At 49.6% G+C, this 140,336-nt stretch overlaps 6 protein-coding genes across 10 annotated transcripts in view; 3 read left to right on the top strand and 3 right to left on the bottom strand.

Annotated features, from left to right (window-relative positions):
• The first annotated feature begins 24,983 nt into the window (after positions 1–24,983).
• RAD54L (RAD54 like) lies at positions 24,984–56,702 on the top strand. Its single transcript, XM_045026018.1, has 18 exons — positions 24,984–25,149; positions 25,258–25,344; positions 26,750–26,869; positions 27,442–27,502; positions 29,360–29,495; positions 30,463–30,532; positions 39,898–40,186; positions 41,414–41,538; positions 43,172–43,322; positions 45,230–45,356; positions 47,360–47,434; positions 48,018–48,148; positions 50,260–50,370; positions 50,787–50,910; positions 51,317–51,395; positions 51,504–51,683; positions 52,799–52,962; positions 54,642–56,702. Exons 1-18 carry the CDS (start codon positions 25,147–25,149, stop codon positions 54,841–54,843), a joined length of 2,235 nt encoding a protein of 744 aa, XP_044881953.1. The 5' UTR covers positions 24,984–25,146; the 3' UTR covers positions 54,844–56,702.
• LRRC41 (leucine rich repeat containing 41) lies at positions 55,760–67,649 on the bottom strand. 4 transcript variants are annotated; one of them, XR_006581379.1, is made up of 11 exons: positions 67,422–67,649; positions 66,550–66,636; positions 65,518–65,588; positions 62,522–63,752; positions 61,095–61,337; positions 59,571–59,735; positions 58,698–58,796; positions 58,061–58,183; positions 57,209–57,284; positions 56,299–56,681; positions 55,760–56,129 (listed from the first exon to the last, which is right to left on the bottom strand). XR_006581379.1 is itself a non-coding variant. In XM_045026015.1 (10 exons), exons 1-10 carry the CDS (start codon positions 67,531–67,533, stop codon positions 56,447–56,449), a joined length of 2,442 nt encoding a protein of 813 aa, XP_044881950.1. In that variant the 5' UTR covers positions 67,534–67,649; the 3' UTR covers positions 55,760–56,446. The 4 variants fall into 4 exon arrangements, 3 of the variants coding, with proteins under 3 accessions (XP_044881950.1, XP_044881952.1, XP_044881951.1); XM_045026015.1 differs by having other exon boundaries at positions 55,760–56,681; XM_045026017.1 differs by having other exon boundaries at positions 55,760–56,681; positions 67,462–67,612.
• Positions 67,650–67,664: 15 nt separating this feature from the next.
• LOC123375283 (cytochrome b-c1 complex subunit 6, mitochondrial) lies at positions 67,665–70,839 on the top strand. Of its 2 annotated transcripts, none has more exons than XM_045026021.1 (4): positions 67,665–67,792; positions 68,730–68,762; positions 69,728–69,889; positions 70,561–70,839. In XM_045026021.1, the coding sequence occupies exons 1-4, from the start codon at positions 67,742–67,744 to the stop codon at positions 70,591–70,593; spliced, it is 279 nt and encodes a 92-aa protein (XP_044881956.1). In that variant the 5' UTR covers positions 67,665–67,741; the 3' UTR covers positions 70,594–70,839. The 2 variants fall into 2 exon arrangements, with proteins under 2 accessions (XP_044881956.1, XP_044881957.1); XM_045026022.1 differs by having other exon boundaries at positions 67,671–67,792; positions 68,736–68,762.
• A 4,611-nt stretch (positions 70,840–75,450) lies between these two features.
• NSUN4 (NOP2/Sun RNA methyltransferase 4) lies at positions 75,451–80,831 on the top strand. Its single transcript, XM_045026020.1, has 6 exons — positions 75,451–75,602; positions 77,089–77,501; positions 78,360–78,514; positions 78,853–79,007; positions 79,484–79,608; positions 80,320–80,831. Exons 1-6 carry the CDS (start codon positions 75,507–75,509, stop codon positions 80,594–80,596), a joined length of 1,221 nt encoding a protein of 406 aa, XP_044881955.1. The 5' UTR covers positions 75,451–75,506; the 3' UTR covers positions 80,597–80,831.
• A 6,639-nt stretch (positions 80,832–87,470) lies between these two features.
• Positions 87,471–117,194, bottom strand: LOC123375983 (vitamin D3 hydroxylase-associated protein-like). Its single transcript, XM_045027517.1, has 15 exons — positions 116,858–117,194; positions 114,846–114,959; positions 113,297–113,440; positions 111,188–111,321; positions 108,814–109,020; positions 106,884–106,924; positions 101,332–101,456; positions 98,521–98,646; positions 96,259–96,356; positions 94,945–95,044; positions 92,528–92,571; positions 90,331–90,370; positions 89,615–89,723; positions 88,260–88,405; positions 87,471–87,940 (listed from the first exon to the last, which is right to left on the bottom strand). Exons 1-15 carry the CDS (start codon positions 117,065–117,067, stop codon positions 87,809–87,811), a joined length of 1,770 nt encoding a protein of 589 aa, XP_044883452.1. The 5' UTR covers positions 117,068–117,194; the 3' UTR covers positions 87,471–87,808.
• Positions 117,195–129,492: 12,298 nt separating this feature from the next.
• Positions 129,493–140,336, bottom strand: part of LOC123376263 (vitamin D3 hydroxylase-associated protein-like) — a 20,909-nt gene continuing 10,065 nt past the window's right edge. Inside the window, exons 10-15 of the mRNA XM_045028146.1 lie at positions 139,455–139,554; positions 138,565–138,608; positions 135,353–135,392; positions 133,803–133,911; positions 130,913–131,058; positions 129,493–130,282 (exon numbers count right to left, since the gene is read on the bottom strand). Of these exons, the coding sequence (XP_044884081.1) occupies positions 130,112–130,282; positions 130,913–131,058; positions 133,803–133,911; positions 135,353–135,392; positions 138,565–138,608; positions 139,455–139,554 (610 nt within the window). The 3' untranslated portion in view covers positions 129,493–130,111. The remainder of the gene's footprint in view (positions 130,283–130,912; positions 131,059–133,802; positions 133,912–135,352; positions 135,393–138,564; positions 138,609–139,454; positions 139,555–140,336) is intronic.

Consider the following 140,336-nt stretch of genomic DNA (forward strand, 5'->3'; position numbering starts at 1 on the left):
ATAGGGAGCAGTTTGGAGAATCAGCAGGAAGGTGACACAGTGGTCCCAGACAAGCAAACACTGTGGGCGGTTACAAGACAATGCCATGCCTCCGGGCTCTAGGCCGAAGGGGCCCAGCTGTTCTGCTAGGCGGGGAGGTTGGAGATCAAAAGGACACTAAAGAGATAAAAAGCCTTCTGAGGAAAAGAAGGGGGGGAGGTGAGTTGCCAGGGGCTGTGTCAAGGGTGTTGTCAGTGAGCTCGGAGAGGGAGACAAGCAGACACTGAGGGAGGTTCTGCAGAAGAGTCTCTAAAGTCCCCACATGGAAGAAGACCAGATGCCTGGTAAGCAGACATGGATATAGGCTGGTTTAGTGTTTTTATGATAGTGTTGTGTGGGGAAAATGTCCTTGAAGCTGGGGGAGTGGGGACAGGACAGGTAACCATCACCTGTCATTGAAGCGAATTGAAAGAAACCATTGAGCTCCTTTGCAGAGCCAGCACTCTGATTCAATAGCAGCGTCCCCCCAAACACAGTTGCCCAAAACACAAGCACACATGGGCTGAGGGGTTCGGCTGGGTATTGTTTTAGTAACAGTCTGTGTGTGTGAGACAGAGAGAGCAGCAAGAGAAAAAACACACGGCAGAAACAGACAGAGAAGGAAGCACCAGACATGGCTTGAACAAGCACTGAGAGTGTGGCGGGCCTGAGAAAAGCCTGGAGGGAGAGCTTTTGGGCAGAGTGCTGGCTGAAAGAGGGCTGGAACGTTGAGCAAGGAAGCTATCTCCTGTGGTTTGATTCCTGCTGTTCAGGGAAACAGGACTATGCACAGCCATTGTAAATAAACAGGATTGCATCAAAAATACCCAAATCAATTTCTCCTCCTAAGGAAAACAACCCACAAGGCCTCGAACTTTGGCCAATTGCTCGGGCCAACAGGGGTAACAGCATATTTCCTCTGAAATGTTTTTGTTCTAAATAAATAATACTTTGCTGTCAGGAGGGAGTTTGGTGATTGTGTTAGTGCCAGTCTGAGAGTGGGAGAATCACGTGGTTCCACCTGGATCCAGGTGATGGCCTGGGCCTCAGAAGGGGTGCACCAGACAAGACCAGGAGGGATCAGAGGTGACAACCAAGGGTCAGAGGTGCAGGGGTGGCAACCAGCACTTCGCATGGCCCGTGGTAGCAGGGAGAATTGAGATGGATTCCTCTGTACCCTGCATGCTGATTAATCTTGGCTACCTTCCTCTACCTGCCTTGCTTTCCACTGTAGAAATGAAAGTTCTCCAAGACCTAATCTGAACTGAGGTTTTACCATGATACCGAATAAGCCGCAGTGTCTGCTTGCAGAGCATCCCAGAAAAGTCCTTTATATTGAAGTTGCAATTGTTTTAATACCAGCTTCATCTCCGAAGAATTCCCTGAGCCCAAACGGGCTTGTTCCTTTTGTTTGTTAAAATCATTCCTTAATTAAACTCAGCTGTACAAAAAAATGATACCACCCCGCAGCAATAAAGAGGGATTCGTTTGGATATCCCTGTGTGAGCCAGGGGGCTTAGGGTCTTCATTTTATGATAACAAATGAATGAGTTAAAATGCTAAATATGGAAATTAGAGGTGGAAAAAGCTATAATTAGAAGTTCATGGCTATTCTTCTATTAGATGCTCCAGTACCAGCAGGATGGATGCTGGAGAAAAGCGTCAGGAGCACAGAATTCTCCTGGCCAATGCAAGATGCATTTTGTCCAGTCTAGTTTCAAGCCAAGCACTGGTGTTTCTGTTCATAACCTAGGGAGACTTTTCTTTGCCCTACAGGGGGAATTCTCCCCAGTGCAGATAGCCAGCACACAGCCTATGCACCAATGAGGGAATGTCATGCAGAATCAGCAACTCCAAGCATTCAAAAATCACGACTCAGACCCCTTAAAATCATGAGATTTTAAAAAACACAATACAATTAGGAATTTTTCTTTTTGACTTCAGGTTCCTGAACCTTAGGGTGCACTGGGGTCACCTTTTCAAGCTTTTATCTGCAAACAAGGGAGCTAGAAACCATTTTTTAAATTAAAGCTGCAAATCTCACCTAATCACATGACTCCAGGAGCTAAGGTTTTTCACCAGCTATCGCAAGACTTGCGAGAAAATCATGAGAACTGATGACACTGACAACCCAGATCACAGTTGAGGTGGTACATGTTTCACACCCTGAGCTGTGCCCCCAGTAAATACAGGTGTTAGAGAGCTTATTCCTTCACTCTCCCACTTCCCTGGTCCTTCTCACATGAACAGAGAGCAACAATACCTGAAGTCCGAAGGTACAAACAACTCAATGTTTATTGGGGTGAACTTCCAGCGAGCTTAAATCTAAGTATTCTGTATTTTCAAATCCCAACTTACTTCCTGTTTGCCCCTAGTTTATATAGTAATATTCTTAGCTATACCTTAACCAGTCATTCTACTGAAATTTACCTAACCAATCCTAACATACTGTAACATGATTAGCTAACCAATTATATCCCACCTCCTTAATTAGTTTATGCCCAGCAAAATTAATTATACAACAGACAGAAACAATCACAGACCCAGACAGAGACCATGCAAATAAACATAGCAAAGTAGGAACTATAATGATAAAACAATACAGAAGTGAGGATTTCACAACTACATCTATACAGACATAAGGGTTTCCCAGCTGTGTCTATTGATAAGTGAGTTCTTACTAGACAGAAAACTATCAAACTAAATTTCCTTTTACATATTCTACCTTTCTCTGGAGGTGATAGATCAGATCACCTTCCTAACCGCCCCAGATTGCCTGATTTCAATGTGGCTAGTTTGGAATGTGAGGATGTTACCGCACGCTTACCAGTTTATGGCTGCCTCTTAGCCAAAGGCATTGGCCTAAGAACAGGGCCTCGGACTGTCACAGGGAGAGAAGGCCCTTACACAGATTCTTTCTTTTCTACCTCTAGAACTAGCTAAATGATAAACATCCACCTAAATTCTTAAAGTACAGGTCTGTCGCATCTTAGGTGCGTTTAACATGCGCGATTTCAGCTTTACGCAGTCGGCAAAAACAAGAAAAAAACAAAAAAAAGGGAAAATAACAATTTAAATACTGCTTCTGTAGTGCGGGCGATTACACTCAGTGCAATTTTGACTATACCTGATTTTCGCTTTACGCGCTGACTGCGGAACGTAACCCCAGCGTAAAATGAGACAGACCTGTATAGGCCTTTACAGATGGGCTTGAATATCTGTATCCTAACAACAGGTAAAAGCTTTCTATGCATTTTTAATTCCATCTTTGATGTTGCCATTCAGGGGCCGGAAAGAGTAAGGGATTTGGCTACTGCCAATGGCTGAGATCTCTTGGGACTCTGGGTGCAAAGGACCTGTGCTGGTCCTTCGCATCTATACACCCCTGTCCTATAAAGTGTTTCCTGATATTCAGCCAGGATTATCTTTGCTCATTACTCCAGTTCTACCCCAGGGATAGTCCTCCCTCCTGTGTATTTACACCCCTCAAATAGTGGTAGATCAGGGGCATGTGGAAATGGGGGTGGCATTTACTTGCCAGTAGAATGGACCTTTCGGTCCTGATGTTGCTTGTTACCTACCAAATGTTTCAGCCAGGAAACATCTGAGTAATTGTAATTGTAATGACTAATAGCCACGTGTGTAATAACAGAGCTGGGTGAAAGTTTTCTGCTGAAACTTTGTTTCAGTGAAAATTGCAAGTTTGGCGACACTGAATTCACATCAGTTTTGTCGAACTGTTTCAGTCTAAAAAGCAAACCAAAAAACTCCCCTGCAAAAATCAAACATTTACATTTTTTGCTCTGAAACAAATTTTTGTTTGGTTTCAAAATTTCTTTGGTTACCTTTAAAAAAAACAATCAAAGCCATGGCCAAAAATCAACATGAAACATCCTATTTTGTCAGAACAAACACTTGCTTTGACCCAAAAGAGGGTTGTTGGTTTTTTTACTTTTCCATTCGCCAACAATTTTGAAAAATGTCATTCCCCATTTGACCCAGAATGAAGGTTTTCCCCAATTTTTCAGCATTGCCAGTGACCTGAAAAGTCCATTAGTCACACGGCTCTGATGATAAGCCCCCAAGGCCAGATACAGCCATGGTGCATGCAGGAAGAGCTTGTGGAGCACAAAGAGCCGTAGGAGAGCATGCCAGCTCCCACCGCTCTTCTTTGGAGTTGTCGTGTTTGTTTCCTCCGTCCTTCCTTCAGTCCTGCAGCCTGCACTGGAGAGGGAGGAGCCATGACACCGCCCCGCCTCCTTTGAGGAGTCCAGCATGGCTGCTGCTGCTGCTGTTTCCTCAGTCTGTGAGAAGAGGCTGCCAATGAAAGCTGGTTGGTCTTGTTTGGAGGGGAAAGAGGCCGCAGCCTTCCTCTGAAAACTCACTCAATCCCGGCCGCAAGCTGTTACCCACTGCTTGCAAAAAGGGTGCACTTTTAATGAATTCTATGATTAAGGGAACACTTTTTTTTAGAAGAGCCCTGTGTAAAGAGGAAGGGTGGTCTCATGGTTAACACCCGGGCTGAGCCGCAACAGCTCTGGTTTCAATTCCCTGCCCCTGCCCCAAACTTCCTGGGTGAGCTCAGGCAAGTCTCTCTGTGCCTCGGTTCGCCATCTGTAAAGTGGGGATATGAATCCTTCCTTTGCCCTGACTGCAGTCTCCGGCCTCCAGCTGCTGCTGTAATACAAACTGCAATAATTCAAGATGACGATTTAGAAGGCGTTGCTCGGTCATTCGGTGGCACCCTCTACAAAGGCTTTTTATTATTAAACCGTAAAGACAACAGCCCCGGGTTCAGGGCCCCGCCATCAGAATGCAAAATCTCACCCCGCTCACAGGCATGCAAAAGGCATTTAATTAAACCCACATCAGAAACCTGTTAGCGAGACCTCTCCACTTAGGGCGAGTGTGGGCTTGGGAACTGAGGCAGACATTAAAGGAATTTGCCGCATGACCCTTCTTGAGTGTCAGAGTAATTGCTACTCTTCTTCCAATGTACAGGACAGCAGTGGGCACAGAGAGGGCTCTGTTTCACAGTGCGATTCCATCCCCTTACCTCTTCCCTCGTTTCTTCTTTTCTTAATGCAATATAAATTATCTAAGATACCTGAACCTTGATGGGCTCTTGCCCTTTAAGATCAGCAAAACCATAAACCTGTGACATCCTTTGAGTCTTTCCCAGCATCTTCCTCTCTCTTTGGTTTTTACAGAGCAGCAAACAATGCTGTGGCTGCAAAGTGACTTCAGCTGGAGTTGCAGCTCCTCAGCTGCTTTGTGGATCAGGCTAGGTTGCGGGCCAGATCTTTGGCTGGTGTAAATCAGTGCAACACCATTGATTTCACTGCAGCTAGGGCGCTTTATAACAGCTGAGGAGCTGCCAGTCTGGCCTTTAAGGATACCAGACGGATTGGAAATGAGCAGATGTGTCTCTCCAGAAGCCCTGGGGATTAGAGCATGACACATACTTTGAACCAACTTATTATTACCTATGTAGTGATGGCTAAAGGTGTAGAATTGACAGCCTCAGAGACTGGAGTCTTTTATTGATCCACCAACGGGCTGCAGCAAGGAAGATGTCGTTGAGGTGAAAATTTAGAACGGGGGCTTTGCAGAAGTGGGTTCAGTTACCTGTTCAACCACAGTCTCCCTGGGTAACCTTGGCCAAGCCACTAAGGACAGATACCTATATGGCGACACTCAGGAATGTAAAGGCAAATCAGCCTCAGGGGTGAAGCTAAAATGCATAAATCCCCTGTGTGGCTGCTTAAATTCAGGAGTAAAGAGGCCTGAGTTTGGCATAAGTGTCCTGCAAAAAAAAAAAAAGTGTTTTAAAACTTGGTTAAAGTAGCTGTGACGACCTGGTAAATCGAGTCAGCAACTTGAGTTTAAGCCTATAGGGGGACCTGGGCTTGAACTTGTACTGCTAAGCAGGGTGGTCGTGTCTTCACGGCTATTTTAATCTGAATTAAGAACACACTTTTTTTCTGCCTGGCACTTAGGCCTTCCACTGCAATAAAAATAGCAATAAAAGTGAATAATGGCTGGGAAGACGCATGGACCATTCCCAATTTGGCTTCTGCCTGCTGCCAAGATTGGAAGTTAGGGCTTGACCCAATGCCCACTACAGCTAATGGGAGTCTTTTCATTGATGTCAGCTGGGAGGTAGACGGGGCCTTTTGTGGTGCTACGTTTTGGGATGGAGGCGCGGATGTGTCTCAGATCGCTGGGGAGCTCCCTAACGGAAAGTGCTGTGGCTCACTGCGATGCATGACTATGAGCTTTATGGATCATAGATAGTATCCTCAGTGGGCGCATGCTGGTGGACCACGGACCTGGCTAGCCACATGGGTAGCCACACAGCACTGACAAAGGATCCGATCCTGCACTATTTAAATCAATGGGAGTTTTGACATTGACTGTGATGGGCACAGGAGCAAGCCCTAAAGTCCTGTCCCAAGATACACCAGGATCAGTGTAAAATCTGGGGTGAGCACCTGTCTTTGGCTGTTTCCAAATCTGTGTAGGGTGTCCTCAGGATTTGAAAGCCACCCATATTTTTAACTCCCTTTTAAACAGGAGTATATTGCTACTGGCACAGTGAATCCTTTGGGGGCGGGGCGATAAGGATTTGTTTATTTGGAAATTATAAGCAGGAAAGTAGAAAATAGCACCACTTATTTGTAAGAGCGAGGGACGGGGACAAGCTGCTATGACAACAAGGCAGGAATGAATCCCTTAGGCACACAAAGCACAATAGTGGTGCAATCACCTGTTCTGGTTTGTTCAAAGGAAAGTTTATTAGCACCGCTGGAAGTACGTTACAGAACAAAGCATACACCAGCCACGAGTTAATCAGAGCCCAACTGAGATGGCCTTGAATACCTAAATCCCATCATCAGACACAGCAAAGCAGTCTGGCTTCAAAGCAAGGATGGTTTTGTGATCAAGGCACTAGGCTAGAATTCAGAAGATCTCAGTTCCATTCCTGGTTCTACCACAAACTCCCTGAGTGAATCTAGGGTGATGAGACAGCAAATGTGAAAAATCGGGACGGGGGGGGGGGAGTAATAGGAGCCTATTTGAGAAAAAGACCCAAAAATCAGGACTGTCCCTATAAAATTGGGACATCTGGTCACCCTAAGTGAATCTGGACAAGAGGGTCATAACTGGCTAGTGATTTTTATAGCCCCTGGCTGGGAATCATGAACCCCAAGCATTAAATTTTGTCCAGCTGGCTCAGACAATGCCCAGCACCTGCCCACTGGGCTCCTCTCCAGAACAGGGCCGGCTGCTCCCCAGCCCCCACCTCACCCTTAAAGGGGCATTCCAACCTGTCACCGTCCTGCTGCAGTTCCAACTGGATACAGCATTTTCCAGTTCTAGTGGGCAATCCTGGCCATATGAAAGTCAACGGCAAAACTCCCATTGCCAGATTTAAAGGCCAGAAGGGATCACTGATCATCATCTAGTCTGATCTGCTTAACACTGGCTGTAGAGAGAAAGGTTGAACATGTGACCCCTAAAGGCTAAAGCACCCCAGTTGGTTTATTTTATATTTCATTATTTTTTTCAGCCACTCTCACATTTTTTTGAGGATGCCCAACTCATGATCTTTGAACAGCTGGGGTTGACAATTCGGGGCAGTATCTAATCCATTCTTCTTCGCTTACTAGCCAGTGGTCTCTGCGTTTTGATCCCCTGGGCAACGGGATATGAAAGGCAGCCAGTCTGGCATTCCATGGTGGGCCTGTAATGAAATGCTGCTGGTTAATTAGCTCTGTTTGTGTCTAACATTGTGCAATAATAATCTACCTTTGTGGGAAACCAGAAACCCAAAGGTTGCTCCCAAGCATAGATCTGCAGCGCCACAGCAGGGTTGGCAAGATGTAAAACCCCGGCTATGAAAGCACAGGGATCCTTACCAGCGATTTGCAGTCATGTTTCTTTTCATTGGGTTAAACTAACCAAGTCTCTCTTTTTCAAACTTTCAATAGCCCTGGAAAATTGTATCGAAGTCTTGTCTTTGCAGACAGGTCTCCTCAATAAGCAACTGTCAGGCCTCTGAGATGTGGCTCGGAGAATCTTTAATCTTTGCACAGAGCATTCTCCTCGTCTTTCATGCTATTCGAATCAATCTTCAGCGACATTACCAAATTAAGGGCGATTGCTTTATAATCTCCTTGCACTTCTGTCCTCGCTCTTGTCAGCCCTGGCTCAAACGCATTCAGCGTGGCCTACTTTGAAACAGCCTGAGTAACGCAATCACTTTAGGCTTAAAGAAGCACTGGTGCTCGCAGTGGGAAGTGGGCCCATTTCATGCCAGCAGCCCCGTCTCTAAAGAGGCCTGTGAAACCTTTGCAAAGGTGCCCTGTGATTGCATTCCCAGGCTGACGGAGCTTTATGCTGGAGGCAGGGGGAGCGAGGAGGGGTACCAGTGACCTACATCCCCACGACAGGCACCTCTGCTCTCCCGAACTCCAGACTGGTCCAGGATCAATGGGGTTGTACAGGGGACTGTGATTCTGAGGGGGGACTTGTGAAACACTGCCCCCTACTGGAGAGAATTAGAACTGCAATTTGTGCATCAGTGGCCAAGTAACACAAACCTACCCGTAGCTTGTTGCTTAAGGTGCCCTAGGCATGCTGGGGAGCTGCTCACCTTAGCGAGTGAATTTTGGGCGATTTGATGCCCTTTATTTTAAAGCTCTGGAACGCTATTGCTCTTAATTACTTTCCCCCACCCCTCCTGGAAAGCACGTGCTGCTTCGTGATTGGCTCCCTGCTGATCTCTTTGAACCTGTCTCTCTCTACTCACAGCATCACCACGCGTTTCATGAGATCAAACCAGTCGTGATTAAGGTAAAAGGCGAGCCAGATTTTTCTACGCAGAGAGTGTGGCTGCTTTGCTAATTAGCTTGCACGGCACACAGTCTCCACCGTTAGGGCCAATGCTCCTTGAAAACGTGATTGCCAAGACATGCAGAACAGAAGGTGCGTTTGGAGGCAGGGGAAGTGCTTTCTTCTAATGGGGTGGGCCCACCTTGCAAAGACTGGCACACAAGTTGCCCCTGTAGCATTTGCACGCTCACCCATCATGCATGCCGTTAGCCGGACTGCGCGCACGAATGGAGAGTTCTGCATGCACAACGGCGTCTGTTCAACCTCTGAGATCACAGCTCAGGAGCTGGGCTTTCACGTCGCGCTCTTTGGCCTTGATCCAACTATAGACACGTTTCCATTAACTTCAACGAGCATCGGCTCAAGCCCTCTGGTAATGCTTAGTTCATGCCTCAAAATTTGTATTTTTCTTCTTAATCCTGAATCCTCAAGTGGCAGGATCCCTTCCCAGTCTGCTTGAGGCCTGACAGAGTTTTAATGATTAGCGCTGCTCAGGTAGGGCTGTGCACTACCACTGATATGCACATGCCTGAATCTCATTCATGGATTTCAGGCTTGTGCTACAGCTCAGTTTGTGCCTTTTCTCTTATGTGATGACTGGTTTACAGGCCTTGACTGTAGACAAGCAAACGCTTAGTGCTCTCTATAAGAGCTGCCAGGTTTGGAGCTAGAGCCAAACTCCCCCCCCCCTCCAGAGCTGTGTTTTGGCTGTGACAAGATGGCCGATGTTAGTATGGTGGATCCTGCGCTTTTCTTGGCAGGGGGCTAAGATGCCACCCCTTGCCCCTGCTCTTGGGCCGCCGAGATCCCCGCTAGTGGCCCGGGAAGGTGGTAGAGGAGCGGGGGAGAGGTCTGGGTTTGCTCCTGTTATATCCTTGGGGCAGCCGGTGTAGGAAGCAATCACTTGAGGCCAGAGAGCAGACAGCTAACCAAAACCTCCATTTTATTTACAGAAACAGAGAGCTCACTCAGCCGGTTGAAACCGGCTGAGCTATCCCTTAATAGTCTAACTCAGTTGCCATAGTAACAAAACCCATGACAACCAAATACACAACAGCTCCTCACTCTGAGTCCCAGCCCCTCTCAATCCCTGCGGGTTCTTACCCTCGTCCCCCTTGGGTGGGGAACCTTCAGTCCTTAAACGCTGGAGGAGGAAGTCTCCCTCCCCTGCTGGGGCAGGGTCTCCCTTACTTCGGTTCTCTGGTCTTTCAAATCTTACGACACACCTCCAAGCTCCAGTTCTCTCGCCTTCCTGCTCCTCCCCTGACTGCCTGAAGCAGGGGGTTTATTAGGTTCCTGACAAGGCTTAATTGACAACAGGTGCTCCAATTAACCTGTAGCCAGCCTCCCTAGTCTACAGGGAACCACGCCTTAATTAGCCAAGGGCTCATATATTTCCCCTCTCCCACTGCTCCCTGGCCCTCCTCTATCACAGGCCACCATTGAATTAAGAGCAGCCACATAGTTCTGAATCTGGACTTCACAGTTTGGGGAGTATTCGGATCCAGGTTCTGGTTGAGGCCGGGAAGCTGGAACTCCCAGAATTCCTATTGCTTAAATCAGTTGTTACCAGATTACTTTGGGGTACGCGCATTTATTAGGGTTACTCCTCTCAGGGGGGGGAGGGGTGTCTGTACTTCTATCAATGTGCTGCTTGTGTCACTTGTGTTCCCACACGGAGCTCTGCTTCTCCCTGCTGCAGGTTCCCTCCCAATGGAGCTGTCCTGCAGGACCTGCGTCCCCCAGGGCTGGGTTCCTCCAGCCCCAGAATCAGACGCACACACATTAACAGAGCGCGTCTGAGCGGACCGGGTCAATCAGCACTCCCAAACTGACCCCTTATGTGTCCCTGGACTCAGCAGGCTGGGTCGAGCAGCACTTCCAAGCTGTCACCTTCATATGCCTTGGGCACCGCACCGGAACAGAGCACCCCTGAGCAGGCTGGGTCGAGCAGCACTTCCAAGCTGTCACCCTCCTATGCCCCAGGTTCAGCACGTCTCTATCCCCACTTCCACATGACAATTGTTCTGCTAGTAACCCACTTGATGAGCGAACCCCATAGGATTTTTGGGCGCTGCAGGGATCTTTAGCCTAGGTACGAGGAGAGTTGCTGCAGAGTGAATGAGGAAGCCAAAGACACAAAACAGAGAGCGAGATGGAGGGAAGCAACCAGCTTAACCATGAAGGTTATTTATTTTCTTTGAGGATCAGGGCTGGCTCCAGACCCCAGCGGGGCAAGCACGCGCATGGGGCGGCCCTTTCCCGGGGGGGCGGCAGGCTGGGCCGGCGGACCTGCCACAGTCATGCCTGCGGGAGGTCCACCGGAGCCCCGGGACGACTGGACCTGCCGCAGGCATGACTGTGGAGGGGGCGCTCGTCCCGCGGCTCGGCTGGACCTCCCGCAGGCATGCCTGCGGCAGCTCAAGCAGAGCCACCGGACCTGCGAACCGTCCGCAGCTGCGGGAGGTCCAGCCGAGCCGCGCGACCAGCGGACCCTCCGCAGTCATGCCCGCGGGAGGTCCGCTGCTCCCGCGGCTCCGGGGCGCCTCCCACGCATGACTGCTTGGGGCGGCCAAAAAGGTAGAGCCGCCCCTGTTGAGGATGCACTGAATCTTTTTTGAAGTGCAGAAACTGTACTGTTTGTTGTCTGCTTTCAGGCCCTTCCACGTCTCCTGGCCCTTCCACCTCTGCAGCCCTGCCACACTCCAGTAGGAGCCTGAGATTTTGAACTGTCACTGGCTGGTTAAAGAGGAATTGTTTCCAAGATGAATTATGGTGAACATCCTGGACAGGGACAACAGGTAGATGCAATACCAAAGGGGAAAGGGTTCATTGGCAAGTGGAAAGGCACAGACAGGCAGAACAAGGAGAGACTTGCAGCATTTTTTTTCCTACAGCTGGAACGTCACTTGAGGGAAGAAGATAGAGCACAGCAGAAAGACCTGTTTGCAAGGCTGCTGGCATTAATGGCTTCAGGAGCTCAAGCTCCAGCACTCCCTATATCACATCCTGAATCCCCTCCATGGCATGCACTGGACCAGGGGCGGCTCTACAAATTTAGCCGCCCCAAGCAGTCATGCCCGGGAGGCGCCCCCGAGCCGCGGGAGCAGCGGACCTCCCGCGGGCATGACTGCGGAGGGTCCGCTGGTCGCGCGGCTCGGCTGGACCTCCCGCAGCTGCGGACGGTTTGCAGGTCCGGCGGCTCTGCTTGAGCTGCCGCAGGCATGCCTGCGGGAGGTCCAGCCGAGCCGCAGGACCAGCGAACCGTCCGCAGTCATGCCTGCGGCAGCTCAAGCAGAGCCGCCGGACCTGCGAACCGTCCGCAGCTGCGGGAGGTCCAGCCGAGCCGCGCGACCAGCGGACCCTCCGCAGTCATGCCTGCGGGAGGTCCACTGGAGCCGCGGGACGAGCGCCCCCTCCGCAGTCATGCCTGCGGCAGGTCCGCCAGCCCAGCCTGCCGCCCCCCCGGGAAAGGGCTGCCCCAGGCGGGTGCTTGCCCCGCTGGGCTCTGGAGCCGGCCCTGCATTGGACCATACTATGGTTGGATGGCCCATGCAGTCAGGACTGGACTGGATGGCAAATATACCCCCAGCAATCCTTACCATCAAGAGGAGCCAAACAAACAGAACAGTGAGAATATTAAATCTAGCTTAAGTTTGATTACAAAAGTCAGGTTTAGAAAACTGTAACTGATCACACAAGTCAGGGTCAGAGGGCTGCACCTAGAGAGAACGAGAGAGAGACCTGGGTTCTCATCACTCTGTGAAGCTTGAATCGATCGGGGGGTCCCAAGTGGTGGTGGTAGCAGAGGTCTGGAGTGCTGGGAACAAGCAGAGCCCCCAGCACGATCAGTCAGGAGAAGATGAAGGCCCAGTGGAAATGAGGCAGGTTTTGGACCCAGGCATCAGAGCACTTACTTGAGCGTGGGTGGGGGGGTTTTGTAGGGAAACAACAATGGTTCAAGGGAGACACTAGATTTGTTTATGGGTAAACTGATGGCTCCAGGGAGGATACCACAATTGTTTTGTTCAGGCTAGACAATGGGAGCTGCTCATTCCTGGCTCTGAGCGGTGTCCCTTCCAGGGAGCTCACAGTGCAGTTAGGCAGCTTCAGTATTGTGGATCCCAATCAAGGATTTATTACTAGAATTGGTCTGACAACTGCTGAGCTGGGGGTGTGCAGGTGTGAGTTCATTAACAGCTGGAGCAGAGAATTCCCATCATGCACTGCTTCCCTGCTTTTCTGGTCCCAGAGTTCCCGGCGGTTCTTGCCTTGGAATCTCTGTTCTCCAGGCTGTTTGCTAATGGAGACGCCTCCCTGACCCATCCTTGATGGGAATGAGACCAGGGGAGTTTCCTTAATCCTGACCCCCTTGTCTGGAGGGGGTTGTGTGTGTCTCCCACGGCCTTTTCATTGCTCTTTGTAAGTCTTTCTTCTGATCGGCTTTGGGTCAAGCAGAGGCTGGGTGGGGGGAAGGTCTTTCAGGAGTCAGACAGGCTGGACACTGTGTCCTGGTTCCCCAAGAACACAGAGCTGACAGGTAACACAATAGGGCAGGAACTGCCTTCCTGCTTTGTACAACACCACACATGCCAGCAGGGTAAGGGACAAAGGAGCTTGCAAGTTGCCACTGTCCTCTGTAGACCTGAATAATCTGGGTCATTACAAATTTTCCCACCTCACTGTTTACCGCCCCCCTTCCGGAGCATACAGATGTATAAAAACCAGTGCCGGCCTCCTTGGGGCATCCTGCTCTGAGCTCCCTCCAGCCTGAAAATTGACTGTTTAGTCCGACTCTTACACGAGCAAAGTCGGGTATTGTTCAGTATAAGCCACAACACCCTGCCACGGCGGAGATGAAGACGTGTTTTCCTGGCTGCTCCCCTAGGCAGACGGACAGAGAGACTTTAAAAAGGGAATTCCAGCGACAGCACCCGGTTTGTCTACACCAGAACCCACTGTCGTCTCCTGCCCAGCGGTTTCATTCTTTATTGTGTTTAGAAGATGAAGGCTGAAAGCAGCAGTCCCCAAAATGTTGAGGGTCATGCCCCCCCCCTTACCCTTGTCTGCAACACACACACACACACACACACCCCGAGCTGGGAGTGGGGTGAGATGCAGACAGGGGTAAGGGGGCTCAGGCTGGAGCAGCAGCTGGGGTGGGTCTGGGGGCCAGGAACGGGGCCGTAGCCAGGCCTGAGGCTGGGCCGGGACCAGAACCATGCTGAGACTGGGATGGGGCCAGGCGTGGGGCCAGGGACATGGCTGGGGGCAGGACCAGAGCAGACTGGGGGCAGGGAGGGGCTGAGTGGCACTCCCTCCCTGCCCCTGTGGGGGCTGGCCTGGGCCTCGCTCCATCCTCCTCCCTTCAACGTTCCTCTACGTCTCCCTACGGGGTTGTGCCCCACATTTGGGGACCTCTGGCTTAAATGACAGCACACACTGTACTGGTTGCAATGCAGGTGCTTTGAAATCTAATGGCCATGCAAATGCTAGCAGAAACTGCACAGGAATTCTTGACTGGCAGGGCATACAGTGGCAAATGCAATTCCACCTTTAATTTATCTTTACAACTGCCTATAAAATCATTTCTCTGCCCCAGAAATTCAATTACTGGAGTACAGAAGAGAGACTTTTTTTGCTGCAGAGGGTGGAGCGGGGAGCATAGGGCTTCATGCAATGGTTACTGAAGTGAAGGGAAAACCTCCCATAGACTTCAGTGGCTTTTGGATCAGGCCCATATGGTACAAGCTTTCCAAACTGGCCTTAACCAATGCCTCTAAATGAAAACTAAGGCACTGACCCTGATCACGCTTGGACAGTTTTCCTCCATAGCAAGTCCCAGAGCAGTTGGGAGACTGACGATAATCTTGTAGTTAAGGCACTGGAATGAGATTCAGGAGATCTAGTTTTGATTCCTGCACGAAACAATCCTTCTTTTGTCTGGCGTGTCTATTTAGTAGAGCTGGTCATATTTTTCAAACAAAGAGAACTTTTTTTTTCAAAAAAGGCCTATTTTTAAAAAGGTTTGCAAAACATTGTTTAAATATCCCACTTTTTCCAATGTTTTTATTGAAAGAGTAGCCAGATTTTAATATTTACTGATAATCTGATTTTCAGTAAAGAAAAAAGTCAATTTTCATAACATTTTCAATAAAAATTGCATGTAAAAAAAAGATCATGAACATTTAAAAAAACAAAATTGGTCTTTTCAAACCCTGTCAAATGAAAGCTTAGAAATTTGGGAATTTGTCATGGAATTATTTGTCCATTTTTAAAACTAGTTCTGCCACTTAGATGATAAGCTATGCAAGGTAAGGGCTGTCTCTGACCACGTATTTGTACAGCATCCCGAAAAACACCTCCCACCCCCAAGCTTGGTTGGGATCTCTAGGAACTAAGAAAATACAAATAATAATCCAAGATCAAAATGTTGCCGCGAGGATAATCATTTCTAACACAGAACCCAAAAGGACGATTTGCATTCCAAGGAGCTACGGTTCCTCTGTTGCTTTCTGATTGTTCTGCCATATGCTGCCTTGCTTGTTTCACTAACAATGAAAATATAAAAGGGTGGTTGCTGGGGAGTTGGCACAGATTCTCCGTGCTTCATAAACTTGCAGCATCCCCGATGACCATCTCAGTGCATCAGAGACCTGTCATGTCCCTTAATCTTTACAATCCTGGCTCATTGCGATGGATGGTCATTTGCAGGCAAGTTATTTGTCCTACCTTGTAGCACCTATTGATTGTCATGTAATTAATCGATTTGTCTCTCTAATAAATTCCAGAATATCTGCAGCCCGCTTAATCAGGGCTACCTGAACTGGAGGTGAGGGCTTAATGAGTCTCTGCTAATGGTCCCCACAAAGTAACATTTTCCATATCTTCTGCCGTCGGCCACAGGAGCCAGTATTTATATTTACAGTCAGACTTAGGCTCTTTGAGACCAGACTAGGGCGACCAGACAGCAAGTGTGAAAAATCAGGACAGGGGGTGCGGGGTAATAGGAGCCTATATAAGAAAAAGCTCCAGAAATCGGGACTGTCCCTATAAAATCGGGACATCTGGTCACCCTAGACCAGACCCAGCAAGTTAGCAATGGGTAGGGTGACCATATTTCCTCACCACGTGGGGCTAGCCCGAGAGCCCGCCCCCCTCTGCACGCAGGGCTGGTCCGAGCCATTCACCCCGCTCCCCATGTGGGGCTAGTCCAAGCCGCTTGCCCGAGCCCTGCAGCCCCCTCCCCATGTGGGGCTGGCGTCACTGCTTGCCCAAGCCCTGCCTCCCCCCCTGCAGGGGGCTGGCATCACCGCTCGCCCCCCTGGCGCATTCCTCCAGACCCCCCTTTTTTTGACAAACATGGGCATTTGTCCTGTTTGCTCTTGGCGACTGATCAAGCTGGCAAGAGCAAACGGGACAAACGCCCACTTCTGCCAAAAACCATTGGGACGGCAGGGACAGGGCTTATAAAGGGGACTGTCCCAGCCAAAGCGGGATATAGGGTCACCCTAGCAATGGGGAGAAGTTTAATGGCAATCCAGTTCATCGTGCCTTGGGCAGCTTATCTGAGGGATGGGGAGCGGGTGGGGCCAGAGAAGCAGCCGATCAGGCATGTTGTGATTGCTCACTATTGTCCTGGCCTTTCTACAGTACATGTGTCAGAGGTCAGTGACTGCTGACAGTAGCCCTCGAGGTGGAGAGAGCCCTGTTTGGCAGTGATTTTTATGAACACACATGTCAGTTTCCGTCAGCTCAGCTTGGGTTTTATAAGTCAGAGACCAGCAGTGAATAAGGGATTTATTTCCTATTTCAGATGATTTATTTTTTTTACGGTAATATTCCTCAAACTGGAGGGGAAAAAACCCCAAAACCCAAACAACCCAGCAGCTTCTAGGGACCTTGTCAAAGCTATTGGGTCTAAATCGATCTCTCTTGACAGCCGCCGTACCTTTCAGTCTTGCTAGGCTAGGGGCCTCTTTCTGAGAAGCACTGATCACCCACAACTCCCACTGAAGTCAAGGAGAGCTTGCGGTGCTCAGTACCTTCCAGGATTAGACCTTCAGAGATTCGGGAAGACTTTTTAATGGGGAAGTCAATCAGACAGGAGTGGTCACAGCAGCGCGAGGACAGCAGAGCTCTCGTAGGAGAAGTTCATGGAGGGATATTTTTTCCCCATAAAGCTTTTGGAAAGTCTGCTCAGGGCTGGTGAACATGGCGGGCTTGACAGTCCCAGAGACCGGAGTCTCCTCTGTATCCACAGGCCAGGCAGAGGTCTGATCCATTCCAACCGCGGCTGCTAAAACAATCTCCCCGGCTCGCCACTCTGACCTCTTCTTTGCGCCAGTCTCCACTTCAGCACACACGAGCTTCTTGTCTTTACCTTGAAGGACCTTGACGACAGACCCCCGCCCCTCCCCACGTAGCTGGTCTATTGATTCGCTGTCCCCTTGGCACTCCTAGTGCTCCCAGCCCATCTCCTTCATCAAACAACGTTGTGCTTTCTCCCCTGCCAGCCCTTATGCATGAGAAAAACTCCTGGGAAATATCTATACAGTCACCAGCCTTCAAATCCTTTCTTAATGTCCCATGAGAACGGGTGGGCCTGTGGTTAGGGTGCTAGCCCAGGGCCCAGGCAACCCAGGTTTGATTTCCTGTGCTGCTGAAGACTTCCTCTTTGGCAAGTCAGTTAGTCCCAGCTGCTATAAGTCAAGGGGAGTTAGGTGCCTAAATACCTTTGAAGATCTGGGCCTTAGCCTCTCTGTGTCCTAATTACATCGCATGAAAGATTTGAGAGGCCCTATGGTAATAGGAACCCTGCGAGCACCTAAGAACTTGACTAGCCGTGACTAGGCAGCTGGCAAGCTATGACTGCAGAAGAGCTTTTCCGCGGCACTGTTCCTTCCCTCTAACCCAACTGTTGGGTTCATCCAGCTGTTCCTTCTGGTCTCCAACCCAGGCTGCGAGCTCTTCGAGGCAGAGGCTGTCATTTCATTTCATGCCTGCACAGCACAAGGGGGTCCCGATCACTTGACTGATGCCTCTCTACCGTAATACAAACGGTCAGTATTGTTAGGCTGAGAAGTGCTAGCGGTTACCTGCAAGGGGGTCCTGGATTTAAAGACAATCACAGACCAATGGGGCTGCCAACCATTCTTTTCAGGCTCAACAGAAGGAGCAATCAAGACCCTTGATGGAGCAAGGACAGCGGCATACAGTGGATATGACTGCCCAAGGACTAGAACACATGGCAGGTCAGAGCTTAGCCAAGGGGATGCTGGGGTTTGCCTAATTGCAAATGCGGGGGCTAGGATATCAATTTGTAGCCTGTGTGTGCTGGAGGCAGAAAAGCCTGGAGAAAGAGCTGTGAGTGCGACCCTGAGAGGAAGCACAGAGTTTCTTAGGCACCGAGCTTGCTGGAGTGGCAGGCATGGGGATTTCTGAGTGAGGAAACTGCCGGCTGCTTGTTTCTATTCCACTCAGGACTTCGTGTGCATTTTTTGTAAATAAACAAGATCACACTAAGCATATACCTGACTCAGAGCATCCATTTTGTCTCCTGATGGAAACAAACCGGCAAGGCACCAAATATTAGCTGACCACTCAGATCAAAGAGGGAGTAGAGATAATAAGAAATGAATCAACAGAAATCCTGAATTCCGATGGCTCTGAAGACTCAGAAAAGGAAGCCGGGTAAGTTAATGCCACTCCGAAGCTGCTCTGCTAGCCTGCTCTAGGAAGCGCCTGCTTCTCCATCTTTGCTAGTACAAATAACTGCAATATCCATGAGAATTTGCAATACCCTATAGCCGCTACAAAGCTGTGAAGTTTTATATTCACACAGAGTGCAGATTGAGTAGTTTGTGAATGGCAGCTAAGCCTGTGAAAATCAGTTGTTTCTTTTTTTACACTGGCTTTTTTTCAGCAGTTAATGATTTCTCTCTTCCTATAAGTGGCTTCGGTGGAAGGGCATTTGAGCTCTTTCTGACAGTGATGAAAGGGTATTTCAACTCTAACTGACACCAAGGCAATGGGATTGCACTTAGATTCCTCTTGTGGCTTGCCAAGGAATTAACTGGTAAGTATATATAAGTAATGACTTTATCACCTAACTATACCCAAGCCATGCTCAGACTTGATACACTTAGGCCCCGATCCTGCAGAGATCTGGTTGAATGGATCCAATTGCAAGATAGGGACCTTAGCAGAAGAAACATAGTATCTATCTATCTATCTATCTATGTCTGTACACCCCTTCTATCTATCTATCTATCTATCTATCTATCTATCTATCTATCTATCTATCTATCCCCATACACCCCTTCTATCTATCTATCTATCTATCTATGTCTGTACACCCCTTCTATCTATCTATCTATCTATCTATCCCTATGCACCCTATCTAGCTAGCTAGCTCGCTTAATTTTTGTAATCTCTATTTTCTGATATGGAAACGATAAAGATGTTAAACAAGGACAAAGTTTTCTCTCAGTCAGGAAATGTCTTTCTCCTAACATCTCCCCAGCGCTCTTTGTCTGTCTCACTCTCATAGTGTATCTTGTCTGACACCTAGATTGTATGTTCTCTGGGACAGGGACTGTCTTCATTATTTTTCTGTACAGCACCTAAAACAATGGGGCCCAGATCCTTGCATGTGATTCCTAGGAGCGACCATAATAGAACATAGCTTAACAAAGAGAAGGTTAAGGGGTGACTTCATTACAGTCTATAAGTATCTACATAGGGAACAAACATTTAATAGTGGGCTCCTCAATCTAGAGGAGAAGGTGTAACATGATCCAATGGCTGGAAGTTAAAGTTAGACAAATTCAGACTGGAAATAAGGCATTAATTGTTAATGGTGAGAGTAGTTAACCACTGGAACAATGTACCAAGGGTTGTAGTAGATTCTCCATCACTGACAATTTAAAATCAAGATTGGATGTTTTCTGCTCTAGGAGTTACTTTGGGGGAAGTTCTCTGGCCTGTGTTCTACAGGGCGTCAGACTAGATGGGAAGTGTGTGACAATTATTATTGATGGGAAGTGTGTAACAATCAAGACCCAACACGACAATTCTTTGCAGTTCTATGGCTCAATCCTGCAAGGTACAGAGTCCTCCTAAGAGATGCTGGCCACCTTCAACTCCTACTGAATTCAGTGGTAGCTGATGGAACCCGGCACCACACAAGACTGAGAACCATAGTTGCTATTAACCAAATCCAAGAGCTTTATAGAAGGGAATTGATCACCTCTGCAGGGCAGACTTTCTTTTCACCATTATGTAACTCAAAAATGGGTGAATGGAGTTTGCTCACATTTCTCCCCAAACATTCACCTTCAGGCAGAGGCCGATCGTGGAAGATTTCAGCCGAAAAGAAAGTTATGAGCATGTTCAAAGTAGGGGGAAATATCAGGGTAAGGTTAACTATGAATTTCAATGTCAGCAGAAGTTATGACTAAGCCTGACAACTCTGGGTGTAATGAGTACAAATGTCTGAATCGGTGGATAGCATCGACTGCGGTAGCGTCTTCAGCTTGTCAGATTGCGATGGCGCTAGCTAGCCAGTGTTGGGTGGTTATCCAAAAGAAGGATGGATTGGTGGTTAAAGCACTGACTTAGCACTCAGAAGATCACTGACTCTACCACTGACTTCCTGTTTGCTCCTGGACAAGCCACTTAACCCCCTTGTGGCTTAGCTTCCCATCTATAAAAGGGCAGTAGTAACCATTTCTGTCAAGTCTATTTGGTACTAAACTCCTTGGGGCATTTTGTGTGTCTGCTAATGGTGCTCTGGTCTCACCAGCAACAGCCTGTGCTAATGTGATGCCTTAAGAGTGAGCTGCGCTATCATTCCTCAGATGTTGGAAACACCCCCCCACAAACCACACTGTTCTGGTTACCCTGACGCCCCTTTTGAATCACCCAGAAAACCGGCATGTAATGGGAATGGGATGATTGTGGGGTGTCTGGAGGCTGAAAGCCCCTGTGTTGCTGTGCAAGTAGTGGTTATACAATGAGAGGAAGCACATTTTACCTCCATGATCTTTCCCTTACCCTTGCTAGACCACAAAACTTGTATATTTCAAGAAGAACCAAGCAGCAGAAAGCAGAATTACCCTCCATGCTGGGGAGAGGAAAATTTAGTACCAATGTTATCAAGCCAGGAAAAATGGCCAATTATCTTTATACATAACCACTTTCTGCCCACTGAGCCAGTAATCGCCATGTCTAACATTAGTCACTGAGCATGGAAAGCACTTCTAAAGTTACATACTGAAAAATGTTGCAGATTAAATAAAAAGTCAAGGGGCTAGGCCCTCGGCTGGTGAGCATAGATCCATTGGATGGGATATATTTAAGAACATGGTCATATATTAATGCATATATTTAAGAAGAAACAGATGAGTGGAAGATAGAACATACAGGCAAGGTGGCCAAGTTAATTTTACGGAAGGGCCCTTCCTTTTTTGTGTTTCCTATTTACAAGATATCAACCGTGCAACCTTGGTGGGGCCTGAACTACATTTTTTTTTAACTTAATTTCATAGGTTTAAAAACACCTAAATATTCCCCTCCTTCACACCTACAGAAAGGAAGGCATCCTGCCTCTTAAAGGCACAAATGACTTTCTTGTAAGTGCCTCATTGGAGTGTCTGTGAACATTTCACCCCTTCCGCTGCACAGTTGATGCCTGCATTCTAAGCTGCATGGCTTTATCACAAGTGTCAGTGCAGCGCTTGCAAGGACTGTAACAATGCTTCCAAATGAGCACCGCGCGGCACCAGAACATGAGAATATGAGAAACTTAAATGTGCCACTTATGGTGAAACATCAGGGAGAAAAACACATTGTGACAGCTGTAAGGACTTGACAAGTGATGGAAGGCTTCAGCTTACAAGGAAACAACTGGACAAAAGTTGTCCAGTGCTTTATAGAATTGTAGCTAAAAGCATCCACTTCTTGACTCATTCGTGCACAAGCCAAATTCTGCTGTTACGCTGCTAAAAAAATAAATAAAGACAATAACTCTAGTGACCTCAGTGGAGTCACTGGGCAGTTACTGAGAGGAGAATTTGGCCCAATGTCTCAGAAACAGAGAGATTTTGCAATTTACAGAAAGCCTGTCCTACAAATGCTCAGTGTAGCATTGAAGAGTCATAATTTATCATTTGCACCTGTTATCCATGGAACAAGTAACACACCCTCATTCTGTTCTGAAGAGTAGCCTGGCCTCCACTTACAAGTGTAATGTATCTGCTCCCAAATCATTAGTGCTATTGGTTTGTTTTTCACCCAAGAGACCAGAAATGCCCTTGACAACGTACCTGCGGGGCTGGCTTTTTGTTCTGTATTTGTACAGTGCCTAGCACAATGGGTCATTGTCCATGACTGGGGGGGAGTGGGGGCGGGGCTCCTAGATGCTACCACAATACAAATAAATACACAGTATCTCTTTGTCTTTAGTGCAGTGTTTAGTGCTCTGAAAGGGCCTCTCCTCACTCCACAGATGGCCTCCCTGTGTATTTCGAGTCAGATCTGCTTGCTTTCGTGACAGCCAGTATTTCAACTCCTGTTAACATTGCAGAGGCAGGACAGAGGAGGGGATCTGGATTCAGCAGGAATGTCCACTGCTCTGATTTTGAAACTATAATCCCCATCCTCATCCTGCTGTGGCATCATTCTGGGGACGCATCAGAAATCCCCCCAGAGTCCCCTACGCTCCCCACTTACCCGTTGTACATTTCGTAGCTCCAAAGGGATACCAGGCTGTGGCAGGTTTTATCCTGCCCGAGCGCCTGAGACACAGATGCAGTGAACAGGACAAGGGCCGCAGCCCCGCCGAACTAATTTAACTCGTCCCGAGTTCCAGCAGGCAGCAGTTCTGAGGAGCTAGCATTCAAGGCTGGAGCATTAGATGCGTCATGTCTCTTTTCCTGCTAGCACCTGAGTCTCGGTATTGACAGAGATTCACTGGTGCTTCATTAGCCGTGTGTAATTATATACGACACAGCACATTATGGTTGCTGTTTAGATGGAAGAGGTTCTTCGGCAGACATCTCTGCAGAGGGGTTTCTTAGTGTGCGTGTTTGTGTGTGTGCAGTAAATCTGCCTGGAGCCCTGGCTGAGTGAGTGTCCCTGTCAACTGCTTGCAAACACCAGGGTGAACTGATCTGGGGCGGATGAAAATGACAGGCTAGATGGGGTGTAGCTCCTGAGGAAGGTTGAGGCAGCCAGGCAGGCATTGGTCACTGACCCAGAATCCCTGGCAGTGTAAGATACCAGGCTTCACTCTACTACAGATCCCTGGCAAGACTGCTAGGCCCTGAAGTAACATAGCCAGGTAATATGGACACAGATCAGGGAGTCTCAGACCAGGCCATCCTTCCTGCAAGCTGCTCTGCTGTCAGTGCTACAGGAGTGCCTTTGCCATACTGCAGCGAGTCCCTTGTTGGAACAGAGCTTTCAGAGCAACTTTAACAGCTCTGCTTCTCCGACAGGCCATGTCTCTATACTGCGGGTGACCAAGGAAACGGGCACACCTCAGAACAGCACGTGGCCGGGGCACATGGGTTTGTAAACCTGCTGCTAACAGGTCCAGACTTGAGGACTTGGAATAACAGGCTCCATCATGCAGCCATGGACGCCAAGGGAGGGGTCTTGCCGCCGGTTTGAATTGGACGCAGGGTCATTCTCTAATCTGCCCCTAGGAAGGGCTTGGGGGATGTCAGTGTCCCTTTGCTCTCCCCCTCCCGTAGTATTTGTTCTCCCCCCACCCTCATTTTCCCCTCGCCCTCTAGTTTCGGTCCCTCTGCGGAGTGTTTCTCTCTGTTCCTCTCGGATTTTCCATCGCTCCAGTGGGCTCTCGCTCCCTGGGGACGTCGCTCCTTTTTATCCGCCCTGTCGGCTTGCTTTGCCTGCTTTATTCCTTTCATAAATCTCCTTTTCCTCAGCCCATCCCCAGGAGGGGCTCCCGTGTCACCTGTGTCCCCCCCCCGTCTGTTCCCCACCTCTCTGTCTGTCCCCCACCCATGTCCGTCTGTCCCCCTCCCCCCTGTCTGTCTGTCCCCCACTCCCTGTCTGTCTGTCTGTCTGTCCACCACCCATGTCTGTCTGTCCCCCTCCCCCCGTCTGTCTGTCCCCCACTCCCTGTCTGTCTGTCCACCACCCATGTCTGTCTGTCCCCCTCCCCTCTGTCTGTCTGTCCCCCACCCATGTCTGTCTGTCCCCCTCCCCTCTGTCTGTCTGTCCCCCACCCATGTCCGTCTGTCCCCCTCCCCTCTGTCTGTCTGTCTGTCCCCCACCCATGTCTGTCTGTCCGTCCCCCACTCCCTGTCTGTCTGTCCCCCACCCATGTCTGTCTGTCCGTCCCCCACTCCCTGTCTGTCTGTCCCCCACCCATGTCCGTCTGTCCCCCTCCCCTCTGTCTGTCTGTCTGTCCCCCACCCATGTCTGTCTGTCCGTCCCCCACTCCCTGTCTGTCTGTCCGTCCCCCACCCATGTCTGTCTGTCCCCCTCCCCCCTGTCTGTCTGTCTGTCTGGTCTCTCTGTCTATCCACCGCCCCCCCGTGCCCTGGCAGGCTGTGCAGGAGCCCGGAGCGGATCGATGGGACGAAGCCGGGCAGGTATCGGCGCTCGATTGGCCGCGCCTGGCGGCGAGCGGGGCAGCTCGGGATACAGCGAGGAGCCCGGGAACCAGGGCCCCGCCCCGCCCCCCCAGCACCGCCTAGAGGAGCCGGGGACGGGCCGGACCCAGCCCGCCAGCCTCCCCCCCCCCGCCCCCGGCGCGCGAACCAGGGGTGGCCCCCAGCCAGCCCCTCCCCCGCGCGAACCCCCGAACCAGGGGGTGACCCCCCCTACACCTGCCCGCCCCCCATACAGCCCCCCCGCCAGCCCCCCCGGCGCGAACCCCCGAACCAGGGCGTGACCCCCCCTACACCTGCCTGCCCCCCATACAGCCCCTCCCCCCGCCAGCCCCCCCGGCGCGAACCCCCGAACCAGGGGGTGACCCCCCCCCCACACCTGCCTGCCCCCATACAGCCCCTCCCCCCGCGCGAACCCCCGAACCAGGGCGTGACCCCCCCATACAGCCCCTCCCCCATACAGACTCCCAGGGTGCTCCCCTCCCCCCTACAGCCCACAGCTGGCCGACTCCCTCCCCTGGCCTGAGCACCCCCTGCCCCCGAGCTGCACCCTGCGTGGGGCTGGATGGTGCTGTAGCCCCCTACGATGGTAAGAGAGGGCAGCACCCCCATGCAATCACTGGCACCCCCACACACACACTCCCATGGGGCTGCCGCACTCCTTTCATTACCATCTCTCTCTCCTTCCTTCCTGCAGAGGAGAAGCCTGGCTCCCAGCCAGCTGGCTAAGAGGAAGCCGGGGGGCGATGGCTCAGAGGATGATGAGGATTGGCACCCCGAGGCGGTGAGTTCTGCACCCTGACCCCCCCTTCCCCTCTGTCGTCTGGCTGGGTGGAGATCTGTTTCCAGTGCTGCTGCCCATCCTGCTCCTGGGCTGGGCAGTCAGGGTCGCACCCTCCCTTGGCTGGGCTGAGAAGTGCATAGGACCGGCATGTCTGCCCTCTCCCATGCACAGGCCCAGTTTTCTCAGTAGCCACCACCTCTCGGGATGCTCAGTGGTGACGCTTTGGCCAACAGAGCACAGGTTCCAGTGCGGGATGGGCAGGGCATTCCCACTCTGCAGGGCTGGGATTATGGAATTCACGTCCACTGGAAATCGGGCTGAGCCTAAGGTTCTCCACTGTTAGACCAAGCTACAGGTCCCAGTTGTTTAGGCAGGTGTTTCTCTAGACCGCCAGTGAGACCACAAACACACTGACCCTGGAAATTTAGCCGTTGGCACCTGATCATCATTTTAAGAAAGCAGTTATAAAGTCCCATGGAATTCAGTGGATCTCTAGGGTCCGGTCCAAAGTTTAGATCCAGACTTCACTAGAGTTTGGGGAAGTTTGGGTGTGGACCATATCTTAAAAGTCAAAGTATGTGTATCTCAGTAGAGTTGGTCTCTCTTCTTGGATAGAAAGAAACCACCGCCCTCCTGGAGAAGCACTGGGTGTGCTGGGGGAGGCTAAATTACCAGAAATAAAGATTCATAGATTTTTAAGGCCAGAAGGGGTCATTGTGATCATCTGTATACCACAGGTCAGAGAACCTCACACCGTGATTTCTGCATCAAACCCATAACTTCCGTTTGAGCTACAGAGCATATTGTTTAGAAAGACACCCTCTCTGGAGGGAGAGATGGTTTGAATGGGATCATTATAAATCATTGAGCTGTGTGTGCATGCATGTGCACGTCTTGTCACTTTCCTGTCTTGTCACTTTCAGCTTGAAATTTGCAGCCCTTTCGCTTCCCTAATAAGAACTCTCATTAGGAGCCAATGGGATGCTAAAAACACTATAATCAGTGTGCTAGCCAGCATGGGGTGCTAACTTTTTTCATGAAGGAAGTTTGTTAACTGGAAACAAAACAAATGCATTTTTGCCGACCCATATTTCTGCTAGGTGCACCCAAATACTGCATAGTTTAGCAATGTGACAGCACTAGTTTGGGAGGGGCTGATGGATATATTCAGAATTAGAGGAGTATTTTAAACACATTCACTTCTGGGTAGGTAACATTTTGGGCCCATCGACCTTGGCAGTGTCCTTACAATGGCAGTGAGTAATGATGTTCTGTTTACAAACTTACTCGGCTGGCTGGCTTCATTGTTTGTGTGGTTAGATGCTTATAGAGCATGACGGGGATACATTTATCCTGTGTTGGTCTCTCTGAATCATCGGCAGCCTGTCCTGATTTTCTTTCTTAGACGCCGAAGAAGCGGAAACCTGGCAGTGAGAGCCAGAGCTGGGAATGTTACGTGTCACCTTTCCGGAAACCCTTGGCCCAGCTGACCAATCGACCTCACTGCCTTGATAGCAGCAAACATGTAAGTGGATCACTTGAGGGCATATTGTCAGCACATGCCAAAGAGTATTGCGCACTGTACATCTGTGATCAGAAGGGCTCACACACTTCTGTTAGGTTATACATCTTGGGCATTATCTGTACACATTGCACCTATGAAAACTCTCATTGAGTCAATGGGAATTCCACGTAATGAGGGCTTGCACCATTATTTACGTTATAGTAGCACCTAGAGGCCTCACCTGAAATCAGGGTTCCACTAGGCCAGGCGCTTTATTCATAATGAAGTTCACACAACTTGCCTGTGGAACTATTCAGTGGTGCAGTCTCGTAGTAATAACTTATTTAAGCAAGAAGTGTATGATGCTAAGATGTTTAATCGGATGAAGCGGTATTAGTCACTTTCATGTTTTGGAGAGTCCAAAGAGAAAACATTAAATATGACTTTAAAATATCTGGGACTGAAACACCAGTGGGAAATTGGGAGTGCTCAGCACTTTGTAGGATTGAGGCCTTAGCAAATGGCTTCTTTGTTATGTAGCCATCTATGATAGCAAATAACTTGAATGTATATTTTTCTTTCTCTATTCCTAGGAGGCATTTATCCGCAGCATTTTGTCAAAACCCTTCAAAGTACCCATTCCAAATTATCAAGGTAAAATGAAGGGGGTTTAACAGATCCGTATCAAATCTGCCTCCCATGAAAAAGATAACATTTTGGTTTGTCAGACAGTGATATTTTCCTCCTTTTGTATGTGTGTGTTAGTTTGAACAGAAAAATATAGCCCCATTAGTGAAGCAGTCTTATTTCTTATTAGTATTTAGTTTGGATAATCCTACGTTTCAGTACTGGATTCTGTATTACGATGGTTACATATTTTACAAAGTACCATAGGCTTGTATGCCATGTTACTGAACAAAACTGTGAGACAGGTTTCTGGCCCAAAGAGTTTACAGTCTAAATAATACCCTCAATATCACTAACCGGAAGAACAATGTATGTGAAACCAATAAACTTGCACCAGTTTTCTTTATACTTGGCTTGATACTTTAAGTCTCAAGGTGATCTTTTTAATAAGCTGTGTGTGATAGCTTCAGCTGTTCGTAAATATTTGGAGCACAAACTTCTGACTGGAACAAATGGGACCGTTTTTCCCCCCTTGATTCAATAACAGGTCAACCATTTTCACTCACATGTTATTTAATGAAAAACCCACATTTGGACTGAGACCAAGAAGGGTAATTATCAACCCAAAAGGAACTTATTAGATATAATGCTTAGCAGCTGAAAAAGCAGGTTTGAAAGGAAGTTGAAATTAAGCCTTATTTGTAAAGGGTGTAGTCTGTGTCTGCACAGCATATATTTATGGTGGGAATCACTAGATGGCACTGTTACACATTGCTCGCCTGCTAAGAAAAGATGACAATGTGTAGTCTTTTAAGAGAAGCTGGATTGTTGTTTTGTGCTGACTGTTCTTTTGGGGGAGCTGTTGCAAGCAGCAGGAGATTATGCTTCATTGTAATCTCCCTAACTAGTGTCAATCCTTGGAGCAGAATTGCTTCCTGGGAACCAGGCATTGATGTTTGGGCAAAGATTTCTGAAGGAGGGCTTTCCCCATGTGCCGTTTATGCCCACTTCTGTTCCATGACTGGTGTATCTGTGTAAATAAATTACACTAAGAAAATGCCCAGTTTCCAAGTCACTAATTTCCACTCTTAATGGGAAGCTCTCCTGCAAGGCCGCAACATCTTCTGCACGGCAGAGGAGGGTGACAGTACAGTAGATTGTGATATCATTACAAGATATGGCAGTCCACTGTTAAATGTAGTGCTGTAACGGTAGCTGCTAATGGTCACATCCTGCCCTGGGATAAATGCATGCAACTCCCACTGAGCTCTGAATTGGTATCTGAGAGGAGGATTTGGGCCAGTGGTTTGTGAGATGCCTAGTTGTATATTTACTGTACTCCTAGAACATACAGCCTTTGGCCCTGCTTATCATTATACAAGGCTAAATTATGGCCTTGAAGAGCCTAGGGACATCTTCAGCACTCAAATGCTGTGGAAGTGCCTGTATTAGATGTAATGCATCTGCAGGACTGGCAGCACCCCCATAGCCCACTCAGTCAGTGTAACCCAGTGTGCAGAGGGGGTTGGGTTGTGACTGTGTACCTGCCCCACCAGTGCTCCCCCACACTTTGCACACAGATTATTGCTGCCTCTGTGTGAGTGTAGTGGGGGACAGGGCTCCCTGCCCTCCCTCTCAACGCACCCATAGAGGGCCATCCATCAGCTGGCTCGTAGAGCACATCTGAGCTGCTGGTGCATGCAGCATTGGCTTCCTCTTGAATCTGTATTCTGCTGGCATCACACCCACACTGTAAACAGCATGTTGAGCCTCCTCCTTCGGCGCAGTGGATTGTATCTGAATTCTCAGCCTTTTGCATGGCTCAGTTTTTTCTGGGAGGAAGCAACTGGCAATCCTTTGAATCCTGCCTGTGATTGTTTTCAGGGTCGCTGGGCTTGAGGGCCCTGGGCATCAAACGGACAGGGGTAAGGAGCGCTCTCCATGACCCTTTTGAAGAAGGGGCTCTGGTTCTTTATGAGCCCCCGCCACTGAGCGCACATGACCAGCTGAAAATAGACAAGTGAGTTACCCACAAAGCAGGTATTGTAGCTCCAACCTCATTGGCTAGTCTTCCATTCCCAAAAGGCTCTGAACCAAATTTGGATCAGAACTTTGGAGTTAAATTTGGTTCCGAGCCTTGTGGCTCTGGAATGTCTCTAGCTTGTACCAAAGGAAGGAACATATCCATATTAGATCATTTGTGGTGTTCTACCCACAGGGTTGACTTGTGGGTAAGCCCAAGGCCCATTGTACACTTCAGTCCATTCCTAAGAGGGCTTTATTCCCTGTCAGTTGAACATTTCAGTGCTCAGTCAGGATATGTCAACATTAAGGTACAAGCCAACCAAAATGAGGAACTGAAAACTGGGGATTAGAATGGGAACTGTCAGGCAACCTTACCTAGAGTGGTCACTGATGCGCCCATTGCTGGGACGAGGCTATCTTTGATAACCATTACTTCACTTCCAATAACAGTATGTCAGAGAGGTAGGATGGTCCAATGTTTAGAGCACTAGCCTAGCACTGGGGAGACCTGGATTCAGGTCCCTGGTCTGCTACAGACTGCATTTGTGACCTTGGGCGAGTCACTTATTCCCCCTTTGTACAATGGGAATAACAGCATTACCCTGCCTCACAGGATGTGAGGATAACTACATTACAGATTGTGAGGCGCTCAGATCCTATGGTAATAAGTACCTAGGCTAGATATGTTCTGTAACCTTCATCTTAGGAGTTGCAGGATATTTCAGGTTTGTAGCATAGATAATAGTGCTAAAGTACTCAAGCCACAGCATCTAGTCACAATGTGGCTGTCCCGGGACGTGGTCACCACCCATTCCTGTATTGTGGTGGGTGCGGGCAGGATTTGTTGGCAGTTGCCTTCCTTGTGCCACTTACCAGGAGTCCTCAGAACAGCAGCAAGCAAAAAAAAGCTGGGATCAGTGCATTCATTCTGCTCTCTCTCCTTTCTTGTTTGCCTCCTGCAGGGACAAAGTGCCAATCCATGTTGTAGTGGACCCCATTCTCAGTCGCGTTTTACGGCCTCATCAGAGAGAAGTGAGTTTTGTGGGAAACTACTTTGAACCTGTCCATCAGGAGTTCCCTAATCTCCACCTCAAGTGCTTAAACTTTAGAGAATTCTGGGCAGATGGGTGGAGGGAGGCTATACAAAGCCACACCGCCACCTTCACTAGGAAGATCTGTTTCTAACTACAGTAATGGCAACTGCAGCTGAATGGATTTAAGATCATCCGTAAATATGCCAAAGACCTATTACACCACAGAGATCGTTCCTCTGCTGTGGCACATTCCATTCCCCATATAAACGGGCTGAGATATTGTGGTGTGGGGCCCTGTAAGAAACACTCAGATAGGTTCAGGGTCAGTTGGATGTTAAACTGATACTATGCTAGACCTTAGCCAAAAATCACTATAGGAGATCAATTTATGATTGTAATTTCCAAGTAATATTAGCTGGCATTCTGGCCTGCTATACACACATCTGATGCGTATGTGTTTGTAGTAGACTTACACAGTATCTAACTCTCTTTAAGTCAAGATATGTTCTCACTCAACCACGAGTTATGGGCTTGATGCAGGAATCACTTGGTTGAATCTCTGGCCTGTTGTTCAGACTAGATGATCATACTTCTGGCCTTAAAAATCTGTGAATCTACCTGCTTCCTGATGGTAATATTCCCCCAAATTATCTGTTACATCAGAAAAGTTACTGTCTAAAAATGACACCATCTCGCTCCACAGATCTGCTAAGGTGTCAGATCTGCTCGCTTTAGTGACTGATGTTTTCATGACTTTGGTCTAGCCCCGCGGAGCCAAGTGAGGTGGATTCTGCACTGGCTTGTGCATCATCAGTAGAACTTTAAGGAACAGATAGATCCTGCAAGGAACTCAGTGTAGAGCACTACACCGAGCTCCTTGAGGCTTGGGGCCTAAATTCCAACCTTGGACGTATTTATACAGAGGTGTTCACCTGCAACACACCTCGGTAGGGTTTGTGTAAATAGTGTGGTGTGTTAGTCAGGACAAGCCCAGTTTGGCTTACAAAGCTCCCTGTGCCCAGTGCAACAGTCATTGTTCAGGATAGAACCACATCTCAAGAACTTTTATCATTGCATGTTACCTTGTTTGACTCTCTAACCATAAATTATCTGAAAAGCTTTGCTCCAAAATCTCTGTTCCTAAATGTCACCTGTCAGTAATATATTTGGATCCTGGGTCAGCCAGAGTAGCTGCGCGTATGCCTTTCAGTGAAAAACATCTCCAGTCCTAAATACCAGAAACAGCAAAACCCAAGGCTAATGCGTTAAAATAAAACAAAAAACTGCCACACACAGACTAGGTGCCTAATAAGCTGTTGAGGATCATAACGGATTCAGGACATGATCAGCGGTAGACTTATAACCAGAGGCTGGCTGGGTGCAACCTGTGAGTTCTTATGACCTTCCAAGTTAAGTAGGGTCAAGTTAGCTTTGTGCCCAGATGGGAGACCTGCAGGGGTTGGTTTAGGCAGCTCAGTAGCTTGTGTTTTCCTTTCTGAGTCGATACAGGACCAGTCAGTTGTTTAAGCCAGCACGGTGCTTGTCTCAGCTGCATACCATTACCATCGTAGGTGTTCCTCAGGGACCTGTCAGTGCAGTATGTAGGTGCTAATCTGAGCAATCAGATTCTGCCTGCCTAATATCTCTCCTGTAATTTCAGTTGGATACTTCTTCACTTCCTGTCTCAAACTGGTGTGTAGCATCGCAATGCGTTGTTAACCAGTTGTATTGCTTGTTCCGCCTGTAACAGGCGGGTCCGGGGCTCAACCCTCTGAGGGGAGGAGGGGAGCCACACCGGCCCGCTTGTCTCACAGGGGTTCTGTCCTGTCTCTTTAAGGCTAGGACAGGCCCAGGCCCTCTGGTGCAGGGGCTGGGCGACAAACAGTCTAGATAGGTCTCAGGCCTTTGGTAGCAGGCTGAGCCAGTAACAAACAGTACAGGGGCTCAGGCCTTTGGTAGCAGGCTGAGCCAGTAACAACAGTACAGGGGCTCAGGCCTCTTGTGGCAGGCTGAGCCAGTAGCAAACAGTACAGGGGCTCAGGCCTCTTGTGGCAGGCTGAGCCAGTAACAAACAGTACAGGGGCTCAGGCCTTTGGTAGCAGGCTGAGCCAGTAGCAAACAGTACAGGGGCTCAGGCCTCTTGTGGCAGGCTGAGCCAGTAACAAACAGTACAGGGGCTCAGGCCTCTTGTGGCAGGCTGAGCCAGTAGCAAGCAGTACAGGGGCTCAGGCCTCTTGTGGCAGGCTGAGCCAGTAGCAAGCAGTACAGGGGCTCAGGCCTCTTGTGGCAGGCTGAGCCAGTAGCAAGCAGTACAGGGGCTCAGGCCTCTTGTGGCAGGCTGAGCCAGTAGCAAGCAGTACAGGGGCTCAGGCCTCTTGTGGCAGGCTGAGCCAGTAGCAAGCAGTACAGGGGCTCAGGCCTCTTGTGGCAGGCTGAGCCAGTAGCAAGCAGTACAGGGACTCAGGCCTCTTGTGGCAGGCTGAGCCAGTAGCAAGCAGTACAGGGGCTCAGGCCTCTTGTGGCAGGCTGAGCCAGTAACAAACAGTACAGGGGCTCAGGCCTCTTGTGGCAGGCTGAGCCAGTAGCAAGCAGTACAGGGGCTCAGGCCTTTTGTGGCAGGCTGAGCCAGTAGCAAACAGTACAGGGGCTCAGGCCTTTTGCGGCAGGCTGAGCCAGTAGGTAGAGGGGGACGGCTGCCACCCGTGAGTGGGGTGGCAGGGGGGGACACAGGCCCACCCACTCCACTGTGTCCCGGCCCGGGGCCCTAGGCAGCGGTCCTCACCGCTGCCGGTCAGTGGGGATCCTGACCGCAACACACTGACATGGGTTCAGTCTGGTCAGCAGCCTGACTGAGGTCAGCTGCCCCCGGGCCACTTCCACTATCCCCCTCTTGTCCTACCTGGTCCACGGCGTCTCGCCCCGGGAAGTCCCACTGCATGGGCTCGTCCCAACCCGGGCTGGGGGGTAGGTCTGGTAGGTCCTTAGGGAAGTCCAGCCAATCCTGCCCCGGGGGCTCCTCGGGGTAACAGCATGGCAGCTGGGGCGTTCCCCCGGGCTCCTCGTCGTAGGTGGCGCGGGGGAGTTCCGGCTGGTCTTCCCAGGAGCGAGGTAGGGTGCTCTCCGTCCAGTCCAGGCAGTCGCTCGGGGCTCCAGTGGTTCCTCCGGTAGGAGCTCCCTCAGGCAGGTCTGCTCTCCCCGGTGGCTGAGAGCTGACTGAGCTGGGAGGCCCGGCTTTTATTCTTCCGGGTCGCTGCCTGACCCTCTGAGGGGCGGGCTCACCAGGCTGTAGCCCCGCCCCTTCCTGTGTCCGGGGCTCAACCCTCTCCGGGGAGGAGGGGAGCCACACCGGCCCGCTACATTCCCCCCCCCCCTCAAGCCTGGCTCCCATACCTTGGGGCCAGGTCCTTCCATCTCCTCAAGGCGGGACAGGAAGTCGGCATTTGCGTGGTCCTTGCCCGCCCGATGCCGGATGGTAAAGGCATAGGGCTGCAGGGCTAGGTACCACCGCATGATCCGGGGGTTGTTATCCTTCATCCTCATCAACCATTGGAGGGGTGCATGGTCCGTGACGAGGGTGAAGGGGGCACCTAGGAGGAAGAATCGGAGGGCGTCACAGGCCCACTTCACCGCTAGGGCTTCTTTCTCGATCACGGAATAGTTGCGCTCGCGGGGGAATAGCCTCCGGCTGAGGTATATCACGGGATGATCCCCCCCCTCCATGTCCTGCGACAGGACCGCCCCGACGCCGGTCTTAGACGCGTCTGTCTGTAGAATAAACGGCTTGTCGAAGTCCGGGCTGTACAGGACTGGTTCCTGGCAAAGGCGGTCCTTCAGGGTCTGGAAGGCCACCTCGCACTCGGCCGTCCAGCGCACCTGTCGGGGGCTATTTTTCTTGAGGAGCTCAGTTAGGGGTGCGGCAATTGAGGCAAACTGCGGAATAAACCGCCGGTAATACCCGGCGAGCCCCAGGAACTGCCGCACTTGACGCTTCGTCGTGGGCGTGGGACAGTCCGCAAGGGCCTGTACCTTGCCTACCAGGGGTCGGATTCGTCCTCGTCCCACCGTGTAGCCCAGATAGGTGGTCTCCTGCCATGCGATCCTACATTTCTTAGGGTTGGCGGTCAACCCCGCCTCCCGCAAGGTTCGTAGGACCGCGGCGACCCGGTTGAGGTGATCTTCCCAGTGGCGGCTGTAGATTACCACATCATCCAAGTAGGCGGCCGCATACTCCTGGTGAGGCCGCAAGAGGTGGTCCATCAACCGCTGGAAGGTCGCAGGGGCCCCATGGAGGCCGAACGGCATCCGATTAAATTGATAAAGGCCTGAGGGGGTAGCAAAGGCCGTTTTTTCTTTGGACGCTTCGTCGAGGGGGATCTGCCAATACCCTTTGCTCAGGTCCAGGGTGGTGATAAATTGGGCTTCCCCCAGGCGGCCCAGGAGCTCATCCACCCTGGGCATCGGATAGGCGTCAAACCGCGAGATGGCGTTTACCCGACGGAAGTCTATACAGAATTGGCGCGTACCGTCCGGTTTGGGGACCAGCACCACCGGGCTGCGCCATTCACTGCAGGAGGGCTCGATGACCCCCAAGGCTAACATGGTTCGGACTTCTTCTTCTACCTCCTGTCGCATCCGGTACGGCAAAGGCCGGGTGGTTTCTCTGATCGTTTTCCCTGGCTCGGTCAGAATCGTGTGACAGGCCCGGGTTGTATAACCTGGGGCGGCCGTGAAGGTTTTTTGGAAAGCCTGCAGGAGACATGTAGCCTGCTTATGCTGCTCTGCCGTGAGCGAGGGGCCTATCGGGGGTTCCTCCACGCCCTTCGTCTCAGCCGTGTCCGGACCCAGCTCGGGCTCGGGCGGGCAAGGGTCGATCAGTAGGCCCTCTCGGTCACACCATGGCTTTAGCAGATTAACGTGGTAGATCTGGAGCTTCTTCCGTCGGTCGGGTTGGCGGATTTCGTATGTCACGGGTCCCACTTGCCGCACCACCTCATAGGGCCCCTGCCAACGGGCCAAAAGCTTCGACTCGCTGGAGGGAAGGAGCAGTAGGACCCGGTCCCCAGGAGCGAACGTCCGGGCCCTGACCTCCTGGTTATAGTTCCGCTCCTGCTTCGCCTGGGCGGCCCGCAAATTCTCCCGGGCTACTGTCCCGGCCTGGGTCAGGTATTCCCGTAATTGGTGGACGTACTGGAGGAGGCCCTGGGTTGGGGAGGCCGACTCCTCCCAGGTCTCCCGCATCAAATCTAAAAGTCCGCGGGGCCTCCGCCCGTACAACAGTTCAAAGGGGGAGAACTTAGTTGAGGCTTGCGGAACCTCCCGGATGGCCAGAAGCAGGGGTGGTAGGAACTGGTCCCAGTGCCGCAATTCCTCAGGGGGAAATTTTTTTAGCATGTCCTTAAGGGTGCGGTTGAACCGCTCTACCAGCCCGTCGGTCTGTGGGTGGTACACTGACGTACGCAGCTGTTTCACCCCCAGGAGCTTGCAGACCTGTTGGAGCAGCCGGGACGTGAAGTTAGTGCCCTGGTCTGTTAGGATCTCCCTAGGCAACCCTACTCGGGAAAATATCTTCATCAGTTCCCCCGCAATGGTCCGGGCGGTGATGCTCCGCAGGGGGACGGCCTCGGGGAAGCGGGAGGCGTAGTCCACAAGGACGAGGACATACTGGAAGCCGGCCGCGCTTCGGGGAAGCGGACCTATCAGGTCCATGGCGACCCGCTCAAAGGGGGTCTCGATGACTGGCATGGGGACCAAGGGGGCCTTGGATACCCGAGGCGGTGCGGCCAGCTGACACTCAGGACAGGAGGTACAATATTGCTTCACCTCTTGATGAATACCAGGCCAAAAGAACCGCGTCAGGATTCGGGCGAGGGTCTTCTCTTGCCCCAGATGCCCGGCGGCGGGCACATCGTGGGCCAACTGCATCACGGCCCTGCGGTGACAGGGTACCAACAATTGCGTCAAGGGTTCACGGGTGCGTGGGTCTCGATCGATGCGGTAGAGCCTATCTCGCCGGAGCTCGAAATGAGGCCACTGCGTGGCCCGATGAGAATCTACCACGGAGCCGTCGACGGCCGCAAGTTGTTGATAGGCCCGGCTAAGCGTCGGGTCTGATCGCTGGTCGCGGCAAAAGTCCGTATCGAAGCGAGGTGCTGAGGGAGTTTGTTCCAGCGGCCTCTGACCTCCTTGGTCCTCTCCCTCACTCTCCGCACCGGCCTGCCCCGCCGCTGGCGGGGGTTCCCGGGGTTCAGCGGCCAAGCCCGGCGTTGCCTGGAGGACCTCTTCGAATAAGGGCCAGTCTCGCCCCAGAATCACAGGATAGGCCAGTCCGGGCGCCAGGCCGACGACTAGCCTCCGGGTAGTGCCTCCCACCGTTAGCTGGGCCCAGGCACTCGGGTAAGGTCGGACATCTCCGTGGATGCATTGTAACTGTATCGGCATCAGACGGGGGTCGGCCGGTGGTCCCAGAGTTTGGCGGACCAAGGTCTGGCCGCACCCTGAATCGATCAGGGCCTGTGTGGTCTGGTTCTCAACCATTACCGGGATTATCAGCTGGGGGGGCCCCGCCCGGCCGGCCCCTACGTAAACATGCCCGAAACTGCAGTCCATCTTGGGACAGTCTCGTTGTACATGTCCGGCTTTCCCACATCTAAAGCAGGGACCGAGCTCAGGGCGTCCACTCCGGGGAAGGCTTGTTCTGGCACTTCGGGGGGGGCTCCGCCGGACCTTAGGCGCTCCCTGGGTGAAGGCCGGGGTACTCCGCTGGGGGGTTGCTTCCCAGCGTGGAGTCGCGGTTCCCTGTCGGGGTCCCGGCCCGGGGTCCGGGCCTCGTGGGTGGGGCACGTTCGACGCCCTCTTCTCGTCTCGGGGTCGTTCGGGCCCCGAGGTAGGTGGCCGGAAGGCGGGCCCTATCGAGGCTTCAGCAGCCAGGAAGCCTTCCAGGAGCGCGACGGCCTCTGCTAAGGTCGTCGGTCGGTGGCGGAGTACCCAGGCCCTACCTTTGGCCGGTATGGTGTGAATAAACTGCTCCAACACCACCTGCTCGGTGACCTCCTCCGCCGTCCGGACGTCTGGCTGCAGCCACCGACGGCAGGCTTCCTTCAGGGTCTGGGCCACCATCCGGGGACGGGCTCCCGCCGGGTAGGTATGGCGCCTGAATCGCTGCCGAAACGTCTCCGGGCTAATGTCCAAAGCGTCTAGGACTGCGGCCTTCACGCGGTCGTAGTCGCGGGCTTCTTCGGTCGCCAGCCCCCGGTAGGCTGCTTGGGCCGGCCCAGTCAAATAGGGGGCGAGCAAGGTGGCCCACTGGTCTCTTGCCCATCCCGCCACGAGGGCCACCCGCTCAAAAGTGACCAAGAAGGCCTCCGGGTCATCATCTGGGCCCATCTTGGTCAGACGCAGGGGGGTCGCCAGACGCGGACCCCCTCCCGTGACCTCCCCCGCAGGCCATTCAGCGGGGCGGGGGGCGGGCCCGAGGAGGTGCTGCAGCTGGGTCCCAAGCTGCTGCACCAGCTGCTGTTGCTGCTCCAGCTGAGCTACCTGCTGCTGTTGCTGCTGCTGGAGCTGGGCTGCGTCTCGCTGCCGCTGCTGTTCCAGCTGGGCGGCATGCTGTTGCTGCTGCTGTAGGAGTTGAGCCGTCTGTTGCCGCTCCTGGCTTTCCACCAGCAGCTGGAACAGCCGGTCAGTCTCCATCTTCCTGGCTAAGAGGGGCGGTCCGCCGCCCTCTCACCGGCCCCTTCTCACAGGGGCAAGGGATCACAGTCCCTGGTCAGGTGCCACTTGTAACAGGCGGGTCCGGGGCTCAACCCTCTGAGGGGAGGAGGGGAGCCACACCGGCCCGCTTGTCTCACAGGGGTTCTGTCCTGTCTCTTTAAGGCTAGGACAGGCCCAGGCCCTCTGGTGCAGGGGCTGGGCGACAAACAGTCTAGATAGGTCTCAGGCCTTTGGTAGCAGGCTGAGCCAGTAACAAACAGTACAGGGGCTCAGGCCTTTGGTAGCAGGCTGAGCCAGTAGCAAGCAGTACAGGGGCTCAGGCCTCTTGTGGCAGGCTGAGCCAGTAACAAACAGTACAGGGGCTCAGGCCTCTTGTGGCAGGCTGAGCCAGTAACCAACAGTACAGGGGCTCAGGCCTCTTGTGGCAGGCTGAGCCAGTAGCAAACAGTACAGGGGCTCAGGCCTTTTGTGGCAGGCTGAGCCAGTAGCAAGCAGTACAGGCGCTCAGGCCTTTTGTGGCAGGCTGAGCCAGTAGCAAACAGTACAGGGGCTCAGGCCTCTTGTGGCAGGCTGAGCCAGTAGCAAGCAGTACAGGGGCTCAGGCCTTTTGTGGCAGGCTGAGCCAGTAGCAAACAGTACAGGGGCTCAGGCCTCTTGTGGCAGGCTGAGCCAGTAGCAAGCAGTACAGGGGCTCAGGCCTCTTGTGGCAGGCTGAGCCAGTAGCAAACAGTATAAGGGCTCAGGCCTTTTGCGGCAGGCTGAGCCAGTAGGTAGAGGGGGACGGCTGCCACCCGTGAGTGGGGTGGCAGGGGGGGACACAGGCCCACCCACTCCACTGTGTCCCGGCCCGGGGCCCTAGGCAGCGGTCCTCACCGCTGCCGGTCAGTGGGGATCCTGACCGCAACACACTGACATGGGTTCAGTCTGGTCAGCAGCCTGACTGAGGTCAGCTGCCCCCGGGCCACTTCCACTATCCCCCTCTTGTCCTACCTGGTCCACGGCGTCTCGCCCCGGGAAGTCCCACTGCATGGGCTCGTCCCAACCCGGGCTGGGGGGTAGGTCTGGTAGGTCCTTAGGGAAGTCCAGCCAATCCTGCCCCGGGGGCTCCTCGGGGTAACAGCATGGCAGCTGGGGCGTTCCCCGGGCTCCTCGTCGTAGGTGGCGCGGGGGAGTTCCGGCTGGTCTTCCCAGGAGCGAGGTAGGGTGCTCTCCGTCCAGTCCAGGCAGTCGCTCGGGGCTCCAGTGGTTCCTCCGGTAGGAGCTCCCTCAGGCAGGTCTGCTCTCCCCGGTGGCTGAGAGCTGACTGAGCTGGGAGGCCCGGCTTTTATTCTTCCGGGTCGCCGCCTGACCCTCTGAGGGGCGGGCTCACCAGGCTGTAGCCCCGCCCCTTCCTGTGTCCGGGGCTCAACCCTCTCCGGGGAGGAGGGGAGCCACACCGGCCCGCTACACGCCCCAGAAGTAGCTGCATTTCAGGGGGATTCCTCTATATAGTTAGTATAGTGCTTCGAGTCCCTTTGAGATGTGCTGTGTAAATCTGGGATACTGTGTATGATAACCTCAGTCCCACAATGCAGGGAGACTGCGTTACTGCACACGGCTTTCGTTCGGCATCCACAAGTCCATTCTAATCAGCAAGCCCCGCTTTTCATGCAGGGCGTGAAGTTTCTCTGGGAATGCGTCACGAGCCGTAGGATCCCTGGGAGCCATGGCTGCATAATGGCCGACGAGATGGGTCTGGGCAAGACCCTCCAGTGCATCACTCTGATGTGGACGCTGCTGCGTCAGAGCCCCGACGGCAAGCCTGAAATCGACAAGGCCATGGTGGTCTCGCCTTCCAGCCTGGTTAAAAACTGGTACAATGAAGTCGGCAAATGGCTCGGGGGAAGGATTCAGCCGCTGGCCATCGATGGAGGCTCCAAAGACGAGATAGACCGTAAACTAGGTGTGGAGGCAACGGCGCGCGGGTGGCTTGTCTGTCTCTCGCTCTGGAGGGGTGTCTGCTAGCAGAGAGCAGCCAGCGCAGGAAAGGGCAGGGGATGGGAGGCTGAGGGAGGGACCAAAGCGCGTTGAGTGGGGGGTAAAGGGAAGGGACGGGGAGGTTGGCAGAAAAGGAGGAAGATGTGAGGGGAGGAAGCAGAAGGCCAGCCGGGAAGGGAGCCAATGGAGAGAAGTGACTCAGACGGGTTTGTTTAGGGCAGGGGTGGGCAAGCTACAGCCGGTTTAAACTGGTCCTCGAGCTCCTGCTGGGGAGCGGGGTTTGGGGCTTGCTCTGCTCCCATGCTCCAGCCTGGCAGCGGGGTTGGAGGCCGCTCCGCGTGCGTGAGCCGAGGCTCCCAGCAGCATGTCCCCCCTCCAGCTCCTACGCTTAGGGGCAGCCATGGGGCTCCGCATGCTGCCCCTGCCCCAAGCGCCACCCCCGCAGCTCCCATTGGCCGGGAACTGCCTGTGGATGGGGCAGCGCACAGAGCCGCCTGGCTGCACCTCCACATAGGGGGGACATGCCGCTGCTTCCAGGAGCTGCTCAAGGTAAACGCCGCCCAGAGCCTGCACCCCGACCCCATCCCATGCCCCAACCCCCTTCCTCCAGCCCTGATCCCCCTCCCACACCCCTGCCCCAGCCCGAAGCCCCCTCCCACACCCTGAACCCCACCCCAGAGCCCGCACCCCCAGCCAGAGCCCTCACCCGCCCCCCGTGGCTCAACCCCCTGCCCCAGCCCTGATCCCCCTCCTGCCCTCTGAATCCCTCAATCCCAGCCTGGAGCACCCTCCTACACTCCAAATCCCTCAGCCTCAGCCTCACCCCAGAGCCTCCATCTCCAGCCAGAGCCTTTCCCCTCCCCCCACATCCCCCTCCACCAGCCTGGGGCCCCCTCCCGCACCCTGAGCTCCTCATTTCTGGCCCCACCCCAGAGCCTGCACCGACTCCTGCACCCCAATTTTGTGAGCGATTCATGGCCCACCATACAATTTTCATACCAAGATGTGGCCCTGGGGCGGGCAAACTTTTTGGCCTCTGGTTTAAGGCCTACTCAAAAGCAGTTGGAATAAATGGAAAGACTCCCCTGGACTTCAGAGGGTGAGGAATCAGGCTCAGTTGCTATCTTCTGCCTGGCTTTCAAATATTTTTCCATTCTCTGTGCCGCTCACGTCTTTCTCTTCCTTCCCGTAGCCGGCTTTATGAACCAGCGCGGCTTGCGAGTGCCTTCCCCCATCCTGATCATCTCCTACGAGACGTTCCGCCTTCACGCCGAAGTCCTCCAGAAGGGGAGTGTCGGGCTGGTCATATGTGACGAGGTACAGAGAAGGCAGCTGGTGTTTCCCTAGTCCCGTGCTGAGTTTTTTTCTGCTTTCATATGGAGAAATAATCAGACAGGCCTGGCAGCATTTGCATCCCTGTGTTGGAAGTGCTCTTGGTGGCTAGCCCACAAATGGAATGTGTGATGATATCCAGCCCCCTTCAGCCAGAGCATCCCGGGGGCTGTCCGAATGGCCGTCAGTAGCACTGTCCTCACTTCACAGATGGGGAAGCCACAGACTGGCTAAATGACTTGCCCGGGTTCACGCTGCAAGTCAGGTCTCGTGACCCCCGATCCTTTGCTGTGACCACGAGACCATGCTGCCTCCCATGTGTTGTATACATGGCGCGTGTTGTCAGGCTGGATCTGTCCCCCCCTCAAACAGTAGAAGGTCAAGTCTCGGCTATGCCGAGGACAACCCAGTACAGTTTAGGGAACAAAGGGCCTGCCCCAGCGTCCACTGACGCCCATGGAAGTTGGATCAGGACCTACAGGAGCACTGGACTCGTGTGTGTGAGAAAGGATCACGTTCCTGAGCGCTGGGCTAGCAGGTGGAGCCTGACCTGTGGAGCTGTGAGTGCGAATGCGTGCCTGAAGGGGAGCCCCTGAGTGGTCTCCTGGCACTGCTGGGGGTGGGCTGGCAATACAGGGGGAGAACGTGTGAACGGGCAAGGTGAGTGATCCTTGCTTAGGCTAACGGTCTCCCAGCGCTGGATTCTACTCTGCTAGGGCTGGATTTTCGGGAGCTGCCTTCGCACGAGTGAAATGTAGTTCCATTCAAAGCTTTTCCCCTTTCGTTCTCCGGTGCTGTGTGTCGGTACCCAGGTTCCCATTTGTGCTAGAGCTTCGTTTCCCTAAAGGGAAAGCAAGCCCGTGCCCAGCCCCCGCCCAATGAAGAGCTGTTCAGCACTCTGCCCAAGCACTTAATACTTCCTCTGCCTCCCCTGGAGGAGTTTCATTGAATGCTAGTGACACTCAGTGGCTTGATTCTGTATCTGCTATAATGCAGACTGAGATGATCCTGAAAATGGAGCACATTCTTTTCTCCCTACGTACACCTCTACCTCGATATAACACTGTCCTCCGGAGCCAAAAAATCTTACCGCGTTATAGGTGAAACCGCATTATATCAAACTTGCTTTGATCCGCCGGAGCGCGCAGCCCCGCCCCCCTGGAGTGCTGCTTTACCGCGTTATATCTGAATCCATGTTATATCGGGTCGCGTTATATCGGGGTAGAGGTGTATTTATACTGGGCCCCTCCCCATGGTATCTGGGCACCTTAATGTTTTGCCCATGAATAGCAACTTTCATCCAAGGACCTTGCAGCAATTTACAAACAGCGATATATTATCCATCCCGGCTATCGCTGGGAGCTAGGGGACGTTGTCCCCATTTTAACAAACGAAATGTTTGCTTAATTTGGGCCATATAATAATTATTATTAGGGTAGCACCTAGGAGTAGCACTAGTCATAGAGCAGGGCCTCACAGTGCCAGGGACTGTATATACCCAGAACAGAGACAATCGTGTCCTTACAGTTCAAATAAATCAGTGTTGACAGAGATCTCTCAGACCTGCTTCCTCTCATCAAGTGCCACGGGATTCCCTGTTTGCTTTTTTTCTTTTTAGGGCCATAGGCTGAAGAACTCTGAAAACCAAACGTACCAGGCTCTGGACGGCTTAAACACCCCGCGGCGAGTTCTCATCTCAGGGACCCCCATTCAGAATGACCTGCTCGAATACTTCAGCTTGGTGCACTTCGTTAACTCAGGCATCCTGGGTAAGGAGCGGGACGTTGTTAACCCCTGCGCAGCTTATAGACCCGTAAAAATGTAGGGCTTGAAGGGACCTTGAGAGATCATCAAGTCTAGGCCTCTGCGCTGAGGTAGGACCAAGTAACCTAGACCATCCCTGGCAGGTGTTTATCCAACCTGCTCTTGAAAACCTGCGAAGAGGGAGAGTCCACAACTTCCCTTGGAAGCCTGTTCCAGACCTTAATTACCCTTAGAGTTAGAATGTTTTTCCTAATATCTCACCTAAATCTCCCTTGCTGCAAATTAAGCCCATTGCTGCTTGTCCTGCCGTCAATGAACATGGAGAACTAGTGATCATCGTCCTCATTATAACAGTCCTTACCTGTTTGAAGACTGTTATCAAGACCCCCCCCTCAGTCTTCTTTTCTCAAGATTAAACTGTGAATCAAGAGGCAGGTGGCCTAGCTGGCAGGGACCTCCCACAGCCACCAGTGCTGGAGAAGTCAGCAGCACCGGTCTTTGAGATGGGCCTGAAATGCAAAGTTCAAATGCGAATCTGAGCATTATCCTCATTTATAGTACGTGTATTCCAGTTGTGTCCAATCACCAGATTGGGTCCCAGTGTGCTAGGTGCTGTACACATTCATAGTAAGAAACATTCCTTGACCCCAAAGAACTTACAAGCTAAATAGAGTAGGCAGACAAAGGAAGGATTAATTATGCCCATTTCACAGATGGGGAACCGAGGCACAGAGAGATGAAGGGACTTGCCCTGGGTCACATGGGGATTGTGTGTCAGAGCTGGGAACTGAACACTGATCTGGAGTCCCAGCCTACTGCCTTAACCACAAGACCACCCTTCCTCTTGATTTCTTTGTCCAGTAATAGTCACATCCAGGGTTTGATTTGGGACTGTTTCCACCAAAGATGAGGAAGCTTGTGAATCTGGGGTTCACCTTGTCACCCCATTTACAGGGGAAAGGAGAAAAGCGTTTGAACAGGGGCATGGTTTGATTTGTTTCTATTTCCTCCTTGCTGGCGGATCTAATGCTCTTATGGCTGCTTCTGCAGATTAAAATGTGCCGGCTCTGGGCTCCGTCTTGCGTCCATTGCCCTTGGTAGTCCATGGTCTGGTTTATTTGAAGAGCAAAGCACATAACTAATCTGTTGGTGCTTTATGTTCTCCACTGCATTACAAGGTTCAGATTGGCTCTGATGCCGTCTGGCGGGGAGGACGAAGGCTTGTCCCAGAAAGGTCACGTTCTGTTCAAGGGCCAGAATAAATACACCAATCCATAAATCAGTCTTTTATGTTTTGTTGCTCCTCTGAGGGCCCTGGTCTTTTTGTGGTGAGCCGTAATGACGTGGCATTAAATATATCCCTTCCTCGCCCCCACAACTCTCTCCCCAGTCCAAGAGCAATATGCGGGCTGTGTCTGATTCTGCCCCCAGAATTTCATCCGAAGGAGGATGGGATGGGGATAGATGATGTCTTTATTTCCTCCTCTTTTTCTCCATAAGTTTTGATTTGGCTTGGGGACTTAGTACAGGGAGGCAACGTGATCGATTGTCCCGTGTCTTTGGCAACTCATGGAACCTATTTGTGCCTCAGCACCATATTATAGATTGGGAAGTTATAGCTTCTGGGGGTTAGGGTTAATTATACTTGAAAAGTCCTCTGGGGATGGAAATGCTGTATAAACGCTAAGTGTTATTCCGTTGCTCACAGGCACTCGCATTGCCTGAATTATTTCTGATGCGACAAGCTAGGGTTTAAGTGTTAAAAGCTAGAGCTTAAGCGTTTCCGTCCAGGGCCCATAACCCTGTGGCAGTGCCAGGGGTGGCGGGTAAATCCACTTTTCTGTCAAAGGCTCACATGGCTGCAGACGAGATGCTGTTGTAACATTGGTCGTTTCCCCTCTGTTGTGGACAGGGACAGCGCAGGAGTTTAAAAAGCATTTTGAAATCCCGATCCTGAAAGGCAGAGATGCAGATGCAAGTGAAGTGGAGAGGCATAAAGGGGAGGAGCGACTCAAAGAGCTGATCAGCATTGTGAACAGGTGAGTTCTAACGGCCTCTCCCCGGAAAGCTGAGCCGTAAACCCCCTCCCACATGCAGCCATTTTTGAAGATGACAGTCCGGTGTTGGAACAAGTTCTGTTGTGAGTTTTGCACATTGGCTAGCTGATGAGTCAGTAAAGCCCTGTTAACACTAAGACATAAGGAATATACTTAATGTGCAGTTACACTCTGCAAAGGGATTGTCAGAATGACAGTCATGGCTCCCACTAATCCCCAGTTCATCACGTGTATTCAGATTACAAGTCAAATGAAGATTTTTCTAATTGTCCCATGTTTCAAACTCCATCTGGTGCCTTAACATCCCACTGTTTTCCTTCTGCTTCTTGCGTCAGCCTTTATGATAAAGAGTCGACAACGAAGACAGCTGTCAACTTGCATGATGATACATAAGGCAGAACAGAACCCAGCTCACTCTCCCATAGCTGTGTTGGCTCTGTGGGGATAATAAGAATAAACCATATTCGTGCCAGTTAGGTAAGAAGTTGTGGCACTAGGAGCAAATCTGTTGAGTATTATTAATACTTAGCTCTTATCTAGCATGTTTCGTCAGCTGATCTCAATGCGTTTTACAAAGGAGGTCAGTATCATTATCCCCATTTTACCGATGGGGAAACTGAGGTATGGAGAAGGAAAATGACTTGCCCCAGGTCACCCAGCAGGCCAGTAGCAGAGCTAGGAATAGAACTCAGGGCTCCTATGTCCCGGTCAGTGTTCTGTCCACTAGGTCACCCTGTAAGATGGTTTCATTTTTTTACACAGTTACTTTTCTGATTACGAATCGTAAGTAACCATGCTAACGAAATCTTTGACAGGGAACTGATTGACAACAGAAGAGCCCTCACTAGAGTTTCCTTTGCATTCACAATGTTGCTGGAGTCTTGGTTCTATATAAGCTTTTGCAACCATTGCAAATGCCATAGAGCAGTTTAAATTCATGGTGAATTTAATTTCACACTGTACGGCCACTCTGCAAAATTGGCCATGACCTTGACACAGCCTGGCAGTAAAAAGGTTCAGTGAAACATGTGGCCGGGAGGGGTAGAACGTATTCCTTCTGATCCTGCTGGGCTGCTGCTTTTGTTTATGGTGAAGCGGATTTGAAGCTGCTGCTCTGGGGTCTGTTCAGTCTCTCCTGCTTAGGGCGTTCCCGACTATCCCCCATTCAGTGCGCACGCAGGGCCGGCTTTAGACCTATTCCACCAATTCCCCTGAATCGGGCCCCGCGCCCAGTGAGAATCCCTTCCCTGGCTAGAGGTGCCTTTTTAATTTTTACTCACCTGGCGGCGCTCCGGGTCTTCAGCGGCACTTCGGCGACGGGTCCTTCGCTCACTCCAGGTCTTCGGCGGGGGGTCCTTCGTTTGCTCTGGGTCTTCGGTGTCACTTCGGCGGCAGGTCCTTCAGTGCCGCTGAAGACCTGGAGCAAGTGAAGGACCCGCTGCCGAAGTGCCACCGAAGACTCGGAGCACTGCCCGGTGAGTACAAGCCCCATGTGGTTTTTTTACATGTTTTTTTTTAAGTCACCCTGCCGGGGCCCCGCCGAAACTGTTCGGATTGGGCCCCGCACTTCCTAAAGCTGGCCCTGTGCGCATGCCCAGGTTTCAGTCACTCACTCATCCTGGAATCATGATACAAAAGCAAGGCACACAGAGACAGTCAAAGGTTGGTCAATTGAAATCAGTGGTGCCTATAGTCAAGGCAGCACATGAGAGAGACTGGTAGAAATACACTGTGTAGCACTTCCACAGCGGAGATCCCTCAGCCTAGAAACACCTGCCCCATGCCTGCACGTAGGAACCAAGAATACACCCATCCTGGCTGATCACACCTGCCAACATTGGGGTGAGGCATTTTCTCAGGCACTTCGGCCCTAGATTCTAAGGGACTTGTACAGTCCTATTAGTCAGGGACAATATTGCAGTTCACTACTGGCCTTTTGATTTTCATGTCATCTGTGTTTCTAATCCCTGTTTCCTTCATTGCAGATGTTTGATCAGGAGAACTTCAGATATCCTGTCCAAATACCTACCTGTGAAAATCGAGCAGGTGGTTTGCTGCAGGTACGGGACAGTTTGCCCAAGTCAAGGACAGAAAAGAGAGAACAAAAGTAAAGGCTAAACCAGGGGTCGGCAACCTTTCAGAAGTGTTGTGCCGAGTCTTCATTTATTTACTCTAAGGTTTCGCGTGCCAGTAATACATTTTAACATTTTTAGGTCTCTTTATAAGTCTATAATATAGAACTAAACTATTGTTGTATGTAAAGTAAATAAGATTTCAGAATGTTTAAGAAGCTTCATTTAAAATTAAATTAAAACGCAGAGCCCCCTGGACCGGTGGCCAGGACCCAGGCAGTGTGAGTGCCACTGAAAATCAGCTCACATGCTGCCTTCAGCACATGTGCCATAGGTTGCTTACCCCTGGGCTAAATTCACAAACAATAGTCTTGCCTTTAGGTTCTTGGATTTTAGTGGTGTCTTGTGATGGAATCTGTGTAGGACTAAGGCTCTTCCCAATTAGGGGTGTGTTTCTGTGGCCCAAAAAAACTATAGCAGAGCGGGAGGAGGAAGATTGAGATCAGCTGGCGGATCTGCCCACAGCTGTGTAACGTTGCTGCCCTGTGCTAAGCCCCTTGTTCTGGTGCAGGCTGACACCTCTGCAGACTGAGCTGTACAAACACTTCCTGAAGCAAGCGAAGCCAGCCGAAGAGCTGAAGGAGGGGAAGATCAGCGTGTCGTCTCTCTCCTCCATCACGTCCCTGAAGAAGCTCTGTAACCGTGAGTGAGGGGTTGGTTTAATGCTATTATTGTGTTATCTACAGAGCATTGGATGCAGAGCTTCACGAATCACTTAAGCCCAGCGCTCTGCTCCAAAGAGCGTGTAATGTAATGACTCCATGTGATACTCTCCCTGTATAAATCACCCCAACATCTGGAGAGCTGGAACTAGACCCTGGAGCCTCCTGACTCTCTCAGGCCGCTGTCCCTTGACTCAAAGGAGATTTCCAGTGGCTAGGCGTGCTAGGGCCCTGCCACTAGAGGGCAACATCACTTCACTCAAATACAGCCAGCAGTAAGGTGGTGGGGAATTTTTTAACTAAACATTTTGTCGTTGAAAAATGCCAATTCGTTGAAACAGAAACTGTTTGTGAAGCAGGGTCGGTTCTGATGACTCTCCTGACCCGGAATGTTTTGGGGAAATTTTTTTTTTGAAATGGTCTGAACCAAATATTCTGTTTTTCTGGTTCAAAACAACTTTTTTCTTTTGAAACTTTGATTAATGAAAAAAAGGGTTACTAGAAAAGGTCAAAATCGAAAGGAAACATTTTGATGGTTCTCAAAAGAATTTTGAGATTTTGATTTTTCTTCCCCCTTTTGGGTGGGAAGAATTTTTAAACTCTCCAGAATATTTTCAGGACAGAAAAGCCGTTTCCCGCCCAGCCCTACGCAGCAGGTACACCAGCCCCAGGTCCTCAGACGCCGTCGGAGGAGATCCTGCAGAAGTAGGTGCTGAGTTGGGAAGGAAGGAGAGGATTTGATGGCTAGCGAATGGGAGAGAGTTCTCAGCAGAAGGGGTGGCTTACCGGAGAGGAGCAGAACTACAGGTGGGAGAAGGAAACCAGAGCCAGCTAGGTGGAGCAGAGGCGAGAGGAGGTGCTGGGCGAGACAAGGACACAACTGTAGGCAGGGAAGAGTTGTGATGCCATTGGAGTGAGGATGAGGAACTTGAACTTGATGCAGAGGAAGAGGGCAAGCCAACCAGGGTCATTTAGAGCCCAGTCCTACTTCCATTGAAATCAGTGCTCAAATTCCAGTAGATGCAAGGTTAGAGCTCTGATCACCATTGCCACGCTCTTCTGTGGCGCCCTCTGGAGGCAGCTTCTTCCTTCCCTGGTGCTGCACTTTCACACACCTGACCCTTTCCCTGGGGTGGGGAAGACCCAGGAGGTTGTCAGCTTGCTTTTATGGAGACAGCAAACTGCTCCGAGGCGTGCAGGTGATTTTTGTTCCCATAACTGGCTTGGACTTCTAGAGAAAGATGTAATGCACGGGGACCAATGTACTGCTGCTCCGCAGCCTCTTGGCTAAGAACCGCTGTAGTATTCGATCAGTATCTTGAACTTCCTGCATCTGGAGACTCTTCTGGCCTTCGAGGGTAATGGACTCCATATGAGACATCTCCAAATTCTGTGACCCAAGCAATATCAGTGCCGTATAGTTATTTTACCAACCTGTTATGGTGACCAGTTAGTGTAATACAAGGGGCTGGCAAGAGACCCATCCGTTACTACTGCTGCTAGGTGCAACAGGAAGTCCTTTGTAAATGGAACTACCCGCTGTGGGTCTCCGTGAGGCCCACCCACAGAAAATGCTTTCAGCTGGTTATTTTCCCCAGCACATACCTGATTCTATTAGAGCTCTTGGGCTTTCCCCTGATGTCCTCCAGCTGTGACCTCCATCCTTCTGGCCAGATTGGAATGCATGTGCTCCTTACAGAGCCCATCAGTGCTGCTCCTCAGCTGACCTGAGAGGTGGTCATTTAGCAATGCCAAACCCTCCTTCCTTGTGCCTTGGGGTTGATGTCACTCCGCCTAGCCTGGGGAGCATGGTTAGCATGCAATTCCCTGGCTGCTGGGTGTTTGAAGGAGTGATCCTGGCAGTAGGATATGAGGAAGGAGGAAGCTGCAGCAGCAGCAGCAGATCTGGGAGCCAGACGGACAGGCCAGGGTGGGTGACTCTTACGCTGCATTTATATGTAATTATACAGTTAGGACAATGACGAGGACGCAGTTGTCTTGGTGCCATGGCAGTCCTGCTTCCCTCCTCAGGGGGAAGCCCTGCAAACTTCACAAATCCACAGTGGTTTCCAGGTTTTGTTTGTTCTTCAGACCCTGCCCTGATCTACGAGAAGTGTGTGGAGGAGGAGGAAGGGTTTGCAGGAGCACTGGAATTGTTCCCTGCTGGCTACAGTCCCAAGACCCTGGAGCCCCAGCTGTCAGGTAACCGCACTGTAACTCCGCTGTGTGAATCGATTGCTTGAGAGAGGGTGGCCCCCTGCCATATGAAGCATGGAATCTTATGCAGTGACCAGGGATACTTTGGGGTGACCTCTTAGGAAGAGGCTGGTCTCATGTACATCTCTGTGTGTGTCATCTCCAACCCTGTTAATACTCACTTCATCTGTAGATCTCAAAGCATTTTACAGAGGTGGGTAAATATTATCCCCATTATTCAGATAGGGAAACTGAGGCACACAGCCATTAAGTAGCTTGCCCAAAGTCACACACAGGCAAAGCTAGGAATAGAGCCCAGGTCTCCTGACTTATAGCCCAATGCCCTGTCCACTGGACTGTGCTGCCTCGCTATATATTGGCAATGGGATGTTTAACAACATGTTCACTTTCCTTCCTTCCAGGAAAGATGCTGGTGTTGGACTACATCCTGGCTGTGACTAGAAGCACTAGCAGTGACAAGGTAGTCCTGGTCTCTAATTACACCCAAACGCTGGACCTCTTTGAGAAGCTCTGCAGGACTAGGAGGTTTGTCGTTGGTCTTAACCGATAAGTGAGGTTTTTTATCCACGAAAGCTTATGCCCAAATAAATCTGTTAGTCTTTAAGGTGCCACCGGACTCCTTGTTGTTTATACTTGCAATATAAACCTTGGCTGTTCTTGAGGTTTCTCCCTACATGACCTCCTGTTCTGAATTCTAGCATCAGAGGGAGGCCCTGGAAATTGAACTAATGTGACCCATCTGCTCTGGCTTCCAGGGTGAGTCAGCAGAACAGCTCTGTCCATTTCTATAGGGGCCTACAGCCTGGAACTCAAACACAAGGCCATTTGCAGAACTGTTTCTGTTCATCTTGGGTTTTATCATTGTAAAACCGGGGCTATTAAAAGGCTATGATGATCTGATCCCATTAACCATTGTGTTGTCCTGTGCCAGGTATTTATATGTCCGACTGGATGGCACCATGTCCATTAAAAAGAGAGCAAAGATCGTAGAGCGGTTTAACAGCCTCTCGGTAAGTAGAGCTTCCCAGACCCACATCGTTAGTCCTGCCAGTCTTAGCAGCAGGTGTGATCATGTGACATCTGGCAGGGATTTCATCTAAGTATGTCTTGCCCTACAGAGCCCTGAGTTTGTCTTCATGTTGAGCAGCAAAGCAGGTGGCTGCGGCTTGAACTTGATTGGGGCAAACAGACTCATCATGTTTGACCCGGATTGGAATCCGGCCAATGACGAACAAGCCATGGCTCGAGTGTGGCGAGACGGCCAGAAGAAGACCTGCTACATCTACAGGTTGCTCTCAGTGAGTCCGGAGCTACCTCCTTTTAACCGTGTCGGGACGTGGGGGATAGCCCAGTCTGCAGTTGATTATACTGCAGAAGAATTGACCTTGCAACTGGAAAGAGATGCTGTGGCTTAGAACCCTTTAGTGTCTGTAGCCATGTGGCCTGGATTGCGCTCGATTACATCAGGCTTCAAATTGTCTGCCATTGCAGCCAAAGGGAGCGTCGCCATTGATTCCAATGGGATTGCTTTTGGGCCCTGGCTCTTTAGTGGTGGCTGGTTTATGGGGAACAGAAGTGACTGAAGCTTTATAAATAGGACATTAATCTTTTGTGGCGGGGTAGAGACATGGCTGTTGGCAGGGCACTATGTTCCCATAATTGGTGTAGAACCCTACAGCTGCTCCTGTAGATGTGCTCCCGTTGGTTGTTATGAACGAGCCACCCCCCCTCCCAGTTGAAAGGGTGTTGGAATTCCTATGTGCCTGTCGTCAGGGGTATCTGTGCAGCTCTGACACCGCAGCCCACGAGGCTCAGGACTGCCATACTAACTGGGCTGATGACAGCATCTGCGAGTCCATATTCAGAGCTTTAACCACTCCCTCTCCTCCGTCGGCTGCCCCCGTGACGCAGCATTGCCATCCTCAGCCACTGCATTCCCCCAGCAGGGACCTTGGGGCCATGCCGCTGTCGGGGAAAGTTCCCTGAAGGGGAATCTCCAGCAGGAATTCCAAACACTGTTGTCATGGTGTAGCAGTTGTGTACTCTGGTTTTCCTGCATGTCGCCTCTTTACTACAGCCTGCGGCTGCATCCGCTCGTGCTGTGAGCATGTCACATGTTGCAAGATAAGTGGGAGTGGGCTGGGTCAGTGCTTGGAGCACTGAGGGCACTGCATGAAGTCGTGGTGGTGATTGGATTCTGTACTGAACCCGGGCCCTCAGCAAGGTGGCTCTGGGCAGCTGGAGGAGTTACCTTCGGGAAGAAGGGGGAATTGAGGCTCTGACCACTTATGGCCAGTAAAGACCCTGTGGTACTTTTTATACAGATAAAGGCTTAATCCCAGTATCCTGGCCAGATCCCAGCTTTAGCTTTCTCCACGCTGCGCTTAATCCCATTTGCCGTTCTCTCTCGTAGACAGGGACAATTGAGGAGAAGATTTTCCAGCGTCAGACCCACAAGAAGGCACTCAGCAGCTGTGTGGTGGATGAGGAGCAGGATGTGGAGAGGCACTTCTCGCTAGGGGAGCTGAAGGAGCTGTTCACACTGAATGAGACCACAGCCAGCGATACCCATGACAAGTAAGTTTAGAAACACAGTGATGGGTTAGGGTAGCCAATGACCGTGGCATAAACAGTGGCTGACTTCGTGATTGACACAGAGGCTATAGGTGGAGACACAAGTGCTCTGCTTGGCTGAGAACCACTTAGTGAACCATTCAGACTCGTGAAGTTCTTGATCTGCTGATTCAGAAGTTGCTGGTGCAGCAAGAAGATAATTATATTACACAGAGTGTCTCGTTAGTAGATTTCAAAGCACTTCATGATCTTTAATGGATTTATCCTCACAACCTCCCTGTGAGGCAGGGCAGGGCTGGGCTATTATCTTCATTGTACAGAGGGGAAACTGAGGCACAAAGAAGTGACTGACTGAAGGTCCCATGGGAAATCTGTGTCAGAGCAGGGAATTAAACCTGGGACACTCACATCCTAGGCTAGTGCCCTAAGCACGTGACTATCTTCCTCTCTGTTGATGGGGAGGTAGAAGAGGTGAATGTCTAGGGTGGACTTCTATTTCCAACACTCCATTATTTATAAGGAAACTGACACTTCCTACTCACCCTCTCATTTTATTATGGAAGTTTCTATCATCAGACAAGTACTCAAACCACCCCTGCTGCTGCCTCCACCTACATCCTCGGGAGGGTGAGAGGCTGTAACATCACAGGGAAGAGAAAGTTATTTTTACTTTCCCAAAGCTTATCAAGCACAGAAAGTCCAGGGATGGACAATCTCTATTGGATCATCTGCTCCTTCTCCCCCCCGCACTGCAAGATTGTTTCCCACTGTGCATTTAACGAATGGCTTGTCTGGTTTTAAATGAACAGTGGGGCCTCCACCACTTCCCTTGAGAGGCCAGTAGATGTTCATTGCCATAGGTAGTGATGCTTTCTATGCAAATTGACAATTAACCCCGTGTAAATGTATGAAAATTAGATCCTTCCTGAGTCCTGCCAAGTCCTGAGTTCAGGATTCCTTATTTAAAACCCACTGCACCATAACCACTTAAAACAGCTGTGCTGGGCTGAGAGAGATGGTGATGCAAGGGAATTACCAAAGTATTTAGGTCCTGGAAGGTAAAAGGAGGATTTTCTAAACAGATTTGTAATTCAAGTCTACACACACGCTCTGTTTCTGACCTAGGATTTTACGGGTGATTAGGTTTGAAGTCTTACTGCTCTCAGTAAACTAAAACGAATATTATTCACCTTCTAAATGAAGCACTTTCTCAACTCCCTTTGGAGCCACTGCTGGCTCCATGTAGTTCCCCTCTTTTCCCAGGATTTGCCCGACTTTGAGCTTGGATGGACTTTGTTATAACGCTTTCATTGTATGTATAAACGTTCACATGTGGAGCCTAGGGTGCTTTGGAAATAAAAACCCAGATTTTCCGAATGGAATCATGGTAACCAGAAATTCTAAATGACCAGTGACGTGTCTTCGTCATTCGCACACACGGTTCTAGTACGCGTGCGCGCAGATTAGACACTTGATGTTGCATGGGCTTTTTGTTGCATCAATTATTAGACAAATAGGAGCAGGCTAACCCCAATGTTGATGAAGTGCATTCTGTTTGTTTATGCAGTCTCCATTAATTGTACACCCTTTTGCCCAAATCTGAAACGCTAGGATTCTGTACCTGGCCCAGCAGGTGTAGAACGTGTCCTGGTCTTCACCTGTAGAACATCTTTGTGTTTTAGGATTAAGTGTCGCCGCTGTGTGAATGGCCACCAGGTAAAGCCTCCTCCTGAAGGTTCTGACTGCACCTCTGACCTCTCCCAGTGGAACCACTGTGCTGACAAGCGTGGGCTCCAGGACTCTGTGCTGAAGGCCACGTGGGATGCTGCTGTCACCTTCACGTTCCATCACCATTCCCATGAGGAGCAGCGAGGGAGTCCCTGACAGTGCATCTCCGATGGTGGAGATGAGGGAAGGCTCCTATGGAAGTCAGTCAAGCCCACTTCAATCACTTTCAGAGCAGAGGTCTGATAACAATGCAGCCTGTGCTGCATCTGGATCCAGAACAGCAGGACAAGGTGGTTCTGTTTTCTTCCACCAAGAAATTGGTAGGTCTTGAAAATTGTTAAACTGTGCTTGGGACAGCAGGAAGCACAAGGTATTATCCATGCCACTCTTGTGTCTATAATGTGTACTGGAGAAACAGCTGTTTGGCTTGTGTAATGATGTGCTTCAGTCTAACCTAGGATCTATTGTAATAGCATCAGGACATAATCAGTTCCGCATCTGTGAGAGCACATGCAAGATCCAGTTTGCAATTCATATCATCTTTTTATTTACCTAAGTCCCATTACAAACAAACAAGCTCCATCTTCAGGTGCAGGTTAATTCCTGGCTGCAGATCTGGTTTTCAATGTGCAACTACCACCTACACAAGATTTTTTCTTGGAGCCACAGTTTACAGGCTAGATACTGACTGCATAGCCACTGATGAGATCTGGAATCGGCTGGCAGGGTTGACCTATATTATGTAGTAGACAGCTCTGGGAAATATAATCATTCATCTCCAGATCAATCCAACTTAAGCCATTTTTGATAATATTGGTCTAAATGACTTGTGCTTCTGGATGGCCCAATCTGAGACACCTCCAAAGGGCCTGATTTTCAGAAAGTGCATCAGTCAGGCCCCATTAAAATCACTGTTCGCTTTGAAAATCTTGGCGGAAACAACTCTCTAATTTGTGTTGGCATTATTTTTAGCAAGATCATCTTTTGACAATGCAGTAAAATAGTCCCTAATGTACCAAAATTTCTACTCAACTACATTTTATAAAATAAAGTTGCTGAAGGACAAGCAACCTGTTCTGTTTAAAACATTTTTATAAAATAAGTGTACGTATTAAATAAATACCAGTTAAGGAAAGCAGGGCCTAAGGAAGGACTTCCCTCCAAGGGTAAAATGGTTGCAAGCAAAAGCTTTTTGTTGTACTGAAGTGTCTCTTGCAATGGGGAGCTCTTTATTTGCCAAAAGTAAGAAGGGCCCGTGCCTTGGCTTGGTTTAACTTTTTATTTTCTAGTCACAAGTGAGAGAGGGTGAGTGGGTTCAGGGTAGTTTAGGTTCGAAGCACAACATGAAGGATTGAGCCAGAGCTGCTCCTCGAATGCTCAGTAACTGCAAGATTCCAGCAGACATTAATAACCATTCAACTGCAGCTTAAAGTCCTCAGTGTCTGTAAGGTGAACAAGAATGTTGTTTTAAATGTGTCCTGTTCAGTGGGCTAGAATCAGGTAAGATACTCCTCCCTCCCCCTTCTTTATCCCTTTCGTCTATAACCTCAGTGTAGCTGAGTTTGTTTCCCTAACCCAGTTGCATTATGAAAGTGGCATGATCAATTCTACCTTGCTTGGAGGCGAGGGGTGTCAGAGCCTCTACGTTAAGCCTGCTCCTGCACACAGTGTGACCAGCAATGCCAAAGAGTCAGTGGGAGCACCGTTCTGTACATCTTTATTTCAAGCTATCGATTTTACAGCAGTTCCTGGGTGCTCATTACATCACACTAATGTAGTCAGCAAAGGCCTGCGAAGAGTCCCATGTGTTGCTGACCACGCTGCACACAGCTCTGAGCCGCCGAAGCGCCTCTTGAGCTGTTGCAGCATCTTGGTCCAACCAGTTCTGAAAGAGGCGGAGGTGGGTAAACTTGATCTGCCCGCCTCTCTGCAGGATGTGGCTCTCCAGCTTCTTTGCAAACTCCAGGAGCCCATCCGGCTTGATGCAATTTGAGCTTTAAGGGGGTAAAACAGAGGAAAATGCAGTTAAGATCTTAGTGCCTACAAGTTAAAATTCATTTGAGGGGGAAGCGTGTGCTTATTCACAAGCATCACAGTAATAATGGTAGGCAGCTTGACTGTATCAGATGGAGACAGGTCATGCATAAGAGCTGGTTATACTCTGCCTCTATAAAGGGCGGAGCTGTTCTGTCCATTCTCCCACCAGGTGGCAAGCAACTGAACAAGCACTGGTGCTTTTGTTAGTAAATGCATTCCTAGCCATTTAAAACTGGGCCTTAGATGCTCCACAATGGAAGATGTTCGTATTTCTTTTTCTTCCCTTACGGTGTATGCAGGGATACCTACCTTTGAGAGTGCTCAACTCCTGGGTAGTGGCAGCAAGGTGTTCCCTAAAACATAATCTTAGTTGAAGTGGTATCAGCTCAGCTAGTGACCAGAACTATGCTCAGGATTTACCCTGCTGCCTGGAGCACTGAAGTATAAGAAGGGACGTGACTGGAGAGTTGAGGCAGCAGCATACCTGACATCCAACTGGCAGATGGAAGAGGATGAATCTTCAGAGAAAATGTCAGCCAAGGCAACCAACCTGTGATTCCCTAATGATAGGAAAACACAAATAACATGTGAAGCTGCAACCACTGAAAGTGTCAAAGGAAGGAGGGAGGCGCAGCAGCACGGCACTCAAGCAGCTTCAGTGTTGGCCCATTACTACTAGAAACTGGGCTGCCCTCCACCACCACCAAACAGCAAAGCGTGAAAGTCACTATGAATGTTAGGCTCATTCAGACTCAGGGGGGAGAAAGAGGTTTGACGGGTCCATTACAAGTCCCCTGAGCCATTCAATTCCTCATCCTCACGACACCTTTAACTGTTACCTGAACATTACTAAAGCAACAAGGTTGTGTAGGAAATCATTAAAGAAACCTGTGACTTTAGAAAGATCTAAGTTGCACTGAGTAAGCCGATGCAGTCAGTTTCAGAGGCGGAGTGTCCGCATATTCCCCCCCGGCTAGAGCTAGTGCTATCAGCTTTATTTCTAGGTATTCTAGAATCAGGCCATTAATCTTCCACATCTGGAATCCCATCTCTGGCACTGGCCAAAATCTAGCGCTTCAGAGAAAGGGGGAGAAATCTCGTCATGCACCTGGATAATTGTACAATGCGGCACATGGCTGGAATGCCCTATCTACCCCATGAAAAAATATTCATTCCACCAATACCAGTGTTTAACACTTGCTGTGTTTAACAGCTGTTGTGTGTTTAACTCATTGGTAGAAGCTGGTCAGCAATGGCTCTGACTACTAGCCCGATCGTTAGCCGTCAGGGAGCTAGTGTAAGGGGATGCCCACATAGTTGCATTGCCGGTACATACCAAGTCTGTTTCCAGGCAATTTGAGGCTCTTCAGAGTTGAATTTCTCTTCACTATTTGGATGATGTCGGCTAGAAACTCAGTGGTGCAGCTTTCAAACAGCCGACAAAAGGAAAATGTAATTTCTACCAAAAAATACACACAGTGATAGATGTATCTTTGGCCTCTCACCCCACAGTCAGTAAATTATTTAAATTACATATTGCAGATCGCTTTGGGAGCCCTGTTTAAGGTGCAAGAACTGAAACCACCATTGCTAGGTACCTAGTTACAACATGCTTAAAATGAATAGTGTAGGCAGGACCCTTAATGGTGTTCTGTTACCTGGGTAAAACCCTGATCATATCCCTCAGGTATGTGACCTGATTATAAGGTTATAGCACCATCCATGTTATGTCTAACAGACCAAGACCTTAACTCGGTTGTTTTGTACTGCAGACTGGCTTCCGAGCTTTACCGCTCCTTAGCCACAACCCAGGCGCATTCTCATCCCCCCCCAATTCACACAGCTCCTTCCCACTCCTGAGAGAATGAAACTGTCAGGCAAATCCGTACTCCCTAGGATCACACTGACTCCAACCTCAGCCCCACCAGCAGTCCGTGGTGCAGCCCTGGTGGGTGGGCTGATGTTCGCTGTACCTTGAAGGACAGGGTCTTGCAGCAGGAGGAGAACTTCCTTCTGGTAGTCAGCAAGGTTCACATCATGGAAGCTCAGTCTCTTCAGGCCTGGATTACACTCTGCAAGACGGACAAAACCTTACTGGTCAGGTCGTGTGCCTGTGTGTCAAAAGAGACGGACTACCTGCTAAGGAAATCCCAACCACTCAGCTGGCTGTCCTGGATAAGTAACAGCTCACCATTCACAGTACTTAAACTTACAAATTTAGGGCCAAATTCTGCCTTCAGATTTATGCGATACACGAACTCCCAACTCCCCACGGTAATTTTCACTAAAACAAAAATGGGAAGAAAATCCCTACTGCCTTTTCCATTTTTGTGTATCGCGCCAGGTGTGTGCATCGTAGAGACAAAGAGGAGAGTAACGTTTTCAAAAGCCTTAGGTGTCTAATTCACTTTTGAAAATGGGACTTGAGTATGTTAGGCACTTTTGAAAATTTTACCTAGTGCTTACAGTCCAAAGCAACAGAAAAGCAAATGGTTAGGGCTGGTCCACCCTAGAAAGGCTTTGCTGAGACGGCCATGCCAGTATAGCTATGCTGGTGGAGCCCCCTACTGGAGATACAACTTATACCAGCATAAGATGATCTATAACAGTTTTGCAGGCATAGCTGTGTCTACACAGGTTTTTTGCCAGCGTTGCTATTTCAGTCAGGGGTGTGGAATTTTTCCACACACCTGAGTGAGACAGCTATGCCCACAAAACTTAGCGTACACCTGTCCCCCTAGACAATACGGGTGGGAGAGGAACAGGGAGGTCCCTAGACAAGCTGCTCACAGGAGACCATGACATGTTTTGTCCAAGAGGCTCACTACGCAGTTTTATCATGTTACCTTTGAGTGCCTGCAGAAGGAGCCCAAACTCCAGGGGACAGGAAATGGTAGCACTGTCCAGGGACAACTGCTGGAGAGACCTTGAGGCTTTCAACACAGGCAAAAGGAGACTGGTCTGCAGAGGTTCTCTGGGGAATCGGATCTCTAACTGTTCCAGGCAGCTCTCTAAAGGGAGGGGGGGGAAAGATGTTCGTCTGCAAACACTTTGTCTCAAAAATGTTTGATAAATGCATCTGGTTCCCAGAGGAACTAAGTTATCCAGCATAATTACTTGTCATTTTAGATTTGTAGAATGTACCCATCACCAGTGTCTGGGTGCATGGAACAGTAATGAATATATAGACTTTGGGTAAAATTTCCCTATGTGACTTAGGCTCCTCAGTCTTTTTAATTTTCAGTAGGACTTATGCTCCTAAACACCTAAATCACAGTTGAAAATTTTACCCCCTTATCCACAAGTAGCTGAATCAGACTTTCATTCCAGGACACAGTTCTTCACAGATCTCATTCAAAGCCAAAAGCCTGTGGCTTGGTTTACACTTAGAAGTTATACCAGCATAGCTGTGTTGATCAGGAGTGTGAAAAAACCACCCCTTGACTGACAGCTACACTGACCAAACCCCCAGCATAGACGCAGCTGTGTTGACGGAAGAGTGCTTAACTAACATCATTCATATTCCTACATTGACAGAACAAGAACTTCTGTCAGCGGAGGCTGTGGCTACACTAGGGGACTACACTATACAGCCTCTGCTGCCATAGTCCCCTGGTGTAGACACAGCATCTGCTGCCATAGACATAACGGGCCTTTTGCTATGCCCTGAAGACCCACAAATCTGTTGAAAGAAGGGAGGCAGTGATCCCTGCCCTGCTATAGCACTCAGACGGAAATCCCAGGCTTGGCAATTGACTTGCACTTGATCTCAGCTATCATGATGGTGAACAGGTTTTTTTTTTTCTGACTGACATCAGCCAACCTCTCTCTCTAAGGCCTTATATATTATAGTCAATAGCATGAATTGCACACACAAGGGAACAGGAAGCCAGTACAGCAGATCTGGACCACACAGGTAAGCAATTCAACAGCCACTTTCTGCACTGACTACAGGTTCTGCCTGGCCTTGTTAGGGCTGACATTGTGTTTGGTATTGGATGTGACACAATTAAAGGCGTTCTGTCCAGGAGCCCTCCAAAGTTGTGCCATGTCAGAGCATACAAGAGACTGGAGGTCACAATCAATCTGGAGGTGGAAAATCGTGGCAAGGTCTGACTCACAAAGGAATAGTCACGATCACCTAGCTAAGTGCAAACGGCCAAGACTTAAGCATAGAATATCGGAGTTGGAAGGGATCTCAGGAGGTATCTAGTCCAACCCCCTGCTCAAAGCAGGACCAATCCCCAGACAGATTTTTGCCCCATGGCCCCCTCAAGGACTGAACTCTTACCCTGTGTGCAAAGGAGGTTGAATTTATTGCTTTAAACAAACAGCAAGATCTCATTTACTAGTCAGCACCAATAATCTACCTGGAATTTCTGCCTCCAAGCTTGAATGCCCTTCTGGCCTGTTCCCCTCCAGCTGGTTTTTGAGATCAAAGCTGACCGAGAGAGTGTGAAGGCGGGGGAAGGCAGTCAGGATTGACCGAACAAGCTCCACTGAAGGGATGTGTGAGAACACGTCACTCACACGCACCACGTGGAGGCTGCAGTCTCTGCGGTGAGAGAGGGCCCGGAGCCCAGACAGGATGCAGAAGATATTAGCGCCCAGGCCTGAAACCAACATTTCAATAGCAAGCAAGATGGGTGTTACACACATAGAGCAAATAATTCAGCAAGGCTGGAACAAAGACACAGCCTATATCATCTACACCTTTCTAATAGATCCCAGTGTTGGACTGTGGACCGGTCTCCTCAGGGAAGAGGTAGAAGCCATCACTTTAGTAATTTAAAACTGGACAATGCACTAGACAATAAATTACAGGGAACAATCCTGCACGTCAGGGATGGATTACATGGCCTCTGATTAGTAAAATATGCGATTAACTCTAGGCAACATCTTAAGAACTCCAGAGTCTTTAATACATATTGACAACGTTAGCTATAAAAGATCGACTAGGTCACTTTGTCCATTTCCACTAGCCAGGGCAGAACTCTTAGCAGCAGAGCTTTATCCAGCCCAGTGCAATGTTTTGAGTGATGCGGTTCCTACAATTCCTTTCGGGAACTATTCTATAATCTAAGGCTCTTATCCTGTAACCTGCCCCCACACAGAACTCCACTGATTTCAGTAGAGCTCAGCGTGGGTGCAGGAATCTACCTGCATGCAAAAGTCTGGAGGATCAGGGTCTATCACACTTCACCATTAGGAAGTTATCCTTTTGCTCTGTCTCTCCCCCACTACTCCTGGTTAGACTCATTTGTCCCTTTAATCTGATGGGTTTACATCCCAGTTCCTTCTCCAAAGCAAAGTTACAGGAACAAAAAAATGTTACAGGATGTTTTTACTCTGCGGTGAAGAATCCCCTCTGGACCCCATTAAAATATTAAACTCTTTTATTATTAATGATGGATAATATAGTGGTGCCTAAGGGCCAGCCAAGAATAGGGCTCCATTGTGCTGTACCCAGTAAGTCTCTGTCCATTTCTTCCTTTCCCTTCTCTCACAGCTTGTATCATCTTCATTATTCTCTACTGGCACCGTGGCACCTTTTCCTCTAACAGACACACCCCTCTCAGATTTTAAGCCCAGTTGCTGCTGACCAGCTTTCCCTGGCATGGTTTGAAGTGTCCTTGCTACCTATAGTGTCAGGGTGAGCTGAAGAGTGCCCAATAATGTCTGTTCCACCCAACCAAAATTTCAGTGCAGATCTTACCAGTTTTTAGAATTTGGCTTCAGTCAAGAAACCAGATTGTCAAACATGCCTGAAATTAAAAGCTCTGTTATTACTACTAACCATTGTAAGACAGGACCAGCTTTTCTAAAGATGCCCAAGAGCTCAGCAGGTTCCCCAAAGCCCGACAGGTGTCCCCAGTCAGAGGGATGGAGAACAATTCCAGCGTGGAGACACTTCGGAAGCGGCAAGTCGCTTTCAGAGGAAGGATTCCGACAGATCCTCCTTCCGTGCAGCCCACACCCTCAAAGCTAGGAGTGTCTGCTGGGGAAGGGGCCCAACCATCGATGCTTTCCCTCTCCTGGGCATTGCTTTCATAGAGCGACTCTGCCGTCTCCTCCTCCTCCCTAGCAACGGCGAAGACAAAATCATAAAGATCTTCCGGGTCTGCACGAGCTCTGCGGTTTCTCCTGGGGCAGCGGCGCTTCCTCCCCACTGCAGTCTTAAACCATCGATAGGGCTTTTGGAAAGTGGGGCCAACCGAAGACCTTTTTGGTAGAGAAGGAGAAGACTCTCCTTTAATGTTGTAATACTCAGGGGGCACCTTGCAGCTTACATCTTGACATGCTAGGTTTTGCAAAGGGTGGCTCCTTAATCCGCAGAGCACTGGAGTTTTAACAGTGCCACTACTGCTCCTGGACAGTTCTATAGATGCTTGAGAGTCTGGATCAGCTTCTTGAAGCACTTTGGCTGAAGCAGTTTGGACCTTCTTGCTTCTTGACTCACTATCACCCCACTGGCCGGTCTCTGATTGCTCAGTAGAGTCGCAGCACAACTGATTTGACCCTAGCAGGGCACCATCCTCTTGAGTTAGCAGGCCTTGGGCATCAGACTCCTCTCTGCAAAGACTGCAAGGGCTGCCCTGGTGCATAAGTGTCTTACCTGGGTGCCAAAACCCAGCACTCATACTCAGAATGAGGACTAAAAGTACTTTGTCAGGAACTGGCCAGGAACACATGGACACCTGGCTGACAGTTCCATGGTGGATCAGATGATGAAGCAGCAAACTTAGTGACTGTCTAATGGACAGGTCGGAGGTCAGCAGATGACGGAACTTCAAGGTTCTCAGTGAGCCAGCCAGGTTTTCTAGCACTCTTTGGTTGCGCTCAGCAGTGAGCTCTGCTACCCCCTGCAGCATGTTACAGATGGTGAGCTGTGTAACATGCCGTGAGCTGTGGAGCAGGGGTGAAAAACGACGGTCACTCAGGCGCGGATCTGAAGAAACATCCAAAACTCCATGCAGGACATTTGAGAAGAAAGTTTCAAGGAACTTCTTCCTCCAATTTGTTATGTTCTGTAATAAAATCCCAGAATTAATGGATTTTATCCTCATTTAAACAAGGACACACTGGATGCTAAATCAGATTCTATCCAGGTCAACAGTGACCATAAGCTGTTATCATCTGACAAGTGTTTAGTGGCTTCAGTCAGTATCACAGACACCACCACTGCCACTAGTCTCCAGGTGGTCATCAGTCTCTGTGAGGTCAAGGATGTGCCATGGAGACTGAAATACCCTCTCATCCCAACAGGCAGTCCCTTCAGGAAAGTTTGGGGTGATATTGGTGGTAAACAAGCTTATACTGCCACAGCCTGTGCCACATGGATTCCATGCTGCAAGGCAACATCTGACACCAGCTAAGGTTCTGATCCTGAAAAGTACTGTAGTCCGTCAACTAGCACTGAAGGTCTTAATTAAAATCAGTGGGAGGGCTCAGGGTAGCAGAATCAGGCTTACATACATATTGTACTCCCTCATCATTCAGGGTTCTAATTCAACAGCTTATTCCCCATGTGTGTTTACTGCAACATCTGCACAGCAGAAGCTTTAGAACTGGGGCATCTGGGGGTAGCACCCACACAGCAATAACAGAGATAGGGGCAAGAATTTTAAGGCCAGAAAGGACCTTTGTGATCGTCTAGTCTGACCACCTATATAACGCAAGACACAGAATTGTACCAAGTGGCTCCTGCATCAAAAGCCCATTATTTCTAGCTGAGCTAGAGCATCTCTTTAGTTAGACATCCAATACTGATTTACAGACAAAATGATGGAGACTCCACCCTGTCCCTTAGTAAATTGGTTCCAATGGAGAGTTACAATCACTGATAAAAAAAATTGCACCTTATTTCTACTCTGAATTTGTTCAGCTTCAGCTTCCAGCTGTTTGATCTTGCTACGCCTTTGTCTGCTGGATTAAAGAGCACTCTACTATTAGAAATCTTCTCCCCAAGCAGGTACTTATAGATCAGGATCAAATCACCTCTTAACCTTCTCTTGGTTAAACTAAACAGATTGAGCCTCTTTATTCTCTCACTCTAAGGGAAGTTTTCCAGTCCTCAAGTCATTCTTGTAGTTCTTTTCTGATCATTTTCCAATTTGTCAACAACCTTTTTAAAGTGTGGACATCACAACTGGACACAGTAACATGATATACAGTGGGCACAACACTTCTATTTCTACTCAACATTCCCCTACTTATATATCGAAGGATTAAATTTGTTCCCTTAGCCACCACATTACACTGTGATCACATGTTCAGGTAGCTATCCACCATGGCCCCCAACTCCCCTACTGAATTATGCTTTCCAAAATACAGTCCCTCATCCTATAAGTATGACCTACATTCTTGGTTCTGAAATGTAAGACCTTCCTACAGTGTAATGAAATCAGAATAAAATAAATTTATTTTCATCCCAATTCCATGCACCTTCTTTGTGAGGCCCAAAATGTACAGCACACATGTATACACTCCAGTAGTGGGCTTCATCCTAACATATTAAGCCCACAAAGTGCTATAGCATCTTTCTGGATGAAAAGTTCTATATAAGTACAAGATAAGGTGTTTTCTGGAAAGTTTTGAATACCAGGGTGACATCCTAATCCCTGATCTTGTAAATATTTACACGTGTTTAACTTCAGACACTTCAGTAGTCTCACTCAAATCAATGGAATTAGTCACATGCTCAAAGTGAAAAATATGCATAAGTGTTTGCAAAATTGAGGTGTAAACTTTGTGTCCTTTCTAAATTGGTCCATCAGCAACTTTCCAACTCACCTCTGACTTGGGTGGTCTGATTTTCATCACATCGTTCCAGAGTTTGTGCCATATGGGCTGGGTTGAGAGTCCTGAAAAACAAACAATTTTACACCAAATCCTCTATCTCAAAAGGTTTACTCAATTTTCCCTTCTCGGGTTTCACATTGATATTAATTTAAAACAAATAAGATTAGAAACATGAGTCATCAAATACTATTTTTTGGAGAACATTCAGGGCACTAGATCGATACTGATTTAAAAGAAATGACACATTTTATGTTTGCTAAAAAGGCACTGTGAGGTTAAAATAATATTTTTAAAGACATTTCATACAAAAAAATCATCATTTCCCCTGTTACCTATTACATATCAGATGGTTATTCTTTTAGTTTTGGTAATCTAATTAATTATTATAAATTAATTAAAACTTTTCTGTACTAATCCTGCCTAGGTACTTTTAGTATTCCTCATTTTGGGCACTAAATAATAATTTCACTGTTGAATACTTACATAGAAGCAAAAAGCAGAAATGTTTGTATTGCAAATATTGCAAGCAGCGTTATTATTTACAAAACTATTTCCAGTGGAATTTAAACAATCAAATATACTAAGTATTTCTTGTCTTAGTAACTGAAAATGTCATTTTTAGAAAGCCAAAGTCTGGGATGAAATTTGACTTGATGGTGTTTTTTAAAAACTATACATTGGGAATTTTCACTGAATTCTCATCTATTTAAACAGACTGGATGTATCAGATACCATCAGCTCTATTTAATATTATTATTCATCTCATTGTTATTCATGAGCCATGGTCAGCAGTCACTGAAAATCATTATCTTTAATGCTGTTCAGTGCTCTATTAGAAATGTATTTGACATTCTAAATCCAGTTCCATTTAGGGAAAGCGTCCACACCAAAACACTTCTCATAGCGGATAGTAATTGCTATTCCTTGTTGACAGTTTCAGCAGAGAGACCAAGAACCAAATGGTCAATGGAGACTAAACAACCCTTCAACTTTAGAGAAAAAAATTCTATGAATAAAACTGACCTTTTTTCACAGCAGTTTCCTCAATCCTTTCCAGGTAATAGATATTAAGCAAAGGCAGGATGCCTTGGAGTATCTGTCCAGGGAGTGCTTTGGGATGGGGGAAGAGAACAGATACAGAATGATTTATAAATCTGAGAGGTGGAAAAGGTTTTGAAAGACAACAAAATAAAACAGAGACTGAAGTTCCCACTAGGGTAACACTGCAGTGCGTGGATCATCATAGAATCATGGAATATCAGGATTGGAAGGGACCTCAGAAGGTCATCTAGTCCAACCCCCGCTCAAAGCAGGACAAATTCCCAGACAGATTATACCCCAGATCCCTAAATGTCCCCCGCAAGGACTGAACTCACAACCCTGGGTTTAGCAGGCCAATGCTCAAACCACTGAGCTACACGTGCATTTTGGCACTTACACTTAAAGCAGAGACAAGAACCCATCACCACTGCACCGATGCACAAGTTGGTCCAGTCACATTCCATAGTGATGCCTTATAGGCATCAAACCTTCCCCACAGAGACCCTGGGGATGGGGATGTTCTGGTAACTCGGGGGCAGTCCGCGCTCAAGGTGCTGCCATCCCAGATGTCTCCTACCTAACTCAGGTCCCACCACACGTGCTGCATCGGAACAGGCCTGGGATCCGCGCCTCTCCCCCAGACACTTGTGTCATCCCCTAAGTTGGGACCCCGCAACACACACATCCCTATACCAGGACAGGACTCAGACGATCCCTCCCCAAACTGCAATAGGACCTGGTCTGAGTGAGACACCCCCCACTGCAGTGGGACAGGCCTGCCCCGCCCCCGCATTGGCGCAGGCCTGAGCGCCCCGCCCCCCGGGGACAGGCCTGGGGCCCCGCGCCCCCCTTACCCCAAACCTCTCTCTCCAGGGGCCCCATGGCGGAGCTCACCACCGCCCCACTCAGCTCGAAGAGGCTGGGGGGGCTCCCAGCAGCGGCCTCTCGCTCCGCCCGGGGCTCCATGGCAGCCCCCGCCGCCCTCACTCAGACCAGCACCCTAGGGGCGGGCCCGCCGCACAGAGAAAAACAGCTCCCGGCGGCGCCGCCATCTTGGGAGGGTCATGAGGGCCCGGTTTCCGCTTCCGGGTCAGGGGGGGAAGAGGCGGGGTTTCCGGCGGGTGACCCTGGTGAGTCCTTCTGCGCCTGGGAGGGAGCCCGGAGCAGAGCGGCGATGGGGCTGCGGGACGAGGAGATGCTGGGGAGCCGCAGCAGGGAACCCGAGGTGAGCCAGAGCCAGAGCCAGCCTGCCCCGAGCACGGCCGGGGGCCGCCCCTACCCCTCCGCGGCCTGTCCCTGCCGGGCCCCGCTCATCCCTTGCCGGCCTTCGGGACCCGGCCCGCGGCACAGCTTCCCCCGCGCCAGGTGTGTCCCTTGCCGGGCCCCGTACCCTGCTCCTCCCCTCCCCCCCCGGGACCCGGCCCGCGGCACAGCTTCTACCCCCTCCCGGCCCGGGTGTGTCCCTTGCCGGGTCCCGTACCCTGCTCCTCCCCTCCCCCCCGGGACCCGGCCCGCGGCACAGCTTCTACCCCCTCCCGGCCCCCGCGCCAGGTGTGTCCCTTGCCGGGCCCCGTACCCTGCTCATCCCCTCCCCCCCGGGACCCGGCCCGCGGCACAGCTTCTACCCCCTCCTGCCCCCCGTAGCTGAATTTGCGTACCCTAATTCGACCCCCGCCCTTAGTGTAGACCTGCCCTTTCTATGAGTCTATAATATATAACTAAACTATTGTATAAGGTTTCAAAATGTTTAAGAAGCTTCATTTAAAATTAAACTAAAATTCAGAGCCCCCCAGGCTGGTGGCCAGGACCCAGGCAGCATGACTGCCACTGAAAATCAGCTCGCATCCTGCAGGTTGCCTACCCCTGGTCTAGACAGACAGATTTGCACAATCTCTTCCTGAAAGAACTGGCTTAAAGATTAAGCTGTTGAGGTGAAAACAGTGTATTTAAATCAGACATAAATCATTTAACCTCCCACTCATTCAGTTTCCAGAATTAATCAAGCCATATAAAATAGAGCTGAAAGAGAAATTCCTAAAACCTGTGTGTCACTTGTGGAAATAGCTTTTATACTCAATAGACTCTTAAGTGTGTGTAATGGCATAAAGGCTTTCTGTATGGCATAATATAACTGACTTTTATCTGGTATCCCTTTTTCCCAGGAAGAGGAAGAGGAGGAGGAGGCAGAGCTAGTGGTAAGAACTACTGAAACTTAGAAACTTTTTCCACCAAGAAAAAACTGTTCAAGAAGCATAAATCTTTTATAATGGATGTGAACTATGCTTGTTATCTTCGATTAACCAAACTTGTTCCAAACAAGAGGCTGATGAAATGAACACTTGTGGAGTCTCATTTACTGTGCTGCATACAGGGAATAGAATGAACTAATGTCTAAAGACCTGGTTTCCAGTGAACTTGTAGGTGTACACTTGCATGTGCAATTTTTGTACTGTGGTTACCATGTGCTCAGGCGTATCTGGTAATGTATGCCAGTGGTTATCAAACTTTTTTACTGGTGACCCCTTTCACATAGCAAGGCTCTGAGTGCGGATTCTCTCCCCCCGCTTATAAATTAAAAACACTTTTTAATATATTTAACACCATTATAAATGCTGGAGGCAAAGCGGGATTGAGGTGGAGGTTGACAGCTCGTGACCCCTCATGTAATAACCTTGCGATCCCTTGAGGGGTCCCGATCCCCAGTTTGAGAACCCCCTGGTGTATGCAAAATAAGTGCTTGTTTGTACATGTGCAAATGTGTGGGGTTTTTATCAGTGTTTCTACGGGCTTGCTGATTATCAGGTCCTAGATATAATGTGTAGTTTATATGGTGGTAATGCTTTCATTTTGAGAACCATGGAGGCTTCTAGCACCACAAGTGGTGGTGGTGGTGGTTTTTGCTCATCTTTTTTTAAAAGAGGTACAGAGCAGGGGGAATTTACCCAGCTGAGCACATGCCCCCCAGCTTAGGGCTTGGAAGTGCATGTGTAGCATTTTATGTAAATGTTAGCTGTTAGCATACAAGGAAATTTAGTTTGGAACTATTGTCTGAACTCTCAAAGCCTAATCTTTGCATATGATTTGCATCTGATCACGTAAGTAACTCTACAAACTGTGTTTAAGAACAAAAAGTCTGATATCTTTTTAACTTGACCCTCAGGATCCTTTAACCACAATAAGGGAGCACTGTGAGAAGACTGAGAAGTGCGTGAAGGCACGGGAGAAGCTGGAGCTGTGTGATGCGCGAGTGTCCGCAAGGTCCAACACACAGGAGGAATGTACGGAAGAGCTTTTTGACTTCCTGCATGCCAGGGACCACTGTGTAAGTCCAACGGAGGCTGATACCTAGTCATTTGTGTTGGTTTGCAATCTCTAATGGGACATGACTGAATCAATGTTGTTTTTTAATTTTGAAGAACTCTGAAACTTGATCCTGTGAGGTGATTTTTTTTCTTTTAAACATTTTTGTTCCTGCTTTTGAGTTGAAATTCTTATCCCATAGAGTCCAGTAAATATAATGGTTATAATGAGAGAGAACACTCGGGGGAGTGATTTGGGTTTGGTTTTTTTTAGAGGGCCCTGTGCTGATCAGTATGCACTGTAGTAGTACTGCTACTAAATACAGCTCATCTCTGAAGCACAGGGATTCATTTGAAATATTGACGTTTGTAAAACAATTCAATTGTTTGTTTGTCAGCCTCTAGTAATTGGTTTGAGATACACTTCTGTAGCCTTTGTAAGTTTGTTTGAAGAAAGACAAAAGTGGGACCATATAGACAATTAGAAAATTATCGGTAGTCAACGGAGACAAACTTCTCTGTGATCAATTCTCTAATTATATTGCTGCTGTTTTAATGAATCTGAGATACAGAAGATAGACATAAAGATAGGGAAGAGAGGAGAGAGAGAATATGTCGTCTGTTCAGTTCTCAAGACCTTTGTGTTGAAAGAACCTGTCAGTTACTGAAAGCTTTCTTCATCTTGCCTTTTTAGGTGGCTCACAAACTCTTTAAGAATCTGAAATAAATGTTGGAGCAAGTCCCACCATCTGTCTCCATCCTTCAGCTGGAACACGGTGCAGTTTCTTTTTGGATTCCAAGTGCTGCTTGCTGCCCGTTATTGTGAATGTACAGTATAAGTATATGAGCAGCTTCCTGGTTGTACTGCGGTGATCCAGGTGCCACCGTGTCATTGCATCTATCTTCCGTGAAAAATGTGCAGCTGTAACAAAACCGTCTTCTGTGGTTTTCCATATTAAACATATTCAAAGTTCCTGTGGAAATGGCTTCATTCTATGACTACTTAATGAAGACGGTTAATATTAATAACTAGATAGTAGAAAGGGGAGGTCTCCTCCCTTTTGTAGGAATTCCCTTGTGCGCAACCATTACGAGCAGCATGAGGATCAAGGACAAGCACAGATACAACTTTGTGCTCGTTGGAAATGTGAAGAGATGATTTCTGGGTCCCTTTCTTCTGGTATATGGAGCTTAGCTAGGACTACTCTTAAATCTGTCAGTATCTTAATCAGCAGGAAGGTACAAAGGTGTTTATGCCCCTTCTACAAGGGATGGATATGCTACTTCCAGACTATGCTTAAGAAAAGGAGTAGAATCATGTTTGTACAATACAAAAGGTCCTCTGACTTTGACACCCTCCCTGGTGTCTCCACTACAGCTAGTATTACAGCGTATGCAGACTCGAACCACGTTAGCAATCATGTCAGATAGGCATATCCAATACATTGATACAGCAGCTTTTTCACCAGAATCATGACTCGAAGGGGCTTCGAGAGGTCATCTAGTCCAGTCGCCTGCACTCATGGCCGGACTAAGTGTTATCTAGACCATCCAGGTGTTTGTCTAACCTGCTCTTAAAAATCTCCAGTCATGGAGACTCCACAACCTCCTGAGGCAATTTATTCCAGTGCTTAACCACTCTGACAGTTAGGATGTTTTTCCTAATGTCCAACCTAAACTGCCCTTGCTGCAATTTAAGCCCATTGCTTCTTGTCCTATCCTCAGCAGTTAAGAACAACAATTTTTCTCCCTCTTTCTTGTAACAACCTTTTATGTACTTGAAAACTGTTACCGTGTCCCCTGTCAGATTTCTCTTTTCCAGACTAAACAAACCCAATTTTTTCAATCTTCCCTCATAGGTCATGTTTTCTAGACCTTTAATCATTTTTGTTGCTCTTCTCTGGACTTTCTCCAATTTGTCCACATCCTTCCTGAAATGTGGTGCCCAGAACTGGACACAATACTCCAGTTGAGGCCTAATCAGCGCGGAGTAGAGTGGAAGAATTACTACTTGTGTCTTGCTTACAACACTCCTGCTAATACATCCCAGAATGATGTTTGCTTTTTTTGCACCAGTGTTACACCGTTGACTCATATTTAGCTTGTGATCCACTATGACCCCCAGATCCCTTTCCACAGTACTCCTTCCTTGGCAGTCATTTCCCATTCTGTATGTGTGCAACTGATTGCTCCTTCCTAAGTGGAGTACTTTGCACTTTGTCCTTATTGAATTTTATCCTATTTACTTCAGACCAATTCTCCAGTTTGTCCAGATCATTTTGAATTTTAATCCTAGCTTCCAAAGCACTTGCAGCCCCTCCCAGGTTGGTATCATCTGCAAACTTTAAGTGTCCTCTCCATGCCATTATCTAAATTGCTGATGAAGATATTGAATTGAACGGGACCTAGAACTGTTCCATGCAGGACCTCATTATGCCCTTCCAGCATGACTGAACCATTGATAACTACCCTCTGGGAACAGTTTTCCAACCAGCTATGCACCCACCTTATAGTAGCTCCATCTAGGTTGCATTTCTCTAGTTTGTTTTATGAGAACGTCATGCAAGAGAGTATCAAAAGCTTTACTAAAGTCAAGATATACCACATCTGCTGCTTCCTCCCCATCCACAAGGCTTGTTACCCTGTCAAAGAAAGCTATCAGGTTGATTTGACACGATTTGTTCTTGACGAAAATCCATGGTGACTGTAACTTATCATCATGGCCTTATTGGCTTCTACAAAGCTGTCTTGATGCACACCCATCAAGTGCATTGTGAAGAAAATCTTGGCATCTAGCCTTTACTGACTCAGCTGCTAATGCCAGGGCTGTGGGTGTTTCTTATATGCTGCAATATACTTTACAATCTTGTCATACAGTGTGACCAGCCAAGTGGTATAGTCACAGATATGGTTAGGGAAGTCCTCCCCCTCGAAGAACCAAAATGGAGTTACAGTTCAACAATTGTGCTAGAGCCCTGCTTGGGAACAGAGTTAAAACACTGTACACCCATCATGATTAAATGTTCCTGGTGACTTTGGGTGCCTCACTTCACACACCTTAATGGGGACTGAGCTTGAGGGTTGGTACTCAGCACTCTTGGAAAATCAGGCTGCTTTAAGGTTTCAAGTGAGACACCCAAAACCACTAGTCATTTCTCCAAGTGTGGGCCTATGTTTTGCGGTGTCAGCTACAGGGCTGACTCAAAATGTAGTTCTTTGTAGTACAAATGGGGCTTGGGCTCAATTAATATTTAAGGGAGCATCTTTAGCATCTAATAATTCTTCATAATGATGCTGCCACAAGTGCATTGTGACACTACACAAACAACTCGAATATTTTTCCCTCATGCCTGGAGCTTCAAAGCACAAAATGTAAAACAACCGTTCTTGGATTTAAAAGCAGTAGTCTTTCTTACTACCATAGTGTTCTGTAATTCTATCAGTAACAGATTAAATGGAGCATCCTCACAGCTCTGGCATGGGTATGAGAGCTTCACGTTAAAGAAAATATTTTGTGGGCCCCAGAAACTGAAAATTACTCTGACATTTTAAAATACTACAGGAGAATAATTTCTAGCTCATAAAGTGCTTTGACGTATTAAACATACTGTGCACAAAAACTCTTTGCTGAAGGACTGCTCTGATCATCGTATGCTTAAAAATTGCTTTTGGAAAAATTGCAAGACTGGAAACTGGATGGCTGTTTTTTTCACTAGAAACCTGTCACACGAGGTATTCTAAGGAGCTGTCTCTGCACCAAGATTTACAGGTATCGTGAATGTTATGCTTGTGAAAGGTGTGCTGGCTTGTCACTTATGGAGACCAAATTCATTGGTGAATGCACACAGCAGGCATAGCACTAGCAGTGAAAGTGTAATTTGGCCATAGATGGTTCCCTATCAATCTGCCTCAATGCTGAACTGGAAGATCCTCCTTTTGGGTTTATTATGCCTGGGGTCTGTTGGGAAGCATACCGTAAATTGCTTTGAGATGCTGTGATATTTCTCAGGGGGCCCAAGACTGAGAGTCACCTTCTTTCCATCCCCTCCAGTGAGAGGGAGGCTTGCTTGTGCTTAAGTGGCTGTCAGTCACCCAAGCATTCTCCTCAGGCCAATGCTACACCTTTGCTTTGCAGATTAACCACAGGTGCACCATAATCCCCTGTGAAGATCTGCCTTTCGCATTCAGCCCTTACCCACTGAACACTCCCAGTAACACCAGCTGTGCTGTGCCCAAAGGAACAATGTACACACCAAGTTGAATAATTCAGCTCAGGATCAGCTCCTCTTACAATACCACAGTAGGGAGTTATGCTTATGGTGAAACCAATCATAAGCTTATTAAAAATCAAGATTTTAAGAGCTAGTGAGACAGGATAATGGAAACAGAAGGGTTACATATAAAACAAAATCAATAGGTGCTTTCTAGAGACTAAACTTTAACAAGCTGACCCCCTATCTAAAGCAGTCTTATCTCAACCAAAGCCTTGTGAATGTAATCACACTGCCCAATTACTTCCCAAGTGCAGGATAAAGGGATGTTCTTTGCCTCCTACGTACACCCCCTCCCCAAAATTAATGGTCTTTGCACAGGGCCAAGCTAACCCCCATGGCTTGTTTTATCTTGTTCTCTCCTTTGCTGTTGACTCTATAGGTAAATAGGGTGTCTGTTGTGTTGGCTTACAATGCTTAATTTACACCTGGCAGAAAATACACATCTTGCCTCCTGTCTGGAAGAAACCTCTCTTTGGTTGGTACCAGATTTCAATATGTATTTTCCATAATATATATATATATATATATGTATATAAACTCCTTAAATATCATCTGTACATTTAGCATGAAACAATGATGAGGATCAGTGTGACATAAGCTTGTATGGGAGACCTCATGCGACCCTCTTTGGTGAACTGGAATGCGCATGCCAGAATCAGAACATTCTTGGCACTGAGGCGTTCTTGGGGGTCATAGATGTTCAGGTGGAAGGTGTGCACAGGGCTATATACAGCCACAAAGGCCTGGGTGAAGTAGTAGAAAGTGGATCAGACCAGTGCTCCATGTATCCCCATTTTTCAAGTGGGGAAGCAGGCTCAGAGAGGCTAAGGGATGTACCCAAGGGTATATAGTGAGTGGGGGAAGAGTTAGACCTGAGGGAACAGGAGGGTCTCCTACACAGCTGGAGGGGGACTCCTAAGCTGCAGAGGGCTTTGAGGAGATGGGGAGTCCCCTAGCATAGAGCCAGGGAGGAACCCTTAAACTGGGGGGCTCTGGAGGGGATGGTGGTTCCCCTAGCACAGGGCTGAGGGTGGGACTCCCAAGCTATGGGGGGGGGGGCTCTGGAGGGGTTAGAGGCTCCCCTAGCACAGAGCTGGGGGGTCCCCAAGCTGTGGGGGGCTCTGGCGGGTTAGAGGCTCCCCTAGCACAGAGCTGGGGGGTCCCCACGCTGGGGGGGGGCTCTGGAGGGGTTAGAGGGTCCCCAGCACAGAGCTCGGGGGTCCCCAAGCTGGGGGAGGGACTGTAAGGGGGGGGTCACAGGCTGCCCCGCCCCCGGCCGGCGGGAATTGGCTCCCCGAGGGGGCCAGGCCGGAACCTGCAGCGGCGGCCCCGGTTCCCGGCCGGCCCCGGCCCAGCGGCGCGCACCATGGCGGCGCTCAGGGGCTCGGCGCGGCGGCTGCTGCCGGGGGGGCTGGCGGGCCTGGGGCTGCCCCCGCGGCGGTACCGGTACAAGGAGAAATGGGTGAGGAGGGTTGGGGGGAACCGGGAACCGCCTACAGAGCCTCGCGCTCCCCCTGCTGCCCCCCAATCGTTCCCCTCCCACCTCCCCAGGGACTCCCCCAAATCCTCCCCGCCCCATCGAAATAACCCCCCTCACCCCGCTAATCCTCCCCCCGAAATCCTCCCTCTACACCCCACTGACCCCCCCAAAAGGTGCCCCCCCCCACCATCCCTCCACGCAATTCTCCCCCCACACTCTGGGACTTGGCCTGCCCAGTACCAGAGCCCAGCTACTGACCCAGCCCCACGGCTGCCTCCTGGCCCCCAGCCCCACTAACCCTCCCATCCACCTCCTGCATTCCCTACTAACACCCCGAAATCCTCCCCTGCCCCTGAAATGTTTCCCTTCACCCTAACCCCCACCCCCACCAATCCCCTGAAATTCTCTCCCTCCCCCACATCCTACTGATACTCCAAAAGATGCTCCAGCCCCTCGCTAATGCCTCATCGAAATTCTCCCTACACACCCTTCGGCTCGGACCACCCAGTACCAGAGCCCAGCTCCTGACCCAGCTCCTGGCCCCCATGCCCTACTAACTTCCTGAAATCCGTCCCCTGCGCTCCCTACTAACCCCCAGAAATGTTTCCCTTCCCTCCCATCCCCACTAACCCACTCTGCATCTAAAAATCATTCCACTCCCCCTCTATCCTCCACCCCTCTGCTAATTCCTCCAGCCCAAAATTCTCTTCTTTCCCCTCCCATCCCTTCCCTCTCACCCTAGGGTGGGATAGCTCAGTGGTTTGAGCATTGGTCTGCTAAACCCAGGGGGCCCTTTAGGGATCGGGGGCAAAAATCTGTCTGGGGATTGGTCCTGCTTTGAGCAGCGGGTTAGACTAGATGATCTCCTGAGGCCCCTTCCAACCCTGATATTCAGTTAACCCCCCCCAAAACCTGAATCTTCCCAGCTAATGGCTGATTCCCCCTCATTCTCCTTCCCATCCATACATCCCCAGCCCCCAAAGCCCCTTGTCTAATATCTCCTTTCTCCAGCCCCAAGGGTTCCGTCCCTTCCCTACCAGTAACACCTCACCACTACCAGTCGCAAGGCCTCCTTTCCACATGTTGCTTCTGTGGCTTAACTACTGGTTCCACACAGCTTTAATGGAGCTGTAAAAACATGCAGAAGTGAGGCCATCTTCCCTTTCCACTCTGCACACCCAATCTTGCTATTTTCAGATTGAATGCAAATTACCCAGCTTTTCTGTGCCTTAGTTTCCCCATCTGTGCAGTGGGCAGAACAGCTGCCTCCTAGCAGGGCTGTTTTTTGGCTGGATTGTTTGGGACTCAGATAAAGTTCCTCCTGGTACAGGTGCTTGCAGAAGTGCCAAGTGTAACTGTGGTAAAGCAGAGCCTCACTCTTGATCATTACAATCACAGAAGTGGGGAAACGTCACAGTGTAAAAGTGTTTGGTTCTTTCACGTGCCTAACCTTTTAATTCCTCTGAAGGCTGGCACTGCTCCCAAGATCTCGGCCACCCGGCTGGCTCTGCAGAACTTCGACATGAACTACAGCGTGCAGTTTGGCAGCCTGTGGCCCTCGATCCGCGTCAGCCTCCTCTCGGAACAGAAATACGGGGCCCTCGTCAACAAATTCTCTGATGCTGACAGGGTCAGTCGAGAGCTGGAACTTCTAAACACTGTGGATTTTGTTTATGAATCTCAGAAAGCAGCTCGGCATGTGCAGTGGGATTCACCTGTAGAAGGAATGAGGGGTGAGGAAACAGCGCCCCAAGAAACCCACAGAGAACAGATGACTGTGGAACAAACACAGATGCCATCATCGCTTTCTACGTCCATCAGCCCCAACATCAAGTGTTACACGTTCTCCAAAGGAGATGTCAGTCGGTTTCCTCCGGCAAGGTATGGCGCTCGGAAGCATTGTGGCCTGGAACTCAGGAGATCTGGGTTCGGTTCCTGTATCTGTCACTGGCTTGCTGGGTCAGCTTGGGGAAATTGCTTTAATCACTCTGCGCCTCAGTTTCCCCATCTATAAAATAGAGATTTTATACTGCGTTCTTTGTAAATCACTTTGAGATCTACTGATGAAAAATGCTGTATAAGAGCTAGGTATTAACTGTTCTGTAACACTGATTGGAAAGTTTGAGCCGGTTGTGCTGTGTGTATACTTGTTACAATTCTTTTCCCCTAACCCCTCCTCGAAAGCGGATGTTCAGTCTCTGGGTTTGAGGCTACCTTGTAGGAATCGTCTTCCAAACTAGGACTTGTAGAGTAACAGAAATAAAAGCCATTCGCCCCCTGCCCTCCGAAATTCATCACATACAGCATTGTATTTAGCTGCATTGAACTTAATTTCTACATGTTTCTTCTGTGGCTCAGCTGCTGGTTCTACACAGCTTTAATGGAGCTTGTGAAAATGTGCTGGAGTGAGGTTAAGAAGCGTATTAGGGTTTTGTAAAATACGTACAACTTAGGGATATTTAAAGCAGACAAAGCACTAAGCAATGTACTTTGAGGAATCGTTCTTTGGTGGCCTGGAGATGAACTAGGTCATCATCGAATCGGTGTCTTCCATCTGGAACATTGTATTTTTCTGGGATTGTATGTTCTGGTCCTTCATCAAACATACCTGATGGGTAACTATCTCTGGGAACGTGGCATTCATGTGTTTTTAACCTGAGCTTTTCAAGCTCTGTATCTTGACTTTTCTTCAGATTCTCATAACACACTTGGTTTTCAATTATCTCTTGGGATTTCTAGACCAGACGCTTTAGGAACCCTTGGCTACTATCTGCTGGATGTCGCATCGCTCTTGCCTGTCTTGGCTCTCAATGTGCAGCCTGGTGACCTAGTCCTTGACCTCTGTGCAGCACCTGGTGGCAAGACGCTGGCTCTTCTGCAGACAGGATGTTGCCGTAAGTAAAGTTGGCAATCCCACCCTTCACCTGTCCACAAAGGTGCTTCAGGGTATAGATGGGGTTAGATGGTTAGCAGGTGATCTTTGCTCACTATGACAGGGTTGAAATGATAAATTCCTTATAGTCCCCAATTTGACTTTCTGCTCCCTCTCCCCAAGCTATATTGGCATGGAGTGTTCTGCAAAAGCCCATCTGTTAATGTCAGGTGGGTTTTCCCATCTGACCACTCTCCTGTGATTATAGGGGCTGGGCAATTGGGACGTCAGTTTGTCTCTGTGTGTTGGTTTTCTTCACATTCTTTCTCAGTGTGTGTTCTGTTGTCTCTCTCATGACAGGGCACCTGGCTGCCAACGATATCTCTGCTTCCCGCAGTAACAGGCTGCGCAGAGTTCTCTGTAGCTACGTTCCCAAAGACATCGGCGCTGATGTGCGCATCACATCCTGGGATGGAAGGAATTGGGGGGAACTGGAGGGGAACACTTACAATAGGGTAAGTGACTGAAAATATGGAAAAGGCAGATCTGTCTAACCGAGTTTCCTGGCACTGGTAGAGGAAAATGCTGGATGCTTCTGAGGAAGGCAATAATTTATTTATCCAACTATGCAATGGTGGAAAAGGGGGAATTCTCCCCTTAACTGTTGATCTGCAAGAGAGAACCTGCTGTTTAATTTCCCTTCTCTTAGCTGACATAGCTACAAATGCAATAGCATGAAATTATCAGCCCTTTTAAAATCTAGCTCTCAATCTGCCTATTCCCTGGACTCATGAGCAACCTACCAATGACAATCCAGTGTGTGTACCTGGACTCTGATATCATGGTGATGGGCACTATCTAAACAGCTGACTAGATCAGAATGTGTGCAGGGATAGTGGAGGAACTGGGCAAAGGAAAAGGATTTTGAACAAATTTCTAAGCTTTAATCAGGTGGAGAACTGAGCTGAGATCCCAGTCCTCTATCACGCAGGTGCTTGTGGATGTGCCGTGCACGACTGATAGACATTCCGTCATGGAAGAGGACAACAACATTTTCAGTCGAATGAGATTGAAGGAGCGTCAGATGTTGCCGATGCTGCAGATGCAGCTGCTTCTGTGAGTGAGCTTGACCCTACCTGAGGCAGGCGATCTGTCTGTCCACCCAGGTTCTCATACTGGCTGCTGGGCTGAGTATAGAAAACCATCCCTCAGGATGGGAGAGATTGGAGATCTCTACCTTGTTTGGAGAATTCATATAGCTTCCTTTAACTGCAACATCTGAGTGCCTCACAGACATTAATAAACTTGTATCCTCACAATACCTCCGTGAGACAGGAAACTTTAGCATCACCATTTTACAGATGGGAAACTGAGGCACAGAGGTGGCACCCAGAGATTCTATAGCAAAAAAACAAATATTGAAGCCAATCTTTAAAATCCCAACCCAGTCCCTTAACCACAAGACCATTCCTCCTCTGCATCCTTTCTCAGCCTGTTCTGTGTCCCTGGAGCATGTGGCTGAATGAACTCTCAGTCTACTGCTTATGGTCTCCTTTCCAGCAGAAAGACCCATCCTGCCTCTGTTTACTATTTGCCTCACTGTGGGACAAATGCTTATTATCATTGCAGTGTTAAATTCTCCTGCAACTGCAGTGATAGTGTGGAGCCGTCTAGACTGCGGCATCCAGAAGCCCTGTCCGTTTCTCACTAGCCAGGAGGTTGGCTTCCCCTTTTCAGCAGACAGTTTGTGCTAATGATACACACAGTCACAGCAGGGCCTTACTCCTTTACATCCCATAATCATCCTTTTGTTCCCCTCCAATCTAGCGCTGGACTCCTCGCTGCCAGACCGGACGGGGAAGTGGTGTACTCCACGTGCTCCCTGTCTCAGCTGCAGAACGAGTACGTCGTTGAGAGAGCTGTTGAGGTAGCAGAAACCGAATACAACATCAGTGTCCATGTTGAAGACTTAAGCTACTTCAGGAGACTCTTCCAGGACACATTTTCTTTCTTTGCAGACTGCAGGCTGGGGGAGCTTGTCCTTCCCCACCTCACGGCAAACTTTGGACCCATGTACTTCTGCAAATTACGCCGGGAACAGTAGGGGTGTCGGCTTTTTGACCCCCATCTCCCTGGTGGAGGTGAGATTGGGCAGTTCGTCTTCATCCAGCTGCATCTCTGTTGTGACATTCTGAATGGAGGTGATCTCACTCTTTTCCAGGCTGTAATGAAATACCCAGAGGTTCCAGAGAGAGAACTGCTTTGTGATTCTTTCAAAACACCTGGAGGGATGCCTGCTTCTGTGCCACAAACACTGAGAATAAATGATGCAGACATGATAAGAGTGTAGTGTGTCTTCTCTGTTTCTGGAAACAGGACTTCCCAGGATCTAGCTAAAATTTGTTTGCAACTTGATTGTTTTTCTTCTCCAACCTCCTCTGCTTATTTGTAAAATAACCACAGAGGGAATTAGTGCTCAGAGCGGAGGTTGAGCACTCTGGAGTTTGCTTCTGGTTTTGCAGCCGCTTGGCCTTAAGCAAGTCACTTCGTGTGTCGCATTTCCTCATCTGTAACATGGCAGTGATATCTTCCTCCCCTCTGCTGGCGTTTGGAAATGCAGCCCCAGGCCCACAGACGAACGGCTCTAGAGACACGCATGCTATTACATACGCCCCTGCAGTCAGATACGGATAGGACAATCTACGTGATGTATTAGCTCTTGTGTAGCACTTTCCCAGCAGGAGATTCCCCAAGTGTTTTTTAAAGGCAGGTAAGTACCACTGTCCCCTTTTCTAGATAGGGAGAATGAGGTCTGATGGGTGGAAGAGCTGCCAAGGACACCCAATGAGTTAATAGTAGAGCGGCGGGTAGAACTCGGTCCCAGGTCCTATCGTGGTGGTTTCAGTTGATTTGCAGTGAGCAGATGTCTGTATTACATCACCTCCTACAGTCCCCTCCTTTGTTAGCAGACCAGAGTAGCCAAGAGCCACACCCACACGAAATAACTTCCGACCTGTACTTCCCCATGGAAACAGTTGTTGTGGGTGTTCAAAAGGCCTAACGGAGATGGGGTTCTGCTGCTATTGAAATGCTACTGGAGTTAGGGGTGCAGCTCCTTTGAAAATCCCCACTGCAGGTATTGTCAGCAGTCAGGAATGAGAGAAGATGTACCATGAATGAGAGGGCAGGGAGTCCTTGAGAGAACTTCTGCACCATAAGAACCTCCCATATAGAAACAAGAGACTTAAGCCCTAACTCGGTTGTTGATCAATTGCATAGTCAATTGCTTGACTACACTGTGGTTAGTTGGTCTCAAGTATATTTCATAAGGAACAAATGTCAGTCAGGTTTATTCAGGTGGTACAGGAAAACAGTTCTATACGTTACCAGTCTGCGAAGAGGAATCTCATGCGGTGAGATTCACCTTACGTAGCTGGTGTGCTCCCCGAAGTTGTATCCCTTAAGCCACCTTTTATACCCTACTTGTTTACCAGCAAAAGGTACTGTATATGTCACCTGAAACTGGATTCAACTGATCAGCTTCTTACGTTGTTTGTTTCTGGTATCACAGTGTACCCCTTTATCTTTTACTCTAAATCCATGCATTCCAGGTCATGAGGCACCCTTATCTTTGTTCTGAACACATGCATTTCATGTACAAAGAGGTATGAAGACACCTAGGTCTGTATGGGTAACTCCTTTCCTGTTGCCATGAGGAAATAATCATATGCTCTGAGACTGACGGTTTTCCTATCTACTCAAGCCAAGGCTTACTTCGTCTAATGCAAGGTGTTATGGGCTACGTAGCAATGGTGTACAGGATTATAACAAAGGTACAGGCCAATTTTGGCCTATATAACTGCTGTAGTAATGCTTAATAATCTGTATACAATACTTAACTGCTTGGAATATGTCTGACAGGTAGTATTGTCAGCATAACATGGATATAGGTTAGCCTGTGTATATTAGCATCAGCTACAATTAGCAATTACATTTTTACCAGGTGACAAAGTGTCTGACTATAGAACATGGTATCTGTGATTTGAGGGAACCTGGAACACGTGGGAATGCTGGAACTTTGAACCTTTGCATAAGTTTCTTGAGCTGCAGGCCTTCATGGAGAAGTTCTGCAAAGCTTAGTAGGGATGAAAATATCAGGGTTTTAAAGAAATGTCATAGGGTTCTGGAATGGAACAGAGAATCTTACCAAAGGGATATACAGCTGTACTGAATTCTCTAGGGCTTTGCCACATGGTGAGGGAATTGTTACGGGGGATGAATGCAAACAGAGCATGGGCAGAGCCTGGGTCATGACCCAACACCATCTGACCATGCATCATGCTTGGGGTGGAGGCTAAAAAGGGGCCCATGCATCTTATGGAGGGTGGAGCCAGTTCCCCATGGGGATAGTGACTTCATCCCAGTGGTGGGAGCTGACTATGTACACCCTGGGGGTTTAGACTGAGGATGGGGCTGGGCCCTATGTTTGTCTAGTCTATTTCAATAAGTCCTCTAAATTGAAAGGGAACCAGCCAGTCAGTTAGAAGCTACATTTAAATAATTAAGTTACACAGGTTGGACCTGAAGAGTCAGTCTTTATAGTGTATTGTGCAGAAGAATGATGGAAACACTAAAAAGCTTGTCGGGCAGAAACAATTCCATGGGAATATGGCAACGTGGGTTGGAGGTCATTCCTATGCCCACTTACGCCTTTAAAACAATGGGACTCACGTGGGGCAGAGGCCTTGCATTGGCCTTCAACGAGATGAGTTTCACCCATAACTTCATGGAACAAGTCTCTTGCGTTCATATCTGACCAATAGCAGGTTGGCATTAAGGACTCTAGTTCTAGCTGAACCTCTCTAGCAAATACTAGCTGTCTTTGGACATAGACAATTAATACAGTTATGAGGGCCAGGAAGCCACTAGATGGTGCTGTTAGGCAAGTTCTATTTCACTGCTGGAAGAAATCGCTGTGCTGCTTTTAGTTTGGTGTAGAGGATTCCTTGGGGAGAGCAGTAGTGAGCAGCAAGGGAGTTTGCTCTGTTTTAATCTTGCTAATTAGAGTCAATCCTTAGGGCGGAGCTGCTATCCCGGTAACCAGCCTAGGGCTTGCTAGAAAACTGCCCTAAACCAAGTGTTATTGGCCCCCAAAACATGGAAAAACCAGCCCAAAAAATCAGGGGGCGGGGTTTGCATCCAGGTGTCATGACACTGGGTGGGAATTTGCATCCAAACGTCACGAGGCTGGGCGGGGTTTGCATCATGATTCCATGCCGCAAAAAATGCCGCACGGCTCTGGTCAAGAGGGGGAAAAAAGTGTACTTCAGTGACAAGTGGAAAAACCACAGGCTGCAACTGCCTGAAAACATCCACCCAACGCCACATGGACAAGTTGCCTTGGCTACAATTTCACCTGCATGCAATTGCTGACCACCCCTGTTCCAGGACTGGTGTGTATGCAAAACATTTGCACTAAAAACGTACCCAGACTCCACGTCAATTATTTCCCCTCCAATGGCAAGCCAACCTGCAGAGCCAATGCTTAAGAGGAGCAGACCTCTCCTGGACCCACTCTGAGACAGCAGGCGTTGTGGGGTAGGCGAGGTGTATTTTGTATTTGTATGTTATATTTTATGAAATTCAGAGTGATTTTTGTGAATGGCAGTAAGATATGTTGACTTCATGTCATGTTCATAAGTTGACATTCTATATAAGGGAGAAAACATCCTTTTTATGGGTGATCTACAGAGTTATACAAAATTCATGTTTTTGAGAGTTTCTGGCTGTACGTTGTATTTTAGGGAAAAAAAGCTTTAAAAAGGCACAAACCCCATAGTGAATTTATTGCATTTATTCAGAAACAAACAAATAAGATTTTTTTGTTAAAGCTTCATTAGTATGTGCATTTGAAAGCACTTTCCAGCTGTTTTTGGCTGCTGGCTCACTACTTTTGTGTGAAGTCTAGGTACAGCAAGGAGACCAGGAATGAGTGTGGGGAGTGGGGGATTGGGACTTGGACAGCAAGCTCAGAGCAGGAGGACTGGCTGTGCAAGGAGACTGGGACTGGGATGAGAAGCCTGGGAGAAGGCACCAGGGATGGGGAAAATGCAGGCCAGGGATAGGCTGGAGGGAATGGGACAGCAGGGGTCAAGCTTGGGGAAAATGGGCAGAAGAGTCTATGCCCACCAAAGCACGCTCCCCTCCAGAGCCTGCAATGGAACCCAAGATGCCTGAGTCTCACCATTACTAAATCAGCAAATCTATGAAAACACACTGAGCAAGTGGGTGTCTCATCCCCCTTCCTCCAGTGCTGGTCCTCATAGCAGTAATAGGTTGTTATCCTCTATCAGTTACTGCATAACTGTGTGATGGCTCCAACCCTGCTGATGAACCATGTGGGTGTCAGTATGAAGCTACCTGATGAAATTTGGTTTTTTTTAGTTTTGCTCTTTAAAATTTTTTAAAAGAAATTACAGACAAAACAACATTAAAAGCCCATTATTGAGGTTGCAGAGTCAAGCACTCAAGAGTTAGGAAATCCCAGAATTAAAATAATCTGTGCAACTTTAATTCAGCCCCATTATGCGTATCAGCATCATGCATGTAAACAACTGGTGGCTTGCTCCCCCCAGAAGGTAGGGATTGCATTAACAAAAGAAACAGTGAGTTTGGAACAGCTATTTGTTTTTCACTTCCTTAAAACTGGGCACATTTAGTCTGGTATAAAACTCATTAAAGGAATATTCAACAGCTATTTATAGATTCCAAGGCCAGAAGGGACCATTGGAATCATCTAGTTTGACCTCCTGGATAACACAGACCAGAGAACTTCCCAAAATAATCTTGTTAGAATATAGATATTCAGGCCTGCCTATAAAGGCCTATACTTTAAGAACTTGGGTGTATTTTTATCACTTAGCTAGTTATAGGGGTATAAAAACAAAGAATCAAAATCACAGGCCGTCTGAGTATGGGCCTTCTCTCACTAGGCTACTCTGAGGCCTTGTTCTTAGGTTAAGGCCTTTGGCTAAGCAGCAGGGGCAGCCATAAGCTGGGAAGTCACATTAGGGTGACCAGATGCCCCGATTTTATAGGGACAGGTCCCAGTTTTGGGGGTTTTTTCTTATATAGGCTCCTATTACTCCCCACCCCCTGTCCTGATTTTTCACACTTGCTCTCTGGTCACCCTAGGTGACATCCTCACATTCCAAACCAGTCACACTGAAATAAGGTGCTATTGGGCTGTTAGGAAGATGATCCTGTCCTGATAATGCCCATCACCACCAGATAAAGAGATAGATCTTAAGATGGTTAAAGAAAACTTAGTTTGACAGCAGCCTGTGTGGCAAGAAATCACTTATCAGTGGTTGTGGCTGTGAAACCCTCATTTCTATATTGTTTTAGCTTTATGGCCCCCACTTTTCTATTGTTAATCTACCTGGTTCTCTAACTGTTTCTGTCTGCTGTATAATTAATTATGCTAGGTGTAAGTTAATTAGGGTGGCGGGATAAAATTGGTTAGAGAATTATGTTACAATATGCTAGGATTGGTTAAGTATAGCTGAGACTATTACTATATAAACTGGGGTCAAACAGGAAATGGAAGGGAAATTGGAATCATGGGGAGGGGGGATGGGAATAGGGAACGGGGAACAGGGACCCAGGCAACGCTCTGCCACGTCAGCTGGGAAGGGGGATGCAGGGTAAACGCTCTGCATCAGAGCTGGGAACAGAACACTGGGGAACAGACTCTATCGGCGTATAGAGATACGCTCGACTGGTGCGAAGGGATTTGGAATACGCTTGCTTGGACATTAACCTCCATGAACATTGCCTTGTCTGCACTTTGGGCTTCTGGTCTTTTGATGCTTGCCGTCTGTGTGACAAGAACCAGGGAAGTGGGAGGGTTGAGGGAAAGCCCTCCAACATCCAATCTTGATTGAAAAATTGTCTGTGATGGAGAATCTGCAACGCCTGGTAAACTGTTCCAATGGTTAATGGCTCTCGCTGTTAAAAGTGTATGTCTTAGTTCCAGTCTGAATTGGTCTAGCTTCAACATCCAGCCATTGATCATGTTAGACCTGAAGAGCCCATTATTAACTATTTGTTTCCCATACAGATATTTAGACTGTAAACAAGCCACCCCTTAGCCTTCTTTGTCAAGAGGAAAAGATTGAGCTCCTTTTGTCTATCACTATTAACCCTTTAATCATTCTCGTGGCTCTTCTCTGAACCATCTACAATTTTTCATTTATTTTTAACTCTAGCCCCCACATACAAGAATTGTCTATGCCCCTGATCATGCTCAAGCCTCCAAAACAATATTCTGTCCTCACGTGTTTTCTGCCCCCTCCAAGTCTTATCATCAGTTTTCCAAGATGCCAGTTCTTGCCCACCGCTCCAGCATCAGTTCTCCTTCCAGAGACCCCACATCAATTCTACTCCACCCCCCAATCCCTGCCTCACTATTTTACATAGAGGGAAACCAAGTCATAGAGATGAAGTGACTTGCCCAAGTTCACCCAGCAAGACACTGGAAGAGCTGGGAACAAAGCCCAGATCTCGTGTTTCCTAGTTCAGTGATGACCAGTAAAAAGGAGACACCGTCCCATTTTTGGAGCAGAGCTGCACTTTAAAGAGAGGACCAGACCTCATGCGTTCTCTTGTCCCCGTTTTCTTTTTTGAGGACTCTGGCTCGGATACCAATCAGGGCATGCTCTGCTCCTTTCAAAGCATTTTCTCCTCTCTTTTGGCTTCACTGCAATCATGTAACCTCCTGCATCACCCTGAAAACTTCCTCTGGCTGAAGTCTGATCTTAAGTCTGCCTCAAGCCCTGAAACATTGTCCCGTCCCTTTTCTTAAAGGGACCATGCAGCTTCCCTTGTGTCAGATACGCCAGGTGTATTTTACTGAGCGACCTAAAGATGGTGGCGGTGCAAAGAACATCCAAGGTATAAATGATGTAGGACATCAATAATTGGAATCATTTGCATTTACACTGAGGGGAGGAGAGACTGGAGCTTTGCTTCCCCGACTCATGTTGGAGAAATGACCCAGAACAGTTTGTACATGTCTGAGCTGACAGGGGAATTCCTCTTTCGCACACCCCCCTGGTTTTGCTGGGTGCTATTCTGGGTTGGCTGGTTGCTGTTTTCTGGCTATACATTGATTCTCACGCTCTCATCCTGCACTTTAGACACCGAGTAAATACTTGAGAGAAACCTTGCATTGTTTTGCTGAAAGGACTTTTGCAATCCTTTTATTGACTGGGAAGGAATAGCTGGATTCCTTAGAGAGAGACACACTTAGGTGTCACACTTTTCTCCTCTTCCTCTCTCGGGCGAGCGTCTCCACTTCCTTCATGAACCGCAGACACAGCTCCTCCTGCCATGGCAGAGCCACGCACTGAACGGCGACAGGCAGCCCCACGGCTCCTTCCACAGCCTGCAGAGGAGACACAAGCCGCGGGATGTTACCTGGGATGTCAGGCTCTGGATCCAAATAGCCTTTGGAAGCCTGATCTGAACTTCCTAGCTGGACCCATCCTGGCAATGGGGTGAACCTAAATGCCAGATCCCAACTCCCCCCCCCCCCAAATGTGGGGGAAATCTGAAGCTGAACTCTGCAGTTTGGGCCTCTCTCATGTTCAATTAGTTCCTGTTCTAATAAGGAGAGCGGGGGGGTGGGGGGCAGATATTCTCATAGTGTAGCGGATGGAGTCCCCCGCTCCATCCATGACCCACTCTTCTCCATGTCTGCTGACCTGCCTCAGTGTCCTATCCCAGGGGTCACCGTAGTGCCCTGTGTAATGCTTCAGATCTTCCTCATCAGCCTCCGTAACAGTGGTGACCGGCACAACCCCCGCAGGGAAGTTTAAGACATTGTACAACATGGTAGAGGAAACAGCAGCTGGGAGGAGCAAAACACAGAATATCACCAGTGGGAATCCAGAGAGGCAGCCCCAGCCGTGGGGTTCTGGATCTCAACAGTGTACAAAAGACCTCGCGTGCATCCGCTTTGCAAACGCAAGACACGTGCACTCCACTTTGAGAATCACCATCTGGGCCATCCCTCAAACCACGCAAATTGGTAACAGGGACTGTCGTTGTTTACACAGCCGTCTGCCCCGCACTCATGCAAAATGATCTGCACCAGCAATGATCTGCACCTTTTTCTGTTTACACTGTGGGGAGAGATTGTGGTCGAAAGTCCTGAGCACAGACTGGGAAGGCAGAATCTCTGGCAGTCTAGATCCACCTCTGACCCTGACTTCCTCCAAAGCCCTTGGGCAAATCATTTAACATTTGTGTCCCTGTTTCTCCAGCTGTAAAGTGGAGCTTATTTATCCCTACCGACATTATAGGGTGTTGGGAACTTTGATAGTTAACACTTGTACAGAGCTGAGATAATCACAAGTATATTATCTATTGTTTTAAGTACATGAATTCTGGAATTTTAAACTTGCTGAGCCAGGGATGGAGAAACAAATCGTAGCTGGGTGAGCTAGCTAGCTAGTTTAAAGGAAAAAAAACAAAACATCTTCATTGTTAGCATTACGGGAGCGTCTAGTGGCCCTGAGCCTGAGCCAGTCCTGATATGCAAACACATAGGAAGAAAGAGATTACAGTCAAAATAGACAAGAGGTGGGAGGCAGGGGCGGCTCCAGGCCCCAGCACGCCAAGTGCGTGCTTGGGGCGGCAAGCCTCGGGGGGCACTCTGCCGGCGCTGCGAGGGCGGCAGGCAGGCTGCCTTCGGCCTGCGGGAGGTCCGCCGAAGCTGTGGCACCAGCGGACCGTCCGCAGGCAAGCCGTGGAAGGCAGCCTGCCTGCCCTGCTTGGGGCGGCAAAATTCCTAGAGCCGCCCCTGGTGGGAGGGGAAACTGAACCAAAAGGATTAGACTAGACCTAGGATTCAGACCCCCTGTTTTTGAGGCCATTGTCCTGCCCACTAGACCACACTGTCTCCTGAGGCAGGTAGTGATATCCCTGGCAGTAAAGATCACTATTAACGATTCTAGCAGGTTGATTCTCAGAGCTGCGCCATTTCTGTGCAAACAGAAGGGCCGTGATGGTGAGATTCATGGCTGCCACATCACGGAACCAGCCAGTGCCAGGTTACCGAATAACTTCCCAGGATAGCCGACTGTGAAGGCAGGACCTAGGACTGGACACAGCACGACATCCAGCTTGAGTTTCCTCCATGTGGCGATGAACTCCATGCGGTAAGCCTGGGGGAGAACGCAAGACGGAAGCCCTGTTACATCCAGGGTTCTAGACCCATCCCTAGCATGGCTGTGTGACCTAACAGCAGACAGAGCCACGTGTGTGCTGGGAAAGGAGCTAGACGGATACCCCCTATGAATGGCATTGCAAAAGGCAATGGCAGACATGATCTACTTGCACTATCAGAACAAGTGATGGGCTCTGCTGAGAGGCAGTTACAATCATGCTGTGTTGCCAACTCTTGTCATGTGAATCGCAACAACATCACAACTGGTATTTGAGCTCCTGGAGTCATGTGAATTCATGCAAATCTCCGCTCTCATTTCTCTAAGTACATTTCTAGCCCTCTCAGTTGCCGAGAAAAGCATGAAAATAGGACTCCGGAGCACCCCCAAAGACTCAGAAAGGAGAAGGAAAATAAAAAAGAACCCCAAGTTGATAACTTTTGTCATCTCATGATTTTTAGACCAGTCTCATGATTTTGGGGGGCATGACTCATGATTTTTGAACTTTGGAGGCAGGCACTGCTGAGTAATGAAGCTTCATGATTGCACTTCGTTTTCAGGGGTGGCGCTTTGCTTTCCTCTTTGCAGTGAGAAAAATCACATTTACCGTCACTTCAGCGTGCTGCTTCCACAGAAGTTTCTCGGACCTGAAATGTAATTGAACATGTTAAAACGACTGCAGTTAATAAGACTAAAATATTGCAGATCAGGTGATTGAATACTCCCATTTCCATTGATGAGATGCTACCGTTATAAGAGACAGTTGTTTTACCAATCATTTTAAAAAGAAGGAACAATGGATTCTGTTTCCAGTTTAGATAAATAGTTTTACTCTATCCTCCAAGCAGATGAACAGTGAAGTCCTCAAAGAGGGGAAGGGTGGTCCAATGGTTAAGGTACTAGGTTAGTCCTCAGGAGATCAGGGTTGAGTTTTCAGCTCTTCCACATGTTGGAGAGAGAGAGAGAGAGAGAGAGAGCCTGAGCACTGGGCCTGGTGTAAGATCTGAGGCCCGTTGTCAGCAAAGTTGGGCCATGTCATGAAGCAAAGTCTGGCCATGTATTATAGCAGACGCTAACAAGTTCACTGTCCGATACGTGACCTTGGCAAAGGTGTTGCTAAAACACAAGCACTCCAAAGAAGCAACAGATACTGGGGTATGTGTGTCAACACACTTCGTATGATTAGCCCAGGTACGCCCTGACCTAACACCAGATAAGAGGGTTTGACAGAAGTGATGTGTAGGGATGTTTTGCCCTGGAGCAAAATCCACGGGGAGGTAACAAGCAGATGTCACGAAATACGAAAGTTGTTTGTCTGTCTATAGATGACAGGATACTTTGCCTTAACCCTTTGTGGGGCCTAGGGGACAGCAGATCCTCCTACTGCTGATGGAGCCGCTCCTTGCCCCTGGGCAACCACATGTCAGTGAACCTGTAACCACAGAGTCAGAGCACTAGTACTGCGGCTTAAGGACAATAAACCTGGCTGAGTGCCTTTGTCACTGCACCGTGCCAGTGGTCTTTCTTTCTGGGTAGTAATATTGAAGTCTGCTGAACCACCTAACTGCGCAGGGCTGGGATAGCACATGGAGAGAGCACTACATGGATGCCAACACTACAGACGCCCAGTGTGGCTTGGGCAAGTCACTTCATCTCTCGGCTCCTCATCCGTGCAGGCAGGGCAATAAAAGTTCCCTACCAAACCACAGGATCTGTGAGGCTAAATTCATTAATGGATGGCCTATCTTCTGAGAGGCGCCTGAGGGAGCTTGGCTTGTTTAGCCTAGCAAAACATAGGCTGACAGGGGATCTGACCACTCTCGGGGTAAACACCAGGGAGGGGGAAGAGTTATTCAAGCCAAAGAGCAACGCTAGCACCAGAACAAATGGGGCTAAACTAGCCATGAAGGAATTCAGGCTAGAAATTAGGAAGTTTCCAACCATCAGAGGAGGGAAGTCCTGGAACTACCTCCCAGTAAGAGTTGTGGGTACAAACAACCTCATTCATCTGAAGGTGGAACTTGATAAGATTATGAATGGGATTATATGATGGGATGGCCAGTGACAGCAGGGGGACTGGACATAAGGACCCAGGTGGCGCCTTCCACTCTATGTTCTGGGTTCCTATATTTTGCGGTACTCCAATACTGGGATGATGGTGGCCTCTGTTGATGCTCTTCTCTAGCTCCGTCTTCATACAGAGTAGAGGGCTCAAGACACGATGGGTATTTTCTCAGTTCTTAATTAGTCAAAGTTCCTATTGACGGCACAGGGAAAATCTTGGGAACTTCAGGATTGGTCCCAAAACATTAGGTAAGTGGCCTCTAATGTGGTGAGAACAGACGGATGGGACTCAAGACTCGGCGTGAGACCTTGGGTAAGTCACCTGGTCTCCATTTCCCACACGTAACATGTGCGCTCTGTGGATTAACACAGTTGCAGCCCACTCCCTAAACACAGTTACAATCCATTCCATTTACATGGTTACAATCCATTCGCCTCTGCCTGTGGGACTCTGGCAAGCAGCAGATGTTACAATTCATGGCACTTTACCGGTAGCAGCGTGAAATGACGTGGAAAGGTTCAAGCTGATGGGACAGAACCACAGCTGATGTCAATCAGCAGAGCACTGTCAACATCAACACCGCTGCACTGATTTGCCGCAACCGAGGATCTGGGCCAATGTCAGAAGGAAAGTGAAAGCCAGAGGGTCAGGACACGCCTGCCTTTCCTTTGCCCCACAATCCATATTGTGCAAATGCACCGTGTCCATGCGGTTATTCGAATGTGACGCTGTCTCTTACCTCACTCCACACAGAGCAGTCAAATAACCCGCCAGGCGTGGAAACTGAAAAGAGGCAAATTGCATTTCAGTTGGGATCAGAACTGGGCACCCAGAGTCTTGTATAGCCTGCAGGAAACGATCACCCAGTGAAATTAACAGGCAGCAGGTTTAAAACAACCAAAAGGAAGTATTTCTTCACACAACGCACAGTCAACCTGTGGAACTCCTCGCCAGAGGATATTGTGAAAACTAAGACACTAACAGGATTCAAAAAAGAACTAGATAAATTCATGGAGGATGGGTCCATTAATGGCTATTAGCCAGCCTGGGCAGGGATGGTGTCCCTAGCCTCTGTTTGCCAGAAGGTGGGAATGAGCAACAGGGGATGGATCACTTGACAATTACCTGTTCTGTTCATTCCCTCTGGGGCACCTGGCATTGGCCACTGTCAGAAGACAGGATACTGGGCTGGATGGACCTTTGGTCTGACCCAGTATGGCTGTTCTTATGTTCTTATGTCACAATGGAAGGAGCTGGATTCCCACCATCCCTGAGGCTCTGACTTTTTAGTCAATAGCCCCCTAGTTATCTTTGGATGGCACTTCACAGAGATTGCAGAGCCTAATAATAAATCATTAATAATCTATATAGCACATGATCCAAGCCCAGTGAAGTCAATGGGCTTCTTTGACGGGCTTTAGCTCATGCCCATAGACACAAAGCTCTCTACAAACACAATACATAGCAGCACTGAGATGCAGCCACCTCTAGGGTGCGGAACAAACCAGTGCACACGACTACGCCACCCACTGATTCTGGGCCAAGGACACCAGTGCAAACCCCTGCCCCCCTTTTACAGCAACGCCCGTGTGTTCTTTACCATTATAACCTCCTGTGCTAGCGCTGCACAAAACATGACCTCATTCGCCCCCATAATGCCCCCTGGCAGGTCGGTCAGTGCTATCCCCATTTTACAGATGGGAAAAATGAACACAGAGAAATTAAATGGCTCAACCTGAGGAGATAAAATTACTTCAGGCCGAGAGTAATAAACCTATGGAGTAAATCACTGGGAAAGGAAATTCAAACCAAAGTTTGTAACTGAGCTCAGAGATTCATTGATTTTTAGGCCAGAAAGGACCTTTCGATCATCTAGTCTGACCTCCTACATAACACAGGATTGTATTCGCCCCACTACCCCTGTCGGAGTTCAATAACTTGTATTTGGCTAACACATCTCTTCCAGAAAGGCACCCCAGGCTAGATGTGAAGACATAAGGAGTTGGAGAATCCACCACTTCCCTTGGTAGTTTGGTTGACGGGTTAATCACCCTCACTGTTAAAAATTGGTGCCTTCTTTCTAATTTGCATTTGGCTAGCTGCAGCTTCCAGCCATTGGTTCTCGTTCTGCCTTTCTCCACTAGATTAAAGAGCTCTTTAGTACCTGGTCCCCCCCCCGGGTGAAGGTACTTATACACCCATAATTCAGTCACCTCTCAATCTGCTTTTTAATAACCTGAACACAGCCCCTTAAGTCTCTCACTGTAGGGCAGTGGTTCTCAACCAGGGGTCAGGGGCCCCCTGGGGGGCCTCAAAAGGGGCTTCAGGGGGTCTGCCAAGCCGGGCCATTGGTTTTTGTTTGTATAAATAAATTAATGGAGATCTCCTAGAACTGGAAGGGACCTTGAAAGGTCATCTAGTCCAGCCCCCTGCCTTCACTAGCAGGACCAAGTACTGATTTTGCCCCAGCTCCCTATGTGGCCCCCTCAAGGATTGAACTCACAACGCTGGGTTTAGCAGGCCAGTGCTCAAACCACTGAGCTATCCCTCCCTTAGACTCACTGGAGCCCAGGGTACAAAGCTGAAGCCCCACCACATGAGGCTGAAGCCTGGGGCCCTGAGTCCCACCACTGGGGGCTGAAGCCTGGGGCCCTGAGTCCCACCACTGGGGGCTGAAGCCAAAGCCCGAGCAACTTAGCTTTGTGGGGCCCCTGTGGCGTGGGGCCCCAGGCAATGCCCTGCTTGCTACCCCCTAATGCCAGCCCTGGCTTGTATAAGCATAAACCCAGTTGTTGTGGCAGAGGTGGGCCATGGAGTTTTTATAGCATGGGCGGGGAGGGCTCAGAAAGAAAACGGTTGAGGACCTCTGGCGTAGTGCATTTTCTCCAGCCCTGGGATCATTCTGTGGCTCTTTCCTGCATCCTCTCCAAATTTCCAGCAATAGCCGTCGGCAAACCTAACTGGGGCCTGGGAAAAAACTAGGGAAGTGAGCTGAAGAGAGTTTGAAAAGTAGCAGCACTTTCCTTCATCTTAACAGGCCTCACGTCAGTCATTGCGCTACAAACTCCACCAGCTTCCCATGGACACCCCCCCCCGGAATGTGAGCTGGGGCCATCGGGGCGCAAGCCAGCGTTGAGATAAGAAGATGGGACTCACCAGAGGTCGAACGGTAAGAGCCAGCATTTTCTTCACCAGCGTTGGAATCCTGTAGCAATTCACCTGGGGTTTCAAGCCTGGATCCACAGGGTCCCCTGCACTGGGAGGGAACAGAGGGAGAGGGTGGGCACAAGCCAGCTGCTTTACACCTAACAACTGGCTGACTCCTAACCAGAATTTTGTTGTCTCAATGCCCGGAAACAAACTCCCTGTGCTATAAAACACGGCATTCATCCCCCGCAGCTAGGGATGCAGGCTGCAGCCGACGCATGGGTGCAAACTGCACTGCAGAATGCCCACAGGCCTGATTCTACTCTAGCTTCCACCGCCGGAGGTTGGGAGTAACTCTGCTGAAATCAGTGGAGTCACCCTGGGGTGACGCTCCTGGAAACGAGTGGAAGAGCAGATCCAGAAGGTGTGATTCCTGGGGAGCTCTGTTGCCTTCCTTGGAGTCACTCTGGAATTGCACTGCAGAGTTTTGGCCTCTAGCGTGAGTTGGCATAAGCCACCGAGCGCCAGTTCTGGCCCTTATTCTCCAGATTCGCATCACGGTAAGTCTGGAGGCCTGACTGGATTTAGGTGCCTAACTCTGGGTAGCCACATCTGTTGGCCCAGATACACTCCCTGTCACTCACCGGAGCAGGTTTGGAAAGTGGTGTAACTTGGGCCTAAAGCTTCAGTACCACGTGTGCCAAACCACTTGTGGCGTCCACAACTTCTGCAGAGAGCTGCTGGCCCTTAGGCTGTACTCGATTGACTCAGGGAGGCGCTGTGGGGCAGGGAGTGGCTTGTCTTGGTTTAATGGCCTATAAATAGTGGCGTCTCCGTGGCAGGCAGTTGCTTTGCGTGCCAGGTGCTGTCTGGCATTTATCCATCGATGCATATTGACTCTGATCACCTCACCGGGGCCAGTTTTACCCGCCCACTTGCAGACATTACCAGCCTGCACTGTAAATTTTCAGTCCAGTCACTCGTTTATTGGAAAGAACCCCTCCTGCCCCCGGGGCTTCTCTCTTAGAAGCAGCACGTCATCTGCCATCCATTATGGGCAATGACTGCTTTGAATGGCTGTGAGCCAGGCTAGGCTAGGCTAGGTCACTTATTCTCTAGTCTCAGACCCGTGTTCCACCTCTTTCCACTCGACCAACCCATCCTCCTACCCCCCCCCCCTTCCCCGCATGGAGACGCCCTGCTGCCCTGACGCGGACCTGCTGGTTGTGCTAATGGGCTGTCACACACCAGCAGCCGTCCTGCCCGTTTTGCTCACCAGGGACAGTTTAACTCCCACCAGAAGGGCGGAGGGTTCATACTTACAACATGCCCAGTAAAGTGGAGCCTCCATCAGCAAAAAGGCCTTTCACAAAAAGCTCATTCATGACGTAGTCAGGCCGAGGAGGAGCAAAGGGCACCAGCTACATGAGAGCAAAAGGTTATTCGACCAGCAGCCAGGCTCCCTGGAACGTAACTAATAGCTCAGGGTCTGGATCCTGCCAACACACATCCCCAGGCTTAACGCTCTCTGCTGTGGCTTCTCCACTCGTTTCAATGGGGATTCTCCCAGGAATAAGCGCCGTGCTTGGGAATAAACATAGGAGCCGGTGGCTTTTGCAGCCAACTCCAAGACACGCTCTGTACCGGTTCAGAGCTCACCCCCTTCCTGGAGTATGGCTGTATTTGCCTAGAATCTAATAATATAACAGATTCCAGCTCAAGCCTTCTGTGCAGGTGTGGCTGCTCCTCCCTCGGGACTGCTCAGCCCAGACCTTAGATCCTCTCTCCTCCCAGAGCCATTCCTACTTCCATTCCGTCCTGGGCAGAGTTGATGAGTAAAGCTGCGAGTTTGTCACGGAAGTCAAGGATTCTGTGACTTTCTGTGACTTCTGCAGCAGCCAGGATGGCTGGCCAGGGGGCTACCTGAGCAGCTCGGGCAGCCCCTGGGGCCAGCTGCACCGGCCGCAGCTAGGTGCAGGAGGGGGTGAGGGCTCTGGGCGGCGCTTACCTTGGGGGGCTTCCCGGAAGCAGCGACGTGTCCCTCCCTCAGCACCTAGCTCCACATGCTGCCTCTGCCCACAGGCACCGCCCCCGCAGCTCCCATTGGCCGTGGTTCCCGGCCAATGGGAGCTGTGGAACTGGCACTTGGGGCAGGGACAGCACATGGAGCTAGGAGCTGAGGGAGGGACACGTTGCCATTTCCAGGGGGCCGCCAATCCCCCCACCCCAGCACCAGTGCGAGTCCCGGGCCGTGGGCTGCCCCCCTCAGCATCAGTGGAGGACCTGGGCTGCTCCCCCCCTGAGCACCCATGGCACCCCCCAAGCTGCCCCCCCACAAACATCTGTTGCACCCCCAAGCTGCCCCTACCTGAGCACCTGCAGCACCCCAGGCTGGCCCCCCACGAGCACCGGCAGCATCCCCGGGCCCAAGATTTAGTGAGGGGTATATAGTACAAGTCGTGGACAGGTCATGGGCTGTGAATTTTTGTTTACTGCCCGTGACGTGTCCGTGACTTTCACTAAAAATACCTGTGACTAAAACGTAGCCCTAGTGATGAACCCCAATGCCGACGGCGAGTCAGCAGAACTCCTTTAGAACGGCCCCGCAGGACTGACACCTGCCAGGAGGTGGGTGCCCAAGAGAACACGGTCCCCCTGTAGCACTAATCAAAGGGCACGGCCCTCTATGCCCTACCTCCCTTGTTCTGGGGAGAAGTGTCTCCCTGGAGCAAGACAGGTGCCGTGCCTCCTGTCGGAAGAGCTTGGGCGTTTGCTGGCTCGTTGATGGACACCCCTAGTGGTGCTGCTAAACCTGGGATCCAGTAATAAACAAGAGCGCTTGGGCCCATACAGGCCCGTCTGTGCTGAACCTGTGTCCTCTCAATCCTTCTGCTAAAACCAGACGAACATGCCACAGAGGGGTGACCGGTTCCCCACGCCCGGCCCCTTTCGTTATCCTGCAGCAAGAGTATTTGCCCTGCGCTGCTGCTCCACTAGGGGGTTCCCTCTGCTATGGCAGTTCTGCAGCATACTGGCTCTGTGCGTGGGTGTGTATCAGAGGTCCCTAAACCTCCCTTGGGGGGCACGGTTGAATGTTCATGGGGGGGCACAGCTGGGGCCTGGGCCATCCCCCATGCGGGGGGGGAGGAAGTGCCACCCAGCTCTGCTCCCATCCCGATCCTTGGCTGCCGACCCTGCACCTAAGACTCTGGCCCCATCCCAGCCCCCAGATTCAGCTCCGTTACTCCTGTCTGCGTCCCACTCCCTCAGAGCCGCGGCCCCGCTCCAGGCCCTGGGTGGGTGGGGTGCAGACAGGGGTAACGGGGGGCATGACCCTGAAAAGCTTGGGGACCACTGGTGTATATGAATGAGTGATCTTTTGCCCTCCAGCGGCTGGGTCCGAGACCTGCTCCAGCTACCTAAGTCATTTCTCCTGCTCCCCCCTCCGTCCTCAACTCCACCAGCCACTGCTGGATGGTTCCTTGTGCTATAGAAACACGATCATCATCTGGAGAGCAATTTCACTTTTATGGGCCAGGTCAAAGGGAGAGGCTCAGAACAAGAGGTTGGAGTGGCCGAGCTCACTGTGTGTCCAGCTTTCTGGAGAATCTCCTTGGTTTCGTGCACAGCCCGTCTCATGCAGGGAGGTAGCAGGAAATAGCCGTCTGTGTCATAGTACCCGATCTGAAGAGGGGCAGAGCTGGAGTACACCTGAAGTGAAGGGAGCCTTCTTTTAAAACAGTTCAAGCTGGGCGTGTATTGGGATTAGAACATAGATCAGACCTTTCCCAGACTTGGGTGGCCCTCAAAAGGGTTTGGGGAAATGGTTTTGCCAACCCCAAATGTAAAAAAAAAAACCCATCAGGAGTCAGACTCCCCAAAATCACGAGATTCGCTCCAAATCCTGAGATTTTAAAAAGACCCTTAATCATATTCTGGGGGTTGCTTTTGATTGAAAATTCCCCCAGCCCATTCCCAGTGTGTGTGGGGAACATCTCTTGCAAACGTGCAGTGTAAGGACATTTTAGCCCTGGCCGCACAAGCTCTCAGTAGAGGAGTTCTCTCATTGTACAAACACAGAACAGACAATCTTTGCCCGGAAGAGCTTGCAATCTATGCCAAGCTTCTGCCCCCAGTTTGCCCTGTGCCAGGGAATCTGTGTATTCCTCCGTTTCCCTTAGTCTGTGACCTAGCTGCTGATACTGGTCTCACCAAACTCAGCTCATTTGATGGGAACAGCTAATTTTTAACCTCTCCCGAGCCAGGCCAGCCAGGATTCAGACTGGTGACGGCCAGGTGAAATGGTCTGTCGCTGAGTAGCAACCCCCAGGCATCCAGCCCCTAAGAATACTAACGTTGCCCCTTTGAGAAGGCCAACCACCCCCCCCACGCCTCCATCTCAAATGCGCTCTCAGTCCACTGGGCCCTGTTCTTAAAGGAGCGGGGGGGCACACAGAGCTCCTGGCGGGGGGGGGGGAGGAGGGGAACGGGGGGCACACAGAGCTGGCGGGGGGGAAGAGGGGAACGGGGGGCACACAGAGCCCTGGGCGGGGGGGGGAGGAGGGGAACAGGGGGCACACAGAGCCCCGGGCGGAGGGGGAGGAGGGGAACGGGGGGGGCACACAGAGCCCCAGGCGGGGTGGGGAGGAGGGGAACGGGAGACACACAGAGCCCCGGGTGGGGGGGGAGGAGGGGAACGGGGGGGCACACAGAGCCCCTGGTGGGTGGGGGAGGAGGGGAACGGGGGAGACACACAGAGCCCCGGGTGGGGGGGGGAGGAGGGGAACGGGGGGGGCACACAGAGCCCCTGCCATGCTGGGGGAGGTGGGGGTTGCAGCGAGTCCTTGCAATAGGGGAGGATGGGAGGCAGCTGATGAGGGTCTATAGTGAAAACAAGGAGCCCTGGTGTGAGCTTGGCCCACAGAAGCACCAGCGTGAGCGAGCCCTGAGCCTGTATTTTCACCCCCACCGGGTCTGGGCCCACCCCATCGAGCTGCACAGCACAGACCCTTCCAGCCCAGCTGGAGGCGTAAATGAGGAGTGGGGAACGCAGGCTTTGCCCTCCGGGGGGACAGACACCTGGGCAGTGTGCGTGCGATCTGGGGGGGTCCCTCCCCGAGTGCTTGGTGTCACCTCCTAGCTGTAACCCTAGGACCACGCTGCACTGAGGGGGAAACGTTACAGGAAGTTGGAAGCAGCTCGCTTTGCAAAAGGCTTGATCGGGCGGCAAACCCGGGGGCTCTCTGCCAGTGTGCTGACAGATCAGCCATCAGATGAGAATGGATTAATGCTGATCTGAGCTGCTGCTGTTTGCAAAGGGTGGGAGTGGAGTGGAGTGGGTGGCAGGTTGCTGGGATAGAGAGGACTAAGGAAGCTGTCCCAGGGAATCGTGGGATACTTCTGGCTGAATCCTGGGAGTCAAGCGGGGCTGTGTCCACACTGCAAAGCAATAGGACTGGGACCCTGGATCCTAGCTTAACTCGAGCTCGGACCCACCAGCCCGGCAGGGTTCTGGGACCTTGGGTGCAAGCCCTGGGTTAGTGCAATAGCAATGTAGACACAAAGGGGGGTGGGTAGGCTTGAGCCCAGGCTCAAACGCTGACTTATGTTGCAGTGGAGACATACCCATGGTTCCCTTGTGCAAGTGCTCAGTTATCTCACCTGTGAAATGGGCGAATGGCTTTTACCGCCCCTAAGGGAGCTGTTTGCAGGCTTGCTTAATAATAAAGGTTACAAGGGGGCTGGAAAGATGAATAGGTCACTGGAAGAGCCAGGACGAGAACTCCCGGTCTCCAGTGTCGCACCTGGGCGGCAGGGTGGTGTGGGAGTGCTCTCAATAAATCGGGGGACGGCTGGAATTTTTCATGAAATCGCATTCGTCACGATGCAGTCCCAAGAGCTGGCAGCACTCCTGTCCATTCAGCTGGGTTTCTTAGCGAGGTCTCCTTTTCATTCCTTCCCCCCCCCCTTCTCCACTTCCACTTTCCTGCTTCCTCCTTCCAGCCCAACCCCCTTCCTCCCAAGGAGGGGACATGTAAAGCGGGAAAGTGCAGCCATTATGTACAGCCAGGAGCGAATGCTGCAGGCCAACTCTGCCGGCGGCTTTTGCCTTTGTGCACCGGAAAGGGAAGCCCTTTGGGGCATCTTTCCCATCACCCCCAATGTTCTTTGTCCCTCTCCCTCGAAAGCTTTGTTCAGGAGGGGACTCGGGCTGGACAGTGAGCGCCCGTTTCAATGCACAGCGCAACACAGAGATGGGAATTTAAAGCTTGCTCCGGGCTGCATGATAGGAACAACTGCCTGCCTCCAACGGACCCTCAAGAACCGGGTCTCTGAGAAGATCCTATCAGCAGCAGCTTGAGGAAACCAGGGCTACTTCGCTTTCCAATGACCTACCTCCTCGTTGAAGGGCAGGGGTGGCACGGTGGGGTCCAGGCAGAACATGTCGTCACACAGGAGCGCTCTCATGCACAGAGCCAGGCTGTCCACGTCCCTCGCCATTGGTCCTACTGCTCCTGTAACTGGAATCAATGTGGAAGAAGGTGTGTCTAATTTAACCAATGGGACTTGAGGTGGCAAAAAATGATTTTCACCTAGAGACTGAACTCTGGATGGAACAATCCTGCACCGACCCAGGATATACTAGATCAGTGATACTCAGCTAGGGGCTCAAGAGCCACGCCCACAAGTGACTCTTTAATGCAGCTCCTTGATTAATAATGAAATCACACAGTGTTTTAATATCACGTGCTGCAATCTAAGTTGTTAACCAGTCAGGATGCTTTTACTATGTTATTAACCAATTAAGTAAGTTATTAGCTTATTTGCTGTGAGACTAAAACATATATGTATAAGACAGAACAAGAAGCAATGGTCTCACGTTGCAGTGGGGGAGATCTAGGTTGGATATTAGGAAACACTATTTCACTAGGAGGGTGGTGAAGCACTGGAATGGGTTACCTAGGGAGGTGGTGGAATCTCCACACCTAGAGGTTTTTAAGGCCCTGGCTTGACAAAGCCCTGACTGGGATGACTTAGTTGGTGTTAGTCCTGCTTTAAGCAGGGGGTTGGACTAGATGACCTCCTGAGGTCCCTTCCAACCCTGAGATTCTATGATTCTATGAGGGAGGTGGGCTCCAGACCAAGATGCAACTTCAAAGTGCAACTTCACCCTGAGTCTGTCAACCTAGGCTTGGAGGCTGTGTAGACGTGCCCCTTAGGGCTATTTCAATCCAAATAATAAATAGCAACAACAGCAGTGAGTCTCTCTCCAGCCAAATGGGTAGGAATTGAGGCAAGCTCATCTCTGCTGGGAGTTCTAAAGTTGGGTGGCATTTTTTCAGCACGTAGTTTATTTGCCAAAAAATGCAGTTTTGGGTCAACCGAAACTGGTCCCGAATTTGGGTCCCATTCAACACATTGTTTTATCTGGGGAAAAAAAATGAGGAAACAAGTTTCCAAAAAAGTCTAAATGTTTCATTTTGACTCTTTCAGAAGAAAAATGTTTTGATGTTTTGTTTCAAAATTTAGCTTGATTTAAATTAAACAAAACAAAGTGTAAAAAAACACAGAGAAAAGAAGCATTTCATTTGACCTGCAATGGTTTTTTTCTTTCTGGTTCTTAGGTGAGAAAAACTATCCTTTCATAGAATATCAGGGTTGATATGACCTCAGAAGATCATCTAGCCCAACTCTGCTCAAAGCAGGACTAATCCCCAAATGGCCCCCTCAAGGAATGAACTCATAACCCTGGGTTTAGCAGGTCAATACTCAAACCACTGAGCTATCCCTCCCCCCAAGGAGAATCCATCACCTCCCTAGGTAACCCATTCCAGTGTTTCACCACTCTGAGTGAAAAAGTTTTTCCTAATATCCAACCTAAACCTCCCCCACTGCAACTTGAGACCATTACTCCTTGTCCTGTCATCTGCTACCACTGAGAACAGTCTAGATCCATCCTCTTTGGAACCCCCTTTCAGGTAGTTGAAAGCAGCTATCAAATCCCCCCTCATTCTTCTCTTCTGTAGACTAAACAATCCCAGTTCCTTCAGCCTCTCCTCATAAGTCATGTGCTCCAGGCCCCTAATCATTTTTGTTGCCCTCCGCTGGACTCTTTTCAATTTTTTCACATCCTTCTTGTAGTGTGGGGCCCAAAACTGGACACAGTACTCCAGATGAGGCCTCACCAATGTCGAATAGAGGGGAATGATCACATCCTTCGATCTGCTAGCAATGCCCCTACTTATACAGCCCAAAATGCCATTAGCCTTCTTGGCAACAAGGGCACACTGTTGACTCATATCCAGCTTCTCGTTCACTGTAACCCCTAGGTCCTTTTCTGCAGAACTGCTTTCTAGCCATTCGGTCCCTAGTCTGTAACAGTGCATGGGATTCTTCCGTCCTAAGTGCAGGACTCTGCACTTGTCCTTGTTGAACCTCATCAGGTTTCTTTTGGCCCAGTCCTCTAATTTGTCTAGGTCCCTCTGTATCCTATCCCTACCCTCCAGCGTATCTACCACTCCTCCAAGTTTAGTGTCATCTGCAAACTTGCTGAGAATGCAGTCCACGCCATCCTCCAGATCATTAATGAAGATATTGAACAAAACCGCCCCCAGGACCGACCCTTGGGGCACTCCACTTGAAACCGGCTGCCAACTAGACATGGAGCCATTGATCACTACCCGTTGAGCCCGACGATCTAGCCAGCTTTCTATCCAACTTATAGTTCAATCGTCCAGCCCATACTTCTTTAACTTTCTGGCAAGAATACTGCGGGAGACCGTATCAAAAGCTTTGCTAAAGTCAAGGAATAACACATCCACTGCTTTCCCCTCATCCACAGACCCAGTTATCTCCTCATAGAAGGCAATTAGGTTAGTCGGGCACGACTTGCCCTTGGTGAATCCATGTTGACTGTTCCTGATCACTTTTCTCTCCTCTAAGTGCTTCAGAATTGATTCCTTGAGGACCTGCTCCATGATTTTTCCAGGGACTGAGGTGAGGCTGACTGGCCTGTAGTTCCCCGGATCCTCCTTCTTCCCTTTTTTAAAGATGGGCACTACATTAGCCTTCTTCCAGTCATCCGGGACCTCCCCCATGTGCCATGAGTTTTCAAAGATAATGGCCAATGGCTCTGCAATCACATCCGCCAACTCCTTTAGCACCCTCGGATGCAGCGCATCCAGCCCCATGGACTTGTGCTCGTCCAGTTTTTCTAAATAGTCCCGAACCACTTCTTTCTCCACAGAGGGCTGGTCACCTTCACCCCATGCTGTGCTGCCCAGTGCAGCAGTCTGGGAGCTGACCTTGTTTGTGAAGACAGAGGCAAAAAAATCATTGAGTACATTAGCTTTTTCCACATCCTCTGTCACTAGGTTGCCTCCCTCATTCAGTAAGGGGCCCACACTTTCCTTGACTTTCTTCTTGTTGCTAACATACCTGGAGAAACCCTTCTTGTTACTCCTAACATCTCCGGCTAGCTGCAACTCCAAGTGTGATTTGGCCTTCCTGATTTCACTCCTGCATGCCTGAGCAATACTTTTATACTCCTCCCTGGTTATTTGTCCAATCTTCCACTTCTTGTAAGCTTCTTTTTTGCGTTTAAGATCAGCAAGTATTTCACTGTTAAGCCAAGCTGGTCGCCTGCCATATTTACTATTCTTCCTACACATCGGGATGTTTTTTTCCTGCAACCTCAATAAGGATTCTTTAAAATACAGCCAGCTCTCCTGGACTCCTTTCCCCCTCATGTTATTTTCCCAGGGGATCCTGCCCATCAGCTCCCTGAGGGAGTCAAAGTCTGCTTTTCTGAAGTTCTGGGTCTGTATTCTGCTGCTCTCCTTTCTTCCTTGTGTAACCCTTCTGCCCCTCTGAGTTGGCAGCAACAAGGGCCGGGTTCAGTACCCAGGGGTTCCGTTTCAATAACGCAATGCAAAACCGGCTCGAGCCCCCACCCAGTGACCTGGGACAATTACATACCACCCCCCCGGACGCCTCTAGGAGGCAATACTTCCCCATTCGCAAGCACAGAGTCCGAGTGTAGCAAAATCCTTTTAATAAAGGAGGGAACCAATGCGGCATCACGTTGGAGAGACACCACAAACAGGACTATACACAAACCATAAGCAAAAAACCCACCCCCAAGTACATTTGGCACTGTCCTTTCCCCCTTAGGGTCTTAAGTCCAATCACCCCAAAGTCCAACAACCCAAGAGTCTCTGTCTCTGGTCAGTGCCACCCCAGAGTTCAAAAGTTTATTTGCAGAGTTTTATCCCCCCAGCCTGGGTAGAAATGGGGGGGGCACACGCAGGGTGTTAAGGGACACCTTACGTGGGCCAGGGCCAACTGCCCCGCTTCTCCGTGGAGTTCTGCTGTAGTCTTCACCACAACTGGCTCCACTCCATCAGCTGTGCCGCTCCTCCAGTCAACCCGTGGACCACATCAGCCGTCCCCGCGAACCGCTCCACACTGCTCACTGTTCCACAGGCTGCGCCAACGTGCTGCAGACTGCTCCGCTCTGCCAGCTGCTTAGCGATCAATCTTCAGGCTTCCCCACTCAGTGATCTCAGCTCAGTAAGCTTAGCTCTTTTAGTGATTTCAGCTCTTAGTGGTTTCAACTTGTAGTAGGGGAGCCCCAGTGCCACCTTGGCCCAACGTGAATTCAGGTCAGCAGCCTCCAGATAGACTCCTAAAGGATTCAAAATTAGCTCTGCTCTTTAACAGTGGAGAGAGGAGGATGTGCAATTGGTGTTCCAGGCCCTCAAAAGGGGCCCATACCATCAGGTACACACACCAGTCCCCAGCCTCTCTCCCTTCACTGGGTTTTGGAATCCATGTCCCTTGTCTAGCAAGTACTATTTAATGTAGGTTGAGTCATTTCTGTCATAGAGCAGTCTCATAGTTCCTCATTCACATAATTAAGGTAACAGCACTTTTTTCTCCTTCCTGCCCCAATAACAAAGAAATTGGGGATTCCACAGTGTGAAAATAACCATCCCAGGCTGCTGTGTGTTATGCTAAGTGGAGTGGGTTTACCAATGCAAATGCACATTCCTAAAATTCCTTTGCCCACTCCTCATAATGTACCACCAGATGTCAGGGTAGATCTCATCCTGACTCTGCTTACACTTGCGTCAGGATCCTGAACTCGACCATCTCATGGTCACTGCCTCCCAGGTTCCCATCTACTTTTGCTTCCCCTACTAACTCTTCTCTGTTTGTGAGCAGCAGGTCAAGAAGAGCTCTGCCCCTAGTTGGTTTCTCCAGCACTTGCACCAGGAAATTGTCCCCTACATTTTCCAAAAACTTCCTGGATTGTCTGTGCAGTTTCAGGTTGACCCAAAAAACTATTTTTCCCCAGGTGTTTCAGCGCTGAACCAAATGCTCAAGGTTTAGCTGATTGCCATATTTGGGGTCGGGAAGGAATTTTCCTCCAGGGCAGATTGGCAGAAGCCCTGGGGGGGGGGGGTTGCCTTCCTCTGCAGCGTGGGGCACAGGTCACTTGCTAGAAGATTCTCTGCACCTTGAAGTCTTTAAACCATGATTTAAGGACTTCAATGGCTCAGACACAGATTTGATACAGGAGCGGGTGGGTGAGGTTCTGTGGCCTGCAATGTGCAGGTCAGACTAGATGATCATAGTGGTCCCTTCTGACCTTAAAGTCTATGAGTCTAAATAAATAAATAAATAATGCGCTCCCCCACCCAGAATAAACAAAAGCCAACCAACCCAAACCCACCAACCCCAATTCACTCAGTTCTAGGAAGAACTTACAGCTTCTGAACATTTCTTCTTGTTGGAAATTCCACTTAAACAATCATCCACCACATTGCACTCTCCAGCTGAGAGCCCTGCCCTGGAAGTAGGATGTCGTCTGTTTAATCAAGATTCATTCCTAATGTTCTTGTTCATCACAAGATTTAAGAGGAAGTTACTTAAAATTCATGTACCTGATAGGATCCCATCAATAGGGCCGCTAATTCCAGAGAGACTGCGAAAGGAAGAAATACAACAACACGTCACGTTGCTAAAAGGGAGGGTTCACACAAGATGATTCAGAATTTCATAGATTTCAAGCTTTAGGGTCATGTAATCTGAATTCCTGCAGAGCACAAGACAGAGAACCTCGCCCTGCAATTCCTGCATCAAGCCTACAACTTATTTTTGAGCTAGAGAAGCTCTGTTGTTATTATTATTAATTATTATTATTATTATTACCACAGAAAGATACATCCTGAGAAACCCATCAATTAGTTGGGGACTGGTCCTGCTTTGAGCAGAGGGTTGGACTAGATGACCTCCTGAGGTCCCTTCCAACCCTGATATTCTATGATTCTATAAATTGTATCTCTCCCCAGATAAGAATGTAGCAAAATCTGGCTGCTTCAAAACTGTCAGTGAGGTTTGAATTCTGGGTGTTTGGTGCAGGCCTGGCTTGACATGAATAATTTCATTTCTTGGGAGACAGGATTTGGGAGGTAAAGGGATCAGCAGGCTGGAGACATAATGTCTCTGTGCTAGCTAAAATAAAGGCAAACAGCAAGGGACCCATTTACAATGGACAAGGTAACAATAGATAAAATAAGCTTGGATCTGAAGAAGAGATAAAGAGTGAGGACGTATCTGCCCTAGAAAATTAAGGCAACCTAACAGTTTGGCACACAGCTGTCGCAGTAATTACATTGCTCATGTGTCTATACTTTGCTCCTTTTGCTGACAGTGCGCATCCTCACCGGGGCGCTTGTAATGTTTGTACTGTCAGTGTGGGGCATTGTGGGAAGGCTCCTGAAATCTAGTAACAGTCGACATAAGCAATGCAGTGTCTACACCAGGGGTTGGCAAACGTTTTGGCCCGAGGGCCACATCGGGGTTCCGAAACTGTACGGAGGGCCGGGTAGGGACGGCCGAGCCTCCCCAAACAGCCTGGCCCCAGCCCCCACCCACTTCCCGCCTCCTGACTTCCCCCCTCGGAATCCCCAGCCAAACCCCCTGCTCCGTGTCCCCCGACCACCCCCCTCCTGGGACCCCTGCCCCTAACCGCCCCCCTGGGACCTCATCCACTATCCAACATGCCCTCAACCAGTGTTTCTCAAACAAGGGGGTGTTACTTGTGCAGGAAAAGCCTCTGGCGGGCCGGGCCAGTTTGTTTACCTGCCCTGTCCACTGGTCCGGCCGATTGCAGCTCCCACTGGCTGCGATTCGCTGCTCCAGGCCAATGGGAGCTGCTGGAAAAGGCGGCCAGTATGTCTCTCGGCCTGTGCCACTTCCAGCAGCCCCCATTGGCCTGGAGCAGCAAACTGTGGCCAGTGGGAGCCATGATCAGCCAGACCTGCGAACAGGGTAGGTCATGCCGCTTCCAGCAGCTCCCACTGGCCTGGAGCAGTGAACCGCAGGCAGTGGGAACCGTGATCGGCCAGACCTGTGAACAGGGCAGGTAAACAAATTGGCCCGGCCCACCAGGGGCTTTCCCTACACAAGCGGTGACCCCAGTTTGAGAAACCCTGCCCTAGACCCACCCCTTACGCTTGAATCTGATCAACTCAGCGTAGCATTGCTGTCTGCCAAATAAAGGAACCTAGGCAATGAGACGGAAGTTGGACTGAATTCTTGGGGGACCGAGTGGAAGAGGTCTTGGGGACACCCCGCCATTTGGTACTGAAAGCACCAGGCCTGTGATCTAAAGGAGCAATACTTTTTTGGGGTGACCAGATAGCCATTGCCTTTTTGGCCCCCCCGTAAGTCACTAATGTGATTTCAGTACCGCATACGCCTTGAAACGGAGAGGGGCTCTATCTGAATCAGTAAAGCCACCGTCACTTGCAGGTGTCCTACCACGGAGTGGAGCCCTTCGGCAGGCTGGGGGCAGGTCTCAGCACCTACCTCAGCCTGTTGCCCGTCGGCTTGAGCCCGCACAGCCCGCAGAAGCTGGACGGCAGGCGGATGCTCCCACCTATATCTGTCCCAAAGCCCAGGACGGACCCTCCTCCGGCGATCAGCGCCCCCTCCCCTCCGGAGGAGCCGCCGGGGCTTTTCTTGTGGTTCAGCGGATTCACCGTCTGGCCGAAGATCGAGTTGCTGCAGTCGTAGCTGGAGAGAGGAAAGGAGAGGGTCGGACACTGAGGGGACAGTCACGTCTCTACTTCACATCCTCACCAGGAGGGAGGAGTAACCTGGAAGTTTGCTGGACATTTTTCTTTCTGCCCAACATAATGATCTGGCCCCCATCAGAGTCTTTGATGTATGCATCCTCGCAATGCCGGAGGGCAAATCTGAGGCCCAGCTGGACTCTCTGACTTGCCCAAGGTCTAGGACACAGCAAGGAATTGGCCCCAGGATTCCCAAGCCCCGGCCCAGCACCCCAACCACTGGACTGTCACTGAAAATCTGAAGTCACTTGGGCCCAGATCTTTAAAGGTGCTTAGGCATTGCTGGGCTCTGTGTTGCAATGCCTAACCCCCAGGTGGTCTACTGCCCCAGGGAATCTGCAGCTCCAAGAAGGGTCTAAGCAGAGCCAGGTGCCTGAGGATGGGATTTTCAGAAGCCAGCCAGCCAAGCCCAGCCAGGCGTGAAAAGCCAAGGGGCGGGGGAGAAGAGAAGAGGCGTGTAGCCACTGTCCCAATTCAGGACAACTGCGGGTGTGTCCCTCCTCTGTGGTCCACCCAGGGCACCCACTCAAGACTACCGGCTCCCCAGCCACCTCCTCTCTTGGGCAGAGACCCGAGTGTCTCTCTCTCTCTCCTATCTGGGGTTTTTTTTTTTCCCCAGGATGTGCAGTTGGAATAAATAATAGAAGCAACTGCAGGGAATTTCCCTCCAGACAAATGGGTAGGAACGGAGGTAACCTCATCTCTGTTAGAAGTTCTAGAGTCGGGCGACGTTCCCTGCCCACACCGGGATAGCCCCAACAAGCCAGACTGCTTAAACTGGCCACCAGCTGCGCTTTGCTGCCTCTTCAAAGGCTTACGAACAGCGTAACTGCCGACGGTTAGAAGTTCCCACGCAGCTCTTTCTAAGCAAGCCCATTTATTCTTAAGGTAAAAGCACTACGGAGAAAACACATAAAAGCTCCTATGTGCATGTTAACAGCTCATCTGAGGTCACCTATCAGTCTTACAGGGCCTCAATAGGCCAAACATCCTTCCCAGGAAGGACTGGGGTCTCCTTGGACAGAAGGCCCTGTCCGTTGGCTGGATCAGAAAGCAGGTGCTGAGGCAGTTTAAACTCAGGCTATTTATCCAGAAGTCCTTTCTTTGTCTGGTATCTGAAGAAACCACTATGAACCAGTCTAGGTGATCCTCTCCAAGTGGTGGGACCTCTCCAGAGGCATTATCGCTTAATCACCCCGCCACCGTTCTTAGTCCCTGGAGGAGCTGTGGTGCTCCTCCCACACGGAATCACATACAATGCCCGTCCCACAACGATACACAACCCCGATACAGTCCGATCTCCTATAGATATTGCAGGAAATTGACATGTCCATCACAGGTGCCCAAGTGGCTACCTGGTGCACCCGGCTGACAGTCCAGAGATAGATGCTTCCCTCTGCTCAGGATCCTCAGCTGCGAACCCTCTCCTGGAGTTAGGCGCTTGAGCCAGGTCACAGGTGCTTAGGTAGCCCATGCTCCGGCAGCCAAAACGCCGTCTCCTGCTCACACTCAATACCTCTCGCACACTCACCCAGTGTTTCCCCTGGGGCTTCGGCTTGAGGAAGGGCTCTGAGCAGCTCGTTAGCTGTGGGGCGGCATCCCGGCTTTGGTGCCTTTGAAAATGCTGAAGAGCAGAAATGTAGGTACCTGCGAAGTTAGGTGGCAGTGGAGCAGTGGCTTTGAAAATGTCAGAAGCACATAAATGGTGAAGTTAGATGCTTAAAGAGGCAGATAGGCACCTGAGTACCTTAAAGATCTGGACCTCTAGGCCTTGTGTGTGGAGACATTTTATTCTCAGAGCGGCTGCAGATTGTACTGCAGGAGACACTCACACAGTGCTCTCTCTCCCAGAGACCTATTTCTGTTTTCTTTCTTGCTGCTTCCCTTAATCCCAGACAGAAGCCACTTTAGACAGAGAGCAGATGTAGTTTTGCTTTGTCTCTAGAGACAATATATAGCTGATGGAACGTGAATTGATTAGGGAAAAGCTCAAGGAGCGCAGCAGAGCCCATCAGTGAACTCCCAGGATTAATTTAGACACGGGCTTTTATCTTATTGAGTTTGGAGAGAAGCATGCCTGCCAGGTAATATTTGTAATAATACATTACTTGAATAAGGACTGTGGGACATTGGTTAGTACAAACGGAATGGCCCCCTGTCTCTTCAAGACCTTGACCATCACGCTGTCCTCTTGCCCCAGTTTGCTGAGGAGCTGTACAAAGCCGCAGGTGGAGAGATGGCCCTGAGGGGCGGAGAAACACAAACAGGGTTGACACATTTCAAACTCTTACCTTTCCAGTCAGCCGGAAACATTGCAGTGGTCCCCCAATTTTTTATATCACGACCCCTGTTACCCGTAATGTAATCTGCCCATGACACCCCTACCCCGAGACCCTGTCCCCCGCTCGCTCCATCTCCCCTCCCTCCATCACTCGCTCTCCCCCACCCCCACTCACTTTCACCGGGCTGGGGCACTTACCGCAGCTCCCAAATCTACTGACCGGACACCCAAAGTCCAGTTACTGCGGGCGGGGAAGGTGCCGAGTCATCACCTGCGCCAGCCCCTACCTGCGCCGGATGGCTGCAGCTCCCAGCCCCGGCTCCACAGGCAGGTCCCTCCCGACCCAGGCAGCAGAGGTGGAGGAGAGCAGTGAGCGACAGGGGGAGGGGGAAGGAGGAGTGAACGGGGCAGGGCCTTGGGGAAGAAGCAGGGCAGGGGCAGATCCTCAGGGGGATGTGGCAGGAGAGGTTCCTGCTGGAGTGTCTGGTTTTTAAATATTACAAAGTTGGCAACCCTAAGAAGAGCTCCAGCTTGGGACGATTTCAGTTTTACCAGCCACCCCAGAAAGGTGGCACCAGGGCATAGGGCTCACGTTCTAATCAGCATTGGTAACATGGTAGCAAGTGAACACAAGATCTGAGCAGTGTCCCAAGCACCTGTGCAGCGTACAGCACTGAGTGTGTCAAGCCCTGGTGAGTGACAGGGAAGGGTCAACGGGAGCGGAACGTGCTTCGGCAGAGGGGCAAAGGGACAGGGTGTAGCAACGGGTTTGCGCGCATTGCGTGTCTACGTAGCTCTACAGCCAGGGAGATGCGATTCGCAGTTACCGGACAGTGCTCGCTTCTGGTTAGTCAAGTATTTGGTTTTCTGCTAATGTTGATTTTCAATTGGTCGCCGGTAAACGTGGCAAATAATTACGTTAAAACAAAAGAAAATCCAGGGCGATTGAGCGGTATTTGTGATTTCCAGTGCGCTGTAATTTAAGTACCACTAACAATCAGTAAGTCCAGAAGTCAGACTGTGTAGCGGGGAGGTCCCCTGCTCCTGCCCGGAAGAGCTTAAAGCAGCCCTGGCAGAGGGCTGGGGCAGGGGAAAAGCAGGGCTGATTGGCAGAGCAGCCGCAGCTGGGCCACGCCCCAATCAGGCCCCAGCTGGCCTGTATAAAAAGGCTGCGAGCCCACGGCCCAGGAGAAGTCTCTTTCCAGGCTGGGAGAGAGCAGGGCCTGGCTGCCTGCAGGAAGGGCACTGGGAGTGACGCAGGGCTGGGGAAAGGCCAGAGGAGCAGGGGAGCTCCAGGCTGGCAACTCCCCAGGCTGGCAACTCCCCAGGCTGCAGGGCCCGGTCCAAGGCCCCACAGAGGTCCTGGGAGGCAGAGGAAGGCAGCAGGTCTGAACCCCCTTGCCTGTGATGAGTGGCTTTTACACTGCGGTCTGCCCCAGGAAGCAGAGGCTAGGTGATGACTGGCAGTAGCCCAGACTGAGACAAGGTGGGGATTAGAGGGTTGGGGAGATTTCCCAGAGGGGGGAGACCCATAGATACTGGTGGGGGTATTGCCAGGGGGCAGCCCCAGGGTAAAGGGAGGAACATGGGATCAGCTACAAGCAGGACACCGGCCTGCAGAGGGCGTCCAGCTGGAAAAGAGCTAATTCCCACCGACCAGCAGGAGGCGCCGCAGGGGTGAGTCCTGCACCATTACAGACCTACACCTATTATTAATAGTATTAAGCCCCTTGCCCCTCCGAATATAGCAGTCAAACTATGCCTATGAGCGGGACTCCACTGACCTCAGAGGAGATCCCTTCAGCGATGTGAGAGGTGAACGGAGCCCATGCCTTGCCCTCTGCACCTACTGAGTCACTCAACGGCCCACGTAAGCTCTAAGGTATTGCCCCCTCCATCTTGGGATGGGCTATTTAATGAATGGCAAAGGACACACCTTGTAGCCAATGTGATCCTTGATGCTGACGGGAACGCCATACAATAACCCTTTCTCCTTCCGCCTTCGCACTGCCCGTAGCTGCTCCTCACACTCCGGAATAAAATGTCTCAGGCAGTTCACCTCCCGCGTCACCTCCAAGGCCTTTCCGCGGAAAGACAGGGAACGTTAAGGGGCGTCAAGGAATAATCGCAAAATTAGATACACGGCATTTCCACAGCGCCTTGTACCTTCAACAGGCTGCGCAAAGAGGAACTCGCCAATCAACAAGAAACCTAATTATTGATATTCCAGGAATGAGAGGAGGGGTTGGATGGGGCAGCACGGGTCCGGGGGCAGTCAGGGGACAGGGGGGTTGGATGGGGCAGGAGTCCTGGGTGGGGCAGATAGAAGTTAGGGGCCGGGCCACGACCCCCTCCCCAACTGGCCCTCCATGCAATTTACGAAACCTGATGTGGCCCTCAGGCCAAAAAGTGCTAGAATATAAGAACAGCCCTACTGGGTCAGACCAAAGGTCCATCTAGCCCAGTATCCTGTCTACCGACAGTGGCCAATGCCAGGTGCCCCAGAGGGAATGAACAGAACAGGGAATCATCCAGGGAGCTGAGTTAACTTGGAGGAGGGACAGGAAATCCTCCAGGTTAACTCAGCTCCGTGTGTAGCTGGGGTTACTTCAACCACAGTAAGGTTTAGTGCACGAGCTATGGACTCAGCCCCTGCAGGCAATCAAGGCAGTGTGACAAATTCTTCAGTCTGTTTTCTGATCCTCCCCTGTGCAGTGCCAGGCTTGGGAAGGGAGAAAGGAGGGTGAAGAACTCTGGAATTGTCCTCTGCCCTGCTCCCCTGCCTGGTAAGGAGGAGAGAAGTGTGATGTGCCACAGCTACACTCCAGGCCCAGGAAATGGGGGGGTGAGTAAGAGGGTGGCCTGGTTCTTTTTTTGGACCGGCCTGTTCCCCTTTAAATACAAGTGTTTGGAGAGCTACAGGAAGCAGGTTGGCTCCTGCAGCAGGCTCTGGAGCTGGGTGTGACCCAGGCCAGCAACCAGTAGAGTGGGAGCTGCAAGGTTTCAATGGCTCCCTGTAGAAGACCTTGGCTTAGGGTGGAAGGGATGGTTGATGTGTTGGATTCATGTTATGTGGAAGAAATAAAGTTGAAGCCCTGAGAAAACGGGCCTGAAGCAGGCTCAGGCATGGCACTGTTTTATTCCCTGGGTCGGGGTGACAGACCATCAGTCTTCTGTTCTCTTTCAATGGACTATTATGGAATCTCCCTTAAAATGTTCCTCGACAGCCCTGGATCCTTTGTGGTCCATAAACGAGTAAATAATGGTCTCTTGGATTTACATGGAGTCATCCCCCCACATGGGAATCTCAAAGCGTACAGCTGGGTGAGTATTTTTCTATCTGTCTCTCCCTACGCTGATCACTGGTGATGTCTGAGCAGCTTCTGAGGTCCAGGATGCTGCAGGGCAACGAGGATGACTTCAGGCAGAGAACACAAGAGAAAAGTCAAGCAAATCACACTTAATTCTTTACCCGTGCTGCTCACCTTGTCCATGTATGCGTAGAGGACGCTCTCTGGAGAGAGGGAACCTTCCTTCAGTTTCTCAGTCAGCTGCACAAGCGACAGGGAGAGGATGTGACTGGTCTGTATCCCTGGGTTCTGCAAGGGGAAGAAGCCTTATGGTCATTATGAAGAGGATGAGAGGGGGATGCTCCAGCCACCCAATGGCCTCTCTTCCATATAGCAATGGTCCTAAGCCCATCTAAGCAGGGATAAGCTGTTAAGTGTCTACAGGCACGGGGCCAGCTACAACTGGTTTAAATATTCCAAGGCCCAACCGTTGCAAGTACAAGTAGTCCAGTTGGGGCCAACAGGACAATTCAGCGGAGCCAGGGTGAGCCCTCAGTTTTGCAGCCCTGCCCACTTTTGTTGTGTTTTTATTAACTGGATTTTAAATAAAACACAAATACATATTTCTCGACCTGCAACTACAAGCCAGGTCTATTTACTCTCCAGATAAGTTATATTTGATAATGTTGCTGGAGTGGTGAAATAAATACAGAGAAATAGCTCAGGGAGGTAACTTATTACTGTTTCTCTATGGAGAAAAGGGTTAGAATTGGGCCAGAAACAATTTCCCCAGCCTAGGAAAATGTGCAAGATTTGCAAAAAAAAATTCCCATCTTGAGTTAGGACAAAAAGTTGAAATTGCAAAAATTGTCACAAACCGATGATCCAAAAAGAATTTCTGTTCCGGTCAATCAAAATATTTCATTTTGACCTTTTGACTTAATTTCTTTATTTTTTGTACTATAAATTAACTTAAATTTTGCAGTGAAAATGGGGTTTGACCCGAAAAACAGAACCTTTGGTTTAGAAAATGTCGGAACAGGACATTTCAACAATTTCAAAACATTTTCCCCCAAAATTTTTGGAAGTGGGAAATTCCCTGAAACAGATCCTTTCCCGTGAAACCTTTTGGTTTTGACAAATGGGCATTTGTGGATGGAAAAGCATTTTGCTGAAAAATTCCCGACCGGCTCTAATCAGAGCCCCATTGTGTTAGGTGCTGTACAAACACTGAGTGACATTGAGTAGCCCAAAGAGCTTCTACTGTTAATAGACAAGACAGACAAAGGGTGGCAGAAAGGAAGTTTCATTACTCCCATTTTACAGATGCACCTTGCATCCGAAGAAGTGGGTATTCACCCACGAAAGCTCATGCTGCAAAACGTCTGTTAGTCTATAAGGTGCCACAGGATTCTTTGCTGCTTCTACAGAACCAGACTAACACGGCTACCCCTCTGATATTTTACAGATGGGAACTGAAGCTCATGAGATTTACCCAAAGTCGCATGGAGAGTCTGTGGGAAATCAGGGGATTGAATTCAGATCTCCTCACTGCTACCCCAGCTCTATCTTCTCTGCTTTGATTGTCATTTCTTTGGGGCAGGGACTTTTTTGTTCTCTGTTTGCACAGCGCCGAGCACAAGGGGGTGCTGGGCCATGCCTGGGTCTACTAGGCACTATAGTCATACAAATAATAAATCATAATTAAAGAATTATAATTAATCACTCACGGAGTGGATTTTTCTGGGCATTTGGAGAGGAGGGATACTGATCTATAGAAGGAGTTTAGGGACAATTTAGACCAGTGGTTCTTAACCTGGGGTGCACGCACCCCTTGCGGGTGCGAGATGCCCTTTCTGGGGGTGCGAGACAGGCCAGATTTTTTTTAGACGGTACATCATCGAAAACACAAATTAAGCACAGGCACGCAAGTACAACTACTTTGGGTCATCAAACCTATGCATTTATTAACATTATACATTTTTAATGATTACTGTAGTATACAAACCAAAATATATCTAGGTTTAAGAGGTGCGAGAACATATTTTTTCGGTTTAAGGGGTGTGAGAACCTATTTTGATTTTTGATAAGAGGTGCGGGAACATATTTTGAGAATCAGAGGGGTGCAGGCTGCAGTAAAGGTTCAGAACCACTGGTTTACACCCATATCTCAAGACTGACTTGAATCCCTACTTGGGGAAAGTTACCTGCTGTTTAAATTGCTGAACAGCCTTTTCCATTTGCCCCAAACCCAGATCTCTCCTTCTCCTCGCCTCTTCTATCTTCTTCTGCATCCATCTCTGCCTCATCCATTTCAGTACCAAGATAGCTGCAGCTGAGCTACCAAGCAGGGCTGAGAGTAGGCGAGGATCCACCTCCACCTCAGGTAGCAGCTGCCTCAGCATATCTAGGATCATAGTGAGACCCTGGAGCAGCTGCTATCACTCCAGGCTACTCCTCAGATGCTATGACAAAGCAAGGCAGAGGCAGGGCACTTCAACCCCACGCAGCCTCCACCAACCCGAAGCGGCTGGAAATGGAACCCGCGCACAGGGCGAGGGCAGCGCCCCCGTGTTTCCAAGTGTTGAGATTCATTCAGATGCTTTTTCTGCTCTTGCATAGCTCCAAATCGGGTTGAAAGTTCAAAGCTGACGTCTGCGTAGTCCTTGTGGCTTAGGCATGCGGCTGGAAATGATTGCCCGGGACATGGAGAATGAACTTCACCCCCAGGCAGAGGGCCCACACGGGACCAATGAACCGAGTTGCTGAAGAGGTGGAGGTAAGTGGCACATAGGTTGGTGCTGGCCTGTTGCACTGGGGAGACTTTTACCCCTGGGGTGAAGCTGTCTAGTGGGCTGAGAACGCGGATCTAACAGGATCTTCTGCATTCTCATCCCAGTGCTGACACCCTGTCCCCCTTTGTGGCCTTAGAGGAGACCATGGAAAGGATCAAATCCTGCTGGAAACAGTACAACCCCCCTCCCCACCCCCACCCCCATGGATTTTCCCCCACGTTGGGAGGGGATCAGGGGAAGAACAGAAGCAGAGGGCAAGTCTATGCACATACGAGACCAGACCAGTATCCCCAGCCAAGGCCCTGAGCCAACGTCTCTCCCACGGCTTCCTCAGGAGCCCTGCTCCCGTGGGATCCCCACTCGTGGCTAATGCTCAGCCCCTCCCCAAATACACACATGCCATCTGGGGGAGGAGGGGGCGCACAGCATTCGCTGGTGCTTAACTGGGTCGGTCTAGGTACGCGAGACACTGCCTAACCCAGAATTGCCAACAGCTACAAAATACAGCCTTTCTAAGACAAAGCACAGCCCCCATTTCCCTCTCAATATCCCTCCCCTCCCCCCATTCAGGTACATTTAAAGGCTTCCCTTCCAAGGATGAAGGACAATGCAACCTTTCCCCCCACCCCATGCACTAGCCTTTCTGGACCTGCCTAATTCCCAGGGAGAAACGTAGCTGCTTTATTTTAATATGATCCATTTCAGCACAGAAGCCGCTGTGTAAGCAAAGTGGCGGTTAAACATCAACCCCCATAGAAAGTCTTCATTATTTGCTGATTCCCCCCCGCCCACCCCCGCCTCACAAGGAGAAAATGCAATTACTGTCAGGGCAATGTTCTGCTCCCAGAGGTTTTTCACTGACCTGGACAGTTCACAGAACACAGTGAAACAAGTAATGCATAGAATGTATACTGCTATTCCCAGGCCTAGAGCACAGGACAGACATTAACTAATTCATCCTCTCAACATCCCTGGGAAGTGAGTGGGCAAGTATTATTATCCCTATTGATGTCACAGATGGGGAAACTGAGGCAGAGACGTGCAGGGACTTGCCCAAGGCCAAATAGCAAGTCAGTAGCAGAGTCAGAATAAGAGCCAACGTCCTCCTGACCCCCAACTCTGGGCTCAGTCTCCAGGTGACCCAGTGCCCATTCAAGTCAAGGGATAGGCTCTCACTGACCATCATAGAATATCAGGGTTGGAACGGACTGCAGGAGGTCATCTAGCCCAACCCCCTGCTCAAAGCAGGACCAATCCCCAACTAAATCAAAACTTTGATGTGCATTGCATGAGCACCTAAAGCCCTCAGCCAGCAAGATGCTTACGCACATGCCGAACTTCAAGCACGGGAGTGCAAATGGAGGCACTGATCTGGCACACACACGTGCACATGAATAATTTTACACATGCGAGTCCTCCCATTGAACTCACTAGGATTACTCATGTACTTCAAGTTACTCACCGGCACAGGTGCTCACTAGACCGGTGCCTCGGAGACACAAAGTAAAGAAAGAGCGCGGACAAAGAAAAGGAAAGGACACTTTCACGTAGGGCTGGCTGGAAAACAAGAATTCTCTTCCGCAAAAAACTGGGGTTTGACATTTGTTTTTGCTCCACAAACAAAAAGAAGACACCAGGGAGCTCTACCCCAGAATGGCGACTGCAATGTGGGAGACCCAAGTGCAAAACCTTGTGCTACAGAATCTCTCCTGTTGGAGGCGTTCCCAGGGCCGGCGCAACCACTAGGCGACCTAGGTGGTTGCCTAGGATTTGGGGGGGGCGGCATTTCAGGTCCTTTGGCAGCATTTCGGCGGCAGGATCTTCGGCCGCCCCGGTCTTCGGCGGCATTTCGGCGGCCGGATCTTCGGCCGCCCCGGTTTTCGGCGGCATTTCGGCGGCCGGATCTTCGGCCGCCCCGGTCTTCGGCGGCATTTCGACGGCAGGATCTTCGGCCGCCCCGGTCTTCGGCGGCATTTCGGCGGCCGGATCTTCGGCCGCCCCGGTCTTCGGCGGCATTTCGGCGGCAGCTTCTCCCGGAACCACCCCTCTCCTGTCCTCTTCCATCCTGGGCACCGCCTGGGGCGACAGAAAAGCTGGCGCCAGTCCTGGGTGTTCCACCTGGTATAAATAATTAACATTCATTGGACAGAGCCAGTCCTACACTGACTTCATAGCCCAGCCCTTAGGGCACTCAACGGGGGTGTAGGAGATCCAGGTTCAAATCCTCGCTCTGCCTCCTTCAAACCAGTCACTTGAAGCTGAGTATCCCCATCTGAGGTGGCTTACCAAGCTGCTGGTTATCATGGGAGCAGTGGGTTGGTCTCCAGCCTGGCCCTGAAAAAACCTTCCCGACCAAATGTTCATCTAAACTGACCCAATAAGTTTCAGTTTTGACGAATTAGCATTTTCTGATGAAAAATCATTTTGTCAAAAACAAAATCCCTGACCAGCTTTTCTTTCCAGACATTTTTGGCTTTCGGAACCTAGCACGGCGTTAGTAACAAAGACAAGGAACTCATCTGTACCTTTTGTCTTGACTGGGTCACTTTGTGAGCATTTTCACTCATCTTTCTCCATGGCACAATTTACAGTGAACCTTTATGGTAGCACCTTGTGTTCTCTAGTCTCCTTGGCACCTATTAATTAAATAGATGTTTGTGTGTTAAGCTCTTTAATTTCTCCAAAGACCATGTGTAAATTAACTGATCTGTGTGTATGTGTGTTGCGCCCCTCTATGCCAACCCTCCAAGATTGCCCTGGCGTCTCCGGGAATCGACGATTAATCTTTAATTAAACCTATGTCATGTGATGAAACCTCCAGGAATACACCCAGCCAAAACTGGCAACCTCACCTCTATTGGATGGTTGGCATGTATCAGTTTACTATGACGACGGCTGCCCCTTTGTTCACTGGGCAGAGGCTTACGTATTTCAAGCCACACGTCTTGAGTTCTAGTTCTAGTCCTTGTTTTGCTGCCATCTGTTGGCCGCAGAGTCTGGCCACGAATTGTTGCAAGAGCGTCATCCAGGATGAAATTACCCCTGTGTAGAGGAGTAGCACAAAGTCTATGCATTACTCAGGTCTCACTAACATCCTCAAACTTAAGTGGGATATAAGGGGTGAATTTCAGACCAGGGACTACAATCTCCATGTTATTCTTCCACCCCTATTTTAAAAGAGCGTGAAAACCCGCAGGCATTTGCCACCTCTGCATAATACCTGCAGGCCTCAGCCCAGCAAGACACTTAAGTACCCGCTTAACTTAAACACCTGAGTTGTCCCACTGAAGTCGCTGGGACTAAGCAAGTGCTTAGAGTTAAGCACCTGCAGAGGTGCTCTGCTGGACCCAGGCCAAAGCCAATCAAAACGCGTGTAGGATAAAGGTCTAGAGGATCAGTGTGGAAATCCTGCTGTAATTCTACCTTGAAAAATACACGCGTAACCTAAGCTTATAGTGTGCGCTCCCGGAGCTGGGACACCAGCACAGCTGTGAGCTACAACAGCCACCTGGATACCGATATACAAATGGAAACCCAGTTTCCGAATTCCTATTTCATATCCCATCCTGCCATAAAAAAGCAGCATCTGAAATGAAGCAGGCTTTACCCAGATCAGTGAGATATATCCAACCATGGTATGTTATAAGCTAATGAACTGTCTGCCCTTTCTTACTATTCCTTACACAAATACCCCATTTCAGGACAGCTGTTTGAATGTGATGCTGGCACTGAAGTCTGAAATAAAAGCCTCTCACTCTGCTCCACACAGGTCATTCAGATCTCTGGCAATTCAGAGAAACTAAGAGGAAATTCTATTTTAAATTAGCCTGGTAACAGAGCAATCACAGCAATTGCCAGACTCTGGATCAGACCTGAGGTCCATTTATTCGGCATCAATATGATTTTATCAGTGGATGGTTCACTGCTCTCTTTTGAATTTCCAAGAACCAGGGGCCAGATCCTTAGCTCGTTTGATTTCAGTGCAGCTATGCTGATTTATGCCAGCAGAGGATCTGCCTCAATGAGTATTTAAAATATAGTGAATTTGCAAAACAGATGTGTTTCTCCGCTCTTTGCTACTCACATGTACCACTTTTTCTAAGTCTCTCTCATTCCCAGCTCAATCTATCTGCCTAGATGCATTACCGGGATCTGTGTGTCTAGGGACAGCACCAAGGGTGAGCTGCCAGCTGCTTTACATAGAGCTAACAAAGGGTGCACACTGATCTACGAGAAGCAAACCACACATAACCAGTCAGGGATATGAAGATGGAATGTAGATTGTTACAGAAAAAATCCCACTCAAAACAACAAAGGAGATTCTCACCTCTATGCCTTAACTATGTTTTTAGCTGCATTATTGAGCCCAGAATTTGATCATCAACAGGCAGGACATGGAAACCCAACACTGACTCCATAAAGTTTATTATTATTGTTGTTATTGTCCTATTTCAGCTTGAGGAAGAAGCGGATGTAGCTTGATTTCAGTTAGCGAGCTTGACCCAGTAGGGCTCGGAGCAGAAGAGATGATCACAAATAGAAATTCATAATGTAATACCGGTTGGGGGAAATGGCATTTCACTCTGAGGATCCAGAAGTGCTTATCAATTTACATCTCACAACAGCCATCAATGCAAATACTGAGGCAAACACTTGCCATATAAGATGCATTTAGGAAACTATCGAGAGATCAAATTTTCAAATGTAAAACACAGTCTTTACATTTCCCCCAGCAACCTCACTGATTTATTCCTGGCAGTCATTCCTAAAGCGTCCCCAAAGCAATCAGCACGAAATGCAACAGCTGGCCCGCTAATCAGCCAATGTGTTGTACATGTTCACTGTTGTTGAAAGATAGTGTTTATTTTAACAAAACACAGGGATGCACTCAGGTGTCCCCCGTAAAGGAGGGACATTCTGTGCCCATGGAGCATTACAATACTTGACGAAGCTAACACGATGAAACCAAAGATATTTATTATTAGGTGTGTTACAAGAGTATGGAGAGGTCCAAGCCAAAATTCAGGGCCCTGTTGTGCTGTACACATAGTAAAAGGCAATCCCTGACCTGAAGAGTTTATAATCAAAACAGGAGTGGGATAAAGACCAGGTTGTTATCCCTGTTTTACAGATGGGAAATGAGGCACGGAGAGATTAAGTGACTTGCATCAGCTCAGTCCACACCTGGTGAATCTTAGGCCAGTGACTTAACCACTAGGCAATTCTTCCCCTATCTCCATCTGCTGGACCCTTTGTCTTACTGCAGATCTCTGAGCATTTGCCATGACAATGTGAGGGAATGAGAAAGATGCACGTCTCGATGACTCACCATGGGGTTTAAGATCAGAGCCAAAATCCTCCGCACCAAAACTGGCAGGCTGGAACAACGGATCTGGGATTTCAACATGGCATCCATAACATCTCCTTCCCTGGGAGGTAACAGAGAAAGGAGGCCATTCGGGCACTCCAGCTGTTTGATACCAACACTAAGCAGTGCCACTTCCTAACCAGAACTTGACTGGACGTGGATAATGGAAAAAACAATTGCACTCAGTGCAATCACCATGTCCCACAGCAGGCTGGATTCTTCAGACCAGCTGGCTCTGCACAGCTCAGGTGCTCGGTACTCAGCACCCTGAGTCCGAAGGGACAGGGAACGCATAACCGACATGTAATTCCCTTTATATTATCCTCTGTCAGACCAAACCAGTATCCTAACAGTGATCCATGAATACACCTCAGTGGGATGAGTGGATAAAGCTGGCTGACTCAATCTATCCTCCCTGGCCATTCCCTGCTGATCTTAGCTCTTCCAGCTAAAGAATCTGCTTCCTGGCTAGAAACACGGGCATTGGTTCTTCCATTCCTGTGAGTTAAATAAGGCAGGACTGTGAGGCCTATTTCACTTGGGATTTGAACAGTCATTTTGGATCCAAAATGCACCTGCCCAGTGTTCTTTCCAGAACACATCCCACAGGGCGCTGACGACTTACAACTTCTCCAATAAAGGGAAGGCTCCAGCAGTACAGGCCTTTGCGAAGGGCTTGCTCACCACATAATCAATTGGAGGGGGAGTGAAAGGTACCGGCTGTGAGGAAAAGCCGAGGCTTGCTCAAGAGGCAGCAAAGATGGGAGTGAAATCCTGGCCCTCCTGAAGTCAGTGGCAAAAACTCCCATTGCCTTCAGTAGGGCTGGGATTTCTTCTGGGGCATGGGAGTTACAAACTAATCTTACCTTCTCTCTTTTCAATCACAGTAATGAAACAAATTGAAGGTAAAAAGAGGAGATCCCGTCTATTGTCTCAAATATGCACGCTTATTGAGTCCAGAGTCCCCCAAAAGCTGAGTGAGGTTTTGGTTACAAGCAAATACAAGTGAAAACACATGTCTAAAACTGGTAGCCAATCCAGCAGTAGTCCAAAGCCTCAGACTACACTGCCACACCTATCCGTCTTCCTCACCAGCCTCTCCTGGCCCAGCCCTCACCTCGCAGGTAACAATCAGTGAGCTCCAGCCCCCGAGCTCCTCAGGGATGTTTCCCTGCCATGCACAGCCTCTACCATCAGGCATTCACAGAGGATACTCAGTTTGCTTCGCTGTTAAAGAATCAGTGCATCACAGCTTATTAATTTAACTGACAGGGGGAAGATACATCCTTCCCTTCAAAGACAGCACTGGATTGGTTTGTAATAAAAGTAAAACAGGTTTGTTCACAGAAGCACATGGATAAAGTGACACCAAGTAAAAGAGACCAAGGTAGCGATGGCTACAAGTTTTAGACCATTAGATGTGTGTTTTCACTTTTTATTGGCTTGTAACCATCTCTACCTTTATCCATAAACCAATCCAGCGCTGTGTTTGAAGGGTGTATTGACCCCAGTTAAATTAATAAGGAGGAGAGAGAGACTCCACCTTTATCCTGCACTTTAAGAGACAAAGAAACCAAGCGATTTGATCTCTGTGATGTGTCCTGGCCAGGCTGGCCAGCAAAAAGGTGGAAAGAAGACTGCAAGATGCATTCTTTGTTTAAGATGGTTTCTCTCACCTGCAGTCTCCTTTCTTCCAACCATTAAGCCAGCCTCTCCTCCCGACCGTTAGGCAAGGCACCCCATGGCCGGGTCTTTCCAATGGAGTCGCTGCAGTTGTAGCTGAATGAGATCAAAAGGAGTAAGTCTGTTGTTAGCATCTACTGCTGTGTCTCTACAGTGTCCTGCAAAACGGGTCCCTGATCCTGGCGGGGGGTTGTGGGTGGTACCGTAATGGAAACAATAAAGGAGGGTAGTAGTAAGAACAGAGACGCACTGTGATTTTATTCATGCTTCCGTCTATTTACAGGAAATCCTTCAAGGTCTCCTTTTTTAACTCCCCTTTTCATCTCCCCAGCTACCCCATCATTCACAAGGGCGACCTCTTGGCCATGCTGTTCTGGCTGTCTTCGTCCTACTCTAAAAATGAGCCAGATGTGTGCATCGGGGCATTCACAAGTGGTACAAACCTCTCCGTCAGTCAGGGGCTTAGCATGTTACCTCCAAGGGGTCCTCAGCTCCCTCTGGTACAAAGAGAGGGAAGACAAAGCTCAGGACCTGAACTCAAAGCCCCCCCTCAGCTTCCCTGTCTGTGAATCGACCCTAAATCTACCCACTGACATTCCTTATAGCCAAGAATTCTAGCTCGATGGGGTCAGCCAGTTATTCCTTCCTGCGCGCCACTGAGCCAGCCATGGGCACGCCTCACGTCCAGCAAGTGCAACACCAGAGGCTGCCAGGAAGGGATGTCAACCTTGCTCCAGGCTTGGGATGGTTCAAGTCCTTGGAGCGAGGCCGCTGGCGAGAGGCAGGAGACAATCCCTTTGCCCTACGGCAGCACTTTTCTTTGGCCCCTCAGTGGCAGAGAAAGCAGCAGTGGCCATCACCGGCAGCGGGAACCTTGAGCGCCTGCTCCCCTTTCAAATCACTCCCCAGCCACACACTCGCGTACTCCCAGCCTTACCCAAGGGTTGCCAGCACCGTTGCAAACTCACCAGCTCCATGCGAGTCATTGCAATGATTCCAACCACATTCATTCACGCAGCGCAGCTGCACCACGGCAGGGATTCCTCCCAGCTCAGTCCAACCTTGCTGCGTGGAAGAGTCCCTCACGACTCTCTGCCCCCACCCTGGTATCCCATGAGCTAATGGCACAGGAAGTCTCTTACGTGCAGAAACTCTACCGGGACTTCCTAGCCCCAGATCTCATGGACCTGTTACCACGGGGCACTGGGCTGAGGATTTGGCCAGTGAGAGATCCCGTTGGGCAAAGCATAAAGCTGGGATCATTTTCACACATCGCCTCTGGCTTTACTGTGTGCGTATCGTGGTCTGGGAGGGGAAGTGGGGGACAGAGCTGGGTCAGGGAACTTGGGGTCACTGCTTCCCAGGGCACAGCTGTTATGGAGGGGTCAAGTCATCCACCCCCTGCTCCCAGGGTTGAGAGGAAGGATGGGGCAGTGACTAGCACACTACCCTAAGAATGTGGGAGGCCCAAATTCAATGTCCCGCCTTAGCACAGACTTCCTGTCTCTTAGCCTCTCTTTGCCTCAGTTTCCCCTCTGTACAATGGGGATAATAGCACTGCCTGGTCTCACACGGGTGGCGTGAGGATGACTACAGTAATGATTGGGAGGTGTTCAGATATTATGGTGATGGTGCCTGTAAAGGGCTCCAATCACCACAGTTGCACTTCCTCCTGGCTAGATCTTACCCCGGCGTGATCTCTCTCTCTTCATGACTCAAAGCGCTCCCTCATTGTGACTCGGGCCCCCCTTCCAGCTTCTGAGGTATCAACGTGCCACTGGACAAGCTGTCTGGATGCCACCTTCCTGTGCCACTTCCCAGAGGGTGGTAGGGAAACCCGGGCCCACCCGCCACTCCTGGTTCCAGCCCAGGGACCCTATCACTAGCAACCAGGCTTGCTCAATCTCGTTCCCTGGGCTCTTCCTAGCTCCTAGTCTGTCTGGGTTTACCACGGTCTACTCCCCATGTCTCTTGCCAATCTCCCTTGGCCAGGGCAGGAGGCCCAGGACTTACTCCACCCCTGGACATCCTTCTTATCCCTGACCAACTCCCTTTCCTCTGGCAAGTAACTGCAGGGCCCTTCTCCAGTTTTCACTTCCTGGCTTTATAAGCCTAGCCTCCCTCCTCCCACATCTTGGCTTCAGCTGCAATTATCTTTATCAACTACTAGCTGCACAACATATAAGATTAATGGGCCCTTTCTGGCCCACATTAGCCCACTCAGGGCTAGTGTGGGGGTGAAGACCCCATCCCAGGGTTACATAAGTACCAGGGAGAGATGGTGGGTTTTTTTTCAAAATTTCATGCAAAAGTTTTTCCAATTTTTTCAACACAAACCTGAAACGAAAAAAATAAAAAAAAATAAAAATGGTTTTCTAGGATCATTTTTAGTTTAAAAAAATGGAGTCTTCCAGAAAAAAATAACCAGTTGTTGAAGGCCAAACATTTTCACTGACAGCTGAAAATTTTAAACCAAAACTTTTTTTGTTTTCCCATTTTCTGTGGCTGAATCAAACAGAACAGAACATTTTTGACAGTTTTTTTTTAAGTGTGGCTGTAGGACGTCCAACCAGCTCTAGTGCTCACGTTCTATTGTAGATGAAGAGCTGAACACCAGACTCCAAATGGTATCGCAACCACGTCTGTTTATTGCACTGAACTAATTTCTGGGCACCAAGAGCTTTGCTGCTAATGGCTAATCTGTGGATCAGCCTGGTCAGCCAGGCCTGGGAGCCCCTAGCACAGGGACGAGTTGCTCTTGGTTTTAATCTGCTTTCCACGTGCAGTCAATCGCTTGTCTGTTCGACTCCCCCAGCTAAGCAATGAGGTTTTGAGGCCAACCCGCCTTCCCAGGGATTCCATTGAAATTGTTCTCTCCCATAGCCCTAAGATCTCCACAGCGATGTTGCTGAAGAATTCCAGTGCAGATTTATCGAAGTGCCCTCTGAGCAGTGAGCTTCAGTGTCTCAAAGTCCACCCGTCAAACCCTTCTGCAGCACGTAGCTTCCTGTGGTTGCCACTAACAAACTGAAGGATGCAAGAGCCTTTGCTGAGCCTGCCCTCCCGAATGAAGAACGCTGCATTTTTTTTTGGGAGTGTAGTGAGTCGGTGTGGCTCCCCTCCTGCCCTGAGGAGGGAGCTCCCTTACAGACACCCAAGTGGGCGGAGCCACCACCACCAGTCCCCGCCCCCCGGAAGTCAAGGGGCGGGACAGGAAGTAGAAAAGCCGGCCGCCAGAGCTCAGTCAGAGCCCAGCCACCGCTGGGAGCAGACGTGCCGGCGGGAGCTCCTGACTGGGAACCCTCCAGGGCCCGAGGCAGCTGTCCTGACTGGCCGGAGCTTCCTCGCGCCCGGTACGACGAGCCATCGGAGCTTCCCCGTGAGCGGTACCCAGAGGAGCCGCTGGAACTCCCCCGCGCCCACTACGACGAGGAGCCGCCGGAGCCTCTCCGCCCCTGCTGTTACCCGGAGGAGCCGCCTGAGCACGCCTGGCCGGACTTCCCGGAGGAGCTACCGGACCTGCCACCAAGCCCTGGTCCCGAGGAGCTGATGCAGCTTGACTGGCCTGGATCCGGTGCAACCGACGAGGTAGGCCCTGAGGGGGAAATGGAAAGTAGCCCGCGGGTAGCCGACCCCTGTCAGGCTGCAGGTACTGAAGTGCCGATGTCAGTGTGTTGCGGTCAGGACCCCACTGACCAGCAGCGGTGATAACCGCTGCTAGGGCCCCGGGCTGGGACACAGTGGAGAGGGTGGGCCTGTGTCCCCCCTGCCACCCCACTCACGGGTGGCAGTCTCCCCCTCACACCCGCGCTCAGACATAGCAGTCTGGACGTACCTATTGCTTGCTCAGCTCCTGCCCAAGGACCTGAGCCCCTGAACTATTGTGGTGCTCAGCTCCTGCCCAAGGACCTGAACCCCTGAACTATTGTGGTGCTCAGCTCCTGCCCAAGGACCTGAACCCCTGAACTATTGTGGTGCTCAGCTCCTGCCCAAGGACCTGGGCCTAGAACTGCTGTTTGTTGCCCCGCCCTGACTGAGGCCTTGGGCTTAAATTACTGACTTTGTTTACTGCTTGGCCCCTGCGTCAAAGGACCTGAGCTCCTGATTGTGCTGGTCGCTGCTCAGCCCCGCCCCGAGGGCCTGAGCTCCTGGTACTGAGTGTGGCTCAGCCCCGGGCACCAGGGGACTAAGCCTCCTGACTGTGTCTTTGCCGCCAGGAACCCAGAAGGGGATCAGCCCCTGCGAGATAGAGGACCTGTAGTGGGTCGGTGTGGCTCCCCTCCGCCCTTGGGAGAGTTGAGCCCCGACTCGCCCGGTCACAGGGAGCAAGAACATCTACCAGGCAGTTCTTTATTCTCTGCTCTTGCCCTTGGGCTGGTGCCAGATTTATTACTAAACACCAGCTACATTCTTGGCTGTGTACATGGAACAAATAGACAGTCCCTGCCTCAAATAGCTTATAGTCTAAAGGCAAACACGGATGAGACAGGATGTTCTGGGAGACCCCCTGCAAGCATTGACTGAGTTCTTAAAAATATATTTTGTTGTTTTCACACTCTCCTCCTGCTCTACCCCTTGCTCTATGTAGTTGTGTCTTCAGACCTTGGAGAAGAAATGAACATAACATAAAAATAGCCCTACTGGGTCAGACCAAAGGCCCATCTAGCCCAGTATCCTGTCTTCCGACAGTGGCTAATGGCAGGTGCCCCAGAAGGAATGAACAGAACAGATAATCATCAAGTGACCCTGTTGCTCATTCCCAGCTTCCGGCAAACAGAGGCTAGGGACACCATCCCTGCCCATCCTGGCTAATAGCCATTGATGGACCTAGCCTCCATGAATTTATCTAGTTCTTTTTTTGAACCATGTTATAGTCATAGCCTTCACAACATCCTCTGGCAAGGAGTTCCACAGGTTAATTGTGCGTTGTGTGAAGAAATACTTCCTTTTATTTGTTTTAAATCTGCTGCTCATTAATTTCATTTGGTGACACTCGTTCTTGTGTTATAAGTAGTAGTAAACAACACTTCCTTATCTACTTTCTCTACACCAGTCATGATTTTATAGACCTCAGTCATATCTCCCCTTAGCCGTCTCTTTTCCATGGTTGGTTATTAGAGCTGTGTGACTACTTCAAACAATTCCTCAAGAATACCAGCTAATCAACCTCTTTCAGCCACCTCCGCTGCTCTCACTCCCCTTCCTGCTTCTCACCAACAAGTTTACGGCGAGGGAGGGTCCCAGACACAAAAAATCATTGGCAGATATTGATCGCAAACAGTGACAGTGACATAAAATCACAGGCTCCCAGGTGCAGTAATGAGCAAACTGGGGAATGGATGTGTTCCCTAGAATGTTTTTTTTTTTTAAATTTGTTTTCCTGCTGCTCATTGATCCTTCAGCGAGATTTTGATCCTTTTTTGCTCTTCTCCCACCCTTTGGTTAAAAATTGAACACAGGCAAATGAAGCACTGATTGCACACAGTCAGGCTTTGGCTGAATTGTTAACGAGGAGAAGGGGCTTTTGAACAGGTTTATTAACCGCTAAGGGAAACAGTCTGATTCACAGGGGTGTCCTCACATTATTTCATGTCTTAGTCGGGAGGTGACTTGGTTTATAAGTTCAAATCATTAGTGTCATCATCATCATCATCGGGTCCCACGTTCCTCTTCCTCTCGCGAGCGAGCGCCTCCACCTCCTTCATGAACCGCAGACACAGCTCCTCTTGCCACGGCAGAGCCACGCACTGAACGGCGACAGGCAGCCCCACCGCTCCTTCCACAGCCTGCAGAGGAGACAAGCGTCCTAACGTCACCCAGGGCACTCGGGCACTGACAGCACAGTCAGAAGCACATACCAACTGGTGGGAGGGGCACAGAGGGTCTAGTGACCCTCCCCAGGGTCAAGTGCCTCCACCGGCCCCGGCGGGGAGAAGAAGGGGCGGGGCCAGGCAGCATCCGGAAGTGGCTCAGCAGGAGAGCAGAACCCCACATGGGATGGGGAGAGGATGGGGAGAGCATGGGGGCATCATGTGAGGCAGTCACGTGCCCCTCGTTTAGCTGGTGTCCCTCCCCCATGAGTCGCCTATCTAGAGCGGTCATCCTGAAGTCAATGGCACTGCTAGCAGACAGGCATAGAGATACAGGGTGCCGGATCCTCAGCTGGTGGAAATCAGGGCAGCGACACTGAAATCAATAGAGTTCTGCTTTACTGTGTGCTCACTGTTAATGAAGTTACCTTATCTGTCTCCAATCCCTTCCCCAGCCGTCTGCCTCACCCTGGCCTGTAATGCAACCTCGTCACTAAGGCGTATGAGAAATCCCCCCCCCCCCAACCACGCAGAGGGACATCAGATTGGCAGGGCAGGCTTCTCTTAGTATTGATCTGGAAACCGTCCTCTGTAATGTCAGCTAACCTCTCTCAGCCTCTTATCCCAGGGGTCGCCGTAGTGCCCTTTGTAATTCTTCAGCTCTTCTTCGTCAGCCTCCGTGACGGCGCTGACCGGCACAACCCCCGCGGGGAAGTTCAAGACGTTGTATAAATTGGTGTAGGAAGAAGCAGCTGGGAAAAGACAACAGAAAAAGCTCTGAGCATCAGGTTTCCAATTCGGTCGAGCCACAGTTGGCATGTGGAACCCCAGCTCTGGGCAAAGCCCAGAGGATTTGCCGGATGGTGCAGGCTTCACTCGTGATGAATGCTCGGCGGCCACGAAAGGCTCCCTGTTGAGACATTGGACAATGACCTTTCCCAGGACATTTCTATAAGACGGTGGCAGTCAGAAGTCTCCCAGCCTTGGGCTGAGGCCTTCTGCCAGTTCAGCTTTAGCGTCCACACTGACCCTCCTGATAACTGAATGAATTCTGCCCTCATCCAATGAATCAGTGCAATTTACTCAGACATTGTGACTAATGCCACAGAAGCTCAAGGCTCAGCAGCCAGTAACCTCTTCCTCACTCTCACGAGCCAGGATGCATGGAGCTGAACAAAGCTCAGCTTGTATTAAATGGAGGTGTCGCTCCACTAACTTCAGGCAGTTGTCCATGAATACTGGAGATGGGTAAAACCTCCCAGATCACAGAGCACATCCACTTCCCAACTGATGCAGGATTGTTCAATACTGGAGATTAGCATCCAGAGCTTTGCCCAGTCTAGCCTCGTTCAAGTGCTGGGACCTCCATCATTTCCCTGGAGAGATTATTCCACAGCCAAATATTTCTTGGTATTCAGCCTAAGTTCTCTTTTGCTCAGTTTCATCCCATTACCCTTCCCCTTTTCCCCCCCGCAAACAACAGCATATGCTGCATGTATTGCACTTGTCGGCACAATGGCAGGCTCATTCCTGGACATTTAGCCAAGCTAAACATATTGGCCCGGGTTCTCAGCTTGTGGAAATCAGCGTAGCACCGGTGAAATCGATGAAGCTACATCAGTTTGCACCAGCTGAGGATCTGGCCCATTTGTTCTTTTAGGAACTGATGCAAATCCACTGAAATCAACGGGATTCTTTCCATTGACTTCAATGGTGGTTGGAGTAGGCTCTCAATTACCCCTCCTATTTCAAACCCTCCAACCCCATAGTCATGTTTGTTTTTCTTATCCAATTGCCCATTAATTAGTCATCTTTCTAGCTCCGAGGAGACATTCCTCCTTTATTCCAAGGTTATCCCCACCAGAGCCATACGCCTCCTTAGCCAAAGCTAAAAGGCAAACATTTCAAAATAATCCTGTCTAAATAGACTAAGCGTCTCTGCTAAGCCAAGCGGTCTACGTAACGTGTACACAGTATATGCTGCGTCTGCCTCAGATGGCTGGTCCACTTAGAGGATAACAGCCTACTATTGTTTCTAGCTAAAGGAGTTATTCCTTTAGCTCAAGTGGTAGAGATCTTTGCCGAAGCTGGCAGGTTCAATTTCTGAAGATGACCCATGCTGGAGATCACCACATCTGCACGGTGTATTTAGCCGCAGAAACTTCATAGCCCTCTTTGCAAGAACAATGAGACTGGGCTAATTGGAAGAACAATATCATCCTTGCAGCTACAACACTTGCTCGGTAGCTAGATTTACAGTCAGATCACGATGGTGCAATTAACATGTCAAGGCTCACTTCAGATATTGCTGATTGGTTTCTGTCTTCTTTAACTCATCTGCTAATGCTGAGGAAGCCTCTTGAGTTGTGCTTTGAACAAATGAGCTATAAACTGCTGCACAATAATAATCCACTAGCCACAAACCTTCGCCTGTCCCTTCTGTCAGGGCATTTTTACCCAACTCACTTTTACCTCCAAAGTGCTTGCAGCTCTTCTGAGCTTGGTGTCATCTTACAAATTTTTATAAGCCTCCTCTCCACTCTATTTGTGAAAATATTGAGTAGCACCAGCCCTAGGACAAACCCCAGCGGGATCACACTAGATACGTCCGCCCAGTTTGCCAGCGAACCATTCAATAAAGACAAGTGCAAAGATCACCACTTAAGGCAGGAAAAGTTAAATGCACAACTACAAAATGGGGAATAACTATCTGTGTTAGTGCAGCTGAACAGGGCCTGGGGGTTACAGTGGCTCACAAACTGAATACGAGTCTTCAATGTGAGGCAACTGCAAAGAGGCTCATGTGATTCTGGGGTGTATTAACGAGAGTGCTGTGTGTAGGACACAGGAGTTAACCGTCCCATTCTACTCGGCACCGGTGAGGCCCCAGTTGGAGTAATGTGTCCAATACAGGGCACCACGATTTAGGAAGGATGTGGATAAAGTGGAAAGAGTCCAGAGGAGAGCAACAAAAATGATTAAAGGGTTAGAAAACCTGACCTATGAGGTTGAAAAAACTGGCCAGGTTTAGTCTTGAGAAAAGAAGACTGAGGGGTGACTGCTAATAGTCTTCAAATATGTTAAGGGCTGTTCGAAAGAGGACTGTGATTAATTGTTCTCTATGTCCACTGTAGGTAGGACAAGAAGTAATGGGATTAATCAGCAACAAGGGAGATTTAGGTTAGATTTTAAGGAAAACTTTCTAACTCTCACGGTAGTTAAGCTCTGGAACAGGCTTCCAAGGAAGGCTGTGGAGTCCCCGTCATTGAAAACAAGTTGGACAAACACCTGTCGGGATGGTCTAGGTTTCCTTGGTCCTAGTACAGCACAGGGGGTTGGACTTGATGACTTCGAGTTCCCTTCCAGCCCTACATATCTATGATTGATAACTACTCTTTTAGTAGGTTTTTCAATCTTGAAAAGCTTGCTTCCATTTCTGCTAGTACCTCAACCATACCAGCCTGAATTGCTAGAGTTAGACATAGCCAGGGATTACCAAATAGCTTCCCAGGATAGCCCTTGTTAAACGCTGGACCCAAAGCAGGACACAGCATAACATCCAGCTCCAGCTTCCTCCATTTAGCAATGAATTCTGTACGGTAAGCCTAGGAAGAGAGAGAGAGTTACAGTTGTAACTAAGCTACAGTTGTGGCCAATCTGTATTTTCTTTAAAAACTTGGGGGTTTTGTTTCACACATATCTTTGTGCTTCCTGGAAGACTACAGCATAACATACGGAGCTGATCAAAAGATGAAAATTTGGCCAAAATTTCAGAACTGCAAAGTAATTTCCAATTCACTGGGTTCAAAGTGGGCTCATTTTTTAATCTATTTTCATCAAAAATCTTTTGTTCACCGAAAACCAAGATTTTAGTCAACAAAGCATGTCAATAACTATTTGAATAATAATTTCAAAATGTTGAAATTTGTCGTTTCCTGAAAAGTGGGGGTTTGGTAAACTCATATTTTTGACTATCCATGTCATTAAAAATGTTGAGAAAAACAACAAAAAACATGTCTGATGTTGACAATTTTTCACAAAATATTTCCGGTTCAAAAAAGGAAAAAATTTTCGTTTGGAAAAAAACACATTTGAAAAAATTCAGCCACCTCTACTAATGTACTAGTTTACGTGTGCACGACTGCCCTCTGCTGGATGGACTATCAGACTTGCTTAAGCATGAGTATATCTTCAACTAGTGGCTGAAGCCTCCAAGAATTCTGTTTTGCAAAAAAATTTGAAGTTCTGACATTTGTTTTTGTTCCACACTGGAATGAAATCGATAGCTTTAGAATTTTTTCCACAAGAAATCAAGAGTGAAACACCAACACACACTGCAGAACAGCTAGTTGTTAGGGCACTTGCCTAATATGAGAGAGAGCCAGGATCACGTCTCTGCTCCAAATTAGGCATGACAGAGGTTTGACCCTAGAGACCCTACATCCTAGGTGAATGACTGAACCACTGGGCTACTGGCTAGCCATCCTGGAGCTGACGAATGTTCCATTGAAACCAATAACGTTGCTGTGAGAAGTTTCAACTAATGGGCATTTCCAATGGGAAAACAGTTAGTCCAAAAATTCCCAACCAGCTCTACAACAGAGGCCACAAACTCTCAAGAAGATTCTACCTTAACTCAAATGCTGACCATCTGTGTATTTCAATCTTTAGGTTCTGGGTTCTAGCCTGAATACCACCACATGTGGTTTAACTAGCAAGAATGGTATCTAGTGTTTGAAGCTATGGATTTGCTTCAAGAGGAAATACATGAAATTGTTCATTACAAGTTCTTCCTGTGCTATTTCTGCTTGGAGAAAGCAGGCCGAAGGATCATCTCTCCTTTGAGTGAATAGACGCCTCTGTGCATATAAGTTCTGCCTGTACACTCATCACCTATTCTAGAAATGCTTGTTTCTCAAAGTGAGGTATGTCTGATTTATTCTCACATGATCAGTTTCAGTATTGCACTGACTGTGTAGCTGAAATGACCATTTAAATGTCAATATGAAATCTTGATGATTTGTCTTAGTGAGAAAATAATATTACCGCCACTGCAACATGATGCTTCCAAAGGTTTTTTGCTGATCTGGAAAATTGACAGGATTAGTCGTCGTCCATACATCATATAAATAAAATGCAGATAAAAGTGCCATTAAAATGATGTGTCATTATTACAGAACACAAATGACCACATATATAACAATTATATAGATCAAGCAATCATACCACATATGAGCCAAATATATCTAGGAATAGGTTTAAAGAGCCTTTCAGTGTTTATTTTAAAAGGGTGGCATCACATTTCTTTTCACTCAGCCATATGGACAAAATTCACAATAAATTCACTTAAATCCATTCCCACCTAGCTTTATTGTGATGGGGTGTAAATCCCACACTGGTGGGCAAAAAGGTCAGCTGGAGTCAGTGCACAATTAGCCCACTTTTTTTGCACCTGGAGGTGTGTGTCAGGCCTGATTTGTTATCTGACCATCTGGGGAGGAGCTGGGTCTGCTCTATAAAAGACGGAAGTGAAAGCTAGGAGGAGACCCAGGACAGGACAGAGAAGCCCAGGAGGGAGAAGGTTAGAGGCCCCTCACTCTGGGACAGGAACTAGAGGGAAGTTATAGAAGAGGAGTGGGGCAAGGGTCCAGGGAAGTAGTGCTAGGGGTCAGTGCTCCACAAGAGGATTAGGGAGCTGAGGAGAACCCGCCAGGACTAACAGCTCAAGCCTGGGTGGGCCGAAGTTCCTTTAGCTGGGTTTGTTTGGAGTTTTCTGCATTCTGTGGGAGGAGACCCAGGGCAGAGGATGCAGTGAGCTCCCTTTCAGGGAAGCGGCTGCTCCTGAGGTGAACCTGAAGCCCAAGGGAAGATGAGGAGCTGCTGAGAGACAACAGCCTGCCGGAACCCCGGGAAGGTGGAGAACTGCACCAGCCGTACACTGGGCAGTGGAATGTGACACAGGAGCCAGTCACGGACGCGAAGTCACTGGGTTGCAGCCGAGGCTGGCCTGAGCGAGAAGGCAGCCAGATAAGCCAAGTCGGTTCTGAAGACTCAGTTGTCTTGATATTTCCGCTGGATCTGTCAACAGACCCTAGGGAGCCGGGAAGGGGTGGAAACAAGACGACCTGGCTGGAGGGCCGAGTGACGAGAAGAGGCAGATCACCATGGGACTGCAGTGACCATCTCCAGGGGGCATCAGAGGAGGAAGTCGGCCTTGCCATGCCCAGCCACAAGAGGGAGCGACTGTGGTGAGTCAATACTCCCGCAGATACATACATGTAGCGAAATCATAAGAACGGCCGTACTGGGTCAGACCAATTGTCCATCTAGCCCAGTATCCTGCCTCAGACAGTGGCCAATGCCAGGTGCTTCAGAGGGAATGAACAGAGCAGGGCGATTATTGAGTGATCTATCCCCTGTTCACTCCCAGTTTTTTGGCAATTAGAGGCTATGGACAGTCAGAGCATGGGGCTGCGTCCCGGCCCACCCTGGCTAATAGCCATTGATGGACCTATCCTCCAAGAACTTGTCTAATACTTTTTTGAGCCCAGTTAGACTTTTGGCCTTCACAACACCCACTAGCAATGAGTTCCACAGGATGACTGTGCACTGTGTGAAGAAATACTTCCTTTTCTTTGTTTTACATCTGCTGCCTATTAATTTCATTAGGTGACCCCTAGTTCTTGTGTTATGAGGAGTAAATAACACTTCCTTATTTACTTTCTCCACACCAGTCATGATTTTATAGACCTCTCTCATATCCCCCCTTAGTCGTCCCTTTTCCAAGCTGAAAAGTCCCAGTATTATTAACCTCTCCTCATACAGAAGCCGTTCCATGCCCCTAATAATTTTTGTTGCCCTTTTCTATACCTTTTCCAATTCCAATATATCTTTTCTGAGATGGGGCGACCACATCTGCATGCAGTATTCAAGAGGTGGGTGTACCATGGATTTATATAGAGGCCCTATGAGGGATATTATTGTGATATTGTGATTATTGTGATATTTTCTGTCTTATTATCTATCCCTTTCCTAATGATTCCCAGCAGTCTGATCACTTTTTTGACTGCTGCTGCACATTGAGTGGATGTTTTTCAGAGAACTATCCATAGACTCCAAGATTTCTTCCTTGAGTGGTAACAGCTAATTTAGACCCCACCATTTTATACGTATAAAATCCCGCCTATTTATCTTTTTTCTGGGAATCATGGCTAATTTTGTAATTACTGTATTTCAGAGGAATAACAAAGAAAATTGAAAAAGAAGAAGTCCTCATTAGTCATATACAAACAAATGTAAGGATTTCCATCATTTACTGGATGATTTAATGGCCCTTGAGGCTCCGAAGATCTGGGTTCTATTCCTGGGTCTTGTCATTTCCCTGCCTCAGTTTCCCCAACTGTAAAATGGGGGATAATGACAGTGACCTGCTTTGTAAAGCACTTTGAGATCTGAGGATAACAGCTAGAGATTATTAGATTAGCGTGTTGCCCTCAGAATGGGATTCGGGGAAAAGAACGTTATCTGCTATTTCTGTGTGATATACAAGCTGGGGCAGTTCCATTCAACACATACAGAATAAAAGTGCAAAGGCTTAATGCAATGATCTAATTTCCATTAGGGCAAATGGATAAGACCTCAACTCATTTCAAGGGAGCTGCATCAGGCTTTACACGTGGGGAAAGCATTCGGGAATCCGGGGGATCTCATCCAAAGCCCCTGAGGTCAATGGGACCCTTTCCATTGGCTTCAATGGGCTTTGGGTCCAGCCCCTGGCTTGCAAAGTATGTTCCCAACGGACTCGCTCATGCAACACGCAAACTCTCCAGTATGCTTCTCAAGCTCAGACACCAGCTGGAAGTGGAAATGCAGTCTGGGTACAGACCAGCATCCTACTGCGATTTACAATTCATACCTCGTGTACTGCTCTCCAAGTACCTGTGTGAGCTAAAGCAGGGATTCCCCGGGACAGGTATGTGTATTTTGCCCCTCCGGGAGAACAACAGCCTAGTCTGGCGCAGAAGAAGCGGAGCACAGAGCACAAACCAAAACCCAAGCAAGAACAGGGAGCTGAGGTCACATCAGGCCTCCAGTAGAAATAGAAATCATCTGTACAGCCTTGATTCTGATAAGGAAGGAGTTAAAATGCATAGGTTCCTCGGGAGATACCGGCTTCCTTTCCACTTCTGATACCACGACAATCCTTTCTATATACCTTAATTTGATGGTGCAGAGGAGCTTTTCACAGAGCCACTTACCCCACTCCGCACAGCGCATTCAGATCTCTGGCGATTCGTGGATACTTGGAGAGAAACAACATTTGGAATGAGTGGGTCACAGTGCAGGGCAGTCAAAAGCAGCATCATTCAGAAGAAATCAGGTAGTCTGCTTCAGCCTTCCATGAAAACCAAACGCTGCCGAGAGCAGGCCTGTGTAATGAAGTCTGTCTGCTCTACAGTCTTCCATTGCAGCAGTAGAAATAGTGCAGCGGCTTGTGAACAATCGGGATTTAACTGTTTATAGCTAAGCTCTAAATCTGCTCATTGGCAAAAAGAAATGGTAACCTACCGCCAGTTGCGTAAGGTTTGTGTTTATTACTGTCCTGAATGACCTGTTCTGCTCTGTGATGAGGCCACCGTATGAAGCAAGAAGCGCAGAGTTTTATTTTCATTCATCTGTTGGACCCACTAGACTAGGGTTCAGGACAGAAGGAGGAGAATCATCTTCTTGACACAATTATCGTGGTGAGGGAAATGGTCCTAAATACAAGTTCTCATTCAAATCAAATTGGAGAAAATAGCTTTGGTTTTACACCAAGACTCCAGAATTGCTTCAGACGGATTTATATCACAACAGCAGAACAATGCAAACAGGGTCCGGGACTTCACCACGAATGCTTGCTGGATAGATGCTCTTTACATCTTCCTTCTCCATCTGTGGGAACCCTCCCAGCCCGTAGACCAGGGGCCCCCAACACAGTGCCCGCGGGCGCCATGGCCTGTGTCCTGGCCGACGGTTGAGCATCCGCCGCCACAGTCCTTCGTCTGGCGCCCGCCAGACGAAAAGGTTGGGGGACCACTGCTGTAGGCATTTGAACATCTCCCACTGCAATAAGCGTGCGAAGAGGATACACATCGAGGTGACTTACCACAGGCTTTAAGATGAGGGCCAGAATCTTCTTCACCAGAATGGGAAGACGGTAACAGTTGATCTGCGATTTCAGGGTCGGATCCACAATGTCCCCTTTGCTGGGAGGTGAGGGAGAAAGGAGGCAGTCAGGCCAATCCAGTTGTAGAGTGCCGCTTCCCAACCAACATTTTAGCATCTTTAAATAGTAAAACGACAACTCACGCAGGCAGCAACCCAAGGTATCAAGTACTGAACCCCTGAGCATAACAGAAATCATTGCTCAGTGTGTAAGGGTAGATGCTCCAGAATAATTCTTTGCAACATGACATGAATGCTTCATTTCCTATATTTATTTGCATTTTTTGGTAGACTATGGAGTATTTCCCATTTTTGCAGGATTTTTTGTTTTATTTTTATACACCTTGGGACTTGCCTTCACTCTGCTGGCCTTCTGCCTACATGTCCCCTCACCCTAGTTCTGAGCACTTCCACCATGAGTCAACGTAACCTCACGCAATCCTGTTGTTATCCTCCCCATGTTGCAGCTGGAGCAACTGAAGCACTTGGAGATTAAATGACATGCGTAGGGTCATGCGAGGAGTCCATGCCAGAACCAGGAATCAACCCCACATCTCATGAGTCCCAGTCCAGCACCTCAGCTGCAAGACCATTGCCCCTCTTTCCTGGCCTTTCTCCATTTGTACGTGTATTGTGCTGGTCTGGGGAGGTGCTCTGAGATGCAGAGTGCTGTATACATAAGGCAGCATATTTTGCTTTGGAATTTGGATGCCGTTGTGTAAAGTGGGGTGGGGCCCAGATATCTCAGAGACCACATCACTCTCCGAAACCTATCTTGACAGCTGTGATGAGGCAGGATGCCGCACTGGGTGGAGCCCACCAT

Source organism: Mauremys mutica, chromosome 8, assembly GCF_020497125.1.
Source record: "Mauremys mutica isolate MM-2020 ecotype Southern chromosome 8, ASM2049712v1, whole genome shotgun sequence".
Classification (NCBI taxonomy): Eukaryota; Metazoa; Chordata; order Testudines; family Geoemydidae; genus Mauremys; species Mauremys mutica.

What these genes read in the sequence shown, in the direction of transcription:
- LOC123375283 (XM_045026021.1), top strand. Translation starts at nt 67,742, where the DNA reads ATGGGGCTGCGGGACGAGGAGATGCTGGGGAGCCGCAGCAGGGAACCC. An exon ending in GCCGCAGCAGGGAACCCGAG is followed by an intron (nt 67,793 to 68,729) that starts GTGAGCCAGAGC and finishes CCTTTTTCCCAG; the next exon opens with GAAGAGGAAGAGGAGGAGGA. An exon ending in AGGAGGAGGCAGAGCTAGTG is followed by an intron (nt 68,763 to 69,727) that starts GTAAGAACTACT and finishes CTTGACCCTCAG; the next exon opens with GATCCTTTAACCACAATAAG.
- LOC123375983 (XM_045027517.1), bottom strand. Translation starts at nt 117,067, where the DNA reads ATGATCCTAGATATGCTGAGGCAGCTGCTACCTGAGGTGGAGGTGGAT. An exon ending in TCCACTTTACTGGGCATGTT is followed by an intron (nt 95,045 to 96,258) that starts GTAAGTATGAAC and finishes GTTCCCTCCCAG; the next exon opens with TGCAGGGGACCCTGTGGATC. An exon ending in GGGATAGGACACTGAGGCAG is followed by an intron (nt 87,941 to 88,259) that starts GTCAGCAGACAT and finishes TCTCCTCTGCAG; the next exon opens with GCTGTGGAAGGAGCCGTGGG.
- NSUN4 (XM_045026020.1), top strand. Translation starts at nt 75,507, where the DNA reads ATGGCGGCGCTCAGGGGCTCGGCGCGGCGGCTGCTGCCGGGGGGGCTG. An exon ending in AGGGGAACACTTACAATAGG is followed by an intron (nt 79,008 to 79,483) that starts GTAAGTGACTGA and finishes TCTATCACGCAG; the next exon opens with GTGCTTGTGGATGTGCCGTG. An exon ending in CTGCAGATGCAGCTGCTTCT is followed by an intron (nt 79,609 to 80,319) that starts GTGAGTGAGCTT and finishes CCTCCAATCTAG; the next exon opens with CGCTGGACTCCTCGCTGCCA.
- RAD54L (XM_045026018.1), top strand. An exon ending in ACCCATTCCAAATTATCAAG is followed by an intron (nt 27,503 to 29,359) that starts GTAAAATGAAGG and finishes GATTGTTTTCAG; the next exon opens with GGTCGCTGGGCTTGAGGGCC. An exon ending in CGTTAACTCAGGCATCCTGG is followed by an intron (nt 43,323 to 45,229) that starts GTAAGGAGCGGG and finishes TGTTGTGGACAG; the next exon opens with GGACAGCGCAGGAGTTTAAA.
- LRRC41 (XM_045026015.1), bottom strand. Translation starts at nt 67,533, where the DNA reads ATGGAGCCCCGGGCGGAGCGAGAGGCCGCTGCTGGGAGCCCCCCCAGC. An exon ending in GGAAACTGCTGTGAAAAAAG is followed by an intron (nt 65,589 to 66,549) that starts GTCAGTTTTATT and finishes TTTGTTTTTCAG; the next exon opens with GACTCTCAACCCAGCCCATA. An exon ending in ATCTGCCAGTTGGATGTCAG is followed by an intron (nt 56,682 to 57,208) that starts GTATGCTGCTGC and finishes ACCCCCTTAAAG; the next exon opens with CTCAAATTGCATCAAGCCGG.